The 136,789-nt window shown below is 50.2% G+C and overlaps 1 protein-coding gene across 6 annotated transcripts; it reads right to left on the minus strand.

The window, feature by feature from the left end:
- Window positions 1-17,764: 17,764 nt before the first annotated feature.
- On the minus strand, window positions 17,765-115,914 carry PXDN (peroxidasin). 6 transcript variants are annotated; one of them, XM_053588128.1, is made up of 23 exons: window positions 115,571-115,914; window positions 79,179-79,250; window positions 78,247-78,318; window positions 74,354-74,425; window positions 71,257-71,328; window positions 70,820-70,891; window positions 68,363-68,532; window positions 68,091-68,208; window positions 65,683-65,852; window positions 44,774-45,046; window positions 43,467-43,583; window positions 41,977-42,135; window positions 40,739-40,851; window positions 39,301-39,457; window positions 36,068-36,176; window positions 35,355-35,512; window positions 30,320-31,823; window positions 27,514-27,648; window positions 26,594-26,802; window positions 23,107-23,227; window positions 22,792-22,924; window positions 20,651-20,764; window positions 17,765-19,839 (listed from the first exon to the last, which is right to left on the minus strand). In XM_053588128.1, the coding sequence occupies exons 1-23, from the start codon at window positions 115,768-115,770 to the stop codon at window positions 19,720-19,722; spliced, it is 4,440 nt and encodes a 1,479-aa protein (XP_053444103.1). In that variant the 5' UTR covers window positions 115,771-115,914; the 3' UTR covers window positions 17,765-19,719. The 6 variants fall into 6 exon arrangements, with proteins under 6 accessions (XP_053444103.1, XP_053444105.1, XP_053444104.1 ...); XM_053588130.1 differs by lacking the exon at window positions 115,571-115,914 and adding an exon at window positions 103,179-103,234; XM_053588129.1 differs by lacking the exon at window positions 115,571-115,914 and adding an exon at window positions 101,117-101,191.
- Window positions 115,915-136,789: the final 20,875 nt, after the last annotated feature.

Below are 136,789 nucleotides of genomic sequence, written 5' to 3' on the forward strand. Positions count from 1 at the left end.
TCTGATGGATTTGCCCCTGTAGGTCAACTGGCACTTCCTTCTGGCAGCTTGCAGAATCTTTTCTTTTGTCTTGACTTTGGACAGGTTCATCACAATGTGTCTTGGAGAAGCTCGGTTAGAGTTGAGGCGACCTGGGGTCCGATAGCCCTCTGAAAGCAGTGTGTCAGAATCGTTGGTGATATTTGGGAAATTTTCTTTTATAATATTCTCTAGTATGGCTTCCATTCCTCTGGGGCATTCTTCTTCCCCTTCTGGAATTCCTATAACTCATATGTTGGAACGCTTCATAAAGTCCCATAATTCTGACAGTGAACGTTCTGCTTTCTCTCTCTTCTTTTCTGCCTCTTTTACTATGTGAGTTATCTCAAGAACTTTGTCTTCTACTTCTGAAATTCTTTCTTCTGCCTGGTCTAACCTGTTGCTGATACTTTCCATTGCATCTTTAAGTTCCCTGATTGACTGTTTCAGTTCCTTCAGGTCTTCTATATCCTTTTTATATTCTTCATATCGTTCATCTCTTATTTGATTCTGTTTTTGGATTTCCTTTTGGTTATTTTCCACTTTATTAGCAGTTTCCTTCATTGTTTCCATCATTTCTTTCATTGTTTTCAACATGTGTATTCTAAATTCCCTTTCTGTCATTCCTAACATTTCTTTATAGGTGGCATCCTCTGCAGTAGCTACCTCATGTTCCCTTGGCGGGGTTGTTCTGGACTGGTTCTTCATGTTGCCTGGAGTTTTCTGCTGATTCTTCCTCATGAGTGATTTCTTTTATCTGTTTCCTTGCCCTAATTTTCCTTTCACTTCCTCTTGCTCTTTAAGTTCTCGTGCCTGTGGACTAAGGGTTACAGGACCAGAAGGGTGAGAAGGTTGAAGAGCAAAAAAGGGATGAAAGAAAGGAGGACCGAGTGATAAGAAAAACAAAGAGAAATAGAGAAAGGAGAGGGGGTGGGTAAAAGGAATATTGACAAAAAGAAGAGAGGCACAGAAAGAGGGAGACAGAGCAATATAGGTGTACAGTGGGGTACTTTGACACAACCTTAAAAAAACCCACCTTCTGGGGGTGCCCAGTTGGGTAGTTCCCTTGATGTCAGCAGCTCTTTGCTAACCTGATCAGACACAGTACCCCACCTCCACCAAGTAGAGAGGAAAGACAAAAATGCTATAAATCAAACCAAAACAAGCAAACAGAATACTTTACGGGATAAAATTGGGTGGAATACCAAATAATAGCGGTAGAAACACTAGCAAAAATGAAGTTCTAATTATTCAAAAAGGCAGCAATTGGGAAATTATAATTAAACTAGAAAAAGTGAGAAAGAAAAAGGATCTGTATGGAAAAGGTTGAACTTAAAAAACAAAACAACAATCAACAACATCAAAATAAACAAAAAAAAAAACACAACCAAAAACAAAGCAGTATGTATATGTTATTGAATATTGTCTGGGCAACATGTGGTCTTCTGGGGTATGAGATGTTAATCACAGTTCTGATACGACTGGAGGCTGCTGGTTTCTCAAACCCCAGCAGGTAGACACCCTAAATCTCTCTTCAGCCCACTTAAAAGACACTTTGAACTTGTTCACTTGCTGAGCAGAAGCTTTCCCAGGAAAGTGCTTGTTCCTGGAATCACTGCTGAAGTGGCTATCCACTTACCCAGTGTGCCAAAACTGGTCTCCCTCTGCCCCCGAGGGTTACGGCTGCAAGGCGGTCAGACCCCGCCCGTAGGCTAATTGGTTGCTGGGTTACCAGCTCCCACCCATTTCTAGCTTTGCGACCCTGAGGGCGGAGCTTGCTGGGGCAGATGGCTCACAATGGCTCCCTGTGACCCACAGCCAAACACTATTAGCTCCATCTGGCTCAGCGGCTCAGACTGGGGCCCTAGACAACAGCCAAAGTTCTCCTCACTCCCGCTCAGGCTCTCCCCAAGGCAGTTCAACTGAGTGCCAAGTCCAAAGACACCAAAACAGTTCACAGGTAAGGCCTTTCTGGTTTGCAGTCTCGCTGCTACTGAACTTACAGTTGCGGGCGGGTTTAGACAGATTGAACACACGCGACCTCTTGCCGTTTTTCCACTGTTTTAGTCCTCCTCTTGGGGTCCAGAAGTCTCTCGCTGACTCCCTGTATCCTCGCAGGGGTGATGATAGGCAGATCCCACCAGCCAGAGATGCCTGGAGTCCTATCTCCCCAGACTCACGGTGCCCAGATGCAAGGAAGCTATTACTCGGCCACCATCTTGCTCCGCCTCTGTCCCGACAAAGGTTTAATAACCAGAATCCACAGAGAACTCAAATGTACAAGCAAGAAAAGAACAAGTGATCCCATCTCAGGCTGGGCAAAGGACTTGAAGATAAACTTCTCTGAAGAAGACAGGTGCACAGCCTACAGACATTTAAAAAAATGCTCATCATCTTTAATCATCAGAGAAATGCAAATCAAAACTACTTCGAGATATCATCTAACTCCAGTAAGATTAGCCCATATCACAAAATCCCAAGACCAGAGATGTTGGCGTGGATGTGGAGAAAAAGGGACACTTAGACACTGCTGGTGGGAATGCAAATTAATACATTCCTTTTGGAAAGATGTTTGGAGAACACTTAGAGATCTAAAAATAGATCTGCCATTCAATCCTATAATTCCTCTACTAGTTACATACCCAGAAGACCAAAAATCACATTATAACAAAGTTATTTGTACCAGAATGTTTATTGTAGCTCAATTAATAATTGCAAAGTCATGGAAAAAGCCCAAGTGCCCATCAATCCACAAATGGATTAATAAATTGTGGTATATGTACACCATGGAATATTATACAGCCTTAAAGAAAGATGGAGACTTTACCTCTTTCATGTTTACATGGATGGACCTGGAACATATTCTTCTTAGTAAAGTATCTCAAGAATGGAAGAAAAAGTATCCAATGTACTCAGCCCTACTATGAAACGAATTTATGGCTTTCACATGAAAGCTATAACCCAGTTACAACCTAAGAATAGGGGGAAGGGGGAGAGGGAGGGGAGGGATGGGAGAGGATAGGGGGTGGGAGGGTGATTAGTGGGATTACACCTGAGGTGCATCTTACAAGGGTACGTGAAACTTAGTAAATGTAGAATATAAATGTCTTACCACATAACTAAGAAAATGCCAGGAAGGCTATGTTTACCAGTGTGATGAAAACGTGTCAGTCTATAAAACCAGTGTATGGTGCCCCATGATCGCATTAATGTACACAGCTATGATTTAATAATAAAATAAAAAAATAGCCGGGCATTGTGGTGGGCACCTGTAGTCCCAGCTACTTGGGAGGCTGAGGCAAGAGAATCACTTAAGCCGAAGAGTTTGAAGTTGCTGTGAACTGTGATGCAACTGCACTCTACTGAGGGCTACAAAGTGAGACTTTGTCTCAAAAAAAAAAAAAAATCTCTCCCAGGTGACTTTAATGTCCAACCAAGGTTGAGACCATGGATCTAAAGGGTTTGTTCTCCACTGTGGCCCAAAATATGTGGTATTTCTGTAGACACCGTTAACCATAAAATACCAAGTGGTGGAATGGTCCCCTCAGAATCTCATGTTGAAGTCCTCACCCCAGGATGATGCTGTCAGGAGGGGCCTCTGTGGGAGTTGTGCCCTTGTGAATGGGACCCAAGAGCCCCCGTCCAATCCCCATGTGAGGGAAAAGCCGGAAGGTGCCGTGTGTGGGCCAGAGAGCTGCCGGCCCTTGACCTTGGACTTCCAGGCCCCAGACATGGGACTCAAGTGACTGTGGGGTGTAGGCCCTGGGTCCACAGCTGTCTTGGGATAAAGGTGGCAAGGCAGGCTGATCCCCGCACTTGGCTGGCCTTGCACCATGGCCGCAGGAAGTGCCCTCCTTGTGCTCCAAGCATGGGGTTTGCATTACAGACCCCAGATTGTCAGACTCCAAGGGGATGGCCCCAGCTGTGAGCAATAGCTTAGGCCACCGGGTCACTGCCTTCCCTGTGCAGAAAGGATCCTGGACTCATAGCAGTGCTAGAAGGCTGTCCCAGAGGTTCACGGGACAGCAGGGCACAGCCAGGCTGGGGGCCCCTCGGAGGCAGGGTCAGTAATTGGCTCCTGCTCCACTTCTCAGCCCAGTGTCCATCACTGACAATAAGGGCTCTGACTAGCACACCTATTGCTGGTGGAGGGGACTTTGAGGACTGCATGTTCTATCTGACATTTAAGTGTCAGTAGCCAGGGCCCTTCGCAGTCTGCTAGGAACCTACAAATGCCAAGTGTAGAGGAATTAAACCCAAATAGACAAAGTGACTTGCTCACAATCCTGCAGGTGGTGAGCAGGTCTCCAACAAAAGTCCCCAAAACAATACAGTAGAACCTCCATAGCTGACCCCTCCCTACACTGACCACCTCCTTAACTTGACCCACTCTTCACAGACAGATGAGCACCAGCAGGCCTCACTCCTCGCACTGACCAGCTCCGTGTGTCAGACAGTGTGTGTGCCACAGTCCCATGGGTGGTCACTCACAGAGGCAATGCTGTACTATTTCTCCACTACAGCAGGTTGACTGAACTGCTGGGAACAATCCCTTCCCCTAGATTACCAGAGCCACCAGAGGCCGGCCAGGCTCCCAGGATCTCGGCTGCTTCTAGGGTGGACAGTGGGAGAAACGCCAGCTATTACAGGGCAGGCCTGGCCAGTGGCCGTTGGTGGTGGTGGTGGGGGATGGTGGTGAGTTCTGACCCACCCAGAAGGGGATGCCAGGAGCCCTGGGTCATGTCCTTTTATGATTCATGTGTGAAACCACTTTAGTCACAGATGGGGAGACTTAAACAACAAGTTCATTCTCCTACAGAGGTCCCAGACCCAGGCGTGGCAGGCCCGGCCCTCTGTGGGCTCAAGGGGAGGGTCCTTGGCTCCATCCTCCTTCCCATCCCTGAAGCAGGGCCCGGCTCCCTCATGGCCTCCACAGCCACCATGTCAGCCCCTCTCACTCTGCTCTTCACAGAGCTGCCAGAAGGTCTCCGAACCCATGAGCGTCTCCTCCGGCAGAAGGCTAGCTCCTCCGGCAGAGGGCCTCACTCCAACACCAGCATCCATCTCTCCCAAGTCTCAGCTCAGCTAACACTCTCTCCTTCCAGGAAGCTTCCAGAACCTCCTGGACTGATAGCTAGCCATCCTCTACCCCTGGGTACCTTGGGCAAGGAACCAGAAAGGCTCCCGGGTGTCACTCCCTGCCACCACCATCCCCCACAGGTCAGGGCTGTCAGCACGCAGGCTCTCCTTCCTGCCCCTCTCTCCCTTTCTCCCTCCCCTTCCTTCCCTCATTCTCTCTCTCCCCCTCCCTCTCTCTCTCTCCCTCTCTCTTTCTCACTCCCTCTCTCTCTCCCTCTCTCTTTCCCTCTCTCTCTTCCTCTCCCTCTCTCTTCCTCTCTCCCTCCCTCTCTCTTCCTCTCCCTCTCTCTCTCCCTCTTTCTCTCTCCCTCTCTCTCTCTCCCTTTCTCTCCCTCTCTCTCTCTCCCTTTCTCTCCCTCTCTCTCTCTCCCTCTCTCTTTCTCTCTCTCCCCCTCTCTCTATCTCTCTCTCCCTCTTTCCATCTCTGCCCGCCTCCCTTTCTCCGTTTGTCTGTCTGGACCTCCCTCCCGCTCTATCCCCCTTTCCATCTCTCTGTCTTCCTCCCCTCTCCCCCTTTCTCCCTCTCTCCCTGTCTGTCTCCTCCTCATCCCTTCTTCCTGTCTGTCTTTCTCTTTATCTCACTACAAAGGGGCTTTCTAGGTTAGAGGTAGATGATTCTTACCTTCTAAGGATGAGTATATAAATGTAAGAATCATTTAAAGACAAATTTGAAAATTTGCTACTGATTAAAAATTTCATATGCCTTTTCTCTGGAAAGGCATATGGAAGGACAGCCTGAGTCTTTTGCTTAATTTTGGAAATAAAAAGAAGAACCCTAATGGTCCATATTCAGTAGCACCCAAAACACAGCTCGCATCTGCCACAGGGCCCTGGGGGGCAGGGCTGCCACTCCAGCTGCTCAGGGCGGAGCCCTTGGCCATCCTGACCTCCCCCCCCCCGACTTTCTCCTGTATCCCAGCTCTCGCTGATGTGTTGCTGCTGCTGGTCCCAGGCACTGCGTGGCCACCCCCACCCCCCCATTCCCACTGCACAGTCGCCTCTGCTTGTGCAGGTGTGGGCAAGGCCCAGGTGCCCCTGCACACAGTGTTGTTCAGGACCCAACCCCACAGCACCGCGGGCTGTGGTTTAAGTACTGACAGGAGCCAGAAGAGAGGGGCAGCCTGGCTGCGGCAGCCACGGCCCTGCGGAGAACCCTGGGAACGTTGGGAACTGGACCAGCAGGAGCATCTGGCATGCGTGACCCAGCCCCACCCCACGACTCCTGACATTCAATACAATGCACTTTTTATGACACTTCTGCTTATTAATGACCTCTGTCCCTCCCCAGGGACACCCCTTGGGAGGGTCCTGATTTTGCTAAGGCATCCCCAGAGGCTGAGATCATGCCTAAGAGAGTCAGCCCCCAGTAGAAACGTGTGACGTGAACACATGGTGGGATAGTATCTCTGGATACACTCCTACACCCTAATGCACACCTGTCCTTACACGCCCAGTGTGAGCACAGGTGAGCTTTGGCCAGGCCCTGTTCTTGGAAAGAAAACTGGATGGGCGCTGCTCAAGACATCCGGCACTGTCAGAGGGCTGGGCCCACTAATTCTCCATCATCCAGTCACCATTTGTAATCAAGGCCATATTTGCCGACCAACAGCCAGGAGAGCTTCCCACAGCCACGGGGGCCGGGACCCAAACGCCCACATCTATGGCTGACGTCATCATGTTTGTGTTCCAGACCAGGGTGATGTCAGGCATGTGGCATCCAAACTCAAAACATAGCTGATTTGCTGAGACCCAGTCAGCCTGGAGCTGTGAAGGGCAGGCTCAGTGCCAGAGGTCAGAAATGTGGAGAAGCTGTTCTCCCCGTGCCCCCTATCCCTGGCCCCAGGGTTCTCTGAGGACCCTGAAACCCTGTCCCTGCCCCCAGGGCTCCCTGAGGACCCTGAGACTCTGTCCCTGACCCCAGGGCTCCCTGAGGACCCTGAGACCCCATCCCTCACCCTAGGACTCCCTGAGGACCCTGAGAATATGTCCCTTCCCCCAGGGCTCCCTGAGGACCCTGAGACCCTGTCCCTGACCCCAGGGCTCCCTTAGGACCCTTAGATCCTGTCCCTGTCCCAGGGCTCCCTGAAGACCCTGAGACCCCATCCCTGCCCCCGGGGCTCCCTGAGGACCCTGAGAAGCCGTCCAAGATGGCAGTTCCCTCCGTGTACTCCGCCCTGCTCTGCATGAGGGACCCCTTGCTATCTTGGGGTCCGTGTGCACTCCCCCCTTGGCAGGCCCTGCACCTGCTGTGGCAGTATGGTAGGCGTGGCTTGTGCTGGTGAACACGCCCACACAGAGACACACCTACTGCACACGAGCATGGGTCAGTAAAAATCCGTAAATATACGCTGCGTGATCTGTCTGCCTTGGACAGGCAGCTATGTAGGTATGTGACTGTTGGCACCACACATAGGGTACAGAGGGCCCTGCTGCCACCCCAAACTCCACCCTGACCCTTGCCAGGTGCCTCTCGAGCAGGCGGCTAGAGAAGGCTTCACAGAGAACTTGATCTCAGAGGTGGGTCTTCCAGGACAAACAAGGTTGTGTCAGTAAACATAGGAGGCTGGGGACATGGCAGGCAGAGGTGGCCGGGTGAGGAAGGTTCCAGGCCCTCTGGAAAGGGAAGAGACATGAAGGGAGCTTAGGAGGGAGGGATCAAGGCCACGCTGAACTCAGAGCATGGAAATCAGGAAAATGGTCTGATCTGTTCTGCTTCTAAAGTGACAACATGGAGGAAGTTCAGGGAGGAGGTGAGGCCCAGGTGAAGCAGGTAAGCATTCCAGGCACCTGGAGGAGGCTGCACCCCACATAGGCCAGGGGAGGTGGGAGTCATTGGAATAAGCATGGGTTAGGAAGGATAATGTTAAAAACAAAACACAGTGTTCTTATTAACGTCCTCAGGCACTCCACACCCCACCTGTTTTTTTCTGATTATGCATCAAATTACGGTTCCCAGGGCACATGTGCCCTGAGGTGAGTGAGGAAGAACCACTGGGCCTTTCAAACGGCCGAGGTGGGAGGGCTGAGTCTCACCACCTCCGACAACTTTCAAGAGCAGACAGGGTCATGCGTACATCCCGTTGCTACAGCTACCTGGCCTCGAGTACTGGTGTTACCGCATCCTCCCAGGTCAGCCGCAGCGGCCTGGTGCGTCCTCTCGCAACTTTCAGCAGTCTAAGCAAGCTACACACACAACTACGTAGATGCCCTGAAAGGAAACATATTTGCTGTTGGTATTTTCACCATAGGAAAATAAATCACAGCCAGATCAGCCAACACAGCAGTCTGACACGCCCAAACCCTCTACAGGAGGTAGCTGCAACTCACTTTGTCCATGGTCTCAGCCAAGCAAGCACAGTGCCAGGGCCACATCTGACCAGGGCAGCGTGTGGTGTGAGGGCCCAGAGGAGCTTCCTCACAGCTCTGGGGTTACTCTCTGGGGACCACCACCCCGAGGACGGTCCTTTGCAGGCCCTTGTGGGCTTTGGTGAAGCCACTTGGTATAGCACCTGGCAGAAGACAGACAGGGCTCTGGAAGCCAGCGCCTGGGTCTGTTGGTTCTTCTGGCGTCACACTGTCTGGATGGAGCATACAGGAACGAAGACAGCAGGTCTCAGGCTGACCCAGTGCTCACAAATACCTGGCTGGCCGAATGCAGGGGGCGTGGCGAGGGCTGACCCTACTCCTTGGCTCACCTTGCCTGCAGCCGGAATCAGCAGCACAGTTTCCTAAGGACCAAAGCACCAGGCCCAGTACCCTGATGGTCCTCACATAGAGTGACAGGGAAGGCCATGGCCACTCAGCACAGGCCACGTCTCCCCATGGTGCTAATGGCTATCCGTGGCCTCAGAGGGAGATGCTGAAAGGAAGCTGCAGGTGCCCCGGGGCAGGGGGATGGGGTAGCAGGTGGACGAGTCCAGCAGGGAGGCTCTGGGCACCTTGTTACTTGTGGCCAGAGTAACTGCCTAAACACAAAACACAGGGCAGGGCTGGTCTGAGCAAGTCATCCCTGAGCAGGGGCTGTTGTCTTGGGAATGTCCCATGAGACAGGCCCCGTTCCCAGTGGAGCTGGAGTTCCCAGAAGGGGTGGCCACTTCAGATGGGCCGGAGGGCTCAGTGTCCAGGCCACACATTACCATTTCTCTGGAAGAAGCCTTGAAACTGAGTCTGCACTGTCTACCCCTAGAGTAACAGATACTTTCAAATAACAGTGTCCCAGTAATTCTGAAATTCTGCCTGAGGAGGCAAGGAGGGGTTCTTGGACACTCACCGGCCTCCCCAGAGCAACTATGGGGACTCTGCAACCTCCAGCCTTCACTCGACTCCACGTGGGCCTTAGACTCAAGCAAAGGATGTAGCTGGAGAAGCACAGAGACCTGTTCTCGAGGACAGCCCAGCTCGCTTTACGATGAGAAAATGGGAACCACCTGGAACTTTACCAGTAGAGGATTGTTTTTAAGAAATTCTTGAATTCCAAGTGTAGAGGTTAAATATCTTAAGTTGAAGATTATAAAGGCCTCCAAAAATGTTCACCAGATGCCAGATTGTCAGTCATACAATGGACACAAGTTATTTTATGATGTAGTGTGTGCTTTACTAATTTTAAGTTTAAAAAAATAATGCAAACACCCCACTCCTGTCTCAGTCAGAATGAGCCCTCTCAGGTCCCAGAGTTTTCGGTTCAGCTCCGCCCCCCACCGCAAGTGCACTGTCCCTGCCCACAGCCTCCAGCTGGGGCCTGGACCAGCCTCCCTTGCAGGGAGGCACTGCCCTGCTCCTACCTGCCCTGAGAGCTGCTCTACTGACAGAGGTGCCCTGGCAGCTCACACATGTACACGTTTTGCTTTTTTCTGTTCACTGACAAGATCTTATTCAGTTAAAATAATTCTTATTAGGCAGACAGTTTTGTAGATGAAAACCGAGGCTCAAATAGGTTAATCTGTCTGAGCTCAAACAGCAATTAATAGGGACAGTGCTCACCTGAAGGCTCACGGGTCCAGGTGTGTTGTCTGCAAAAAGCCCAGAAGACTCTGTCAGGACGTTTACAGGCAGAGCTTCTCATCCAGGAAGCCAGGGAGCCATCGGCAGAGGAGGATGAGATAGAGTGAGTTCTACTGTTTGAATAAACAGGGACTCCCTAGAGATACCATCTGACCACGTGCAACTGTCCTGAAGCCTCTTCCTGCTGGGGGAGAGGAGCTGCCCTGGAGGGCCTGGTGACAACTGGTCAGTGACAGACCTCAGCCAGTCACAGGACCCACTTGTTTCTATGAACACACTCCCCGAGAGTAGTCTCCACGGACCGAAGGGGGGCTGCAGTACTCTGGTGAGGGCAGAAGGTGTGGGCGGACACCACAGCGGGAAAGGCCGGCTCCGACCACCGCTGCAGGGTCTGGTCCCACAGCAAGGAGGAGTCGGGGGTTGGGGCCTGGAGGGTTCTCACGGCACAGGTGAGAGGCGGCCAGCCATTGTTGGTCTCTAATCCATGGTTGGGAGGGACGGTTCTCATCAGAACCCTGCTGCCTTTAGACTCAGGCATATGAAGTAAGGGCAGGGTCCCAGCACCTTCCCCCTTCCCAGGTACGTGATAACATGAGCCACTGTGGTTTTTAAGAGATTTTAATGGTACATGGGGGAGGGTCCACCAAGCCAGACCTCTAGGGGCGAGGCCATGCTCACCTGACCAAACAAAGCGGATTAAACTCAGTGTCTGTGCCAGGGGCTCTGAAGTGGACATCTCAGGTTATCTGTACAGGGTAGATGGTGGGAGCATCTGTTTTACAATTTAGGAAAAAAAAAAAAGATTTGGAAAGGCTCTGAATCGCAGTCGGGACTGCAGTTCAGCACCAGTAAGAAATCGTACTTCAGCATTCAGATTTCCCACAGTTGCACAACTTTGTCTGTCCCGTGAGGAAAAGATGAGGAAGGCTGCATTTCCCTCAGTACTGTGAGCGCAGCATGGAACGAACCAGCTCTAACTCAACGTGGACATTCAGCTTCTCCAAGTTTGGTGACGTGAGAGGCTACTGGTCTCAGAGTAAGAGGAGGTGGGTTTGGGTCTTGGTCCAGAGACTCCTGCCTTGTAGGAGACAGAGTCCCTGGCGGAGAGTGGAGAGGCTGTGGGGCTGCTGGACTCAGGGCCGTCCCTGCACACCAGTGCCAGAGCCCCCCACAGAGCACGCTGGGGGGGGAGGGGGCGCAGTATCAAACATCCGGTTCCCCGTCATTCCCTGTCATTGTGAATCATAATTACAAGAAGGGATGGCCAGCAGTCATCCTGAATCCGTTACAGTGATTTTAAAGGATATAAGCATGAATGTTTCCCAGGAGTGTTCTCTGAAAACAGCTGCCCTGCAGTTGGAGGCTGCTGTGAGCTGCGATGACGCCACAGCACAGCTGGTCACTCAGGTAGGCTCCGTTTGTGTCCTGAGTAGTTAGCGCCTTGGGGACAAAACAAGAAGATGAGTGTACATGCTGGAAAGATGCAATCTAAAGGGTGTGCAACAATGGTGTCATGGAAGTACTTAATTTAGGAATTTTAACTGTTGGTTAATAACTAGAGACTTGTTTTTGGTGAAACACATTGAAAGTAACATTTTCCATGAAACTTAATTTTATGCTCACTGTCAAAAGAGGAAAGAAAGAAAATGAAAGTCAGAGATGCCTAGTTCTTCTCTTCCTCAGACTGCCGTCCCAGAGAAGCCGTAGCAAGTCCTCATCCTTGTCTGCACAGTCATTGCCCTAACAAAGGGACACAAAACATTTCCTTCCTCTCCGCGGCTTCCTGGCAGCCTGTGCCAGGCTGATGTTCAGAGCTGAAATGGGGAAAAGATGTTACTCAAGGTCCCTGTGCTAAGTCGGGGCGACTTTCATGACTCAGTAGGGACCACAGGGAAGTTCTGCAGTTTTTCAGCTCAGCTTCCTCCCTCTGAGTCCCCGTTATTAGAACCAAGAAAACCCAGACACTGTGACAGCAGATAGAAGCTGAGCTTTGTTTTTGTTTTTTGAGACACAGTCTTGCTCTCTCACCCAGGCTGGAATTCCATGTCATCATTGTAGCTCACCCCAGCCTCCAACTCCAGGGTGAAAGTGATCCTCCTGCCTCAGTCCTTGAAATGCTGGGACTATAGGTATAAACCACCACTCATAGCCCAAGACTGAGTTATTTTTAACAAATCCCACAAACATAAAAGCAGTCCTTACAGGAGTTTCTGCAACCGTCTAAGTTAAAACATGCTAGTCAAGTGTCAAGTTCTCTGGGCTTGGGATTTGAGAATATTTGTTGCCATAAACACACATGGATGAAAATCCACAAAGTGAAGATTGAAGCATCAGGGGTTCACACCCAATACCTGAAAACCAAAAATGCAGTGATAGTTAAGTTACTGCCTGTGTTATAGTCACTAGATAGCATGTTAGTGACAATTCAGGGAAGGCAGTGGCTACCAGGAGTGACGTCCGAGGCCCAGGCAGGAGCTGTGTGGTCACCACACCCACTAGGACCGTTTGCCCTCATCTCAATCACAAGATAAGTCTCACATCTATTCCAACCAGGACTCCCAGCTGGCCATGTGGCCTGGACTTGGCTGCAACTCCAGCTCATGGTGGCTGTGGACAGAAGCCCCCATGCTGTGAGTAGACTCTGCCTCTGACTGTCCTCCTCCTCCAAGTTTCACGAATGCCCTCGTGCAGTTGTGGGTAGTGAAGAATCGGAAAACCAGAAAATTTATTAGACAGAACTCAGTCTGTGATGTCAGATGCTGTCCTGGAACCTCGCCTGGATATCTGGGTGCTCACCAAACACATGTAAGAACCTCTCATGGAACCACTGTCAAACCCCGACAGCCCTGGGCACACCTCTCCTCATTGCTTCCCGACCTGTGTCTTCCACAGCTGGAGGGTGCGGCAGCCCTGCGTGGAGCAGGTCCAGTGGCGCCACTTCTCTAGCCCTACGTGTTCACTGGGTGTTTCTGGGTCACAGATTGGTTGTTGCAGCAGTATTTCAAGTGGATTCACTGTTTCTATATCTGTATGGTGATCTGTGATCAGTGATCTTTCATGTTACCATTGCGATTGTTTTGGGGGAGCCACAAACCACATCCACGTACGATGGCAAACTTAACTCACAAACGCTCTACGTGACCAGCCGTCCCCTATCTCTCCTGCTCATCGGGCCTCTCTGATATGAGACACGATATTGAAATTAGGACAATTAATAACCCTACAGTGGCTTTAAATGTGCAAGTGAAAGGGAAACGGCTGAGCTCAGTGGAGGCTGAGAGCAAGCTCTCCTGCCCCAGGCAGCCAGGCTATAACTGCAAAGAAAAGTGTCGTCCAGTGAACACGAGAGTGACAGGTAACAAAACAGCCTGGCTGCTGATACAGAGGGGGTGTGAGTGGGAGATCAGACTAGCCACAGCATTCCCTTAAGCCTAATCCTGACTCTCTTCAGTTCTGTGAAGGCTGAGAGGGGAGGAAGCTGCAGGACGAGGATCTGATGCTAGGAGAGGTTGGCCTGTGAGGTTTGAGGAAAGATGTTTCTGTTAACAGAGCGCAGAGTGAGGCAGCAGGTGCTGATGGAGGAGTTGTGGCAAGTTGCCCAGATCTAGCTAAGATCAGTGATGAAGGTGGGTGCACTAAACATCAGATTTTCAATGTAGATGAAACAGCCTTCAGGGACCTTCATACCAGAGAAATTGGTGCCTGGCTTCAAAGCACAGGCTGAATCTCTTGTCAGAGGCTGGTGCAGTTGGTGACTTTGAGTTGAAGCCGCTGCTCATTCACCATTCCAAGAGCCCCGAGCCCTTAAAAGTTATGCTAACCCTGCTCTGCCTGTGCTCTGTAAGGAACAAAAAGCCTGGATGACAGTACAGCTGCCTGCAATGTGGTTTGCTCTTTACGGCCACTGTTGAGACCTACTGTTCAGAAAAAAAGATTCCTTTCAAAATATTTCCGCTCATTGAAAATGCACCTGGTCCACCCCAGAGCTCTGGTGGAAACATACAAGATGTTTCACTCCTGCTAATGCATCCTCCATGCTGTAGCCTATGGATCAAAGAGTAACTTAAGACTTTCAAATCTGATTATTTAAGAAATACATTTCGTAAGGCCATAGCTGCCACAGATAGTGATTCTGCTTGGATCTGGGCAAAGAAAACTGAAAACCTTCTGGGAAAGATTCGCTATCCCAGATGCCATCAAGAATATTCATGATTCCCAGGAGGAGGACAAAACATCAACATTAACACAAGTTAGGAAGAAGTTGAATCCCACCCTCATGTATGACTTTCAGAAGTTTATCCCTGGAGGAAATGACCGCAGAAGTAGTGAAACCAGGAGAACTAGGATTTGAGGTGGAGCCTGAAGATGGGACTGAACTGTGCAGTCTCAGGAGAGAACTTGGAAGGACGAGGAGCTGCTTCTGAGGGAAGAGCCCAGAAAGTGGCTTCTTGAGATGGAATCTACTCCTGGAGAAGATGGTATAAACGTTGCTAAAATGACAGTGAAGGATTTAAGATATAGGGTAAACGCAGTTGACAAAGCAGTGGCACGGTTTGAGAGGACTGACTCCAATTTTGAAGCAAGTCCTATTGCAGATGAAGTGCCACCAGACAGCATTGCACACTACAGAGAAAACCGTGAAGGGAAGAGGCAACCAGTGCAGCAAGCTTCATGGTTGTCACATTTCAAGAAATTGCCACAGTCACGCCAGCCTTCAGCAGCCACTCACCTGAGCAGTGAGCACCAGCGGGACCCTCCACTTGCTGGAGGCTCAGACAGCTGTTGGCATTTTTTAGCCATAAAGCATTTTTAATTAAGTTTCTTATGTTGTTTTTGTAGACCCAGTGTTACTGGACACTTAATATTGTGTGGACATAACTTTTATATGCAGCACTGGGAGACGGAGCAATATCTGCCTTATTATGGAATTTCAGAACCAAACCCATAATATCTCCCAGCTTTACCTACATTTATGTCGTTTAATAATTTTGCACACCAGAAACAGGTGCCAAGGATTAACAAAAGGCAAATAGGAATATTTCTATATATTTTACTTATTTTAAGGCAATATCCAAGTGATTAATCATTGCTAGGCTTACACTGTGCCTTTTGTTGAAAGTTACTATGCAGCACCCATTCCCTGGATGTTTCCCTCTGTGCAAAATGCTGATGAGGAAAGTCCCTACTATGCCTATCCTTCTGGTGAGCAGCATTAATGGCTCCTTTGCAGCCTTGAGCATTGACTTCTGGCCTCAGGGACAGGGTTGGGCCACAGCTGTACCCACTGAGCATGCACAGAGCTGGACAGAAGGGAGCTCTCAGCCCATGCACATACCATGGCTGGTCCCTTCCTGGACTGGGGCCGCATGCAGGTGCTCCAGATGCTTGGAGCTAGGCGGCTGCTCCCAAGGAGGGGGCTGCTCAGGCTGATGCAGCCCCGGCCCCCTGCCCCAATCTGGTGTTTCTGCAGACTTCCAGCTGAAGCACCCTCTGGACCGGCAGCTCACTCCCATCTTGGCAGTACTCAGGATCAAGTGGGATTGATGTCTGTTCACATCCCCCAAGAAATGTCAGCAGTTATGTCACAAAAGAGCGGTGGGGTCTTTACCCACAAATCTGCATAGGGTTGCAGCAGCAGCTCTGGGCTCAGCACCTGGTAGGAGGAAAGGCCTCCTTGGACCTGGGGCCAGGCCTCATCGGGCTTGGCACACCCTCTAGTAACGTGTCCACGGAGGAAGCTCACATTTCCCCCTTCAAATTTTTAAATGATTGGCAGTTTTTTTAATTATTTTTTTATTAAGTCATATACACATAGATCATAATACATTTATGCATATGTGGGGTACAATGTGTTGATGTTTTTTATACAATCTGACATGCTTACATCAAACCAATCAACATAGCTTTAGCCTCATTTACTTGATTGTTGTGTTAAGACATTTATGTTCTATGCTTGACAGATTTGACTTGTACCCTTGCAATATGCTCCATAGATGTGGTCCCGCCTTTTACCCTCCCTCTATCAAACCTCCCTCCCTTCCCACTCCATTTCTCTCCTTCATCCTGGGCTATTCTTGTGTTCTATCTTTCATAAGAAAGTGTGAGTAAATATAAGTTGGTTTCATAGAAGTACTGAGCACATTGGATACTTTTTCCTCCATTCTTGAGATACTTTACTCAGGAGAATATGTTCCAGATCCCTCCATGTAAACATAAAAGAGGTAAAGGCTCCATCTTTCTTTAAGGCTGCATAGTACTCCATGGTATACATACACCACAATTTATTAATCCATTCACAGATCGATGGGCACTTGGGCCTCTTCCATGACTTGGCTATTATGAATTGAGCTGCAATGAATAACCTGGTGCAAATATCTTTTTTGCAAAGTGATTTTTGGTCTTTTGGATATACTCCTAGTCAAGAGGAATTGCAGGATCCAATGGCAGGAGGAGGACCCCCAGTGTTACTGGACACTTAACCCCCAGGGCAATTGAAGCAATACCAAAAATACATTACTGGGATCTGATCAAACTAAAAAGCTTCTGCACTGCCAAGAACACAGTAAGTAAAGCAAGTAGACTGCCCTCAGAATGGGAGAGGATATTTGCAGTTTACTTTTCTGACAAAGGTCTGATATCCAGAATCCACAGAGAACTCAAACTTATTAATAAGAAAAGAACAATGATCCCATTTCACTATGGGCAAGAGACTTGAACAGATGCTTCTCTGAAGACAGGTGCATGATTTACAGACACATGAAAAAATGCTTGTCGTCTTTAATCATCAGAGAAATGCAAATCAAATCCACTTTGAGATACCATCTAACTCTAGTAAGAGTAGCCCACATCACAAAATCCCAAAACTACAGATGTTGGTATGGATGTGGAGAAAAGGGAACACTTCACTGCTGGTGGAAATGAAAACTAGTACATTTCTTTTGGAAAGAAGTTTGGAAAACACTCAGGGATCTAAAGATTTGGCAGTTTTAACCTAGTATTTAATTTTCCCCTAATATTCATTTTGCTGATAATACATAGAGTATTGATTTCTCTAGGCTCTGCAGAGATCTCAAATCCTTCCAGTCTCCTTCAGAGCAGCAACGTCTCCCCACCCACCCAGAACCCAGGGATCAAGTCATAGGCAGTGACCTGCTTCTGGCCACAGAGCCATACCTGACATGTGGCTGTGGAGGGAATGTCAGCTTTCTGTGCCCATCCACCCAGCACCCCGTTTGCATCCTGCTTTTGGGAACAAGGAACTTGGACATGGGGCCAAGGGTCAGAGTGCACCGTACACCTCTCCGCAGGTAAGCATCCAACCACAGAAGCTTCAGGAGGTCCAAGCTTAACTCTTACCTGCCCAAGATCAAAAGACAGGCCAGCCAGATGGTCTCATTCTAGTTCAAGTTTCCTGGCTACTCTGGAATAAAGCCCATTTAAAAGAATCCCCTCCCCCACTTTTTTCATATACAGTTGTTAGTGACTAGTACAGCTCCTGGCTTCTTCCCAGGACTCACCTTTCTTTCTCTTGTTTTTGACCTCACTCGGAGATCAAGTTTTAGCTTCATTTACCAGTTTAAGGTTAAAAACAACAACAACAACAAAAACCACACCCGTCTCCATTTATTTGAACTGAGGGGCATTACATAGTGCAAACAATTCTTTGGTAAAGCTCTGGATACAATGAGCACAGAAGGCACTTGGCTGTTGGCTGCAGTGAGAAAGGAAGTATGTACACTTTGATTCCTATTACAGCAGCTCCCAACGTGGCTGCTGAAAACGTCCACTCAGGCTGCCCACCGCTTCTGAGAATGTGTATCCTCTCACACTAGTGTTTCTGTAGACATTCAGTTTGAATTAGAATTACAGGATTTTGTGAATCACAGCTGGCTTCCTACCCTGCCGCTTAGAGAACACAGCTGTTGGCTGCTGCACACGTGACCTCACTGAAGGTCTCCAAGGCATTTAGGAGACAGCAAAACACTGCCGAAATACAGAATGTGCTGCTGCCTGTATACCTGAGCGACCTTACGTGACACCATCAGCTTTTAGACAAATACATCCTATTTTACAGAAACCTGTCCCATGTGTCAAGAAACACCAGCCAGTTCTTATCACTTAGTAACAGAATAAGCAGTCAAGACTTGATACATCAAACCCCATGAATGTTCTCCCAGCTGGACTGGGACCCACATCACTCATGTCTCTTCCTGTGGGAAGGATGCTCGTGCTAGAACACAGGTCGTGTGCAAATCATACCGGACACGGCACGTGCCCAACCATGCCAGGAACCACATGGAACCCTGCTTCCACTCAGTCTTAGTGTCATGCCACCAAGTTTGGACACCTGAACTCAGGTCTTCCTCCTCTGCCCCCTGGGCCAGGGCTCTAGGAGGGCAGCCTTCCCCATGTCCCCATCTCAGAGCCTGACACTCAGTGGGTGCCCAGGGCAGGGTGTGTACTGAACTCGCCTGTTCAGGGACAGGCTCCTCGTAACACAGATCATTTCATATGCAGGACAAAAGGGAAGGTCTTGATCAATTAAAGAGGGAGCCTATGAGGTATGACAGTTGCTAGTCACTGAATTCTATAGGAAATTTTGCATAGTAGAAATGGTTTTTCTGTCCCATCTAAATTTTCATAAAATATGCATTTTAAAAATACAAATGAGGTATAGGGATTCATTTTGTTAAACACACTCACACACCTGAAGTTAGACAAAACGAGAGCCTGCCGTCCCCAGACCCACCAACATACACAGTGGGCACTTGGTTGGTGTTGGTCTCGTCACCATTCGGCTCGCAAGGCGGGACGTTAGCAAGTCACACGGGGAAACTAGCTGTTTCTAGATGTGGCTTATTAATGTCTTTGTCACGCACAGAACATGCTGAAGCAAAGAGTCACAGGATGTGCAAAGGATGTGTCTGTCCTGGGATAGATGGTGGTGAGTGGGGAGGCGTGACAGAGCCCAGGGGGCAATGGTCGCCCCGGGCGACGGAAGCACCAGGTATGCCCTGCACATGAGCCTGCATCCCGCCAATGCTCTCAGAAGAGAGACTCCATTCCACTCACCACACACTAACTTCATCTTTAAATGTAGCTTGTGAGGCAGCCCTGGTTCTGGTGGCGCCCCCTCCGGCAGCTGCCGGCTCCCCCCACATGCAAGAACACACCTCTATGTTCCTAGCACCGAAATTTAGAGGTATCCTGCTTTAATTATTAAAAAGGAATGGTGTTATCAGGTGAAATCAATTTAGGAGCCTAAATGGTTTAACTGTGCAATTTAATAGTAGCACCAATTTTTCGTTTTAAAAGAATTAAATAAAAACCTGAGAAATCTAACACGAAGTTCAGCCATGTGTCTGCTCCCCCATCCATGCACTTGCTGTGTCTCCCTCTCCACGGATGCTCAGAGCCGCCTGCCCCACCTGTGACAGCACCAGATGACGTGGCCATGAAACGCTGTGAGTTCCGGGTGTCTCCTCTGGTCTGCAGCTGCCTGTATTGGCCACCTGATGTCACAATGGCTCAGCAGACAAACCCCAGGAGCCAGACCAGAGCCTACGGTGTTCCCTCTGCAGTGTTCTGTGAGCAGACTGGACAACAGGTGCCTTCAGTTTTCATGGGTGTCGGACAAGTGGCAGGTTGGCAGGCTTCCACGAAGCAGGTGACCTGCCCATTCTGGAGGAGAAAGGTCAGCTGTCAACTCTGGGATGGTCGTACCTCGCCCTGGGTCCCCTCCTGCCGTGCCCTGCCCTGCGTGGACTGCGTGCAGGTCTTATCTCTCCTGTGGGTTTTGCAATAAAGGAGTGGTTCTGACCGGTCCTCCACACCCAGGAGGCACCAGGACCACAGGCTGGGCACAACTTCCCCTCCCCAGGATTGTTGCTGGGAATTGGACCAGATCAGAGAGGCAAGAGACAGATTTCCTGTCCCCTGGCCTGTCCTTCCCAACTCCTCCAGCTCAGGGACACTGTCATACCCTGTCCCAATGTCCATGGCACCTGAGGGGCCCCAGAATGGGCCCCCATCCTTGCCATCTGCCTCCCAACATTCTGCTCTGGGCTTCTCACTGAGCCTGGGCTGCAGCTAGCTGTCTGCTCCCTGCAGTACCAGGACAGCTGGGCCTATTCCCCCCCCACACACACACACACCCAGGGATGGACAGTTGCTCATGGGCCCTGGCAACCCCACCCCCACTCACTGCTGGGACAGAGGCCATGTTGGGCAGGTAAATGTCCTGCATGGAGGCGCCTCATTTGCTGAATGTGTGGGCCCCATGTTGTTTCTGCTGCCACTGGGGGCAAGTGGGGCAAGTGGAGCCTGTGCAGCCCCGGGGATGACCAGGAGTGGGGGCTGACCCTCTGAGGTGCAGCAGGCACCTGTCAGGGTGAGGATGAATGGAGCCCAGCACAGGTGGCAGGAGGAGCCTCATTCTGACCCCAGGCTACCTGGAGCAGTCCCAGGGGGCACACCTGGCCCCCACACTCACTCTGCATTCACAGAGGCTACACGCATCTCTTTTCCACTTTGCGTTGTTGGCGTGAGATTCCCCATTGGCATCCATGCACTCCGTGGTGCTGAGGCGTGATTCAAGTTTCTTTATCTGCAGCAAAAACGTTCACTGTCAACTGAGCATTGCAGCTCAGCTCCTATACTAGACATTTCCTTCACTTGTAATGATGCCTTAAAATAAACCATGTTTGAGATGAATCTCTGAAGAATTTCTATGGAATCTCAAATTTACTTGTGGACAGTAGAGGCAGCTACAAGAAAGCTTGACCACTGAGGGACTCATAGGAATGCCCTGGACAGGGGAGGATTCTCAAAGGATTGTGAGAGAAAGAATTAGTCAGATGACAAAAATGTTCTGCACTGTATTTTCCAAAGGAGCATCTGGCTCATAATGCCCAGTATTGGGTCTCCCTCATTCTCCTGATCTTCCCTGAAACAAAGGTATCTAAACAAAGACCACCGTCCCTCCTCCTGCAGGCCAGGTGGAGCCAGGGAGCTCTGATGGGAGCAGGAGCCACTTCCGAATGGTCTGAGTGAACTCGCCTTCCTCACACCCTGTCCTGTGGGGCTAGGGAAGTGTAGGCAACACAATGAGGTCTGAAATGGACCTAAACCATCCATGATGTCCATCCCAACTCTCCCAACAAACCTCATAAACCTCGTTTGGCCACAGGTAAGCTTGTCTGCTTTGAGTAGGGACAGTGCCATGCTAACTTAGACCCCTGCATGTTTCTACCCAATTAAAACGTCTCTCCCCACACAAGGCCAGAGCATCGCGCTTACACAGATGTCACGTGACCCAAAGGCATCATCACCTTATGCTGCACTGCAAGTCTCTGGCTGAGTAAACCCAGACTATCTTCCTGCATCAGTCACTGGGAAGCACATAACTCCCAGGCTCAGGACTTTCCCCTTAGAAAGAGAAAGAAGGGTCCCCGAGGCCTTGGAGTTGTGGGGCAGAGGCTGGGGGTCCTAGCCAGGCCTGCCTGCCCCACCAAGGCCCCAGGCGTCTGTGGCGAGGCTGTCAGAACAAACAAGACACATTGGCAGGTCTCAGAGTGGTCAACCCTGAGGCAAGGGAAACGCCCATGGGTTGGACATCCGCAAGCTGCAGGGGCCACAGAAATCACAGTGGAAATTCCACCTTTCCCACCCCACACACTACCTGGAGCACCTGCCCATTCTCCTGGGGATAGAGCCGAGACCGTAGGCATGGCTCCTGTCTTTGCACTGCTGTCCCAGTGTGCCCCATGGGCCCTCAGACTGTCTGTGGCCACTGGTCTGGACACATGTCCTGACTGACTTGGGGCTCCCCCACCTCTCCCTAGGCCAGGCAGTAACCCAGGTCTGTCTGCTCCTGTGGAGTGAGGTGCCCAGACAGGGCTGGACAGGGCCTCCATGCTGTCCACTCCACCAGCGGGCAGGAGGACCTGCACCAGCAGGATGGGGGGTAGGGGTTAGGGCACGAGGAGCGGGTGTAGAAACAATCAGAACACCTCCCCTGCACTCGGCGCCCACCGAAGTCCCTCCCAAGCCCGAGGCTGAGCATCCCTTGCACAGAACTGAGCTATAAGCTGTAGTTCCAAGTGCCACAGACCACACACAGTGTGCCTGCGTGTCCCACCCACACTGCAGGGAAGCACATGTCCCTTCTCTCAGCCTGGGGGCCTGAGCCCCACAGCCCACACAGGACTGGGGGAAGCCAAGCCAGCTCTGGGATGGGGCCTCGGCGGGGAGACCAGCTTGAAACCCTTGCTGCCCTAACACAGACACCTAAACCTGGTCAAAGGGACAGAGTGGACTTCAGTGTGCCTCCTGACCACAGCTGAACAGCCTGGTTAATCCCACAGCCCCAGAGCCAAGTTCCTACAGAGTCGCACCTGGGCAGGCCAGCATCCCTATTGCGGTCACCTGGCCAGCAGCCCCAAGTACCCACCACCCAGGCCCTGAGGCACCAGGAACCGGAAGATAGCAGTGGAGCCCAGTTGGAAGAGCCCCACCTGCACAAGCGGCTTCCCCAGGGGCACAGGGCCCATGGGGGCTGGAAGTGACCCTGGCCTGGGACCCACAGGCAGGGAGTATTTCTGGAGGGAAAGAAGCTGAGCCTGCGGCCCTTACCTGCTTCCTGAGGTCTGTGATGGTCTTCTGCATTTCCAGAACAAACTCCTTGAAGTCAATTGTTCCTAGTCCACTTGAGGGCTCCCCGAGGGCTGAGGTGGCATTGCTGAGACGTGGACCATGTTTCCCAAAACTGCCATGGGGGAAGGGAGCAAAATGTTACCCCAGGAGATTCCCAGCAGCCTCCTTTCACCCAGGTCCAAGTCTCTGAGTTCCGAGTGTGTGCCCACCCCTGGCTAGGCGCCCGGAGTAGGCTGCCCCATCCCCACAGCAGAGGGCCCCTCTACCCACGGTTTGCCTCAGAGTGGCCCAGACCTTGGCATCTCCTGTGGCCGCCTCTTTTTGGTGGGCTTATCCTCCTGGTAGCTGAATTCCACAGACCGTCTGCCTCGAAAATGGTGGGAAAACACGTTGAACTGTCCCCTGGTCCTGCAGTCTACAACGAACACACAAAGGGGCATGCTGGCTGCTGACCACACTGATCTTACTGTCTCCTGTCAGACACGAGCAATCTTTATGAAACAAATTGTGGCAGCCAGCCATGTCGGGTGCAAATGAAGTGACCTCATCAAACTCGCCAGCTGGTCTGCAGACTGAATCCTCCTTGTTCCTGGGCCAGGACTTCATTCCACCTGCACCCTGCCCTCCTCACCACTCAGCCGCTGGTCTCTGAAAACAGCTGACCCACTTGAAGACACCCATGCTGTCATGTGTGGCTTCCCCACTCCAAGCAGGTGGGACCCTCAGGGACCCTGTGACCCTCCCCACAGCCACCTGCACTGTACCTCCAGGCCTCACTCTGGGGGTGGGGGGGAAGGTCCTGCCTACACCCCGGGGTGAGGGAGGAGCTCCCAGTGCCATGTCTCACATGGGCCCCAGGCACCACTGACACTCTCTGCAGCAAAGTAAGGGGGTTTCTCATCTGTTTCATTTCCTCTTCAACCAGGAGAGGCCTGGGAGGGAGTCCAGGCAGAGGCCAAACACAGCCTCCCCACAGAGCAGGAACGCCCACACCCCTGCCTGTCTACTTGAGAATGGCACCGACTCCCAGGGACTCTCTTCCTCCTGGCAGCAGGAGGAAGCAACACATGTCTTCAATGCCCCTCTGCCCAGACCACAGAGCCACACACAGCTCCACTAAGTGGTCTGCGGGTTATTTCTATGGCTAACCGTCCGGCTTCCGAGCCAGACCCAGAAGGCTGAGTGTATGCCACTCTGTTCTTCCAGACTGTCTCAGAAAAGCCGCAGTTTTAGATCACACACACTAAGTATTTAGGAGGAAAGGGGCAAGATGCCTGCCACTTCCTTGGCTAGTTCAGAAAAACATGTGCACTGCGTCCATGCACATGTATACACACACAGACACACATGCATACACTCACAAGTGCAGACGTACACACATTCACACATTGTATAACCATTCACTGTGAGGTGCACAGCGGCACACACACACACTCGTTATGTGTGGCTGGCACTGTATGTACGCACACACATACACATACATCCCTACCCTTACATAACGGGAGAGTCATATACAGCAAAATTAAGGCGGGAGTTTCCTGTGATACTTCGGTTATTGCAATGACCCCTCCCCTCCAAGCTGTGTGTATGTGCGTGTCTTCTTTCTCAGGGCTAATTAACCCCCAACAAAGAAGTTGTAATTCTTGACTCTGTTCAAAAGAAAGAAGCGACCTACCCAGGAGTTGCTTTTCAGGTTTCTTGTGTGTGCAGATGTTGTGCTTGTATGTAAAAATACCAAAATGATCAAGGGGCACAGCCCAGAAGGTTCACTTTCAATGTCTTTTTATAAAGTTGAATTGAAACTAGTAATAGACACTGGGTTTGGTTTTGTCAAACCCAATTCTTTGGTTATTTTTCTGCTCTTTTTTAGATATGGCCACTAGAGTGAAATGAGAACAGAAGCTTGGCGAACATTCTCCAAGCTTTGCCAGCTGTTTAAAGAGGGGAGAAAGAGCGGCAAAGCTTCTCTAACAGTCCCACCCACGGTAAGGTGGCAGGGCTTGCCATGTGACAAGGCACCTTGGTCAAGGAACTTTGGATTTTATGAGCAAAAGAACAAAAAAACCAAAGCTCTTTCTGATAACCTGCTGAAGTTGTCAGAAAATGGGGGGGGGGTCCTGCTCGGTCCCCCAGGCTGAGTGCAGCAGTGGGACCCCAGCTCACAGCAGCCTGGAATCCTGGGCTTAAGGATCCTCCTGCCTCAGCCTCCTCCTAGCCACAGCACCTGACTGGAAGACAACGGGATTTAAAGGGAACAAATTTCTGTAAACACAGACTGAATTTTCTGCCACAATTCTTGTCGAAAAGCATTTTAAACTTCATAAACCAGGGCAGCACCCGTAGCTCAGTGGGTAGGATACCGGCCACCTACACCAGAAGTGGAGGGTTTGAACCCAGCCTGGTCCTGCTAAAACAATGACAACTGCAAAAAAAGAAAAAAATACATATATAGCTGGGCATTGTGGCGGGTGCCTGTAGTCCCAGATACTTGGGAGGCTGAGGCAAGAGAATTGCTTAAGCCCAAGAGTCTGAGGTTGCTGTGACGCCATGGCACTCTACTGAGGGTGACAGCTTGAGAATGTCTAAAAAAAAAAAAAAAAAATCAAACTTCATAAACCAGTGACAACAAAAACCCCACAAAAACAGGTATAGGTTTCTGGCAGATGTGATAACAAGAAAGAAGATGATTTTGAAAACTGGGTATACAGCAAGCACAATTCTGTATTTCTTTCTGTGAGCTCTATAATACAGATGAGGAGCAGACACAGAATCAGATGGCGCTCCCAGACATGCCCCACGTCTCACGCACTCATGCAGGAGCCCTTAAAAATCAGCTCTATCCTAAATACAGGTTTCAACACTAACTTAAATCACCTCCTGAGCAAAACCCACTCTAGAAAAAGGGAGGCGGGAGAGAACACAGCTAGATTTCCTGAATTCTGTGCGTCTCTTCTGGAACCATGAAGCAGCTGTGGCCAGAGGCTACCAGAGGCTGTCCCGCAAAGCGAGTGAGGCCAGGCCAGCCCTGTGGTCCAAGTCCTCCCCGCACAGCAGCGCAGCCCTGTGGGCTCTGACCACCCCAGGCTTGGTGCTCTTCCACTGGCTCTGATCATAGTTGAATAAAACCAAAATTACAGTGAAACTGGAAAATGGAAACTGAGGTTAACCAGAGTGGGATTTCAGAATGCAGAGCAGGAATGCGACTGACAGGGTGGCCGTGCATGCGGCACACAGCTCTATGGACGGGACAGTGCTGGCCCCACAGGGCACACGCTGGCTCCTAGGCCCTGCTGGCGACACCAACCCACACCTGCCAGTACTGACTTCCTGAGATGCAGCCACGCACATCATGATGGACAAAGACATCATCGATGACTGGGCACGATGGTTACAGGAACCTGACGCATCTGATACGCTGCTCACATCATCTTTGCCCATCGGTGGGAACACGCAGGCCCCCATGAGCGCTGTCATGGAGACGGCAGGTCTAAAGAGTACGCCTTACTAATGCCTGGTGTCCTATTCCTTTGACAGTTGTTTCTGTTAGTGTACCGTCTCTTGTCACTACAAACTCCTCAAAATCCCGTTTTCTTTGTTCACATTTTGGTTCCGCAGCACACCTCCTGGGGCTGTACCATAATTCAGCAAACTCTGCAGCTAAACGCTGCTTCCAATTCTCAGGCTTGTGAGGACCCTCACACGTAATGAGGCCTGTGCTGAGCCTTCCCCAGAACCAGCAACAACAAAGACACAGGCATGAGGGATGGGGGCCCACACGCACCTTCACAGCAGTCCTGCCACACCCTGAGGTCCACCCTGGGGACCTCGTCGCAGCTCCCATAGCCATGGGGGAACTCTGCCACCCTGAACACGTCCCTCTGCACGTGGGTGATGTTGTCCGAGTTGTCACACAGGATCCTGGCCAGCGAGGTCTGTCGGATCTGTGTCAGCTGAGCAGGGGAGAACACCCCAGGGTTCTCGTACCACAACCTGGACCAAAAGGAGAGCATCAGGGAAGGTTGGGGCTAAAAAGCCCCTCTCTGGAGCCTTGCCAGCAGCTCGGAGGCCACCGGTTTTAATCAGGTATCACTGAAAAAACCAACTGACTTTGCTCATATTGCCTGCTCAAAAACAGAAACAAAAGCAAGAATCTGGAATGAAGAGGGACAGGGTTAGCTCTTCTGACTACAACAAAAAAGACAGGCCACTCGTTAGAAAGAAAAATCACGAGGCAGGCAGCTAGCTGCTGAGTGAGTGAACGGCAGGTGGACCCACCTTCCCAACACTCACACTGAAGGGTAAGGTGGAACCGAAAACCAAAATTCTTTCCAGAAGCTCTAACTCCTCTAAAGCCCCACAGTGGCTTAGTTGTAGGGCTGCCTGGCTTTCAGGAGTAGAAATACTTGTGTAGGAGAAGGGACATGGAAGAGGCTTTGGACTGGGTGGTAATGATCTGAGCTGCAATAACGCCAGCCTGATGCTTCCCCTTCATCCTCAGCAAGGGCGGCCCCCCTCTTCCTGAGCCCCAGGACAGGCTGAGTGCTTGAGTACCCTGTCCTGCCGGTAGGCTATGCCCAGCCATCCTCAAGCAGGCTGTGTGTAGGCAAGTCCTGCCCTGCTGGCCACACTGTGCTCACCTGTCCCCATCCTGAGCAGGCCAAGTACAGGAGCGTCCTGCCCCACTGGCCACACTGTGCTTACCTGTCCCCATCACGGAGGCGCCTGAACTGTGTGCTGAGCAGACACATTAGTGTGGGCCCCAGCCGGCTGCCAGGGACCAGGTCTTCCACCACAAGGGCTGGGAACAGGTCAATGTTCAACGTGGAGCCGTACAACCTCAAAAAGTGATGGGAGAGTGTCAGTTTACCTGACAGCACAGCTAAGTCACCATCCTCCATCCTTTGGTCACTGTGCACGTTAGACTGTGCTTAACAAAGAAATCCAACTTTCTTTAAATCATCACCCATTACTTAAAAAAGGATTTTTCCTATTTTCTGTCTCACATGAAATCTCCACATTTGTTATAAGAAATATAGCAACGCCAGGAACATACAAGAAAATTTAAACCACACTTTCCCTGTTTTTCAGGAACAATAATTTACAGCTTAATCCCTTCAAACCTTTCATAAATAAATTCATGAACTATATACAGTTATAGATGTATTTTTAGAAGAATAAAAGTTCTCCTAAATATTGAAAATATATTTGAAATAAAGAAAATATTTGCTAAGCAAAGGTAAGGCAAAACTAAGATGTAAGTGTTTAAGAATGAGCATTTTCTTCAACTTCTAATTCCTCAGAAATATATGCTTTCAAAAAACTAAGTAAACTTCTACCACAAACCTTTCATATCTGAACTAAGAACTCTATTAGGTAATAGACACCACTGTAGTTTCAGCTGCTATTTGAAGCTCAATTTTTTAAAAAATCTTTAATTCTGACTATTCCTTCCCACAAAGCTAGAAGCAGTGCTGAGGGACCAGCCTGCAGTCAGGACGGAGTTGGCGGCTCAGTGGATGAACAGCATGTGCTGTGGCCTTAGTGGTCATCTCTCAGCAGAATAAACACAGATTCCTTTAAACCAGTATTTAGTCTCTCAACTGGTGCCTGTTTCTTCTAAGTTCAGTGACTTCTGTGCTGAACCTCTAGCACTCAGATGTCCCCTGGGAAGTGAGCTCTGGTCAGAAGGACCCAGAATCATCTGGTTTGTGGCTGAGGACGGCACAGGTGGGGCCACCAGAGTCATCGTGGGCTTTCCCAGAGGAATGGCTCCAGCTGGAGTGGCATCCCCTGTTCTGCCCACCCCGCCTTTTGGAGGGACCCACTGCTGTGGGTGGAGTACCCACATTCCTCAGACACCGTGGAGTGAAAACAGGAGTTGGAAGCCTCTGCTCCAGCCCAAGGACCTCACGGACTCAGGTGGGACACAGGGGGCAGGGACAGCACCAGTGCCAGCCCAGGCCCTGCACCAGCCGTGCTCCCTGAAGCACAGGTCCATGCTGCTCCCCCAGGCCTGCTGGAAACCCTTTGCCCTGAGAAGTCCTCCAAGCCCCCAGGCCTGTGTCTCCGTTTAACTTCTCATATTCCCCTCTGAGTCAGTACTGGGCTGAGACAGAAAATAAACGAGTCATTCAGTGTGGGGGCGAATGAGCTCCACACTGAATTTTCACCAGTATCCGGTGTACAGTGAGGCCTGGGTCCCCCAGGCAGCCAGCAGTGCCAGCCAGGTGGCTAGTTCCTTCCTCTGAACTGTTTTGGGAATCAGTTTGGCAAACAAGAACAGACTGGGAAAGTAATCGGGGTTAGTCTGGAAAGACAAAGGAGATCTGAGTACATAAAGCACAGACGGTTCACACAAATCCCAATAAAGCAGACAGTTCACATCCCAATAAAGCAGAACTGTGACCTACTGTCAGGAGCATGTGTACGTTTCCTTACACCAGCAACTTAATATTTTAAACTTAATAGAACATGTGTTCACTTATCCATAAATTGAGGTCACAAGCAAAAAGTCATTTTTCTTTAGAAGGTCCAGGGGTGGATCTTAACTTCAGTGTTAGGTAACCTAAGAGCAAACCAGAGACCAGACAATGTGGGAAATGTGTCTTAAGAATTTTTAAAAAGAATTCTTTCAAATGGAAATTAGAATATCTTAAATACACAATGACCTGCAGACCGAATTCTTCAGTCCAAAGGACGATGAAAGACCACAAGGAACTGGCTGCTTTTACTTAAGATACTGAGTGGAAATAAATCGGCCGAAATAACATGAGAAAAGAAGTTAATGAGCAAAGGACAGACGTGAACTCTGGCAAAAAGGAGAGCTGTTGAATGCCCACACTTTTAGAGAACTTCTGACATTTAACTCGTTATTCAGAGTAACCCACTTTGGCAGAGGCCCCAGGACAGAGAAGGGCCCTGGGTCAGGGAGCCTGAGCCTCACCTGGAACCTGGGCACCTGTTTAACCTGGGAAACGTGGCCATCTGCCTGCCTGGTTGGTCTGAGCAGCCTGGTGCACACAGCTGGCAGTATCTGCCCCGGAACACAGCAAAGCTGTGCCCTGAAGCCTGCACCATTAACGGGCCACCCACGAGGATGCCCACATGACATGGTGGGAGGGGAAGAGGCTACAAGCACCAAGATCCCAGGACCCCTGTGCCCTGCCCCTACTCCTGACAAGAGCACAGGGCCCTCCTCCTCCCTGAAGCCCCAGCCAGCCAGGGTCTAGGGTCCAGTGTGTCTCTGTGCAAACTCCACAGTCAAGTCCCAGACAGAAAAATTTACAAGTCATCTTTGCGCTGAAAACTACAGCCCGGCAAAGCTCATCTCTGGGACTGGGGGGTGGGGACCGCAGCCACTCCTGGACTGTCTCCTCCCTGCAGGCCGTTGGGGCCCTCCCTCACTTCCTTGGGGGAGTCTCCTCCTGATACACACGACCCACCGGGCCCACAGCAGGGCTCCACCGCAGCCCTGGGGGTCTTGCTGGACATACGCACATGAGCTCACCTTTTCAGCTTCTCCCGGATCTCCGGGTTTTTGATCTCGTTTTTCAGGTCCTCGAAAGTGTGCGCCGCCGACAGGTTGCAGTAGACCCTGTAGTCGTGGTAGGGCGGGATCCCGTGGTCGCGGCCCCGCTGGATGTTGATGGCCGCCAGGTCCAGCGCCACCGTGTGGGCCATGGAGAAGAGCCGCTCCGTGAGCTCCGTGTTGAGTAGCTGCGAGGGCACGCGCATCTTCCCCGCCACCCCGAACAGCCCCCGGAGGAGCGGGTCGATGCCCCCCTCGTTCACAATCCGGAAGGGCGAGAAGAAGGCTTTGTGCAGCGGCAGGTGCCCTTGGGCGATGGGCTGGAAGTTCTCATCCAGCCGGTAAAGCACCGGGTTGACCAGCGTGTGGCCGAACCGGAAGGCGGCCGTGGCGAAGGCGTTGAAGATGCCGGCGTTGACGCCGGGGTCGTAGCCCCTGTACTCGCCCAGCATCTTCATGCCCACCTCGCCCAGCACCTTGGGCAGCCAGTGCAGGTAGGTGATGTGCTGCATCTCGGCGCCCACCAGCTTCCGGGCCTCGTGGTAGACGGTGTCGCCGTCCCAGTGCGGGTTCAGGCGGAGCAGCTCGGTGGCAACGCGGTTGTGCTCGCGGAACCACAGCGTGTGCATGCTGGTCAGCCCCAGCTGCTCGTTGGCGCGGTGGTCGCCGGCCAGGAAGCAGGGGATGGGGCTCTCGCTCTCATCGCGCATGCACTCGGTGGGTGGCCCCGCGGCGAAGGGCAGCAGCGGCTTCCCCGACCGCTGCACGATGCCCTGCCGCAGCAGCCCGCGGTGGCTGGCCAGGTCCCGGATGCCCCGCGCCTCGTGCTCGGTGCTCCCGTACACGTTGGACGCGTCAATGTAGGACGTGAGCTGGTTGATCTGCTCTCGCGGGTACACGGAGTTCATGAGCAGGGACGTCATGCCGCTGCCGCACACGGGGCTGGAGCGCACGAAGAACATGCAGCGCGCGCCGCTCCTGGCGCGGGGGTCGTTGGGCGGGATCAGCACGGAGAAGCAGGGCGGGTCGCTGCTGCAGGCAGAGCTGCAGTGCTGCCCGTCGGAGAAGCGGGCCTGGCTCAGCGCCACCACCGTGGAGTCCAGGTCGTGGTCCAGAAACTGGCCCCACTGCATCAGCATGTGCGTGAACTGCTCGTCCGGCGTCACAGCCTCCGTCCCGATCAGCGTGGTGGACACCAGGCGCGGCGCGGGGAGCGCGTGGCCGTTGTACAGCCGGCGGGGGTTGATGCCGCGGGGCGTGTTGAAGCCGTTCTCGTACACTGACTTGAGCAGGCGCTCGAAGGCCGTCAGCGAGGCGCCCCACATGGGCCGCTGAAGGTTGTTGCAGCTGCCGTCCAGCGTGCGGTACCGCCGGTGGAAGCACATGTCGGAGCAGTTGTTCACGCGCCGGTGGGCGGTGCAGCCCGAGAGGTTGGCGATGAGGTGCAGGTACTGTGGGGACACCAGGTCGTTGTAGTGGTAACCTGTGTGCAGAGCAGCGCTGCCTGAGGCCCTGGGAGAGGCCTCCTGCCCCCACCCAGGGGGAACTTGCTCAGGGCACTGTTGGTGAAGCCCCTCCCCCAGCTCCACACAGGGCATTACCCAAGCGTGCTCCCTTCCCAGACTAGCAGCCTACGTGGTGGGGCTCCACCGGTGTTCTCCTGTCTCACTGTGCACAGCTCCAGGAGACACACGGGGCATCGCAGGACACTGCCCTGAACCCTGCATAGTTTGAGGCCTCCTGCTCCCCTGCTCCAGAACCCACTCATCTCCATCTCTGGTAATGAGGCCTCCAGAACACACTGCAGCCTCCTCTTCACTCCTCCAGCACAAGCCCAGCTGGGACTTCCATAGCACTTGCCTGGAATTCCAAAGGCACTTCCTGCCTGGAGGAGCCAAAAGGCCCAGCCCCCCAACAGCCTGGAGCAGGCTGGTCAGCTTCTTGCTCAGTAACCTTCCATCTGCCTACAGGATGAAGAAATCCCAAACCCGGTGGCAGACCGGACAGACCTTCCCAACTGCAGCCCCCAGCCTTCACCTGGAGACATCTGCCGAGCAGCACAGCCACATGAGCTCAGGGGCCAGACACTCCCCGCAGCTGCCCAAAGCACTTCCTTCCCCAAAATACTTCACGGCCTTGGCATAACTCAAGGCTCCACTACAGCACTGCCCCTTGGGCCTGCCACCCACACACACCCACTTGCCTACTCACAATCATGCACACGCTTGCACACACTTGCACTCACATACAGACATATTCACGTTTGCACATACATATGCACAGACATGCTCACAGTCTCATGCACAGGCTCATACACACAAATGTTCATACATACATGTTCACACAACCACACTCTCATGTGTGCATGCACACACTTGCATGCATAGAACACACTCATGCACAAACATGTTCACACATGCACCTGCTCACACCACCATGTGTACATACTTGCATATGTACAGGCAAGCTTGCAGACTCCCTCGTGTGCACAACTCACGTGCACACACAGATGCAGGCACACATAGACCATGAGGTCTGAGCCATCACTGCTAAGCCATCGCGTGCACACACAGACCATGAGATCTGAGCCATCACTGCTGCTTTGCTCTAAGCCTCTCCAGCCTCTGTCCCACGCCCAAATCAATGGCTTCCCTCCACACCTGCCATAGGAGACAGCTTCTGTGGGGCAGGGGACTAGTGTCCAAAGCATGCACATAAGAATGTGAGGCTGGGAGAGGCCGCCAGAAACACACACCCAGGTATGCTGTGGGGAGGGAGTCTGTGCAGGGAGCATGAACTCGGCCCCTCACCGTCCAGCCCAGCCTCCCTGGACAGGCCAGCAGCACCTTCTCCCCAAGGCTAGAACAAGGGAGCAGAACCTCTGGTCCTATTTTCAGTTACTTTTGAGCAGAATTCTAGAAAATTCTCAGTTGCCAGCATCCAAGAACCAAGTGAGCACTGAGCAGGGGGGAGGGCATGAGGGGTCCTCCCAGGAGCCAGCAGGGGGCACGAGGAGTCCTCCCAAGAGCTAGCCAGGGTGTAGGGCCAGCCCCGAGCATGCTCCCTTCTCGCACCAGCCACAGGTTTGGGGGCAGACGAGTCAGGGCTGGTGGCACACGCCACTGGGCCTCGCCTTTTGGGGCTGGTTCCTCATGTCTGCCTCCACCCTGCGGTCATCACCCAGCCTGATGCTTTGAGAAGCATCCAACCACATTGCTTCTTTGCACAAAACTCTCACACAGAGCTGAGGACACACTCTGTATCTCCTTGGAGACTCCTTCTGGCCAGACACCCTGACACGTTTGCTTTACATCCTCCCTGCTTTCTGTCTAGCCACACCGATCTGTCCACCAACCTCGACCATCAGGCCCTCCACCACCACCAGAGTTCCTAGAGGGTCCCAGCCTCCTTGCTCTCAAAGGGTCTCCACTCAAATGCCACTTCACCCAAGTCCCATCAGAGCTCCATGCCCCTCCAGCCTGGCTTGCTTCTCTCCAAATGGCTTGGTAGCCATCTTCCAGATGTTTGGGCATGAGATTTTTATTTCTTCCACTTGTTGCTTTGTCCTGAGACCTGGGACAGCGCCTGGCACAGTGTGCAGAATGAACAGATGACGTCTCGTGCACATGTACCTGCAGGCTTAGGCAGACGCAAATGTATAAAATCATCTCACATTGTTGGGGACGTTTTCAGTTGTCTTTTTGCCTTTCCAAGTTTCCAAACCTTTTTGCATCAGTGATGGGTGGTAGCGCCCCAAGGCCAGGCTCAGGCCCGTCTCTGGATGGACTACTGTGGTGGCATCAGAAGGAGGTTCACATCACCCACTTACTGAGGCCGCCACAGCAGTGTTTAAAGATCTGAACTTAAAGCTAAATTACAAAAGGCAGGATGTAGCGAGAAGCCACAACTAGCAGCCCCTGCTTGTCCTGGAGAGCACACAGTCCTCACAGCCAAGAGGACAACGCCAGGCCCCTACCCAGTCCCTGTCTGCGCCTGACACCCAGAAAGTGCAAATACTCACTGGAGTCTGAAATTGCTGCCTTTTTTCCTGAGGATGTGCCTGGGAGGAGAGGCTAGGGTTCTGCCCGCAGAATGGGAACGTTGAGAGGCTGGGAACCCTCAGGACATGGACACAGGGGGCCGCCGTCCACACAGGAGACCCACTTGGGCTTCCTAGCTTCATCACAGGTGGGCTCCAGAACCAAGACAAGGCTGGCCCAGAATGACAACTCCACTCAGGATGGGGACGACACCTCAGCTCTCACTCTTAGAATATTACGTTCTTGAATCATTTTTTTTTTTGCTGACCATAAAAGGCATGCTGGTTGAAGGTAATTTGGAAAACAGTGACTATCACAGAGGTTCTCCCATTTCACTGGGACCCCTAGTAACAGCACCCTCCCGTGCTGTGTCTGCCTGTCTATATGTCCGTGTATGTGGAATTCTGAATAAATAGCCATTGCAGAAATGATGCTCTAACATGATAAAAGCCATAATCACCTGCCACTTTACTGACAGCACAACACTGGCAGTGGTGATGATAAAGGCACATCAAGGCACCTCTATGTGCTGGCCAAGGGCCAGAGCACAGTGGGTGGGGTCACGACCCCTCCCCATGGCCCCCATTTTGACCTAAGCTGGGTCCACAGATGCAGGAAGTCTCCAGAAACGCTCCTCCTGACAGCCACAGGGCGCGGCATCCCACGGACAGGAACCACCCACCCAGCCATCAGCCATGACGGCATCCCCACTCCCTGTCACAGCCTGGCGGGAAGGGTGACCTATGCCCCCGGGAAGGTTATCTGGGAGGACCTCTGAGGACCTAGCCAGCACCCAAGGGGTTTCACATCCCCAAGCATTTCCCACTAGACCCACATGAGGCTCGAGGGCACCTGTGGTTTGAGAGAATGAGGTCGTAACTCATGAGCACAGTGGGACAGAAAACGCTGACCGTTCCCAAGGCAGGGCTTTAACGGCAGCACGCGCAACCCCACCCCGCAGCCCGGGCACTGACTAGTCCCGTTGAGGTCCACCATCAAGCCGTGCTGCACGTGCTCCTGGATCAGCTGCAACGTCCGTTCAAATATCTCCCCTGCGCGTGCCTGCTCGACGGTGTAGGGGTCCCTCGGATAGCGGAACAAGGCCAGGAGGTCATTTGGAGAACGGGGACGGCTAACAGGGTTTGGGGAGAGAAGAGAACAAAAATTACTGGCGAACCACCAGTATCCAAAAACATGATTATTGCTATTGGTGTGTCTACACTACTTTCTACACGCGGTACTGTACCTTACTGATCCGAGGTAGGAGGCAACAAGACAAAAAGAAAAACCAGAAGACACTAAAAACAAACCGTTAATTCAGTCAGAAAATCAGATACTGCATTTCAGTTAAGATGCAGAAAAACCGCTTAGGAGTTGGCGACGTGAACGATAACAATAATGACCTATGAGACACATTTTGTTTTTGCTAAATCACTCAGTAACGTGCCAAAAGAACGAGCTGAAATTTTTTGGTGTTTTGGTTGTGAGTTATGATTCCAATTCTATTAGGAAAGTGTGTGTTTCTCTGTGATCTCAGCCCCCAGAAAAGTGAGATGGAATGTTGTTTACGATTTTTAAAAGTCTGTCCTCAGATGGAGCAGGTCAGAGTCAGAGGACTATAACTGCATGTGTCCTAAAGGGACCCCACCGATGTGCAGAGGTATGTTCAGGGCCCCAGGGTACCCACCTGTCAAACAAGTGTGTCCGGGTGGAGTTGATTGCTCTGTCAACTGTCGCGATGGCCTCCACGATGGACGTGGCTACAAAGGGGTCCCCGTTCCGACTGACATCAGGAACTAGGAAAGCAGGAAGTCACACATTAGCAGAAAAAAAAAATACTCTACAAATAACTCATAAAATGATGTCTAGACACTACATCATTTAGATTGGGGGCAAACCTTTCTACAAATGTCATTTCTATTTTTCACACTAAGGTTTAAATTATAAGTTCTAGAAGTTGTTTTCAAATAATACGGAAAGAACAGACTTTTAAGCTTTTGAAATCATGCAGTACCTGGTAAGTAACATGAAACACAGGAGTTCTCACACCAAAGTGACAGCAGGTAGGACGGCAGGGTGGCCGCAGCCTGCCGTCCTGTGTGGACCCGGAGGACAGATGACCATGGACACGCTGAATCCTGGCAGATTCCATACGTCTCCTACCCAGGCCACACCCTCCCCAGAGGGCAGGGTCCCAAACCGAATCCCACCCTTACTCAAAGTTGTGCTGCCCCCGAGACCCCACACATACCACGAACACTTCAGTACACGGGGCTGCTACCTCACACACACACGGACAGGCACCACACACACTTGCCATCCCCTGAAGCTGGGGCCCCCTTTCCAGGCCCCTCGTACTTCTCCACTTCCTGTGTGCCAAGCACGTAGAATTTGCCAAATAAAATAACCTCATCCCCGCCACCGTTGATGTTGATCAGAACAGCCCAGCCTGGCACTGCTGACATTGACCTCAGACTCGAGGGTGACTCTTTCTAGACGCTGGCAGCTGAGAAGGACCTGCAATGCTGCCCTCACTGGTTGGGAGCATCACTCCTCCCCCAGCTGGATGCCCTTCCTTCTGTTCCCTTCTCCTCAAGGGTACAGCCTCTCCGTCACTGGTCTTTCTGTCTACGGCTTTGGCTCTGCCTCCTTTTGATAGGCAGGTGCACTAAAGTGCTTCCTCACAATCCCTGATCTCGGAGGGCCCATTTTGGGGGTGTCTTTTGCTGACTCCCCACTCCCTGCCAGGCCTCTGACTGTTGGAGCACCCAGACCATGGTGACCAGTGGTCAGTCCACCTGAGCCCCGGTTTTAATATGATCTGATATGTGCAATCAGCCCCAGCCCCTGCCTTTGGCCCCAGCCGCCCCCTTCAGGCTTTGCAGCCTTGTCCTCATGCCACACAGAACTCAGGGCTCTCATCCCCTGACCCTGTCTCCCAGACCTTCCAGAGCCACCCACTCTGAACTGACGTTGGCCAGGTTGCTGGGTCTGCTCTAGGCCTCCAGCTCCGGCCTGGCCCTTCCTGCCATCCTCCCCTCCACTCCTCACCCTGCCAATGCCTTGCCCATGGCCAAGGCCAACTTCCAGAAGAGCTGGCTGGCTCACCACACAGCCCTCCCAGAACGTTCTCCTGGATCCCAATCCTGACTCTGCAGCATGGCTGACAGCAGGGTCCACCACCCCCAGGACCGCACGTCTGCCCTCCAGGCTGCCCCTGCACCCCCTCCGCATGGCTCCCTGCCCAGCGCTGTGCCAGCCTGTCTCCCCGGCCCCTCTGTGAGAAGCCCCTCCCACCTACCCCCACCCTGTTACGCTCAGACAGTGACTAGTCTGACCAGTCTGTAATGGCTCTTCTCCCCGTTCCTATTCGTATCTCCCACCAGAATCCAAGCACAGGCAGGTGAGCATCCGGTGTATCTGCGGAGAGCAGGGTGCCCACAACCAGGACAGCGCTGGACAAGGTAGGAAGCTGTTGAGGGAGCAGATGAAGCTGAGCTAGGAATTACGTGGGGTGTGAGCACCGAGCATGCCCTGTGTCACGTCCGCGCAGCGTGCAGCACGCTCACGTGACGGACGCTAGCCCAGCTTGCACGGCCACTGACACACAGCACTTGTGGATGAGCCCTTCTGTATGTTTGAAATATTCACACATGTACAATTCAGAACCTGAAAAAAAACTTTGTCTAGGCAGAAACCCTACATTTTATGTGAGAGCAGCCTAAATTTACTAATTTGGGGAATTTAGTATTTTTATGCCAGTTGGTAGACGAGGCAATTTTGCATAACTTGCGTTATTGTCCGGGATTTAAATTGAACTAGTTTTTCTAAAACATCCACATGTTTCAAAAAGAATGCAAACTCAAAACATTAACTTATTTCTTGGGTATGGAATTATACAGATTGTTTTAATATTTCAGATGTAACTAATTCACATTAAAATACCACATTGTATTTCAAGCACAAAAATTGGTAATAACCAGTTAGTCATAAATTTCGTCAACTTAATAATGTTACACTCACTTTACACACTGTATATAAATAGTGTATAATATAAAGTCATTGAACAGTTCTCTTAAAGTAAAGATAAAAAGGCTTCTGAGTACATTATGGTTCACAGTTATGACCATTTGGCATGCCAGGGCCCAGCCTGTGGGGTCCAGGGACACATTAACAGGACACCTCCCTTGCTGCCTGCCAGCACCATGGGGCAGCCAGAGTCACCCGAGGCTTAGCAGCCCAGAGGTTGGGCCAGCCTACTGGGAGGACAGCAGGGCCAGGCTGCGGGCATGTTGGGCCTTCTGCATAGCAAAGGACCACGTGGAGTGTGCAACCCTGGGGCACAGCTAACCCTAGGGGAACAGAGGCTGAGCCAGAAGTGTGGCCTTGAGGAGCTGTAGTTTGGGTGCAACCATGAAGAATCTTGCTAAATTCCAGAGCACAGACTGTGCCCTGGTAGCCACAGGAGACAGAGAAGTGTTGGCAACACACTGTGGGTTGGGTTTTGATAAAGATGGACCAGAATGTCCTGGGGCCTTGGGTAAGTGGACGTCCAGCAGGGGACTAGGACTCCAGAGGGCAGCACAGGAATCAGGGTGATTCTAAGATGCTGGCAGATCTAGAAAAAGGGCCTGCCCTGCCATAAGTACACAGGGGGCCCCACTGCAGGGCACCCCCAGCCTGCCTGGCCACACCCAGCAGTGAGGAGCCACAGCAGAGGGGCCAAGTCCTCTAAAGCAACCAAAATACTGAATGGCCTGGAGGATTCCAGGGAAAGCATTGCTGTGGGCACTGAGTGGCTGGTGACCTGCTGCGCCATGGCAGGGAAGCCTGGTGAGTGCCAGCAGCTTTGTCACCAGATAGAGGCCCAGCCCTGACCCGTGGGCAGGACAGCCTCTGCCCGCACATGCACAGCCTTACCATTCACGCTGAGCACCACGCTAACCGAGGCAGACCCAATAGTGTTCCGGGCCACGCACTCATAGCGCCCAGCATCCGCTGTGCCAACGTCGTTGATGGTCAGGAATCCTTCAGGGCTGATGTGAAACTTTCCACTTTCTGTTACCTGAACCCCATCCTAGAGCAGAACAGAGGAAAGACCAGCAGAAGCACAACACAGGGCTGCTCCCCTGCATGGGGACGTGGAGTGGGGTGGGGCATCTGTGAGGGCTTCCCCACGGCAATGGCTCAGACTGTGCTCAGAACCCTGGGACTGGAGAGGGAAGGACAGCGCTCAGCTCCCAAAACCAGCTCGGTGCTAAGCTCTCCCTGTACTAAGGACAGAGATCCAAGCAGAGGGTGACTTCTGAAATTGGGGGTTGGGGGCACAGCAACTCCCTGGGATGCTGTGGGGAGGCCCCGAGAGGGAGGCAGACCCTGAGAGCACCCCGACTGAGGGCTGCTCCAAGCAGACACAGGAGGCCAGAGACAGGCACATCCCATAGGAGGCCAGAGGAAGACAGAGGTGCTGGGCGGGCACAGAGCAGGTGGCCATCAAGCCCAAGGCCTCACGCCTCAGAGCCAAGGCTTCACACCGGCAGTGGCCGGACGGGGCCCAGGTAGCAGCTCACAGGAAAACACTGTACATGGTGTGTTTTCATAAAACAGCTAAGAAAAATGAAGTAACAGCACAGCCCCTTTTTATCATGAGACTTTTATCAAAGTTTTTCTTTGCCTTTGTCACTGAAAAGGACCAAAAAAAACCCCTAATGTTCCAAGGGTTTTTTTTTTTTAAAGAAACGTGGTCTTGCTCTGTCACCCAGGCTGGAGACAGATGACTGGTCTTCCAGAGCATTGGGAGACAGACCAAATGTGGTCTTGCTCTGTCACCCAGGCTGGAGACAGATTGGTCTTCCAGAGCATTGGGAGACAGACCAAATGTGGTCTTGCTCTGTCACCCAGGCTGGAGACAGATTGGTCTTCCAGAGCATTGGGAGACAGACCAAATGTGGTCTTGCTCTGTCACCCAGGCTGGAGAGCAGAGGTGTCATCACAGCCCACTGCAGCCTCAAACTCCTGGGCTTGGGCTATCCTCCTGCCTCAGCCTCCTGAGTAGCTGGGACTCCAAGTGAAAAATACCCTATTTAGCTTGTTTTTTTTATTCTATTTTTCTTTTTAGAGACAGGAGTCTATGTTGCCCAGGCTGGCCTGGAACGCCTGGCCTCAAGCAATCTTCCTGCCTCAGCCTGCCAAAGAGCTGGGATTCCACACTCTGCTCTCATTAGCAAAGACACCTGCACATCATCTTTCATGCAAAGCTGGCAGCATCCATGCTCCTTAGCTCTAGAAGGCTGCAAAGCACATGTGGGTGTCAGCTGCTGCTGCTGTACCCCACGCAGGGCCAGGCCAGAGCTCCTACCTTGTTCCAGGTGATGGCCGGCTCGGGTTCGCCCTGGGAGCTACAAGGCAGCTGCACATTGGTGCCCACCTCCACTGTCATGTCGCTAGGGATACTGGCAAACACCGGAGTCACTAGGCAGCAAGCACAGGGATCAAGACAAGTGATTTATACAAAGGGCTCTGGCAAAGCACCCTGCCCATACCAGGCAAGCCCAGGGCCCAGAGCTCAGGGCCCAGAGTGCCCCTGTTTCTGTCTCTGAGCAAAGAGCAGTGCAGGATGGGAGCCCAAGGAACCAAGAGAAGACCTGCCCGGGGCATAAGAAGCAAACTGACCAACTTACAGACACCCTCGGCCCTCAACCTGGCCTGGCTGCCGGCTTCTTCCCACCACACCTCCCAGCCTGGTGGTTGTCATGGCTCACTAAGGAAACCATGGCCTCCCAAGAGAGTTGAGTTTTGGAGGAAGGAACTGTCACTACATCTGAAAGTGGGGATGCAGCCAATTGCCAGCGGGTGGGCTGGGTGGCCTTTTAGGAGTCCAACTCCCACATCCTCTCACCTAGCTAGTGACCAGAGTCAGGCCATGTCAGGCACAGGCAGGACAAACCTGCAGAACCAGGCCAGGCCACGGCCAGTCTGCGTTGCACCCAGAGGCCCCAGGTACTCCCCAAAGGTGACTCGGCAAGAGCCCTCGGTCCTCCCTTCCCTGCACCACACTGAGGGTGTGGGTGTCCTGGACAGCTTCAGCTCCAGGGCCACTTCCAAGGTGGTCCCGATATTTCTCTCCTAACTACACCAAGAGCATTACGGGGCAGCTGGGATCTTCTAAATGAGAGAGCAGACAAAGGAGACTCCACAGACAAGAGGGGGCCAGGGCCAGCGATGACAGGGCCAGGGCAGAGGAGCTAGCCTGGGCATGAGACAGTGTCCCAGTCTCTACATGAGCTGTCAACTTATTAGACCTCGTGCTCCTAGAACCCATGAAAGGGAAGTTAAGAAACAGCCCTTTCCTGAGGTAATATTAAAGGAAAAACACTGATGGATTTTACTTAAACACGTCACCAAGTCATTATCTGAAAAAAAAAAGATTAAAAAATAAATGTTTTCACCAGCCAAGAGGATAGATGTAGTGAGTTTACTGCACCCCCGTTTAAGCTACAAGCACAAGGTCACTGAAATGAGGGGAGCAAACTTAGTTGACAGTTGTTAGTGTCAGCCACAGAGAACCAAAAGCCTATTCCCTGATCCTGGCCCTACCTCTGGGTTGCACTGTCAGGTGGGCCACGACCTTCTGGGAACCAATGATGTTGACAGCCTGGCATTCATACTGGCCCTGATCATGGAGGGCAACCCCAGAGATCCTGAGTGTCCCCGACGACAGGACCAGGTGCCGCCGGTCCACGGAGAGCTGGCTCCCTGCAAGGGACACACACCTGTTACCCTCGACCATTGGAAGTTAAGAGGTCATCACTGAAGTGTGTGTCTGCCTGAGCAGAGAACGGGCTGTAGGTAATGCACCTGTAAGGCCTGCTGGGCAGGCTGGGGCTGGTCGGATGGGGGATCAAACTGTCCTTGCCCCGCAGTAACTCCGAGGAAGGGACTGAGAGGGGCAGAGACAGAAAAGGCCACATCAGAGCCAGGGAGATGGGGGCACTCAGGGTGCCTGAGGGGCAGTCACACACAGATTGGGGGAAGTGAGGTATGGTCCTGGCATATTACTTCTGGATTTAAACCTCCTGTGCCCACACTGTTACACCCAAAAATTGAAATCCCCAATGACCATACAAGAGAGCCAGACACCAATGCAAATCACATGAGGGCATTTATTCAGGCTCGAGCCAGGGCTGCCGGTGTTCCCAGATGCAACTGGGGCCAAGAGCCCTGTGCTCATTGCCCGCGGGTTTTTATGCAGTGGTTATGGGGTGAGAGGCATGGGAAACAAAGTGTGGCCTTTGGGTCGGTTATCTCTTATGTTGACACTAGAATTTAAGGCTGATAGGGTCCCGCCAATCTCAACGGCAGGGGGTTTGGGTGGGGGTGGGGTTCTGACGCACTCCAGGAGATAGGGAGGGTATCTGCCTAAGCCAAGGGAATCCCAGGGCATGGGGCATGGTACACACTTCCACCCAGGGATTGCAGGAGCTCTGGGGGGGGGGGGCAGAGGGATGAAAGCATGGGGCTGGCCCTTTGCTTCAAGCCCAGGTGGCCAGGAGGTCTTTCAATGGCACCTGCCTAGACTCCAGAGGTCTCCCTGGACCCTTCCCCAGCAGGGTCACTCAGTGCCAGCCCTCACCCCAAGCCCTCCATACAGGCTGGGCCCCCACTCTAAGAATCAGTGTGAGAAGAAAAGTTGTTATAGTAAGTACCCTTTAGTGCTTCTAGAAAATTCTATCCCACACACTATCGGTATCAAATTTTGTTGAAGATAAAGGCAGGCAAACAGACACAGAAACTGGTGTGAGGGAGCCATAAGTAGGCACCCATGTCCCCCAAGTCCCCCAGTAACCACAGAGCTTCTCAGCATCTCCTGCCTGACACCTGCAAGTGATGTCCAGCAGGGACCAGGGAAGCCAAGGGAGATGTGCAGACACCTCTGCCCGCCCCCAGCACCCAGGCCCCGTGGGATGTGTAATGCCAGCCCAGAGGATGCGGGGCTTGCTTGGCTGGGGTGGACACTGTAGGTGTCTTGTCTGTCCTGAGCTGAAGTGGTGCAGGTGAATGGCCCCCCAGTCCCTGCACCACCTTACCTCCCTTGGTCCAGGCGATGACAGGCTGAGGGTTGCCCTTTGCCTCACATTGGAAGTCAACTGTCTGACCCTCGATAACAACTCGGTCCTGGGGGGTCACAGTGAACTCAGGAAGTGCTTCCGGGGGAAAACATTTGAAACAGGACATTTAAAAAGTAGCAACATAAAATTAGCCACAGAAAATGACCAACGCTGGGTCAAGACACAGAATGTGGGCGTAATATCTGTGAAGGGGGGAAGACTACAAGGCTGAGAAGAAGCACCAGGAAGCAGAGTGGACCCAGGACAGGTGTGTCTGCAGCGGGCCAAGTCCACCCTCCACCCGCTCCTGGTGCACAGGCTGTGGAAGTGAGGGCAACTAAAATGGTTTCTCCTGTTCCTCAACCTAACCACCAGCAAATGGTTAAAAATGTCATCTGGCACCATGGTGCACAGTGACGGAGTCACTGCTGGGATGAGAAAAAAGTGAGAATAGTACAGTGGTGCGATTCCATCTCTACAAAAACAGAGACATGTGCAGGGGCCCTGCTGCCTGCACAGAGGACTGAGAGCACGGTCAGGATGCAGGGAGCGGATGTGGGGAGCAGCTGTGGGGAACAGGCCCCCTCTGTGTCTTGCCCTTCAGTACTTCCCAACACACACCCCAGTCCACAATTGGCTGAAAACCTAATAATTCCTTTTACAGTCAATTAAGCCATTTGGAAATAAATGTACAGGTGTACAGGGCAGAAGTTGCTAGACTATGGATACCCCTGGGGTCCTGTGTCCAAACTGTGACTTTAGGGGAGTATTCCGAGCTACCTTGAAGGAGTTCAAATTAATGTAGAAGGACGGATGTCCCTTTGACTTTCTGCTGCACATCTGCATTCAGGCACACATATACTCACATGCAGTCACACGCACTCACACACTCCGCCACACACTTTCATGCACGCCAAGCTCACTCATGCATTTAACAGTCATATGCACGCACTCACGCATGCATTTACATGCACACCGCACGCATTCAAACACTCAAACTCACTCAGTATGCAACAGATACTGCCATGGGCCACGTGCAGGAGATGTGTGGTTGGTGCAGCTACAAGGCTATCTTACTGAGGTATCTGTTCCAAAGCCAGCCAGTTGCCGGCTATGAAAGGAAGTCCTCTGATAGTCAGTGTTGTGGGTAAGTTACAGGGTTGAATGGACAGGACAGAAGCTTCCCTGGAGCCTTCATGCACATGGCATGGGACATGGAGCATGTGAAGTGGACGCAGGTAGGACAGAGCAAAACTCAGTGTCTCCAGGCTGAGGACGGTGCTTACCCTGCACGATGATGAACGCGGTGGCGTGGACGCTCTCTACACTGTTGGATGCAAAGCATGTGTACTCCCCGCTGTCCTCCTGGACGACGTTCTGAATATAAAGGCCACCAGAGGGAGTGATATTCACTCGAGGGTCCACTGGCAAAGGGGTCCGGTCCCCTCTCGTCCAGGAGATGCGAGGCAAGGGGTGGCCCGTGGCGCTGCACTCCAGAGTGACGCTCTCCCCGACCAGCACCTCCGTGTTCTGTGGCTGGATTACAAAAGTGGGTCGAGCTGTCACAAACAAAAACTCTCAATTAATTTCTTCCAGTTTGACATGTTTTTTTTTTTTTCATTTTATCTATATTCATCAGGACTCTCATTGTATCCTCCAAAACAAGCAAAACAAACAGAATTTGACTGAATACTTTGTTTTTCTTAAAAACGTGCATGCAATAAAAATGGTTCAAGGCCAGACACACTGCAGGTGGCCTATGGGCAGTAATTGACCACAGTGAGGAGAGAGACTCCATGTTTTTCCTTAAGCGTGTGCTGGACTCTGAGAACTCTTACTTCTGTTTATTCTAAATACATCATGCCAATCCTATTAAGCTTTGCTGGCAGTAAAAGTGATGGTTTGTAAAGTATTTAGAACACATGGTTCTAAAGTAAAAGTAATGGTTTGTAAGGTATGTGCCACTTTCTGCTGGCAAAAAGTAATGGTTTGTAAGGTATTTAGAACACAAAAAAAACATAATTTCACTTATAAAGAAGAAAAATTAAACTACAAATTAAAATTACACTGCAATAATGTCTGACTCTAAATCTAGCGGGGAAAATCCATACACTAAGATGTTTCATGGGTGACTTAGTGGACACACAACTCCACTAGCATAGCCCCCTAGGAGAGATACAGCTGCACACATCAAAACAAAGATGGATGCACCCTGTTACCCTGAATCACTTTGCTGGGAATTTAACCCACAGTTTTATGAGCAAGTATAATGACATGTGCACAAAGAAATTTGTTTTGCTTTTGCCATATTGTACCTTTCAGCCAACATGTTGTGTCCTTATCCAACGTTCAAAAATGTCCCAAAATTCTTTCTTTTTTTTTTTTTTTTAATAATTTACATGTTTACAGTATTTGATCTATCTGGTAGATCTTTACTGTTACTGTGAACATTCTCATCTGGAGGAGGATGTAGACTCCTGACTATAGGTCACTGTTCCAGCCCTGCCCACAGTGCACCCTAGTATATGGTCTAAGGATCCCCTCGCCTTTCCCAGCCCCGGCCAAACTGCAACAAAAAAATAGCCAGGCGTTGTGGCGGACGCCTGTATTCCCAGCTGATTGGGAGGCTGAGGCAAGAGAATTGCATAAGCTGGAGGTTGCTGTGAGCCGTGTGACGTCATGGCACTCTACCGAGGGTGGTAAAGTGAGACTCTGTCTCTACAAAAAAAGTTTCCCAAGTTTCTGGCTTTCAAACGACCCCTGGCCCAAAGGCTTTTGCGTAAACAATATGTGATAGCTAAAGATTCAGGAAAAAAATCACAAAATACTGGAAAGGGAACGCTGAAAAGCATACTGTGGCACACGTCAGAAATGGGATTCTACACAGCTGTACAACAGGGAGGGTAAAAGAAAGCTCGTGTGTTGAAAGACTGCAAAGATTTCTAAGACATGGCAAGAAAACCACTTGGGGGGCACATGCTTGTGTTTTTGTAGAAGGATGGAGAAACTGCTGTGAGCATTTCCGAGGCTGGAGGAGAAAGCGTAAAGGACATCCACCCTTCTACATTAATGTTTAACCTGCATTGACCAAAAGTCTGAGCAAAAAAGGAAGGATATCCCCTGCTTGGTTCCCCCACTACTCCCACAGCGGCCAGGTTACAGGGCATCAAAGCATGGATACATTTTCCAAACCAAAAAGGCACCAAAAGAGGCCACCAGCCAAGAGCAGAAACCTACCCCCTCCTCTCCACAACCTGCATTCGCTTGTCCTGAATCAAAGGAGGAAAAAAATGACTCCCATAAGCCCTCGGAGCCCTGAGCAGTGAGTCAGAGTCGTGAACCATCTCACAGACCTCCTGTCTTCTCCAGGACAGTGATATGATCTGATCTTGTCTACACCCACACCTTCCTCTGAATGGAGGGAGGACTTCCTCACATCTCTTTGGGAACTGCACCCCAGGGAGACCTCACTGAGTTCTCACGCAGGACTTGCCTTCCTCCTCACCCTAACACCACTGCAATCCCTTCACATTTCCCTGCCGTTACACCTCAGTATCTACTCAACCAGTCCTTGTCACTGTGATCTCACCAGGGCTGGATCTGCCTGTCCCTCCTCTGACACATACATGGGGGCTCTAGGTCACATCTGGCCACTTAGCCTACCACAAAGAGAAGGGAGCCTCCTTCCCTGATACAGCCGAGGTCCTACTTGGGAATTAGCCCACCACTGTAGCCACAGGAGCAATTAAACTGTTCCAAACCTTTTCAGAGAACATCCACTCACTACCTTACACACCAACTCCGGTCTCTGAGCCCGCAAGGCCCCCGGTGAGATTTCTCACCCCAGCACCCCTTTGTATGAGCCACACTGGCCCTGGGCCCGTCACCCACAAACCTCAGTAACCACCAGCATCTTCCTCCCAATACTGTTTAATCCTGGCAGGTCTCTCTGTCACCTCCTGCTAATGGATTGTATTTACAACCCATGCTTTTCCCAGGACCTCCCTAACTTCATAATGTTCCCCGCTTCTTGCCCTAGGCCAAACTCTCAAAAACCCCTCTCCTGGGTTCACTCTCTCGGCTGCCCTCCACTGGCCAATGGACTCTCTCCCCACTTGCCAGCTCCCTTTCAGCCTGAAATAATGAACTGGGACAATGTCCCAGAATTTACAATTTTCTCCACCTCTTTTCATTCTGCCTTAGCTATTACCTGACACAGAAGGCCCGTTTTTTTATTTATGGAAACAAAATCCATTTTCACCCACCCCCAACTGGACCAGCACCGACACTCTTGACTGTCTCCTGACAAACACGGCCCCTCATGATCAGCCCCTGCCCATCCTGTAAAAACATCAAGCCCAAAAGAGGCCTCCATCTTCATCCTACTCCTCACCGCCCTGGGAAGCTACAGTGAGCGGGACGGGCCTTGGAGGCTGGAGTCCTGTCTACATATTTTCCACCCATTCTCCAAAGACTTACCATAAAGCCTAGAGGAAGAATCTTGAAGCCTAATAAAACTGCAAGACCAAATAGCAGCCATGGCCATCCAAAACAGATGTGGGTTACCCCTCACTGTGGGAAAATCTGGCCCTGATCCCTGTCTCTGCATGTTAGCTGGACAGTGACAAGCAGCTGGACCCCCTTTATCCAGTAACACCTGGGGGTGGCAGGGAGGGGCGCTTCCTAACCACTCTCTCTCAGGGGCGTATGGCGCTCACCCCACTGTCTTTAAGACCCAGGGACGCCTGGCAACAGGGAAGATCACAAAACTACCATCTAAGTCAGAATTCTATGTGCCCGACTTTCTGGCCAGATCTTCACTAACTAGTCTGACTCAGATTTCGGGGAAGTCTGACTCAGAGTCGGGGACCCCTGCTCAGATTTCTTCTGTTTCCACATATGATCCCTAAAATGTCCATTTTTCTTTTAGCTGCCATCATGGACGACATTTGCTAGGAACTTTGGGACTCATTGGCCCCCATCCCAAATGTTTAATTAAATGATCAAAATTTTGGCTGGAGACTGGACGTCCTCACCACAGTACTACCCGGCTACTTAACTCTTCACTGCTGGCTGGTGAGGTTCTAACAGTCTCTGCTTTCCGGCCTTGACCTCGTAGGCTCGGACCTTCACTCCACCTGATTCACCTTACTTCCTCTCTCTCGCTGCCTTCATTTTCTAGATGCTTCCCTCTCGGGTCCCCTATTCCCTCTGTCTCTACCACGCTAACCTGCCTCACTCTGTACTCATCCACATTCCAGCTTCCCCTCTGGGAGATTCAGGGGTCAAAATGCATAAATCACTCCAGCAAGGATCAAGACCAGCTCTTTTTCCTGTCTAAAGCCTTTCTGACACTTTAGTTCATTAAGTATTAAATCAGGGATGGAAAAACCATCTTAGCAAATGCTCTTCATCTCCCAGTCAGCCCCAATATTCAGCATAAACTCTGAAACTTAAAAGGGCCTAGGCCCCACAAGCCAAGGGTTTAGACCTGGCCTTCACAGTCTTTGAATAACTGAGAGAGGACAGAGAAAAAGAAAACGGAACACCAACCCCAAGAGCAGAAAAGGCGTTTTTAATAGTGGCTGTCACTGTAAAGCTTCTCCAGAGTGTTCCTCAAAAGGCCAGGCAAGGTGACCACACACTCCCACAGGACCCGCCCTGGAGCCCTACCTCCACCAGGACTCTGGGTCCCAGGAAGTATCCCTCATAGGGACCCAGGAACCATGTCCTGTCTGCAAGGAGAAAGACACCAGAAGTGAGAATGCATTCTCCTTAGGAGACGACATGTGCCTTCTAGAATGGATAGCCCCCAAACAGCATCCTCCATACCCTGGATCATGGGAACAGCTTCCATCTGACCCACATGTCTGACTTCAAAACGGGCTCAACTTCATCACACCAGGATGATCTTAGGTGACTCCATCTCTGACACAGGTAAGCAAATTGATTCTAATGAGATACTGGAGCCACGTCCTCTGATCTTCCTAAGTTTTGGAGACCTGTTTCCCTTTATCTCCATCATTGGAGTAAAAGGTAAAATACACCCCTCCTGCCCCTGTGTATTCCAGAGCTCCCAGTTCACCCTTTTCTTTCCTCATCCTTTAATCACTTTCCAATTACCACCTCCCACACACCCCAAATTAGAAAAGACCTTACGGGGCGGTGCCTGTGGCTCAAGGAGTAGGGCGCCGGTCCCATATGCTGGAGGTGGCGGGTTCAAACCCAGCCCCGGCCAAAAACCACAAAAAAAAAAAAAAAAAAGAAAAAGAAAAGACCTTACGGCTTCCTTTCTGACTTCCAGAGAAAGCTACAACTTTTTCCTTTCCTTAATATGCTGGGAGCTTTCAAGCTAGAAACCTTCTGCCTTGCTTCCCCTAAAAGTATCTTCTGCTTGTCTGTTTGCGTGACCACATCATGCATATGGAATGTCTCAGCACCAAAACATGTGAAAGCTCTCATTGGCTTTAAAAAGTGAGCCCTTAAATATTTAGCTACTTCTTTATAACCTGTGCTCCTATTGAAATGAATGTTTAAATTTAAACATTTAGAATTTAAAATTCTAAATGCAGTCCTTCTAACCTCAAATTAACTTTTAATAACCAAAATTCCAAGAAAAACTTACTATTAGTTTATTAGTACAAAAAAATTGTCAAATATAAAATGCTTAACTTTCCTTAAACTATAGTATACATTTCTGCTCCAAAGACTGAACTACCTAAAGTTGTAACAGGCCTTGATATATATTATCAATAATTATATGCTAATGTGTACAAGACAACAAAATGTCCTTTCTAACTATAATCATGACCACTATAAGATCTTTACCATCCAACAGACTATTTTACTGTGAGTTTTTATCTTAAACACAGTTTATAATCAGCTGTGGTTCAAGATCTGCTTCCATTTAAAAATGTCATGGGAGGCCAGGCATAGTGGCTCATGCCTATAATCCCAGCACTCTCTGGGAGGTGGGAAGATAGCCTGAGCTCATGAGTTCAAGATCAGCTTGAGGTAAAGCGAGACCCTGTCTCTAAAAATAGCCAGGCGTTGTGGTGGGAGCCTGTAGTCCCAGCTACTCAGGAGGCTTAGGTTAAGAGGATCTCTTGAGCCTAAGAGTTTGAGGTCGCTGTGAGGTATGACACCATAGCACTCTACCAAGGGCCACAAAGTGAGACTGTGTCTCAAAAAATAAAATAAAATAAAGGGTGGCGCCTGTGGCTCAAAGGAGTAGGGCGCTGGACCCATATGCTGGAGGTGACGGGTTCAAACCCAGCCCCGGCCAAAAAATTGCAAAAAAAAAATAATAATACAAAAAAATAATAATAATGTCATGGGGAGACCTAAAATATTCTTTTATGATTTTATTTAAAGCATTGCTGATTCTCTTGCTTTGTTTTCCAGCCATGATAAATACTGAGTGAATAGCCAAGTTCATCTGATTGATACCTCCAGGATTAAAAACTGCTGAATCCTGGCTAACCAGCTCTTATTCACCTCTCTAGGCCTAGGGACTATAGCAAAGGAGATGGGCCTGCAAAGTTCCAAGGGCCTATTTCAAGGGATGAAATTAGTAAATGTTTATTTAGTTCCCTCATCTTTCTCCTCAATTTCCTCAACTGCCCCCCAACTCACCTAACCACCACTCAAAGAGACCACAACACTTATAGCCTAGAGACTAAATTTGACTCAAAGTCTCCCAGGCCCTCGCCAACCTATAAAGAAATCCTTTTAATTCCTACTGCTTTTCATCACCACAGCTGAACTTCTACAAATCCTGTCCTAGAGTCATCTCTCTGACCTCAAAAAAAAAAAAAAAAACCCACACTTTTCAGATTCTGCTTCCACCTAAGCCAGACTCGCTCCAATTTGCTCCACAGAATCTTCAGAACTGTGAACTTTAATATGCTGTGAACTAAAAATCTTAAAAGTCCTCCCACCCAGTGACAGACTAGACACGCTCTTGGGCAAGGGGATCCCTGAGTTGCCAGTCATGAGAAAGGCGATCAGAGCCCCTCCCCTTCTTAGAGACATCCTCTGTGACTTATTAACAGGCCCAAGGCTGTGCAGGACACACCTGCAGGTCCTTAACACAGACAGCAAACCATTTGGGTCTGTCTGGTATTTGTCTGATTAATAGACCCTTTATTTTTTGAGACAGTCTCACTGTCATGCTGAGTGAAGTGTCGTGGCATCAGAGCTCACAGCAACCTCAAACTCTCCGGCTTGAGCAATCCTCTTGCCTCAGCCTCCTGAGTAGCTGGGACTAGAGGTGCCTGCCAGTAGAGAACAGTGTTTCACTCTTGCTCAGTCTGGACCTGAACTCCTGAGCTCAAGCAATCCACCTGCCTTGGCCTCCAGAGTGCTCTGGACCTGAACTCCTGAGCTCACGCAATCCACCTGCCTTGGCCTCCAGAGTGCTCTGGACCTGAACTCCTGAGCTCACGCAATCCACCTGCCTTGGCCTTCAGAGTGCTCTGGACCTGAACTCCTGAGCTCACGCAATCCACCTGCCTTGGCCTTCAGAGTGCTCTGAACCTGAACGCCTGAGCTCAAGCAATCTACCCACCTTGGCCTCCAGAGTGCTCTGGACCTGAACTCTTGAGCTCAAGCAATCCACCTACCTTGGCCTCCAGAGTGCTCTGGACCTGAACTCCTGAGCTCACGCAGTCCACCTGCCTTGGCCTTCAGAGTGCTCTGGACCTGAATTCCTGAGCTCACACAATCCACCTGCCTTGGCCTTCAGAGTGCTCTGGACCTGAACTCCTGAGCTCATGCAATCCACCTGCCTTGGCCTTCAGAGTGCTAGCATTACAGGCATGAGCCACTACTCTAGCCAATTAACAGATCCTTTATCTCAAGCACTACCTTTCCACTGACTCCTGGTCTTTTAGAAAGAGCCTAACTCTTTCAGCCAACTGTCAGCTAAACAATCTTTTAACCCACCTATGACCGTGGCCCCCTGCTTTGAGTTCTCCCACGTTTTTAAGCCAACCAGTGCATGTGTTTCACAGATGGAGTTATGATCTCACCTGTAATTCCTGTCTCCCTGAAAAGTATAAAACCAAATGTTCACCCCACCGCCGTGAGTCCAACTTGCTCAAAGCTTCTTGGGTGAGGCTCCAGGTCCTGGTCCTCAAATCTGGCTCAGAATAAACCCTTTAAATTATTTTACAGAGTATGGCTTTTTTTCCATTTATAAGACTGGCAGCCAACCTTGGGGCCTGGAGAAGACTCAGGACCCCTGACGGAGCAGCCAGAACTCAGCATAGCCCTTTTCGGGTCCAACTCCCAAGCTTCTCCTCCAGCAGAACTGGTGAGTATCCTGAGCTCCGGACCTGTTTTTGGTTGTCAGTCCTTGGTTTATTCTGAGCTGGTTCTTTTCCTGAGAATCCTAATTTTGATTCGGAGGCACATTCTAAAGGGTCCTCTCTATTGCCTCTTCCCCAAATTAATCTGAATTGGATTAAAAATGGAAAGAGTCTCTAAAATGATAAAAGGAAAATGGTCCGTTCAAGCACCCCAGTTGGTTTTTGGGACCTCCATTTCCATTTAACTTGTGTTAAATGGAAAGATTCAAGGGGTTTTCTAGGACACCAGCTGGTTGTGGCTAGTCCGTTACAAGTTTTTACTAAAGGGCAAATTGTTTCAAGGAAAATTCAGAGGTCAACCTGCCACTATAGAGTTAGAAGGTCTCTCAAGCTCTCCATTTCTTTAATTTTTTGCTAGATTTTTCTTTTTGTGATAAAACTCTTTGTTTATATCTGAAATTGAAAGACTATCTGGAGATCTTGTAGCCAATTCTAGCTAAAGTATAGACATTTTTTAAAAAAGGATTAATTTTAAACTGAAGCAAAAGTGGGGGAGGTGTTAAAAAGTTTAAAACCAAATAGCCAAGGGAACTGCTTTCCCCAAAACCTTGCTCCACAGGCATAATGAAGTTCCCTACCAGGACAACTAAAGCTTTGCCACATGAACAAGTCCCAGTATTATGAGAAATTGGAATCATGCTGTCTCTTACAAACTAGTGAATGAACATCTCGTGACCAGAATGTTAAGGTAAAAATCCATTGGAACCTGTCTGTGAGTGAGTGTGCATATTCAGATATGTTTTTGTATCCACATATGTTTGCGCCTACCTACTTCTGGATTGGCTTGGAAATAAGGGTGCTCACAAATTTAAACCCACACGCTTTCCTGGTTCACATGGATTCGGTAATCTTTGCCAAATAAAGTGGGTTATTTAAAAGGGTACAGTAAAGTAAGAGTAAGAATGTTTTGAATTGATTGGCATGTATGTTTGCCTGGGTTGTGCTGGACATTCATCTTCTTAAAGCACTAGGGTTTTGGCACAAAGCTTATAAAACTGTAAACCTGAGGGAGTGGGGTGGGGGTCTTGGTATGTGCCACACCTTTTGGGGGGAAGACACGATTGTAAGAGGGACTTTACCTAACAAATGCAATCAGTGTAACCTGGTTTCTTGTACCCTCAATGAATCCCCAACAATAAATTTTTTAAAAAAGGAATTTATAAGTCCATGCTGACAATAAATAAATGGGGATGAAGGGGGGAAAAAAAACCCAAAACTGTAAACCCAGCCAAAACCAAAAGGATCTGTGTTTGCCTGATTCAATAAGGTAAATTTAATATTGGTCAAATGACAAATTTTCTGAGTTGACAAAAATGCTTACATGTTTAAGATTTTTATGTACTTATTTTCTTTGGAGAACAGTATGCTTGACATTTACGTGTGTATTCCTCCGATTATGCTTCATGTGGCACACGGGACTATTTGATTTTTTTTAAATGATAATTTGAAGTAGACCTCACAGGTTTGCTTGTTTTGCCTCTGAGCTCACCTTTCCATAGCATCTCCCTACCCCCTTGCTGGTGTGTATGAACAGGTGGCCAGTAACCTCAGCTGAACGCTCCATGAGGTAGGAAAGCCTACATGCCTGGAAGCATCAGGAAATTAAATGAAACATCAAGTAAGGAGAACATTAAAACAAACTTACAATCGAATGTTTATGAAAATATTACAGTTGTGGTCTTTTGATCTTAGCTGCAGAGACCATTCTTTCCGCTGATTTCAGCGTCTGGAAAGGTTCAAATAACACGTTTCTACCTCACTTACATCTGACATGAACAGAATTGTCAGATTCAGAGCCAACCTAGGAGCTCTAGTTGTAAGAGCTCAAGTAGGAAGTTTGAGCTTTCCCTTGGTCTCTTTTACTTTTGATTTTGCTAGCTGGTTATGTATATATTATGTTTCTTTAACAAAATTTTTGCCTAGAAAAAAATTCCTAACCTGTTAATTTTTTTATAGTAAATTAAGAGAAAATGACTGCTAAAATCCAAAAGAATCTCAAAAGTATTACTCTTTAGAAATGCCACATGCGCTCAAGTTTACACCCAGGTTTTAAGAACCACTTACTCTTCATCCTCACATAATAAAGGAGACGCTACAACTTTCTCATTGTTCCAGGCACTAAGGATTGAAGGGTTTTTTTCGACCTAACGTCAAGCGATATGATGATAGGACCCAGAAACTACCTTGAAACGAAGGCTTCAGAAGCAGAAGTCTTCTGACCTTGCCTTCACTTTCTGCTTCTTGTTCTAGTTTTTTGTTTTGTTTTTTTGTTTGTTTGTTTTTTGTTTTGTTTTGTTTTCAGTTTTGGCTGGGGCCAGGCGGGGCTTGAACCCACCACCCCCGCCCAGTAGATGGAGTTGGCTCCCTACTCCTTGAGCCACAGGCGCCGCCCTCTCGTTCTAGCTTTTATGGTCTGCCTGGGGGAAGAGGGAATCTGCTTTCCGTGGCGATTCTAGCCTCAGGGAAGAAGCAGAAATCTTTTGCTGAAAGCTAGCTATAAAACCAAAAAATATTCTCTGTCAAAACTGGCCATAAAGTAATGATGTGCCCCACTTTGTTTCCCTATAAATCCCCCTTCCACTAAGAGTCCTGCCCATTCCTAGAAGGCAGCAGGCACACTCAGAGGCCAAACAGAGTGTGGCGGAAAGGCCTTGAGGCCACCCACCCACCCTGCCTGCCAGCCTCAGCTGAGCTCATTTCTACACTGCCGCCCACACTTTGTTGACCCCGAGGACAAAAATGGACAATGTCTCTGGTATCTTGGAGTGTTCATTCAGAAAGCATCCACATGTAAGTTTGTAATTTTTCCTCCTACCCTGTTTCCCCGAAAATAAGACATCCTCCGAAAATAAGACCTACTTACAGGAAAGATAAGACGTCCCCTGAAAATAAGACCTAGCGCATCTTTGGGAGCACACCTTAAAATTAGACACTGTCGGGCGGCGCCTGTGGCTCAGTTGGTTAAGGCGCCAGCCCCATATATCAAAGGTGGCGGGTTCAAACCCAGCCCCGGCTGAACTGCAACCAAAAAATAGCTGGGCATTGTGGCGGGCACCTGTAGTCCCAGCTACTTGGGAGGCTGAGGCAAGAGAATCGCATAAGCCCAGGAGTTGGAGGTTGCTGTGAGCTGTGTGACGCCACGGCACTCTACTGAGGGCCATAAAGTGAGACTCTGTCTCTATAAAAAAATAAATAAATAAATAAGACACTGCCTTATTTTCGGGGAAACAGGGTATTAATCCATCTGCCTCATGTTAGTGGATTTTCATTCAGCAAACCTTGAGGGGAACAGTGGCCTTTTCTCCTTGTAGTTTGGCTAAACTGTAGAGAGCCAGAGACATTTTGATCCCTACAACATCAATAGATTGTTTGGAATGTGGTGTTTTGAGAATATCCAAATATTTTTAAACAGGAGATATTCTAAAAACATTTATATTTACAAAATGTGGAAATGTAACATTGTTTAAAACAAGTCTTATTAAACTACTTAGGTTTGTTTTTCTTTTTTTTTTGTGATTTTTGGCCGGGGCTGGGTTTGAACCCGCCACCTCCGGCATATGGGACCGGCGCCCTACTCCTTGAGCCACAGGCGCCACCCGACTTAGGTTTGTTTTTCTTGCTAAGTAGGATTTATACATTAAATGTAGTAGCCAAAACTATTTTGAACCCTAGTCTGTGTTATTTACCTGATTTACAAGATATAAAAATGGTTAACAGAAAAATAACTTAAAATAATTAAAACCTAGGTAAATGTGTTTAAAAGCTGGCAAATATCAACTCTGCTTATCTGTATGTCTGTGTGCACACGATTTATGTGTATAATAGTTCACTACCAAAATATGCAAAAGAATCTAATTAGCTTTAAAAAGGCACTTACATCAAATATTTTATCAGGAAAAGAACTCAAATGCCTTTTTGTTCATGTGACTTTTGGATAAATAAAATTTATTAAACTTCAGATGTGTAAAGGTCATAAAACTGCCACTTCTGTACTATTTCTAAATTTTGCAGCACTTGACTGTGAGCTTACGATCTTAGTTTTGAGCGTCTCAATTCTGAGGTCTAGGTAGGTGGCCATGGCGAGGCCTAGAGACAGGTTCTCAGTGCCCGGGCCAGTCACTCCAAAGCACAGTCTGGCCCACACAACCCCTCTTCCCTGCTCCAGCTTTGCCCCCAGACTATTCTATAAGGAATTAAATCCTCCAGTCGTGTTTTCTGTCTTTGCACCTATTAACAGTTTTGTTTAAAAAAGGCAATTTTGTCTAACTTATGGGTTTTTAAGAACTGTTTTAAAATAAATGATTAAAAACTAAAAGGATATAAAAGTTAAAAGGTTATAAAAGATTTACACAATGAACTTAAGGTAAAATTGATTAAAATTAGGTGGATTTATTTATAACATTTTATTAAAATAGGCTTATCATTAATATGCTAATGCAACAAAATTTGGTTTTCTCCTTAAGCAAGGTTTTCATATGTCCTCAGAAGAGTTTTGCTCACCTTTCGACTTCTATAATGCTTCCGCTTTCTGTACTACCCTGTTTCCCCGAAAATAAGACATCCTCTGAAAATAAGACCTACTTACAGGAAAGATACGACGTCTCCTGAAAATAAGACCTAGCGCATCTTTGGTAGCACACCTTAAAATAAGACACTGTCTTATTTTCGGGGAAACAGGGTAGGTCTTATGATTATTTAGGAAACTGAGTCTCCTCTATCAAAAAGTAAGATTTTTGCTCTTAGAAATCTGATTATCAGTCTGGCTAAGTAAATAGTTAACTTTATAGTAAACTGATCCTGTTTTATAAAGAAATCTGCATGTAATCCAGTTGGCTATTATTTATGGAATTTGGTAAAAAGATATTCAGTTTTGACCTAGTTTCTTTTACTTCAAAATTATACTGGATCCTGCAATTCTTCTTCTAGGAGTATATCGAAAAGACCAAAAATCACTTTGCAAAAAAGATATTTGCACCAGATTATTCATTGCAGCTCAATTTATAATAGCCAAGTCATGGAAGAAGCCCAAGTGCCCATCAACCCATGAATGGATTAATAAATTATAAATTGTGGTGTATGTATACCATGGAGTACTATGCAGCCTTAAAAAATATGGAGACTTTACCTCTTTTATGTTTACATGGATGGAGCTGGAACATATTCTCCTGAGTAAAGTATCTCAAGAATGGAGGAAAAAGTATCCAATGTAGTCAATACTTCTATGAAACCTACTTATATTTACTCACACTTTCTTATGAAAGACAGAACACAACTATAGCTCAGGATGAAGGAGAGAAATGGAGTGGGAAGGAAGGAGGAGGGAGGTTTGATGGAGGGTGAAGAGTGGGACCGCACCTACGGAGCATATTGCAAGGGTACAAGTCAAATCTATCAAATATAGAACATAAATGTCTTAACACAATAATCAAGTAAATGAGGTGAAAGCTATGTCAATTAGTTTGATGTAAGCACTCCAAATTGTATAAAAAAACAACACATTGTACCCCACATATGCATAAATATATTCATGATCTATGTGTATAGGATTTAATAAGTAAAGAAATAAATAAAATTGTACTACAGATGTAAAATTTTCTTTCCTTTTTAGTAACTGGAAAACTAAATCTTAAAAGGGTTAAGCTGTATACCCATGTAACTTCCTGCATTGCCTTTAGAATCTTTTGACTTGTGATTCTGTTTGAATAAATATTTTAAACCTTTGTTATTTGACAAACATTCCACAATCTAAATTCTAAATTTGGTCTTTTAGACATCAAATTAGCTTTTTAAGTATTAGGACCACTGAAAGTCAGACACATTAGGCTTATCTGGTGTTAAAATATTTTCATATATGAAATGGTGTTTAATTTTCCTTGGATTGTGTTTGTATATACATGTTGTTAATATATGTTCCAATATTGTACATCAGTAGTAATTATAGTTATGTTAAACTATAGGCTACAAAAACGTCTGCCAGTTGTCTTTTTAACCACAGCTATCCTAAGACTTGTCTTCCACAGGCAATTATTTTTATTTGTCTCTAAGTGGGTTTTTTTTTTTTGGTAAACTGGCTAGGTCCGTTTGTCCTCCAAGAAAAGCCATGGAAAGGACAAATTCTCTTGAATACAGATTTCTTATAGCCTTGAAGATGATATACCATCAGATTTAAAACAAACTTCTAGGACTTTAATTAGAAAACTTCATGTTCCCGATTAGTGCTAACTTAATCTCAATGGAACAGAAATTACATGGGACTGAGATAATTTTTTTGTGACTTTTCTCTTGCTTTGTTTTCTAGAGTCAGGTTTCAGAAACTATTGAATGCCACCCGGCCATGCCTTGCTATTCAAAGTCCTCCCTCTAGGCCCAGGGACTATTGCAAAAGAAGGGAGTGAGAAATTGTAAAGGCTGGAAGAGATGGAATCAGTTTAAGCCCTCCAGATCAAAGACGGGCACACAAGTCTAAATAAATATTAAAGCAGAGACTTTGCCTTTTGGGCCACATGGTACATGGGTCCCTCCCAATCATAAAAACGTCCTGCTCCCCCATAGACTTAGAGCTTCCTGAGTATAATTATTCTCAGTTATGGGGTTTATGCAAAAGAAGAAAACAAATGTATCAGCCATGTTAGGATAAGTTAATAAAGAGACTAAAATATCACGATACTCCAACAGTCTCTAAATCCCTCACGTTAACAATGCTTATGTTTGCCACAAGCTGGCAACTAAACTGGGGAATGAAGCAGCTCAGCACTTACAGACTAATTTTGTAGCCTTGCCTTTGACATTTGGTTTACACTTACATTGCCTAGAAGGGTTGAAAGGGTGATGAGTTCCTGTACACCTCTAGGCCCATCTAGCCTAACACATCTAGTCAGCCACAAGCCCCTTTGATATTCAGTCCTCTCAGCCCCCAAAGGCCCTGGCTGGCCCCAGGGCAGGTAGTGACATCATCCCAACAACATGTGCGACAAAGTGAGAGTTTGGTCATCCATGCTGCTCCAGCAGATCTCAGCCAAGAGGTTTTTGTGAACTAAAAACCTCCAGGCTCCCCTGCAGTGGCTGACTGACGGAAACCCCTCTCTGCCAAAGGAATCCCCAACACTGAGTTGCTAGCCCTGAGAAAGGCCATCAGACCTGCCCCCTCGCTTTCCTAGAGATGTCCTGTGACTCATTAACAAATCCAAGTCCGTGCAGGAAACGCCTGAGGGTCCTCGGTATACACAGTAAACCACTGAGTCTGTCCAGTACTTGGTCTCTGACCGAACCTTTATCTTCAGCATTCCTTTTCACTGACTCCTGATCTTTTAGACAAAGCCTCAACCTTTTACCCCATTCTTAGCTAAACAATCTTTAAACCCACCTCTACTCTGTAAGAACCCCCTTCCAGTAGTCCCACCTTCTCAGGCCAAACCCATGTTCACCTTTCCAGGTATGGATTCCAGGACAGGTACTTTCAGAAAGATCATTGCTTACTGACCATTCTGAGACAATACAAACTAACTTACACTTCACCAACAGGCAACATCTAGTGAGTCTGAGAGGGGCGGTTTAGAATCCACATGGTTCTTAGTCACCCCTTGGTAAGCCCCTCGTAAAACCACACGTGGTGAAAAGGAGATGGAGTCTGGCGGTCTGGGGGGGAGTGACACAGCTGGTCTTCACCTCTGCTCTCCCATTCTTACTGTTTTGTAAATTTAGCTCCCACCCTAGAGATGCCCATGTTGAACAGTTCAGGAATTAACTTTTGAATTGGAAATGTTGTAATAGGTAGTCAGTGAGTTGTGATTTAAAATAATGATTCACAGCAAAGATCACAACCCTTACATATAAAACTGTAATTTGGAAATGGAAGAGCAGAACAGTCTTGGAGAATCTACTCTCGCTGTTCTCCAGAATCCCGGCCTTCCCCTGATAAAGTTGGGTGGACCTGTCCCCTCCCCGTCATTGTACATTGGCTGATGGGGACAGGTGGCTGACCTGTTCACTGGGAACACTTGTATCCCACTTTAATCTCACACCCTGAGTTTTTTGCTGCCTAATAGATTCATGCAGAACTGAATTCAGACCCTAGAGATTTCTCTCCATTGAGACCCCAGGTTCTGAGACCACCCCCTTTCAATTCCTCCCCCCAGGACCCCAGTGAGCTCCAACAGAATCTATAGGAAGCAGATCCAGAAGAGACCTCTATACTCAGCCCACAATCCCCAAGTCTACTGAGCTCATTTTAAATGGACGTTTTTAGAGAAGGGAATATAAGAATGGTCTTTATGGTTAAAAAAAAATTAACTCAGCTTTTCAATAAGGACTAAAAGCTCTCTCCCGCTCTCTCCCGCTTGCTTTCTTTTGCAGCCCCACCCCAGCCCTGTGGATCTGTTTTCACAAACCATTGAGGAACCCAGTAGACCAAAAAGAAATGTGAATTCTTTCTCCTTACATTGCCCAGATCCTTTGTCTTTCAGAATTTGTTCCTTTAAGCCTCTAGAGCAGGGGTCCTCAAACTGCGGGCCCGCAGGCCACAGGAGGCGGTATGATTGTATTTGTTCCCGTTTTGGTTTTTTACTTCAAAATAAGATATGTACGGTGTGCATAGGAATTTGCTCATAGTTTTGTTTTTTTTTTTAAACTATAGTCTGGCCCTCCAATGGTCTGAGGGACAGTGAACTGGGCCCCTATTTAAAAAGTTTGAGGACGCCTGCTCTAGAGATTCCCAAGTAAAGATTGAAAACACCTGGAACAAAGGTTGGTCTGAAACATGAAGGAAAAGGCCTCACTGGACACCACACCCTGTGACTTCAGCGCAGTCACCCTTCCCCACTAAATTCACTGCCCACTGGCCCTCGGGCCGTGTACTCCCTTCTGGGTGATGCCAGGTGATTCTCCCTTCTGTGTCTTCTTAATCCCTATTCTGTCTTCCCCCCAATCTTTCCTCTAACACAGCAGTTCTCAATCGGTGGGTCACGACCCCTTTGGACTATATTAAAGGTTCGCACTATTAGGAAGGTTGAGAACCGCGGCTCTAACACAAGAAACCTACAGGTTTATACCCTACTCTTGGCCTAGAGACTCCCCCTGGCACACAGCACCCCTGGGGCAGCTGGGCCTTTCCAGCTTAACTGGCATTTCTATTAGAAAGACCAAGTGGAACTACAGCTGGAGGCAGGGTAAGAGGACTGCCAAAGCCAGAGTCAGCCCTGGGGTAGAACTTTGTAATTCAAATTTGGCTTTAAGGAGCTTTAGGGGAGACACAGGATGAAAGACCAGGACAGGCCCAAGAAGGGGGTCCAAGAGAAAACTCCTAGGCAGCAGGGTCCCCAAAGTGCTCTGCCCTCAATAAGAGAGTACCAGCGGGAAGGGAGAGGAATCTCACTTAAACGTTCTTGACCAAAAGTTATCCTCACAGGGGTCTGCAGCCCCATGACCTATCCTTGACAGAGGGGCTCAAATGAACAGACCAAAGGGACTGAGAAGGGACAGTAAAAAAGGGGCTTCTGGGGGGGGGTGGGGGGGAAGGAGCCCTGGCCTACAAACTGCAAAGTCTGAAGGGCCATGAGAATGTGGATGCAAGGTAACCTAGGCAACCAGGGACCAAAGGCAATGGTTGATGACCAACAGGAAAGGGCAATACACCCGCAGGGGCAGGAAGGACAATACGCCCACAGGGGCAGAAAGTTGCTGCCAACTACCAACAGAGGAAGAGGCCTTTGAGCCTCCACCTCTCACCTCACCTTTGAGCCTCCACCTGTCCCTCATGACAGGGACCCAATTCCGACCAACAGTCTTTGGAAGTGCTCTAAGCTTTCTCCTTTTCTTAAAATGTCTTTGTTACTCTGAGACTTGTGCAGGTTACTCTGCGCTCATGCTGCTCCAGTATTTTTTCTTTCTTTCTTTTTTTTTTTTTTGAGACAGAATCTCACTATGTTGCCCTCAGTAGAGTCCTGTGGCATCACAGCTCACAGTAACCTCAAACTCATGGGCTTAAGCGATTCTCTTGCCTCAGCCTTCCAAGTAGCTGGGAGTACAGGTGCCTGCCACAACGCCTGGCTATTTTTTTTATTGTAGCTGTCACTGTTGTTTAGCCGGCCAGGGCCGGTATCAAACCTACCAGCCCCAGTGCATGTGGCCAGAGCCCGAACCGTTGAGCTACGGGTGCCGAGCCTACAGTTTTATTATCTGTTTCCACTCACTTTTACTTTCAATTACCTCTGTGCCTCAGTTGAACTTTCTAGCTCAGCGGAGTAATCAAACCAGGACAACTGGGTTCAGGGAACAGGGACCCCTGACTCCCGGCAGGGATTGTGCCACATGGATGCAGCTAAGACGGGGGGACACTGGGAGGACACAGCAGGAATGTCGTGGGATAAAAACCAGAACTTAAAATCACAGGGGAAACTGCCCATGTGTATGGGAGTGAGCGCTTATAACTACTTTAGACTTTGGTAGTTTAAGAACATATTTAAATCTTCTAGGATAATCTCCAGAATGTATAATTTCCAAAAGAGTGAACAGTGAAAGATTTAAAGTCATCACTTCAAAATGAGGCAAGAAACACAAAATGTTGGACAAATAGTTCACAATAACAGGTGCCATCTATGAACAGTGCTAACTACAATAAATGTAAGTGGACTCAACATGAAGAAAATGCCAAAAGTCTGAGTTTTTGTAAAAATCCAGCTCTAAATTGTTTATAACGTCCAAAAAACATGGACATAGGCTCAGAGCGAGACGGAAAAAGATGCCGCTGGCAAGATACTGATCAGGAGAAAGTCATTCTCTATCGAAACAAATGAAAGCAAAAGCATTGATCGAACAGTTAGTGAAAATTTAATCCACCAGGATGACTCAAAAACGTGCCCCTAACAGCAGCTTAAAGATAGAGACATGTGTAATGCACCCCTTTGTGGCCTGAGGTTACTTAAAAGTCACTATTCCTATTATAAGATCGTGACCATGGTCTGAGACAAGGGCTGGCGAGTTTTCTGTGAAGGTAGATACACATTTCAGGCTTTGAAGGCTGTGTGGTCTTTGCAGCTACAAGACGGGGATGGGTCCAAACTCGCACAGCAGCACCACAGACAACACGCCGGGAGCTGTGTGGTCCCAGTCTGTATGCTCCAGTAGCAACGTACAGACACTGAAATTGCAATTCCACATAGTTGCAACTTATGAGTCATTCTTCAGAGTTCCAATCATCGAAATGTAAAAAGGTGCTCTTAATTCATAGACCTTAGGAAAACAGTAACAGGCCAGGTGTGGCCTGGGCTGCTGGGCTCCCACAGAACGGCTCGTCACGATATGGCACCTCCTCACCTTGCCAGTCAGGGACCTATACAACATGCTCACACTGTGTACAAATAAGGCTGCTCTTGAGAAGACAGAAGAATTCAGATGGAGTTAAACTTGGCGCTCTCGGGCCATAAACAGCTACCAGATATTCCCGCCCAGGAAGGAGCGACCTACCACAGCAGCCCTCAAAGTAAGTTCAGCTGTTGTTACCCTCCTTAGCTTTACATAACTTTGCCCTGAGTTTTGTGGGTTGTTTTATCCCTTACAAATAGAGCACACCCTCCTCCTAGGACAGGAACTGTCTTTCTTTCTCAGGTTCACAGTAGCCTGAGTTTGGAAAGACCCTAAATGCCAGCGCCATCCTCAGCGTGCCTGGCCGACACGTTTGATTTGGCAGGGACACATTCCTTTTGCTTTCCCTTGGACTGAAATTCAACAGCTAGGAACCCTTGTTGACAAACGTTCATTGTGTACCTGAAGACACAGACTGATACAAAAGTTAGATAGCTTTAAGCAGTTCGGAACCCAAAAGAAACTCAAGACCACTTACACTGCTGCCACAGAACAAACAGGGTCTGGTAGCCTGTAACTGTCAGCCAACATGACGCCACGGGGATGGGTCCAAACTATCTTCCAGAGGCCAGCTATTCTGGAGAGCAGTGAAAGTAGCCTAAGACTATTCTGTCCTTCTATTTCCAAAACCACAGTTTTATACATAAAAGTTTAAAGCAAAAACCATGTTAGGTTTTATCTTACTAATCCTTATCTTAAATAAGCGACATGACCCATGACCCAAACATTTCTAATTCAAAGTTAATCTCCTAAATCAATAGGAGATTAACTAAACTACTCAAGATACACACTTTTAGATGATAGCTGAATTGGCCAGGCCAGCTGTGTCATCTCAGCCCTAGCCTGACTGACTCCACCTTATTCTCACTACACATTAGGCAGGGAGAGAACAACAGGTTTTATAATCACATTGGCCTGAAACACGGAACACCAGGGAAACGGTCCCTGAAACATCCTGTGGGCTGGCCATGGCTCCTGCTGACCTATACACAGGCAGGCCCAGCATAGCAGCAACAGGACTGACCAGAGAGAGGGACATTTGCAACCTGGATCAGAGATCACAGCTGTGCTAGACGTGGCTGGGACAGTCTCTAATTTTTTTAAGTTGGGTGCCAATATCTAAATAAGTTTTATATAAAAATCCACATTTATGGCTTCTTTTCAATAAACAAAGCCCTTGGCAAAATAGAGACTATCACCAAAGGGCAGTGGCTGGCTGTAGCTATATGGGGCCTGAGTGGAGGGCTGGACAGAGCAAGTCCTGCAGGTCCCATTCTCCCTGTGGACAGCACCCACCGCATCAGTGTCCTCAACAGTGTCCCCCGATGAGGGCTAACTGCAAGGCATCCCTGTGGCCCTATGCATCAGACTTCCTGGGCCCTGTTTTACCACATTTGGGTGCAAGGAAGGGGAGAACCAACAGCAGTGCCAGCTCTGGAAGGAAATCTCCTGAGTTCTTCACATACCTGGAGAACCAAAGTACCTGAGGGTCACCTCCTGAGTCTTCACCTCTCCAGCCACGTTTTTTGCCATGCACTGGTAAATGCCCTGGTCGGTCTCCTGGGTGTTCTGGATCATCAGGGTCCCGTCATCCAGCAAGTTGAGGCGGGAATCCGTCTTCATGCTCAGCTCATTGCTATAAAGACAGAACTGACTCACTCCCAAATTTAAAGCCAGAGGCAACACTCTGCCTATCCCAAGAGGATCTGTCCTCGAAAGAGGCTCCCTCCCTGTGCACACCTGAGCACAGGGGCAGCCCCTTCCCCGGGGGGATCTGTCAGCAGCCCCTGACTTTGCAGGTGTTTCTGACAGGTGCCCACACACTCTCCCACTCATTCACATATCTGCTTTTATTAGTCACACATTCGATCTACCTAAGTGTTTTAAAGTGATCCTAATTCCAAAGGGGAAGAAATGAACATAGTGAGAAAATTTCAAAGGAAATGTTTTGCTTTGTTTCTGGTAAATGAAACCAAAAGGTTGGAAATGTATCTTTACGTTACTAAACATTGGACAAATCAGTCTTTTAAAAGTGATGCCCAAGCCAGGCACAGTGGTTCAGATCTGTAACCCTAGCACTCTGGGAGGCTGAGGCAGGAGAATCACTGGAGCTCAGAAGTTGGAGACCAGCCTAAGGAAGAGCAAGACCCCATCTCTGCTAAAACAGAAAAACTAGCAAGGCATTCTGGTGGATGCCTATAGTCCCAGCTACTCGGGAGACTGAGGAAGAAGGATTGCTTCAGCCCAGTAGTTTAAAGCTATGACACCATAGCACTCTACCCAGGGCAACAGAGTGACATTGTCTAAAAATAAATAAATCTAAGTAAAAATACAGGGGATGCCTACAGGCTATTGGTGGCTTCTCTTCTGGGAAGTACGGGAGCCCAGAAGCTCTGGGACAGCAGAGCCTGGTCTCTACCCTTCGTAGGACTTGGCCCCCAACATCCCTGACCTCTCCCACAACCTCCCTCTGCCACCTGTAACTCAGAGGCACACAGATAGGAGATAGGTGGGCTCTGGCATCACTGAGATCACAGGACATGGCAAACGTGAGGACAGCAGAGCCAGGTGTTGGGCATCTGGGAATCAGGCAGACAACACCCCTGGTTCATATCTGAACCTTCAGTGCTGAGTGCAGCTCAATCTCAGTTTCCCAGAAACCGGTGGACCCTAGATACCTGGGCATTTACGCAGAATGAACACCACTGGCCTTTTTCCGTAACTCACACCTGCAAGGATGCTCCCACTACTCCACCCCAGCACATCTTCTGCCTGGCACCAATCCATGCACAGAGTCAGCAAATGAAAACGATGGTCAGCTGGCCCTACAGAATGTGCCTGCCCGCCTGAGGCCCAGCCCCTGCAGGTGCCTTACCAGCCCAGACCAAAGGGGTATAGACCACCGATTCTCGGATTTGGCAGTGAGATTTAACTTTTCACAAATTTTGATTTATACGATGTAGTGTGACAGATTAGAGCCAAATCCATACTTCCCTTTTAAACCTGCACTTCACCATGTTCCAGAATCCTTCTGAGGTTTGAGTCTGCATTTTAAATCAGGACCTCTGGGACCTCTCCACTCAAGACCTCTGAGGCCAGGGACCTTCTGGAGAGGAAAGTGTCCTCCATTTCCCCAGGGCACTGGGCCCACACTGAAGGTGACCTTACAGCTATGACTTGTGTCTTCCTTCGTTTTACCTAGTGAACCTATGATTCTGTACCTGACACCGTGTCCTGAGGCCAGTCTGCCCAAGGACACAGCCACACCTGCTGCCCAGCCGGCCCTTGTCCATGGCCAGACCTGCGGGATCTTCAAGGCCACACCCTAACAGAACGCAATGCGGAAGAGCCAGGGCACGACCCACCGTGCCAGTCTCCACCCTCCATGTGCACATCGGTACCCCACGCAGAAACACTGGAGCAGCCGCCAGGATGTGGTTTCACCTCAAGGGGTCCCTTCAAAGGATAAGCTCGAAAAAGATGACCCTCAGCCCTAACCCTGGGAGCCCTACTGAGACCTCCCTCGGGTCTCCTGAGGACACTGTCCCCAGTAGAGGGTAGGGCCCCCCTATAAACCTGGTCACAACAAAGACTGAAGCTGGACACTTCAGGCAAGAGCTAGTCATCTTCAGCCACATGGAAGTGGGCAGGTGGGGAGGCGGCCGAACCTGGCAGGGCAGGGCATGACCAACGCCCAGACCTACACACACCACAGTCGCAAAGCCCAGAGGACAGCGTCACAGTCAAGAGAAACAGCCAGAGGGAGCTCAGGAGTTCCCTTGTTCCAGGTGCCATGTGAGTGAAGAAGAGGTGGCTTCACCCACTTCCCCTGTGTCCCCAGGTGGGGGTGTCAGGGCACAGCCCAGCCACCTACTTGTTTCGCAGCCAGATGATCTCAGGTTTGGGGTTGCCTTCGGCTCTGCAGGTGAAGTACACTGTGTTCCCCGAGGTGACGTCTGCATCCTGGGGCTCAGATGTAATCCGGGGCCTTTCTGTGCCCAATAAGGAAACAGAACCTCAGTCTAAAAGTACTAAGGAAGGTAAGTGGGGACCCCAAGTCCTGCATGTTCAGGGGCAAACCGACGGCCGGGCTGGAGCACCCCCAACCCGCGCCTGTGGGGCCCCGTGAGGACCGGGCTCGCGCACCACAGTCCAGCTCTTCTGGAGTGACGGTCGCCACAGAGCGGCCCTGGATGCGCCTGGGGTACTCGCAGGTGGCAGCCGCCTGCGCGTTCCCAGATTGCGCGTAGGTCTTCAGCAAGTCCGCCAACCACAGGATTTCACAGTCACAGTGAAGCGCGTTTGAATCCAGCCGCCTGTGGGGAGGAAGAGGAAGAAATGAGGGCCAAGGGATGAGGGCTTGCCATCCGTCTGCCCGACCATCCAGACAGGGCCTCCAGGGCTTGATCAATGCATTGCATAGGGCCTGCCACTACGTGGCATCAGGCTGGGTCAGGCTGAATCTTGGGTGCAATGCTGGGCTGCAGGAGGAGAGAGGAAGAGGCCAGCACCACTGGAAGGGCCACTAGTGCCACTGGCTAAGGACTGGACTGGGACTGACCAGAGAACAGCTGAGGAGCCCCAGGAAGTCCTTGCAGGTGGACTGAGCTTATATAGTGGCCAGACTAACAGTGGCTCCAAGTCAAACCCTAATGACCCTTACTCAGATGACAGGCACCTGCCGCTTAATCGTGGTTACCCAGAACAGCCTCTCTGTGGCCTTCAAACAAGAAGGGCTAATTGATTTGTCTCCCCATGAAGAGGCACGCATGCCCCATGCTCAAATCAGGGTCCGTGAAGGAGCAGACCCTGCTACATGTGTTGCATTCCAACCCACTGAATAAGTCAGGAACATTCCATAAAGAGACAGGTGGGAGCTATTTGTAGAGAGCAATAGCTCAGGAAAGACCACAGCTGGGAACCCGCCGCTGCTGCTCTGGACAAATCTGGGCATTTTAGCGCCCCATTACCTCCCCCAGCCTGGAACTGCCCAGGGAAGGTGGCTGGGAGCCGTGCCTCAGGCTGGGTGACGTCTGAGCCCAGTACAGTGTCAAGGGACAGTGTCCTGGGCTTGACACCAGGGACACAGGCTGGACCAGGAAGACACTGAGATGTGCTCGTACAGGGAAAGAGGGCTCTAGGCAGAGCAGGTGCTCCCTGCAGACTCGTGGTCATGGCCCAGAGTGACCACACTGGATCTGCACATTGTTGGAGCCTGAAGACCACACAGCTTTGGGGCAACGGGGAGACTCTGGCTAAGTTCACACCACATGGGCCCAGGGATGGCCTCAGGTGGGGGATGACAAGAGGGGGATGTTAGCCTGGAGGAGAAAAGAGCAGGAAACTGGCCCCATGACCGACCCTCTCCCTGGAGAGCACAGGAAGAATCTGGATGCAAACAGGACCCCTCTGCTGCACCCAGTTCTTAGATGAGGTGGCTGCAAAGTGGGTGGAGTCTGTGACTTGCCCAGGGCACCCAGAACCTGTGGGGCACCAGACCTCACAGTCCCCTGCAGAAGGCCACCAAAGATCATGGGATAATACAAGTGAGTTGGGATGGGCATGGTGAGGCCTGCGACATCTGGTCAGCCCATCTAGGCAAGGTGGGAAACTGAGGGACACGTAGGAGCCCCTACCCTGCCTGCTCTGACACAGGAAGAGGGTCGCCAGGAACCCTGGGGTGGGTCAGAGATCGCTCCAGAAAGGCGCTGCAGCTGGGATGCTAGCAGACCCAGCACCAGGTCTTGGGACCTGCTGTTTGAGGTCCTTCGGTCACATGCAAAGTGGGGAGTTTGCCAGATGTGGGGGGCAGTCACCCCTCCGCCTGCTCCGAACTCACAGTGACTCTCTGGATCATCTGTATGGGCAACTTCTCTCTGCTCTCTCTCATCTGCCCAGGTGGTCTTTCCCATCCCACCTGGCACAGGGTCTTCAGTCAGGCTGAGGACATAAACACCCTGAAGATGGGAACCCCAAGTAGCTGTGAGGCCCGCGCCCACCCCACTGGACCAGAGATGCGAAGGCCCCTCTGTCAGGCCTGATTCTGGATGTTTCTGGTCTCTTTCTTAGGTCTAGTTCAGCCAACCACGGGCAACAGCTAAGTGACAATAACAGCCTTCATGTCCAGGACAGAAGCACAGACCACCACGTGCCTGCCACCAGCACTGACACCTCTGCTCCCTCGGGGGACTCAGCGAGAAGACACTTGTCTTTGGGGCCTTGGAAAAGGTGGACTTCACGACATAAGGTGTTGCAGTCGGGGTGCCAGAGAGAGGGGCATAAGGCGGAAGGGGCCCTCTCTAGGCTGATGTCACTTTCAACAGCAAAACACACCCTAAAACAGGTTGTTGGTATGAAGAGTTTAAAATGAGTTTTGAGAACATCGGACATATTGTCTTCTCAGAGGCTTTACTCCACCACTGCCTGAGCTTCGGCCTCCCAGCTGGCCTTCCAACTCCTGGCCACGTTGTCCACGTTATAAACCTTCAGGACGCTCAGTAATAGGACGGGGTGAGCAGAAAACACAGACATAAACAAGGCCTTGTAAAAGGGTAACAGCTGGGAACCTGCTGGATGTTTGCACAACAATGGTTTTATACTCACAGCCTTTTCATAGATTCCAAGTGATTAAATGTCCCTGGAACTAAATGTGTAATCCGGTTGTTGTGCAAAAACCTGTAAAACAGACATTAATATAAGTTTTTTAAATACTTCTTAAACGTGTACAGAAGAATATAACCAGTCAAATGTATCACCCTCTTAAAATAAAAAAAAAGCTCAGCAATTTCACTAATACAAGTGAATTTGAGAACAGTGTTTATTGTCTAGTAAAAAACTTGATTTTCCCTCTATTTTATCCCCATTCCCAAATAAAGATAAAATCCTTAAGCCCTGCTCGTGAGCTGAGAAGGCAGATTCTGCACCAATTTCAGGCAGTTAGCAGACGTTGACCTTAACTCTGCCAAAGCCAGTGACTGGGGCGGGGAGGGGTGGGCTCCATGGGCCTGAAATGGAAAATTAAGGAAGAAAATGCAACTTACAGCCTTTCAAGCTTGGGCAAATGATGAAATGATTCTGGGTCCAAAGTTTCTATCTGATTAAAGTGCAGGTATCTATAGGAGTTTAAAAAAGAAAAAAATACATAGATAAACAATTTATTTCTCTTCTCTAGATCTCCTGCTCAAAAATTTTTTTCAAGTCATTTCAATTTATACATCAACAGCTAAATCTAGATTTCCTACATCGTGTAGAAAACAAATGATATAGTCAAGAAAATTAAGTACATCTGAAAACTGGGCACACACGTTTCTACAACTGCCTGGTGTGGACGTGGGACAGACGGAGTTTGATTCAGACCCACAGGGCAGAGGGACCCGCCCAGCCCTGCTGCCTCCACTCTCAAATACAGGGATCTTGAAACTAAACAGAACGAAAACATCATCTTACTAGCAGCACACACACAAGTCACAAATGCCCTCCCTCGATGGATCCCTGTGGATCTGGGCAGGTGTCACCTTGACAGTGAGCCTGCTGCAGACACACAGCGACAGAACAGCTTCCAAGAAGCACCGAGTGCAGAAAGACACCTGTTTCCTGGAGGAATAGCAACAGAACATCCAGCGTCTCCGCTGCTCTCCATTCACGTCTCCTTGCTGCCCTGACTTACCACACGTGACTGGTGTAACTAACCTTTCTGATATTTCAGAATACTAATCTTCTCACTTTGCACAGTGGTGTTCTTTTTCTCTCAAGTAAGGCACTCATGGTGCTTCTGCAGGGAGGGCCTCCCGCCCTGGTGAGGGGGGTGACCAGGATGGCCCCACAGGGATAAGCACACATTTACACTGACCACTGCTGGAGACGCCAGAGGTCAGCTCTAGGGACAGAACTGATATTGCAGCTGCAGTCTCTACCATGAATCCAACAAGGAGGTGCTTCCGAATCCTGTCACTTTCATTAACTTCTTGAGATTATTGTCACTTCCAGGGCACAGAGAATCGACTGCAATGGCCTGTCCTGCCAGGCCAGCTCCTGGGATAAAATCCATTCACATGCCTGAGTCTGGGCACTGGGGCCCCTCCTGGGGTAGGTCTGTGCCCAGTGCCCTCGGCAGGGGATGGGCAGCACAAGAGCGGAAGGAAGACGTGTTCCATGAAAGGTCCCAACAGGCAGCACCAGATGGCTCTTCAGGACCCATTTGGCACCTGGTCTAGGCATGTGACCTATTAGCAGCAGGGAGGAGGTACAGAGGCTGTACCTCTGTAGGCATAACCTCCTAAGTTATGACAAGGGGTACATAAGCCCCAGCTCAGAGCAGGTCCTCTTGAAAGCCCTTCCCCTAATTCAGTGCAATTGCCAAGAGGCCGAGCACAGATTCAGGTCTGCCTGGAAAGGTGCTAGGAAGGTACTGCCAGGGCTCTGCAGAACCCTGGACGGGGCGGGGGGGGAGGGGGCAGGCAGTCCAGTGTCACTTACCCTCCTTGAGTGGCTGAGGAAGCTGAGGACCTACAACAGGCAGTGACTCCCTAGCACCCTGAAGGCACAGAGGGACTGGAGCCCATGCTCTGGCCACGGGTGTTTCTAAGAGGAGCCCACAGCTCCCAGGGCCCGTGTGAACCAGAGGAGATGGGGGTCAGCTGATGGGAGGCAGGTCCCCTTCACTCTGGAGGGGAGCCCCTGGGACGGGGATGCAGACAGCACAGACCCAGCAAGAACCCCCTCCCAAGACACCCATACTTCGGCAGGCATTGGTGGGCATGTGTGACCTGCTCTTGGAGGACACACACATCTCCCTCCTGAGGACCTGAGTTTCCTTGGTGCACCAGACAGTCACTGAATGGAACCAACGCTACCAGCAGAGACTCTCCCCCAACCGTCAGAACATTCCAGGAAAAAAAAAACACTGGGAAATTAATGCACAGATGCCAGCCCTCATTCTGCTCCTCTCTTCCTTAAAGATGACACTCGACTCTCCGCCTCTGAGGCCAGGTGGTGGTGGGGGGCGTAGGGGGCGCAGTGTGGATTCCAGGGCTGTCTGTGGTGACGAAGGTGCTGTCCCCACCACACAGAACACGCCATGTGAGGGCACCTGCTCTCTGTAAACTCTCCCTGTGTGGGGGCATCATGCAAGGTCTCATGTCCTTCAGTTCTCTCTGAAGCAGAGGTTACACAGGCCTTAACAGAATTTGCTCCCAAATCCACGCACTCAGCGTGGGGAAGCCACTCTCACAGGAACAAATAAACACTGAAAAACAGGAGCATCCCGTGGGCCCACACAACACAGGGTTCCCGAGTGGGTCCTCTCTCAGCCCTGCCTCAAATTCCCAGAATCAGTTCTGTGCCCAGTCAACCAAGGACACAGGAAAACACACACAGCTGCAGCAGGAATGTCCCACGTGTCACAGCAGACAGCTGTTCTCCATCCATGTTCCCAGAACGATAAGGCCTCCCTGGACTCCTCGGGAACTGGACCATCCAGAGAGACATGAGTGGCCCAGCAAACACACCAGGACAAGCCTCCTTTGATCAGGATTCCCCACCAAAAAGTCAACATCTGACTTCACAGCAAAGCTCTGCTTCCTATGCGGCCAACGAAACGCCACTCAGTGACTCGCTACACACGCTAACTGGAGTGCCGGGAACAACAGTGCGGTTTTCTCCAAAGTTAGGGCATTACGATGGAAGAGGGTGAACCACATGTGTTTGCAGTCACAGAAAGGAACCTGTATGCGATGCCAACAGCCCCCTCGTCCCAGGGGACCGGGACACCTCTGCCACAAAAGGCCATGTGCTCCACTAGGCGAGCCCATCTGACCTAATTCACACTGTGATGCGGAAAGTCAATCGATCCATCTCATCATTCTTGGTATCCTAAGCCCCGGACACAGGGCCTGGCACCGCTGTGGAAGAAACCCAGCCGGTGTGTACGGCCGGCGGTGGGCAGCTGGGCTGAGGGGGAGGCCAGGGACACGGGGAACCCAGCCCATCGCTGCTGTCGGCTGTCAGGCGCCTCCTCCCTGCAGCCCACCAGCATGGACATGCATCATGCAAACAGCAGACTCAGTCCACTCTTCCCTGCGAGAGGCAAAAAGGCAGGCGGGATGGAGAGACGGAAGCGCAGAAGAGAGGGGCACTTACAGTTGCTCTAGAGAGGCAAGTCCCTTAAATGCCTCCCTGTCAATTGACTGGATCTCATTCTTGTACAAATAGCTGAAACAAGAAACATGGGAGTGTTAGCACACAGACACGAGGGCACAACTCCAGACGGAAAAGAAGAATTAAACTCACACATGGACATGGTTTTTCAACTAATGACCGTATTAGAATGCAAACAAAACATTTACACAGCAAGTACAGTCCCCTCCTGACGGGTTCCTTTCCCTTAATCTCAGGTGGACCAAAAGCGGTAGGTCCATGCCAGAAGTGTTCAGACCGTCACTGCGTGTTGTCAGATAAAAACAGGTTCTTGGACTACAGCTAAAAATATTTGACAACACATTTGCTTCAAAAGCCTGAAGAGAATAGAACCATTTCCCCACAAACATGGAAAATGCATTGATTATAAAACTCTATAACTGCTACTGAGAGAGTTCTGAAATATCCAGACACAACTTGGGAGCCGACGAGGTGACCCCACCGAGCATGTTCTGAATTACCACCCAGAGTCCCCTCCTTATAAACAGCAGTAGCCCAGGTATACAAGAGTTGCTTAATTGGCCCAACACCTGTTTTTGTGTGGTCTACAAGCTAAGAAAGGTTTTAACAGTTTAGAGTGGCTGAAACTTTCAAAAGAGGAATCCTATTTTGGGACACATAAGTATATGGACCTGAAATTTCAGTGTCCACAAATGAAGTTCTGTTGCACAGTGACCACACTCACACCTTAGGCACTGTCTGTGCTGTATGTCAGAACTGAGTTGTCACAACAAAGACCCCACAGCTGCAGAACTTCAGATTTGCCCTGCCCAGTACGCTACAGAAAAGCCTGCAGACTTCCACACAAAAACACCACTATTGCAGAAAAAGCCACGCAGTTCTGTATGTTGGGTCCTTCCAACTTGGACATGCCCTGTGTCCAGCCAAGTTTCTTCAAAACACAGGACTATGGCAGCCAATCTCTGGTGACCCCCAAGAACATGTGAACTACAAGTGGTGTCTGCACCTGGGTGTAGAGACACCTGCCATGGCCTTGCTCAGGACCCACCTGGCTCCATCTCTGATGTAGGTGGATGGCTAAGTCAAAAGCCACACTTTCCCACATTTCGACTTCTGGCCAAAACTTCTCTTCAAACTGATTACTGAGTGGCTGGATTTTACCTACCTAATCCACTAAATAAGCAACACATTTTGTCTTAATGCCTGTAATATTTTGTATTTCATTTATAGAAGGACAAAGTGTCTTATTGTATACTAATTAATGTTTGGTGCAGGACACGGTTTAACAGCACCTGCTCTGCTATCCTTAATTGTCAGAATCCATCTGAGTGGATCTGATCTCTTCCCTCCACGCAGATCTGATGAGGTGACCTCATGAAGAATACGTACGTGCCTGTAAGCCCTAACTCTGACCAGCCACGGCCCCCGGCAGAGGCCTGGCAAGGTCGTTACTCCTCCAACTGCCCAGGGTTGCATCCTGCCTTGAGTACGAGGTCACTCAACCCCTCTGTGCCTCAGTGTCTTCTTTCATAAAATTGTAATAAGCTCTTGGGACACAGCCCAGTCCTTCGTAACTGCTGCTCGGGTGAGAACTGTTACTGTGACCTCTGAGAAGGGAGGTTTTTGGGCTCATTTCTTACAAATAAACCAGAACCAACATATCAAAGCAAATATCACTTTGCACACACTTAAAAAAAAAAAAATCACAGGAAGTTAAGAATACACAAAACTGAATCCAGTGACTATGTATACACCTGTGTTTATAAAGACATGGGAACATTGTTTTTATAAGAATAACTGGCTATTCATCATGCTCTAATGATAAATTTTCTACAACATCACTGAGTTTATCCTTTGATTGTCAATTCTATCTCAATAATGATTTCATCATTAGGTAACTATGGACCCAGTAATTAGAGTCCCAGGAAATAAGAACTACTCAACTTACTGGATGCAGAGCGTAAATGTCTCAACACAATAACTAAGAAAATGTTAACCAGTGTGATGAAAATATGTCAAGTGGTCTATAAAACCAGTGTATGGTGCCCCATGATTGCATTAATATACACAGCTATGATTTAATAATAAATAAATTTTTAAAAAATGAACTTTTGTACTAACTAAATATACAAGGCTGAATCAATAAACCAAGAGAATTCTTAAGTGTTTCAATTGCACTATTAACAAAGTTTCCTAAATCCGTGTGTGTCCCAATGTTCTCTACCAATGAACTCTGAGGAATCTATAGCAGGAAGCTGGGAACAGACAACAGCTGGATTAAGGGGTCACCCAGGCCTCTGTCTGCACAGCCAACTCCCAGCTTAGCTGGACTCTGAGTCAGCACCCACCTCCCTCTGCACCGCCAGGCTGCAGAGTCCCCACCTCGGGTCCTGTGCTGTCCCCTCAGGTCCTGTGCTGTCCCCTGGTGCCAAGTCCCCCCTCGGGTCCTGTGCTGTCCCCTGCTACCGAGTCCCCCCCTCGGGCCCTGTGCTGTCCTCTGCTGGGGCACCACGGACGTATTACGTACGATGAAAGTAATGGGAAGAGAGGCTCTGGTGAGACAGCCTGGAAAGAGATGTCTCAGTGGAAAAGAGGATGCCAAACTACGGAAGGGCAGACACTGCAGAGTGCACGGTAAGGTGTTCTTAAGGAATTCAAAATAGAATAGGACCTCAACACACACTTGTGCACAACCCCCAAATGCTGGCCTCCAGCCAGCTCAGTCCACTTTGCAGGAAACAAAAAGCTTTCTTCCGGAACTTCCACTGTACTTAAAATACCAAAACAATAAATAAAGGGGTAAGAAAAACAAACAAAAACTCAAAGAATAAATAGAAGCCTTATCTCTCATTTTTAAAATGAGGTGCAGGCTTAGTAATACTCATACAGAATTTCAAATTAACATAGCATGTATGCCAAAAAGGGGTGGGGGGGGAATGTCCTATAACACTTTCAAATAACTTCATAGAAAAAGTTCCATAATTAAGAAGCAATGGCACAGCTGAAATCAACAGATTTCAGACTATGACCCACGCTAGCAAGATGACTTTTGAAAAAAATCGACATACTTTAAAACTGTTCAGGTTGTTATGACAGAAACTTTTGATAATAATAACTGATATAAGTCCCTTATTTAAAAAATGGCTTTCTTTGGAAAGTTGTATATGTCCTAAAAGTAAGAATAATTGGCCGAAAGCCCAGGACACACTCATTGATAGAGGCAGGAACATATCTGAGCGTTCTTCTTAATCCTTTTCAATTTTAAAATAAGTGCCGTGAAGGATGGTAAACCAGCAAATCTCAGGGAGCTCATTTTCTAACCCAAACAACTGACTTCAATAAGCAAAAGCTTTAAGTGTTAAATAAATGTTTGAAAATAAAATTTAACTACAACACCCCCCCCCCCAGTAAAATAAGAGTGGAGGAGGGCAAGAAAATTTGCCAGAATCAGTGACATTCCAAAGGGATTAGTAACTTACATTTTACATTTCACCCACGGCTGGGAAAGCAACTTGGGACAGAGTGTTCTGTGCTCATAGGTCAGCCGTCCACACTGGCGTCTGAATATGGGGACGTCCAGGCCTAGCAGCACCAGGATCACTCCCAGGATCATTTTCAGAGGCCTTGCATCTTAATTTTATTCAACCTATTTTACTTAAGGCTTAGGAAAAAAATCATATAATGTAGCACTTTATAATGACAGTCCATTTAAAGAAATTTCACCCAAACTTTTACTCACCTTCTGAACAAAAAACCTCTTTAGGTGGATACACTTACAGTAATTGACAAAGTAGTGTAGCATTTTGTTCTATATTTAAATAATCTAAACATAGACAACATAAGCTCTTGGGTTAAAGAACTGATGGTTAACTTACAGATATTTTAAGTTTTCCAAGTCCTCGAAGGCTCCACTGGGTATCCTCTTGATCTGATTATTGTTGAGAAGCCTGTGACAAGGGGACTCAGTAAGAATTTAAACGCACTTACTTCAAAAGCATTAAGGGAAAATGTTCCTACAGCCTTGAAAAAGGTCATAAAATGAGGAAGCTATGGAATTTACTATCAACAGTTTTAAGTGCTAAATTAACACAATAAATAATGTTAGTGCTTAACCATTATGATTGCAAGTGTGCTCAAATAAGGAGTGTCCATATCATTCCACGTGTTTTCACTGTTCTATAAAACAGAGAAAACATTCTTCCCCTCCTGAGAAAAGGAAGATCTGTGGCTTCATCCTGCTTCTCTCAGCCTCTCTGCCTTAGCCAGGAACTGGGCCCATGTGGAGGCAACCTCAGGAGCAGGACTGTCCTGAGGCCACCACATCGTCCCTGGGCCCAGACAAGGACCCGGAGTGCGGAGAAGGCGGGTCACCTGCCCTCTAGGTCACATGGCTGACAGGTGGCTCGTCAGTCACACATCAGGACAAACATCCAGTCAGGCTGCAGAAGAAGACAGCTTCCCACCACAGGCACTCGGAAAACAGCCTGGGGTCTGCTGCGGCCCCTGGGACTTCCATCCTACCCCCGCATGCCCACCCCTTGGGCTCTAAGCGCCGGTGCAGGTCTGGCCGAGTCCACCCTGAGCTTGGGAGACATTCCACGTGCCCAGCCTCGCAGTGGGAGAAGTGAAGGGGCTCAGGAGCCACTGAGTTGAGGGTAGGGTGAGTTACCCATGTGGAGATGAGGGGCCAGCCTGGCTGGCAGAAAGGCAGTCCTCACACACATTCCTCCCTCACCCTCCACCTCACACCCACTCGCACCCACTGACTGTGCTGAGCATGTCACCCACAGCCCAAGAATCAACTTACAGTGTGTTCAAGTTTCTCAGCCGCCTGAAGGCTCCTGGCTGGATCTCTCTAATTCTGTTAAAGCGAAGATCTCTGTAGAGAGAGGAGAAAAGCATTAATATGTGAAAAAATACCTCCAAATTGCTAGGCCTTTGCTATTATTCCTCAAAAGTCAGTTTCAAAATGACAATGAAGAATTTAAAAAGTCATATGGCTCAGTTCACTCCTCGGGTGGATCCTATCTTCTGCGGCTAATAACTATACAGATATTGATCACAATGACAAAACGAGGGCACCAGGTCACAGAAATGCACTCACACAGTCGCTGTGGGGGATAAACATAGGGTAGCTCCCTACACACCCAACTCTGGCCCACACACGGAGTCCTGTCAGTAGGCACAGCCTAAATTTTCATGTGTCCAGATACAGTCCCAGCACAGCGTGTGAAAGGGACACTGAGCGTGAGCTCCAATGCTCACAGTTCATCAGTGACATCCAGACGTCACCTCAGTGATGAGCAGACAATGCCCCAAACCCCACAAAGGACACCTCCACATGGGTTTCAATTGAAGGGGTTCCAAACTGATTACTCTAGGTTTCCCGGACAGCCCAGAAGAGACTGAGAGCCCTGGGGCTGTGGGGCTGCAGAAGAAAGCTTCGGTTTTCAGCCCCCTAGAGCTAATGCTGGGGGGGTAGGCTGAGAAAGGGGAGGGGCGGGAGGAAGTCCTGGGGTGGCTGGAGGCCCTGGGGTGCAGGGAAAGGCCCTGGGGGAGGAGGCCCTGGGGGGAGGAGGCCCTGGGGGAGGGGGGGAAGACCAGGGGAAAGGCCCTGAGAGGTGAGGATACCCCTTGGGGGGCACAGATCCCAGGCAAGATGGGAAGAGAAGACTGGCAGGGACATACGTTCTTAGAAGCCACACGTCCATTCAGAATTAAAAACTAAAAATGTAACACATGTGAAAAACTTGAAAATAAATAGAAAGCCCATTTTCTTTACCAAATAGTCTTAGACCACAGCTTCATGACTCACAGATCCAGCCCTTCTGGGCTGAAGATGCTCTCCCCCAAATTCGCAGCTGCCGTCCCCACTTCAGGGAGGCAGGATGTGACCTATTTGGAGATCAGGCCTTCTTCACAGAAGTCTTCAAGTTAAAATAAGGTCCCTGGGTGTCTTGTGACACTCACTGAACTCTGAAAACATTATCTTCTAAGGAACCTGATTATTCTGAGCCAATGTACTCACTGCCAGTGATTTATGGAATTGGTTCTAGCTTGTGGTTCAATAAGAAGCTTCTCAAAGACTGTGAGTCACTGCTGCCGGCTGTGTGCAGCCCCAGTCCGAAGTGGACACCGTCCCCCCTCCCCCCACGGCCTTGCCTTGGGCGAGTCCCCGGAGGGAGGAGGAAGGGTGGCCCCTCACCCTTCCACAATCCCCTGCTCCTGCACCCATGTGTTTGCTGTTAAGTTAATGAGATGTCAACTTACTTCCCTGTGGGAGTGGCTAATAGAAACACACCCTGGTGGAGAGAGGGACGCCAGAAGGAAGGTCATCACAGATTTTCACAGATTAACCAGTCCACTTGTAAGACACGGACCAATTATTTATAAGGAAAGACCCTGACTAGCTAAGACTTCAGTATGAATTACAAATGCCTGGAAAGACACTCTCACCACAGACACAGCAAACATGGGGCTCTGGCAGCATTTGAACAGGCAGAAAAACGTCCTCCTGGCTGAGCCAAGGAGCCACAGCTCACAGCAGAAACTGGACTTTCCTCGCAAGAAGCGACTTGGTCTCCAGAGTGCAGGACGGTGGGCACCCTTTGGCCCACGCACAGCCCTCAGAGGAGGACTACGGCAACAGCACTCTGGAAGCTAGAAACCAGACAGATGGGGACTTGGTGACAGAGAACTTAAACCCCTGTAGGCTGCACAGAAGGTTCCAGAACAACATCCACTAGAGAGCCCCCCCGCCCCCCGCAGCACAGCTGAGCACCAGACACGCAGCCAGCAGGGAGCTTCCTAACGAAGGAACAGAATTTGAAGGTGCTGTTAATGAAGGTCAGTGATCACAAGCTGAGGATGAATGTCTGGCCTGCAGAGTTAAATAAAGTGGTATTACAATTAACCTGTTTCTAGTTTTCTTTGTGAAACTACTGGAAAATTTTAAGTTGCATATATGGGGCTCATCATCCTGCTGGCGGCCGGCACTGTCCTAAGCTAAAAGGTCACTTCACGGCCCGTCCACAAAGAGAACAGCCAGTCCGTGCCCTTGCCAGACAGCCTGAGAAGGACACCTGCTAAGAAGGTCAGACAGAGCATCCCCTCTTCAACAATGGGGGAAGTCGAGCAGAGAAAAATGACATGATTTAAAAAAAAAAAAAAAAAACTAATCAAAATTCCAGAACTGAACAATACAATAGCTGAAAGGAAAACCTCAGGGCATGGACTTAACACACTGAACTACAGAGAAGGAAGTGGGCTTGGAAGCTACACCAGACATCTCATCTGAAGAACAGAGGACAAGCACGGACGTACTCAGTGTCCGCACAGGCAGGCGTCCCTCTGTGCGTGTGTCTTTAATTTTTGTCTGATAGCACAGAAAAACCGTCACCAAACCAGACTCTGTTTGAGCTGACTTAAAATATAGGTCTATGTTTCTTAAAACCATAATTTGTTTTAATTATTACAAAGACCTCTCGACTGAGCCGTTTGTAAAGACCTGCAGCATTTTACTGACTCAGCCCATTTCACTGTGCAACTGTGTCATCATCAGCTCTGACCTAAACACAGGCCATGGGCTGCACACACATCACTTCTGGGAACTCCAGAGCCGCCTTAGAGACCAACATCTCCTGAGCAAGGGAAGGAGTGGGAAGTCAGGTCCGTGTGGCTCCAACCCAGAGACACGCCCAGGGGATCAGACCCCAAAGAGCAGAGAAGAGAAGACGCCCGTGGTCATTTCGGATGTGAGCCCCAAGTTCATGTGGCCACCTGCAGGGCTGCTCTGCTCTGATGCCTGAGCACAGAAGGGCTGTGCCCCCAGGGACAGCATCACCTGGGGGTTTGTCAGGAAGGCAAATTCAGGGCCCCCCACATCTACAGAATCAGAAACTTGGGGGTGGGCCCCAGTACTGGAGTCTTACAAGCCCTTGAGGGGGCTCAGAGGCAAGGTAACATCTGAAGACCACGGTCCTTCAGCAGTGCTGGTGACATGACAGACACACATCACGGTCTGCATGAGAGCGTGGTGGGCCCAGACATGGCCGGACTCACATGCACACGAGGGCCCCTGCTCATCTTCTCTGCCTTTTCTCCGCTTCTCCGCTGAGCCTGACATGAAGCTTACATTGAAGGCAGGCACCTTAACTCTCCAGTTAGTGCTTAAATTCAAGATACGCCGTAGTCCCTCTGTAACTTGTAAATAATGTCTGCGCAGACAAAACCCTCAACCATAGAGAGCTGCCCATAGAGGCCAGCCACACCTACAAAACACTCAGTTATCCGACAAGTAAAATTAGCACTTTTTGTAATAAATATTTCCACAAATCTTAACTGGGGAAAAAAATGAATTTGAACTTTAAAAATTGAAGAGCACTTTAAGAAATTGTCCAGGCCCTTTCCCGGGGTTCCCACCCACAGTCTCACTGTGGCACCTGCCCAGTGCATGACACCGCTGGCTGCTGACAGCAGCCTGGTCATCTGCCCTCGGTAGCCGGTAGCACAACTTCTCCCAACAAGCACTGTGTGATCACTGCCAGTCAGGGACACAAGAGTGGTCACTAGGTGGGCACCATGAGCCTGGTGCTGGAGCCCAGCCCCCCACCTGGACACTCCTCCACGGCGCTCCCTGAAACTCAAAGTTCTAAACCGGAGATGGGTGTACACGAGCAGCCATGAAAAGGTCACAGGTGGAAAGGAGTGTCTGTTTGCAAGGTGCTTCGTGAACCTCGAAACTCTCTTGATATCCCCGGTGGACGCCACCTGCGATTCCAGTGGGCCTCGCCCATTCATTCCTCACCAGGAACGGGGACCTCTGGACTGGGTTGTCTCCACGTGGAGAGCCTCAGTATGTACAGGGCAACTGTCACAAGCCCCAGCAGGGGCAGCTCCAGGGCAAGGTCACAGCCTACTTCAGGGTCTGCCCTCATCCTTGGGTGGCTGCGTCACAGGACAGCTAAGGAATAAGCATGGGCACAGTGAGGTGGCCGCTGAGGGAGGGAAAGGGAAATGGTGGAGAACCAGGTGGGAACAAGTTCCTTGACTCGAAAATAAGGATTTAGAAAGTAAGACTCCATTTATCTCAAGTCAGCCCGTCAGCAATAGGGCTGGCCAAGCAGTGGGAATCTCCCAGGGCCCTTCTCAGCACCAGCTGCTCCTGCTGGATGTGAGAGAACCTGAAGGCAGATCCTCCTGGACTCTCAGCTGCCCCTCCCAGCAGCGGTCCGGTACAGCGCTGGGGTAGAGACACCTGCGCTGACTGCTCAGGGCCCTGGGTCTGAGGAACAGCCAGGAACAATCGTCACACATGAGGCTCCCAGAGACAGAACCCAGGCCTGTTTATATTTTATGTCTGAAAAGCTAGCAGACTCTAGCACAAGGAGTTTCAAGGTGTTTTGTTTTGCTTTGGTTTTAGCGTTTCCATTATTCCAAAATCTTACTGGAACCAAAAAAACTACCAGGACGAAAAAAATATATGTACTGTCAAGAATTGCAGTTTGGGGGTGGCGCCTGTGGCTCAGTGAGTAGGGCGCCGGCCCCATATGCCGAAGGTGGCGGGTTCAAATCCAGCCCCGGCCAAACTGCAACAAAAACAAAAATATAGCCGGGCATTGTGGCGGGCGCCTGTAGTCCCAGCTGCTCGGGAGGCTGAGGCAAGAGAATAGCGTAAGCCCAAGAGTTAGAGGTTGCTGTGAGCCGTGTGACGCCACAGCTCTCTACCCGAGGGCAGTACAGTGAGACTCTGTCTCTACAAAAAAAAAAAAAAAAAGAATTGCAGTTTGGAAAGAAGCATCAGAGTACAGGTTTATACTCAATTATTACAATCACAATTCAGAACCACAGTATAATTAAAAGTTAGAACAAAAAGGAAACTTGGAGATCCAAGTTTTAACCTAATTCCCTCTGGGGATTTTGTGGCTTGAGTTCCCCTGTCGCAGTAACAGAAACACACAAACCACTCAGTGATGCTTATTTAGTCACAGAAAAAGTTAAAATGAATAAAAAAGGAAGTCTTCAGAAACCCTTTTAGAAAGTTCATTCTAGTATACTCTTCTTCAATAATGCTGATTTCTTTTTTTTTTTTTTTTTGAGACAGTCTCACTATGTCACCTTGGGTAGAGTGCTGTGGCATCACAGCTCACAGCAACCTCAAATGCTTGGGCTTAAGCTGGGGCCATAGGCACCTGCCACAACACCCACCTATTTGTTGTTGTTGTTGTTGCACTTGTCGTTGTTGTTTTAGCCTGCCTGATTTGGGTTCGAACTGGCCAGCCTCGGTGTATGTGGCCGTCACCCTACCCATTGAGCTATGGGTGCCGCCCAATAATACTGATTTTTAAAACAAGACAGTCAACTTTTCCCATTTACAAAAGTGACACTTTTATCTTATTTTATCTTGAGACAGGGTCTCATTCTGTCAGCCAGGCTGACATGCAGTGGGTATCATCATAGTTCACTGCAGCTTCAAACTCCTGGGCTCTAGAGATCCTCCTGGCTCAGCCTCCCCGGTAGCTGGGACTACAGGCATAAGGACTCGCTATGTTGCTCTGTCTGGTCTCAAAATCCCAGCCTCAAGCAATCCTCCCTCCTCAGCTTCCCAAACTGCCAGGATTACAGGCGTTGAGACACCTTGCCTGACCGAGTTTTATTTTTGAATAAAAAAAATTAAGAATAATTTGTCAACAAATTCAAAATTGCATAATATACTGTTTGGTTTGAGAATCAATAGTATTTTGATGATGTAATTAAAATTAAATCATACCAGACTATCAACACCAGAGAAAAGTTACTTTTCTGATATGTTGACTAGAACCTTGCATTTTATTCCATATCTGGGGCTGTGTTTCCCATGGACACTGGACGACAGATGACTTGCAGACATGTCCCTGCAAACAAGGCCTTTCAGTGTGTTTTTGTGGTTACCGTCTTTATCCAGCCTGGATTTTTAAAAAATTATTTTGGGCATCTTCACATATTACCTAAATCTTTTTATCCCATTTGGATCACGAGTTACAAACCACCTTGAGGCTAGGTGCACCGTCAACCTCATGTTTCGGCCCTCACAGAATTTCAACACGGGTGGTGTTGCATGTTCCCCACCGGTGCACGCCCCCAACCCAAGCCTGCTCCCACCCTGCACAGTTCCCACCCAAGCACACAGCTGCAGACCCGCAAAGGAGCCCTGGTTGGGGACAAGAGTTCTCCAGCACAGGAGAAACAAGCCAAGGCTCTGAAACCACTCTGAGTCTGAGCGGTGATGTGTAAAGAAGACATCACTGGTTCTGGAGGTCAGAGTGACAGAGGTCAATGCCCCCTCCTACAGCACCGTCTGGGAGCACCAGCACCTGCCCCCACTGGGAGACGCTGAGTCAGTTCAATTCTTGCTGCGACCGCAGAGCAGCCGGGATTTACATCCGTGGGAGAGTCTGACAAACAACCCTCCAAAACCAGACCTGGCAGATTTTTATCATTGTTTGCCTGAAATCATCTCAATTTTTCATACTAAAGGAGGCCGTTTAGAGCCAACACTGGAGACTTGTTCAGAGCATGCAGATGATCCTCTCCAGAGATGCCTCTGGACACACGCCTGTAATCAGGACGTGACAGCCCCTTTCACCTGCACACCTGACACAGAGGCTGCAGGTGGCTCCCCGGGGAGCGGGAGCCCTGAGGAGTTGGGGGCTGCTCCGAGGTGGCCCCAGAGGACTCTGTTCTGGGGGAGAATCAGAAGGTGGCAGAGGGATAGGCTCCTGCTGCCACCCTCACCCCCACTGCTGGTGAATGTCAAGGCTCTCTCTGTGAACAGGGGAGTCTGAACTTTGGAAGAGAGAATGTGGAATGGGGTGGAGGGCCCTAAATGCTCCATCCAGGGACCGGAGCTTGAGATACCAGTGAGACCGCCATGGACGTGCCAGGTGCACATGGCAGGCCTGGGGCTCAGAGATGTCCCACAAGTGAGTGTGAGCCTAACAGCTGCTGGCACACAGGGTGTTGCCCTGACAAGATCCCTTAGGGAGCGTGGGCAGAGAGAGAGGCCTGGCTGGCAGAACTGGGGACATGCTAAAGAAATCAGCCCAGGGCAGACAGCAGAGAAAGCTCAGCCAGGGAGGGCCAGCACTGCCCCTGACACACCAAGGAGAGCCCACAGCAGGATAAAGCTCGGCCCAAGGGGCCTCAGCTGGGCCTCCCCACTCAGCTCCTGCCCGCCTGCCTGCATATCTGTGTGTGTGGGAGGTGCTGAGCTGTCCGCAGTCGCTCAGCTAAAGCCTCTCCCTGGAGGGACAGCTGCACAGACAGCACCAGCTGGATAAAGCCACGTTGACACGCAGCCCCAGGCATGTTCCATCTCCTGGAAGGACTAAACACGCCACTCACAACGCTGCCTTTTCAGCCTCCGAAAGTGTTTGAGGATGATGAAGCATATTGTTTTCACATAAAATTATGAGTTTTTAATGTCTGCTATTGAAGAAGTAAATTCATCAATTGCTCTGAGATACAGAAAATCCACAGGACTAGAGTTGATGAGATTTTTTCTCCACGCTGGGAAACGTACAAGATTCCATAATTTTAGATTCCATAATATGTTAGAAGATTCCATAATTTCAAAGCACACAATGAAAATAAATTCCCTAAGAGTATAAAAGTAACTTTTGTGAGAAAGTTTTTTCTCCAACCTAACTCTAATCTCATCCTTTATTTGAGGAATAAAATTATAATGGTGCTGCAGAGCCCTGGAACGATGTCCTAGTGTGTAGGATTTTAATCCAGTGATAGTTTTCCTAGCTGTGTCCCCGCTCCTGCTGCTTTGAGGCAGGCGCATCGTCCTGACGGCTGGGCCCTGCCAGGTAAGCACCAGTGCCCCTGACCACAACACCCTGTGCCCTTTGCAGCTGGAGGACTTGGGGGCTAGACAGGAGCCCAGACCTGACGTCCGTCTGCAGGGAGGTCCAGACCAACCTATACAGGCTGATCCCTTTTTGAAATCTGGCATTTTACCTTAAAATACACATAGTGCTTACAAACGCATTTCACACTCTACTCCAAATATTATGAATGCTTTAAAATAAAATGCCATTATGGGAAAAAGGGGGTCCCCACCATGCGCGTCACCTCACCCGGGCTGAGCACAGAGAGTGAAGTACTGGCGGGGCGCCAAGGCACAAGCTACAGACCAAAGCCCAGATGTTCGCCACAAATCCTGTTTCCCAGACTCCCCCAAAGTAGCTTCCACCATCCCAGATATTCCCCACAAATCCTGTTTCCTGGACTCCCCCAACGTAGCTTCCACCATCCCAGATGTTCCCCACAAATCCTGTTTCCAGGACTCCCACAACGTGGCTGCTGCCATCCCAGTCACCCGAGCCTCCACACAGGCCACTCACCTACCCTGTCAGACCTGACCCCCCCACCGCCACCCCCTCAGCCCTATGCAGTCTCCGCACCAGCCCTCCATTGGGTGACTGAGGGGGTGCACAGTCCCTCCGCAGGGGTCTGGTGGTGCTGGCCCCTCCTTCCCTAAGATGACCATCTGCCTTCTGCCCAGTGGACTCCTCCCAAGCACCACATGTGTGTGGGAAAGTGGACCCGGCTGCCCAGACATGGACACTAAGCCACCAGGAATGCTGATTCCTGCTCTCGGTTTTTCCACGTGTTTCTGCAAATCTTTGGCAGTGGAGCACAGGGAGCCCCAGTCTGGGAACCACCTTCGGGCTTATAAAAAGAGTCAGAATGTGAAAGAGGCTTCCTGCCAACAAGTACAGTGATGGTTTGGGGAAACCAAGATGATCTGCTTGGAAGTATTTAGGCTTTCTAACTATAAAGCAGAACTTGAAAACGCACTTTATGAATGAATTTCTTAAAAACAATAAATTTGCTGAAACAGAATTAAAATCTTGACCCCATAGCAGCAAAGCAGCTCAGGGGCCTCGGCTGCCTGCAAACCCGCTGTGAAGCTTACAAAGTGGGCCCTGTGATGGCTTTTAACAATCTTAGTTAACCGCCCACATTATCTATATGGAATTTTCTTTCTAAAAAACATTTTTAAGAATATTATAAACTCTGGGCCCTGCAATTCTAAGGACCATTGCTGAGAACACCAGTTGCCCCTTAAGAAATGTGTGGGCCTCAGCCCTCCACCCCGCTGGTACCCCAGCCCAACCCAAATTCTGTCCCAGCCTGAGGACACCTGACTCGGCCACTCCAGGCCTTATAGCTCCCTGAGTTCCCAGTACCCCAGACTGAACATTGTTGAGTTCCCCAAAATTCATATGTTGAATCCTCGCCCCCAAGGTGATGAGGTTAGGAAGTGAGGCCTCCAGGAGGTCCTGAGGTTATGGGGTCAGGACCCTCATAAAGGGACCCAGAGAGCTCCCTTGACCTTCCTGCCCTGAGGGCACAATAAGAAGGCGCCGCCTGCCAACCAGAGAGCAGGTCCTCACCAGACCCCAAATCCACAGTGCCTTAAACTTGGCTTCAGCCTCCTGTACTGAGAGGAATACATTTCTGTTGTTTACGGGACTTGGTCACCGCAGCCTGAAGAAAGCAAGACACCCACTGAAACAGTTTAATGATATCAATTGCGTCAATCAGGTCATGTCTGCCTGCTGGCTACAGACACTGGGCCTATATCCCTGGAAGCGTAAGGGGCCGTGTAAGGGCAGGATCCTGAAACATCACACACATCTGCAGCCAGGACAAACAGTCAGGGCTCAAGCAGGGTGAGGACTGACCTCGCCATGCCAGGTGGCAGGAGTGGGGCTGCCCACCGTCCTGCTCCATCCTGGTCCCTGCTCTGGCTGCGTCCCCTCTTGGCCCACAGGTCTCCACCTGGGCAGGCCCAGTAGGGCTGCGTGGACCTGTGGAGCAGCTGCTCCAGGAGGAGAGAGGAGAGCGGCGTGGCACAGTTCACAGATGCCACCACATGACATTTCTTGGGAACCAGTCATCATATTACAGAAGAGCAAATGACACATTATTGATTCACACAGTCTGAGGAGGTAGTGAGGTAATGCATGAGGGACTCGAGAGCACCAACTAAAACACAGAGGAAAAAGTCAACAGCAATGCCGCCACCACCCAGGTGTAGCCTGGCACCACCCACCGGGGAGAACACACAGGTGTCCACAATCTCAGCACCCTGGGACTGCCCCTGCTGCAGAGTCAGGATGTGCCAGTTCACCCAAACAGACCTGCCCTACCAAAACTCTCCTTCCAGGATGGCTAGAGTGGGAGGGATGAGTGTAGAAGATAGGCCATGTGTGTACCCTGTGACTCGGGATGCAGGGAGTAGCCCCCAGGACCCGGGATGCAGCCCTGCCTTTCCTCAGCTCTGAGGTCTGCTGGGGCTCTGTGCCCATGGTCCTGACCACTCTGGCCACAGAGTCCCCCACTGACTATTGTTGTGCTGGTGCTCCTGGCCTCCTGTGGCCAGCCCTTCCAAAGGCTTCTCGCATACAGTGCGAGCCACAGCGAGTTGTCCTCTGTCCACTGTAGCTCCCCTTCCATCCCTGGTACTTGGGGCTCCCTGTCAGGGTACGCCTACAGCTGTGGTCCATGATGCAAGGCCACTTCTTCCCTGGCCCAGCTTCTCTGGGGTCTCCAGGCCTCAGTCAGATCATACTCTCAGACCTGACTGGACCTAGGCTCTCATCCGCCTCAGCAGGCACCTGGGCTCCAGTGAAACCCAGAGATACCCCACTCCTCAGATGTTACTCCGTGAATTTGGAGAGCGCATCTGCTGGAATACAGTGCTCTCCCTGCAGGGTAGGGCTTCCCTGGCACATCCTAGGTCAGTGGTGCACCCGCTGGGTCACAGGCCTGCCTTTGGGCCCTCACAGGTCCTCTGGAGAGTAAGTAGGTGACGCTGTCCCACCACAAGCAGTGGAGCTGAGGCCTCCTGCTGGGTCTTCGGCTTCACCTGCCCCACTAGAAATACAGCCTAAGCTCAGGATGCACAGTTAATTAGCCCAGAGGTTTGTCTGAGCCTTTCTACATTCAAATTGTCAAATATATCAATCAAAAAAGCAATTACGCTTCAAACGTGCATACGTTTGTCTTCTGTATAAATAGAAACCCATACAGCCCAGTTCTCGCCAAACTTTTTCACTCAGATTTTTAGAAGTACAATATTGCCAAAAGTCTTCCAAAATTTAACAGAACTGCCCAGAGAGAATAAAAGAAGAGGCCTGAACACCACAGGCTCCGGGCTCTGACTTCCTGGAGCGCATGAAGCAAGACCCCCAAGTCCTCCCCGGTGACTCTGGAGGGGACAAGAAGCCTACGTCTGAGGCAGCTCCTGTGCGGGTCTAAATGCAGAGCTAGAGGGCGAACGCACCAAGTGACCACAGGCAGAGCCACCTCTGTCGGAACATAAGCTTTGTGGCAGGAGCAAGGGGACACGCCCAGGCTGGCACAGGCTGCGGGCTCCTGAGATTGTCTCCCCACAGCTGAGTGACGGGGGCCAGGGTTTGCTGCGGGCTCGCTCGTCCTCAGCCAGCATCCTGGCCCGCGAATCCAGGATGGTCTCACCCTGGTTCCCCTCAACCCCCTCATCTCCCTCATCCCTGTCTCTGCACTGTCCTGCGGGAACAGACACCACTGCTGGTTTAGCCGACGAGGCTCATGGGTTTAAAGAGAAGCACGTTCAAGTTCTCATGTCAGGGCAGTGACTCCTGCTGTGGCCACCAATCAGCCCTGAGACAGCCTGAGCAACTGAGGGCCCCACGCTCACTCCCACCCGTGCTCTGCCCCACGCACCAGCCTCCTCCTGGGGAACCTCCAGAACCCAGAGTGACCCTCAAACCTCCTGCACGAGGTGTGAGGAGAATCAAAGGGCAGGCGAGGAGGCAGGAGGTTAGTCAGTCTCCCACCCAGCACCCCCACCTGAGCTGCAGAGCAGGACCCAGAGGGCTCCCAGAACTAACTCTTCCAACCTCCCCCAAGTCTCCTCTCCAAGGCGTTGGCCATACTCAACTTCCAGAATAGGCTGATGTCTCGTCGGCATTGGCTGCGCTCACCTAATTTCCTATGGGGACTAAGTCACGGGGGCCATATCAAATCTTATCCACCTGGCTGGGTCCACTGGGCACTGGTGCACATGTGTGGGTTTTGCCCAGTACAGCACTTTGAGGATGGACCCCAAAGTACAGACCTGCAGTGTCCCCATCCCACGGGTCCTCCAACCCAGTCAGCAGCCACGGACTCACCTCTGGGCAGAGCTCACGGCTGGCTCTTCCCCTGGGAGCCCAGGTTCATCGCCGTCCCTGCCTCCCTGGCAGCCCAGCCCCTCTGACCGTGGCGTCCTCACTGCTGCCCACTGCAGTTCCACCAAGCTCTGGGGTAATGCTGGTGCCACAGGTGCAGGCACCTTGAGAACACTTGTGGTTCCGTGAGGGGGCCAGGCTGCCCACAGGTGACACAGACCTGCTGCCCTGTGAGGTGTGTGGCCAGGAACAGTGTAGCTGAGGCCAAGGTTGAGGAAGGACCAGAGAACAATGCCCGAGCAGACCGCAGAGGCAGCTCACGCAGTGTGCACTGGACAGACGAAGGCTTGGGCCTGAGGGTCACCAGTGCACAGCCCCAAGGACGGCTTCACGGTGTCACAAAGTCAAGCCACAGAACCAGACGTGCTGCTGGAGAGTGCAAATGTGTGTGTGTGTGTATCTGTCCCCCTCTCTTACACAGAAGCAGCACACCGGTACACACATCTGAACATATTCTGGGCTATGGACTGAACATTGGCATCCCCCCAGTTAGTGTGCTTGAGTCCTAACTCCCACTGTGATGGCATTAGCAGGTCACCAGCTCTAGTGCAATCCTGAGAGAGCGGCCCTCATGGTGGGACATGAGAGCACAGCGAGAAGGGCTACGATCTACATTGTCTGCAAATCTGAGGCCCTCACCAGAGTCCGAGCACACTCAGACCTTGAACTTCTAGTCCCCAGGACTGGGAGAAAACAGTGTTGTTTGAAGCCCCTCCCTGCCCTGTACCCATCAAGACCACCTGAGCTAACTCAGACCATCGGTACACAGATGCCAAATCTCAGCCTTCAGCTACCTGGATTAGTAGTGCACACACCATCCACAGATCCCAGCGAGCCCTGAGAGTCAGGAGCCCTGGCCTCCTATACATACCATCTCAATTCTTGTTTATATATTTATGGAACAGGTTTCCAGAAGTGGTGCTGTCAGGCCCAAGGACAGAGGCACGTAAGAATAGCTCCCACCTGCTGCACACTTGCGAGAGTCAGACTCTCCCATAAATACACTTTATCTCACCAAATGGACGCTGCTGCGAGCCCAGCTCTCAGACATGTGCAAAGCCTCCCCCTCTGCCTTACACATAAACAACTGAGACCTGTTTGTTCATGTACATATTGTTTCTTCCGGGGGAAAAATAATACCCAAAACTTCTTGCATGGGTGTTAAAAATAACAGCAGCATTTTTTCCTGCTTTCCAGACAAAAAAATTAGCCAGAACCACATGCCTAAAGACTTCCTTCCCGGCCACTGTGTTCCAGCCAGGAAGCCCCTGTGGTTAAGAACAGGGACAGTGCTGTGATCGAGGGGAAGACGGGACCATAAAACAACTGCTCAGGTGAGCGTGAAATCCGCCATTTCCAACTAGGGTGTCAGTGCAAACACCACAGGCTGACATCTTTCTAACTGGAAATAGCCAAGAAAACAGCAAATCGGTGGGCGCCAGTTCCTGGCTGAATCATGCAGATGAAATCCCAAAAGATCCAAGTGGGAAGTCCTGCTTCTGTGAGAAAGGACACGCACCTTCCTGTTGTGGAAACAGGACGCAGGTGCAGATAAGTGGTGGCACTGCCTCAGTGAAGGAGCCACCATGCGCAGGCGCCTCCAACACCCCAGGGCTCACAGAGCAGTACCCACATCCTGGAGACCCTCCGCCAAGTGCGTCTGAGAACGGCAGCCCTCAACATTCCTTTAACTCAGCTGCAATGCATGTACTGGGGGAAAAATGGGTTAGATTTTTATGTAATCATCTCCTTAAGATGCCAAAAGCATTCCAAATTTATTGTCTAGAACACATGGGCATGTGGAACGTCCCTCACGCTTGGCTGGTGGATTATTGTCCTTCCCCTGACAATAGGTTAATACCCAAACTGGCCGCTGGAAAGTCTGACAGGCACGGATTCCACAGCCCTCAGTGCACTAGTCAAGGCCTCTTTGTTCCCCACTCTGCCAGTTGGTTCAAACCCTCTAGCCCGGGGCGATCTGATTCAACTGGCCTCAGCAGCTTTCCTGACTGGTAACCAATCGACCAGGAACAATGGATCCACATACCAACAGGAAAAGTATTCACATGTGCATGAATCTTTATAAATTCCTCTTGGGGAGGGAAAATCAGGTCTCCAAATTGTTGATGTGGGAAAGTCCTTATACAGAGAAGGTGGTCATCTAATAAATGCAGAAGGGTATCATAAAATAGCTGATTTCAGCGCTGGAAGCCCATGGTCTGTGAATTAACGACCCAGGACACTGATGTGCTCCACTCACCAACCTACCCTACTAACCCACTCTACTAACTTACCACACCAACTCACCACACTAACCCACTCTGTTAACCTACCATACCAACTCACCACACTAACCCACTCTACTAACCTACCATACCAACTCACCACACTAACCCACTCTACTAACTACCATACCAACTCACCACGCTAACCCACTCTACTAACCTACCGCACCAACCCACCATGCTAACCCACTCTACTAACTTACCACACCAACCCACCACACAAACCCACTCTGTTAACCTACCACACCAACCCACCACGCTAACCCACCCTGTTAACCTACCATACCAACTCACCACACTAACCCACTCTACTAACCTACCACACCAACCCACCACACTAACCCACTCTACTAACTTACCACGTCAACCCACCACGCTAACCCACTCTACTAACCCATCACATTAACTTATCACACTAACCTACTACCTACCACGCTAACCCACTCTACTAACCTACCACACCAACCCACCACACTAACCCACTCTACTAACCTACCAAATTAACCCACCACACTAACCTACTCTATTAATTTACCACACTAACCCACTCTACTAACCTACCACACCAACCCACCACCCTAACCCACTCTACTAACCTACCACACCAATTCACCACACTAACCCACTCTACTAACCTACCACACCAACCAACCACACTAACCCACTCTACTAACCTACCACACTAACCCACCACCCTAACCCACTCTACTAACCTACCACACCAACCCACCACCCTAACCCACTCTACTAACCTACCACACCAACTCACCACACTAAACCACTCTACTAACCTACCACACCAACCAACCACACTAACCCACTCTACTAACCTACCACACTAACCAACTGTATTAACCTACCAAGTTAACCCACCACACTAGCCCATTCTACTAACCTTCCTCACCAACCCACCACCCTAATCCACTCTACTAACCTACCACACCAACAACCACACTAACCCACTCTACTAACCTACCATACTAACCTTCTCTACCAATCTACCACACTAACCTACTCTACTAACTTACCACAATAACTTGCTCTACTAACCTTCTCTACTTACTTACCACAATAATCTACACTACTAACCTACCGCACTAACCTATCATACTACCTACTACTATGCTAACCTACCACACTAATCTACTCTATTAATCTACATTAACCCACTCTACTAACCTAACCTATGCTACTAACCTACTACATTAACCTATTCTACTAACCTATTATTACGCTAACCTACTCTATTAATCTACACTAACCTACCACACTAACACTCTACTAACCTACCACATTAACCTTCTAGTATGCTAACCGACTCACCAACCTACTACACTAACCTACTCTACTAACCTTGTACACTAACCTACTGCATTAACCCACTCTACTAACCTCCACACTAGTCTTCCACACTCACTCCCAGCCTCCTCTGCCCTCACACCTGCTCCCTGCACCTCCCAATCCTTCCAAACCCTAATACACAGGCTTCCAAGGGTTTAAACACAGAATTCCTGGTGGGTGCAGAGAGTAGTTCCCAGGATGGTCACTAGCCAGCAGGTCAGAGTGCAGAGGGCAGGGGACATGTGGAGAGACCTGGATCCAGATCATCAGGAGCAGAGCACCAAGGGCCTCTGTAAAGACCTCCAAGAATCCAGAAGTCAGCATCACCAGGACTGCTGGGCAGTCAGGCCTCTCCAATTCCTTCTTTCTCTTGTAACACTGTCAGTCTTCAGGCTGATATTAATCCACATGTCACAATTTATTGTTCTACAGCAACCCACCAAGACTGGCGTAAAAGGGGAACTTTAATGACCATGGACAAAGCCCCAGCCCCAATGAATGTGCCCCATAGATGGCTTGCCAGGGGACATCTAGGAAACGCTGACCATAAGCAAGGTCCCTGCAAAGGCAAGCACTGGGCAGAGTTGAGCTCAAACGCAAAGGAGCTACTGCCGTGGCTGCAGTCTTAATCCCTGGGATACAAACGTGAGCTGAGGCTGCACTGCTCAGCCACCGAGGGTACCTCTCACCTACACTTCATGCTGTTCCATCATGTCAGGCACCATCTTACCCTTGTCCCCTCAGCCGCCAGCCTTGGGGACTCTTCCAAAGAGGAAGCCCAGTAGGGACAGGGGATGGCTTTCCCCATGGCTCCCTAGGGCAGAGCCTGTGCCCCAGCAGGGTGCTGTCCCAGCCAAGTCCACACACAAAGTTCACAGAGCCTCTACCCTGCTGGGGGGACTACTGGAAATAGGGCATGTCCACGTGGAGGGACCACAGCCTGGTCTGAGGACGGGCCCTGGGCCAGGCTGCCTGGGTGGGGTCCTGCTGTGCCCCACAACCCTGCGAGGGGGCCCCAGCTTTACCCATGACCTGGTTTGCTCCTTTACCTGGATGGGGCTCACTGCAGCGCCTACCCGGCAGTCTGTAGTGAAAATTCCTTGAGACAGCAACTACCCAGTAGGTATACAGCGAGTCCTGCTAAGGACCGTGTCTACCCACCTCGGGGGTGGGCAGGGAGGGGTAAGGGGCTAGGTGACCATAGGAAAGATATCCGTCACACCAAGGTGGTCTCACCACGAGAGAAACACCCCGGGAATGAAGCAGGCGGGTGGGAGGGGGGGCTAAGTAGAAGACACAGGGACCTCCCTGCGGTGAGTAATCACAGGACACAGGACTGGGCGAACAGGTGCGCGGGGAAACGACACTTACATGACCCGACAATTGTGGGCTGCAGGATTACAAATGGTTCCTAACTTAAACTACTATAAACATCTTTTTCAAAAAGATGGGTCTTCCTTAATTACCTAATAATAAAGAAAGAAGAAGAGAGGGATTTCTCTCTCTCTCTCTCTCTTTTTTTTTTTAAGCTTTAAAAGAAAGAAATCAGGGTGGTGCCTGTGGCTCAAGGAGTAGGGCACCGGTCCCATATGCCAGAGGTGGTGGGTTCAAACCCAGCCCCGGCCAAAAAAAAAAAAAAAAAGAAAGAAAGAAATCAAGTGTGCTTCCAGATTATTTGAGGCCCAAGGAATAGAAACTCATCTAAAAGTGCTAAGTCCTAAACAGGACTGGGGGCGGCCTGGCTATTCTCAGAGACACTCTTGAGGCCAAACATGCTTCCCAGGGCGTTAGCCCCCTGCACTCTACTGAGAAGCCTCCTCGCTCCCAGGAGCTCCAGGGCCCTCACAGGGCTTGGGTGGCCTCTCTGGCCACACCACAGCCTTTAGGTCCCCACTCTCAGGGCCAGCTATTTAATCCTGAATACTTTCTAGCTCATCTCCATTGGGCTTGTCCTGGCCATCATTACCCAGCCAGAGACGGACTGCTGTCCTCAGGAGCCCACCCAGATCCAGCTGGCTAGTCCAGAAGGTCCAGGGTCCTGACCCATGGCCATGGACACTATATTGGTCAGGGTTCTCTGGAATGTGTGTGTACATGGGTACAGCAGGGGGCAGAGAGAGAGGGAAGGAAAGGGCTAGGGCAGGGACAGGCGGGCAGGTTTATTCTAGCACAGGCTCAGGAGACCTGCAGCCTGGCAAGTTCACATCGGAACCCCCAAGAAAGCTGCTGGCCAGATCTCTGCCTGGTCCTGCTCAGGGAGGTTGATCTTGGGACTTGGCAACTGCAGGAAGCTCACCCATATTGTGGAGGGCAACTGCTTTCCTCATAGTCTAGTCACATGTTAATCTCATCTAAAAGTACTTCACAAGAATTCTACAAGGATGCCTAGCCGCTTACCCATGTGCTGGGGTCCAGGCAATTTGACCTAACATTCACCAGCACAGACAGGCAGGCAGCAAGGCTGCGGACACAGGACCCTTCCAAGGTGGGAAGCGCCTTGATGAGGCAGGCCTGCTGAGACGCAGCACACTTGTTTCAAGAAATGCCACAACTTAAACCACTGAAAGAGTGAGCTGAGTCTGTTCCTTCACAGGGAGACAAGCGTGCTGTTTGGATTCTTGCTCCCACTGGGCATTCACCCAACAGTTAGCCAACCATCAGGCAGAAAGCCCCGCCCTCCCCCACAAACAAGACCCAGGGTAACTGGCTCCAGGCTCTACTGAAACAGGTTGGTTTTTACTTGTTACTTTTCTCAAGGCCTTACATCAACTAATTGTGATTTAATTACCTTCGCCGAGGAAATGGATCAGAAAATGGAATCAAGAAATACTTATAAAATGGTTACTCCCTACAGAATAGACTAGAGTGCGCCACACATGTAACTTAAGTTGCTAGAAGACAAGACGTGCAACCTACATGAGAGGTTTAGGGTTAGGGGTTAGGGTTAGTGTCTCATGCACTCTAAACGAGAGAGTTTTATCAATGACAGTTTACAGATCTGAGATAACTGTCAAGGAAGGATTTCTGAGAAGACAAAGACAAAAATAGAACCTTGGGAAAAGAATAAAGGTAGATCTTACTGAAGTAGCCCTCTAAAGAGGCTTCTAGGTGGGTCTCTTCATTTTAACTCCAGTCATTCTCCCCTATGGCCTGACTGCCTGGCCCTCACCGGCTCAGCTGTGATGCTGCAGCTGCCCTCTTGCTCTGTGCTGAGTTTCAGAGTTCTTGTAACCTGCCAGTCCTCTCAAGAGAGACTACACAACAAGCCCAAATGCAGCACCCGCTCGGTGTCGAGAGTGGATATACCACCAGCCTCTGGAGAATAGCTAGGAATGCTCCTCGGGAGAGCTGCAGAAATCATACCAGCACCCTCCGTGGAGCTTTATTCTCTCAGGAACAGATTGCAAGGATGCTGGACACAAAACTCCAAAGAACCTCACAGCAAAGAAGGCTAAGACTCTAAGACTGAAGAGGGAATTGGATTTAAAAGCCCACACATTCTGAGCTTAGGAGGCCTGAGTCTACAGGCCGAGGCCTTCTTCAGCTGTCTCCTCTTCTATAACCTCTAGCTAGGCCTCTAATCCCATTCTTGAAATACAGGGAGGGGTAGGAAGGAGCAAGCACAGGGCTGTGGCAGGAGGGGCACACTGCCACTAGGGCACTTTCTACAGCATGGGGTGCCTTGCAGCCTGAAGCCCTCTGGATAGCAAGCATCAGGCGGCAGGGTCCCCATGCACCAGTACCTGACACTTAACAGTGATGCCAGCTGAGATGGATGGGTGGTGGATGGATGGATAGAAGACTGGGTGGATGGGTGGATAAATAAATGGGAGATTGGATTATGGATGGAAGGAAGGAAGGAAAAAAGATAGAACATGGGATGGATAGATGGATGGACAAGTGGTTACGGACGGATGGGTAGATGGACGGAACAACAGATTAAGATAAGGCAGATGGGGCCGGGCACAGTGGCTCACGCCTGTAATCTTAGCACTCTGGGAGGCCGAGGCAGGTGGACTGCCTGAGCTCACAGGTTCAAGACTAGCCTAAGCCAGAGCGAGACTCCATCTCTAAAAAAAATAGCCAGGTGCTGTGGCACGTGCCTGTAGTCCCAACTACTCAGGAGGCTGAGGCAAGAGAATCACTTGAGCCCAAGAGTTTGAAGTTGCTATGAGCTATGACACCAAAGCACTCGACTGAAGACAACAAAGTGGGACTCTGTCTCAAAAAAAAAAAAAGATAAGGCAGATGGGTAAGTGAGGGGGTTGCAGTGGTTATGAACTCATGAGTGCATGAGTGAGGTGACACCAGCACGGACTTAAGAAAATGACCTAATAAAAAGAAATACACACAAAAAACAAACTTTCCAGATTAATATTTAGCCACCTGTTGCTATGCCAATACAAACATCCCACAAGTCCGAATAAGTAACAATGATGACTAATTGTATCTAATTTAATTGCTATTTTTAAAAGTTAAAAATGCTGCTCCATGGGTTATAGCTCTTTAGAAATATTTGCTCCATGCCAGGAAGCAACAGCCCAGTCTTATTCCCCAAAGGAAGCCTGGCCGGCCGTAGCTAGGAAGGAGAAGCTGACCATCAGCCTTGGTTTCCACAGCAAAAACGCACAGATACACACACTTTGCCTGAAAAATAGGGTTCTTTCCTACAATGTTTTTGAGTGAGGAATTCTTCCTGTCTGAGAGTAGTAATAGTCTTATTTTTACCATTGAAAAGAGAAAGTATTAATCTAAGGGTGCCAAGTCAAAATTTTTCCATCTCTACCAATGACAGTCTTATGTTTTATTTAGAGTAAGTCTAAATTTCCATTTCCATGCCCTTACGTCTCAGCTATGACATAATTAATTAACATTAGATCTATGTTGTATGACACTGTAGAAAAGAATTGTTTTTGAAAATGAAGAAGGGATTTTGGGAAGGGAGGGGCCCTCACGATAACAGATCATTTCCTGTTTCCCAGGATCGGAGAAGGTGCTGTCTTCAAGAGGAAAAACCAGATGTTTCTTAAACATCTAGTTTGGTCTGTTAGAGAAAACTGTCAGTCTGAAATGCTCTGAAAACTATGCTTTGTGAAAATTTCCTGTTTGCATCAAAGCATCTGCTTCAATTAAAGTTAGTTTATAAAATATTGTGACAATGAAGCAGGGTCAGCACCCAGGCTGTCCTCCCAGAAGGAAAAACACCTCCCAGCACCACCCACCTCCTATCCCTCTGGGCTGGGCCTCCTGAGCCTTGTGTCAATGGGCTTCTCTTCTCAGATGTGCTCCTTTGTCAGGCCTCACACTTAAATTTATCACATTTAAATTTGCATTGATTCAATGCAATCCTAATTTTGATAGTAAAACAACAGTGTCCACCACACAGGCCCTTGCTACGTCAGGCTGTGTGCTGGGGGCTCACACAGCCCTGCGTCTCCTCACGAGGCCCTGTGAGTAGAGAGGGCAAGCTACGAGAGGTAGGTCCCTTAGGCAAGGACGCACGCCTGGGCAGCACAGAGCAGGGCTGTGGTGGAGGCTGGATGCGCCCTGTGCCTGCAGGCTGCTCCATGTCCTCAGCCCCCAATCAAGCAGACTCGTCCTGGAGGGCAGCTCTCTGGGCATCTAGGCGCCCCATCCTCTCAAGGGAGCTGCTTCCAGTGCAAGGGCTCAAGGCTTCAGTGTGACTTTTGGCCCAGCACAAATAGCTAAAGATGGGACGGTGACCATGTGGGCCACAGGCCACAGGCCACAAAATGGGAACTGTTAGAATCCAGGGCAAATACAGAGCTGCCAAAACCAGTTTAGTAAAAGACACAATCCGTGCGTGGGGTCAGTCCTTGGGGCACACTCACAGTTACTGCATGTGGAGAGAAGGAAAAGTGTAATGATCAAGACCAGCTGCTGAGCAAGGACCCACAGGCACAGGTCTGCCCACAGACCTGCCCACAGGCACCCAGGCCAGGCTCTGCCCATAGTCCTGCCCACAGGCACCCAGGCCAGGCTCTGCCCATAGTCCTGCCCACAGGCACCCAGGCCAGGGTCTGCCCACAGACCTGCCCACAGTCACCCACACCAGGCTCTGCCCACAGACCTGCCCACAGGCACCCAGGCCAGGCTCTGCCCACAGTCCTGGCGCTAACGGCGTCCTCTGCACCTTGCCCCTCCTCTCTGCACTTCATCCCAACCGCCAGAGACTGACCTCAGTCAGATCTGTACTAACATTACACTAGTACTGCAGGAAATATGGACCAATGCTCAGCTACTGGGGAACACCTGTCCTCAGGAAAATAAGGACGGTGTCCAGGAAGGAATCAAAACAGGGAAACACACAACGTGACAGCCAAGGTCTTTGGCACAGATCAAAACCCTGTGGAAGATGGTAAACATGTGCCCTTCAGACTATCCAGACACAGAGTGCTCACCTAGTATTTTGGAAGTACCGTTCACAGCAGCGGGAAAGGAAAAACAAAGAAATGACCCACAGCAAGCATTGGGTTAATGTGGGAATTCCTCACAAATAAATACGGCACGACATTGACAAAGATGAGGTCTCATTACTGAACAGACACAGGCTCACGATATGATAAAACGAAGTACACGACAGAGCAGGACATGTCCCATGGCCTGAGTGTGGAAGTTATCACAGACCGAGGGCTGAGTCCCCAGCAGGCAGCCACATGCAGACGTGCACACAGCTGTCTCCGCGCACCTGAGGGCAATACCAACAACGGCAACGTCTCTCTCTAATGAGAGGAATGTGAGGCATGTGTTTTGTTTATCTGTATTTTCAATTTTTTCTACTATGAACATGTACGACTTGTATAAAAATAGATTTTAAATATATTCTGAAGGAAAAATAAACAGGATGGTGCAATTAGTGGGTGAAAGAGCAGCTTCACAGTCCCTGAGTTCTTGCTCATGGCGAGCAGGCCATGTGGCCCTCGTGTCCCACAGGACTGGCAGCCTGGATGTGTCTGTGCACCCAGCCAGACTCCATACCCACAGAGGGAAACAGTGGGGGAGCAGGAGAGGGGACTAAGGAGGGAAGCAGCAGGCAGATTTCCAAATAATCTCACAAATTCATACACAGCTTTAGTATCACAGTGAGTAAATAGAAAGGGTTGGGAAGCTTCTGGCCAGGGGCTGGGACACAGGCAGGCTCCAGGGCACAGCCAGGGCCCCAGGCACATGGGCAGCAGAAGACACATGGGCGGGCGGCAGAGGACGGATGTTCAGACCGACAGCTGATTTGATTCCTGGCCCCCAGAAGGCAATGATCCAACCTGGGGATGGAGGGTCCCCTCCTGGCTTCTGTCTCCCTGTCACCACTGCATCTGTTACCTTTGTAATTACCCAGGGCAGGCATGTGTCAAACTCAAATCTGTCTCATCCCTTAGAGAAAAGCCTTCAGTTAAGCAACTGGTTTACCAGAGATCTGGCCATGAGCTACAGGTTAGGAGCCCTGGAACTTTTCTCCCCTTACCACAGATAAGCGCATGGGGCAGCCATCACACATGGATAAATCACCTTAAATTCCAAATAATGAACAATAAAATCCCCCTTGTTAGACTCATCTGTGGTAGTATTTGCCACAGCCACTTTTGGAGTTGAGGCCAGAGGCAAGTAAAGTCACCAAAAGCTGCAGAACATAGAATCAAAGTACAGGGAGGTCACAGACACTGGTGGCCTCTCTGAGAAGCAGAAGGACCCAGCTGCTCCTTCCTTGCAAACAGCAGCACCAAGGGAGGAAAAGGTGAGGTGGAGTTTCGGAGGGAGCAGTAACGGTGCACAGTGATGTCCAGGACAGCGCCCGCAGACGCTGAGGACCAGCTCACCGGCCACTCCGCACCGGACACGCAGCTGGACTCCACACCCAGGCCATGCATCTGGGCTGGAGAGGCCGTCAGCACTCACCCACGCAGAGGGGCAGAAACTCCAGGGTCACCCTCTCTTCCTCCTTTCTGTCCCTCCTGAGAGCCAGAACTTCAGCAGGGGCAGAGCCAAAATCTTGAGTCAGAGCACACATGTTCTCAGAGAGCCAGCGTGACTGTGGACGGTTTGGTTTGACACTGCTGAGTGCTGCCTGTATACGGCACGCTCCAGTGGGCCGACTCCACACACAGGCAGCCACCCTTGGCAAGCAGGCCAAGCTTGCCAACGCCCGGCTTAGAGCTGACCTCCAACAAACAGCTGCCCAACAGAGACCAGCTCTGCAGGATTTTGTAAGAGCGAAGGAAGAACTTTTATGCTTTTAATCCAGCGTAAGATTTTGTGGTTATTCATTACAGCATCTGAACATAAATTCCTAAGGAATACAACAGCATTCCAAGGACAAATGGAAAACATCATCTGAGCAGCTTTTTAGTTTTCAATTTTTTTAAAAACTGAACTTGAGCATGTTGAACTTGTTATTATTTTATTCTAATTGTAATTTATTTTTAAACACGCCTTATTGCAGAAGAATTTAAAGATGGTAAAAAACAAAGTGAGTAGGTATATATGGCCCTTCTGAACAAAACGGAGTTAATAGGAGCAAGACTCAGTATCAGTAAACAACCAAAAGACTAACAAAATATCAAAGCAACTGTTTTCAAGATACCATACATCATGCCCGTAATCCTAGCATTCTGGGAGGCTGAGGCAGGTGGATTACTTGAGCTCGGGAGTTTGAGACCAGCCTGAGCAAAAAGCCAGATCCAGTTTCTACTAAAAATAGAAAAACCTGAGGCAAGAGGATCACTTGAGCTCAAGAGTTGGAGGTTGCTGTGAGCTATGATGCCACAGCACTCTATCCAGAGCGACAGCTTGAGACTCTGTCTCAAAAAAAAAAAAACCAAAGCAAAACAAAAAATATATATCATACATCAGCCAAGAAGGGACACAACCCCTGAGAAATGGGAAACAATGAGGTGAGCAGAGCACTGCCCTGGCTCACTGCCTGGGAGAGAAGCTGAGGCTGAGTGAGGGAGCACAGAGGATTCGAGATGCAATCCCTAGATACTCCAGGGTGAGACAGAAAGAAAACCCCAGGGGTAAGTGTGAGTATTCAGCTGAGCACCAGCCAGCATACATGTGCAAGTGAACTCTACAAGGCGGAAGGAGAACCCACCTAGCTGGCTGGAGGCGACACGCACTAGCATGCACTCTGGACCAGGACACAAGTGCACCTGCTCCCACCAGCCGGGCTACAATCTTAAAAAATTCACCCGGCGGGCGGCGCCTGTGGCTCAGTTGGTAAGGCGCCGGCCCCATATGCCGAGGGTGGCGGGTTCAAGCCTGGCCCCGGCCAAACTGCAACCAAAAATAGCCGGGCGTTGTGGCGGGCGCCTGTAGTCCCAGCTGCTCGGGAGGCTGAGGCGGGATAATTGCTTAAGCCCAGGAGTTGGAGGTTGCTGTGAGCTGTGTGAGGCCACGGCACTCTCCGGAGGGCCATAAAGTGAGACTCTGTCTCTACAAAAAAAAAAAAAAAAATTCACCTGGCATTGGGGATAGCATGTGGAAAGGTCTTGCCTCAGTTATAAGAAAAGGTTAGTCTTGGGCGGCTCCTGTGGCTCAGTCGGTGGGGCGCCGGCCCCATATACCAAGGGTGGCGGGTTCAAACCCGGCCCCGGCTGAACTGCAACCAAAAAATAGCCGGGCGTTGTGGCGGGCGCCTGTAGTCCCAGCTGCTCGGGAGGCTGAGGCAAGAGAATCGCTTAAGCCCAGGAGTTGGAGGTTGCTGTGAGCTGTGTGAGGCCACGACACTCTACCGAGAGCCATAAAGTGAGACTCTGTCTCTACAAAAAAAAAAAAAAAAAAGAAAAGGTTAGTCTTAGCCTGAGCACTGCTCTGACCTTACCTAACAAACCTCAAAAGGCAAGACCACATAACTTAACTGCATTCAGGAACAAAGATCAAGGTTAATATAAGAACACATAAAGACCCAGTGTTTATACCCAGCGTGGTGGCTCCTGCCTGTAATCCTAGCACTCTGGGAGGCCAAGGTGGGTGAACTGCTTGAGCTTAGGAGTTTGAGACCAGCCTGAGCAAGAGCAACACCTTGTCTGTACTAAAAATAGAAAAACTGAGGCAAGAGGATGTCTTGAGCCCAGGAGTTTGAGGTTACTGTGAGCTATGATGACACTGCACTGCTCCTCTACCCAGAGCGACAGAATGAGACTCTGTCTCAAAGCAAAAAAAAAAAAAAGAGCCAGCGTTCAACAAGATGAAGTTCACGATGTCCGGAATCTCCTAAAACACTATCAGTGATGACAAGAAGCGGAACAGGGCTGGACACAGGGCTCGTGTCTGTGATCCAAGCACTTTGGGAGGCTGAGGCAGAAGAATCTTCTTGATCCCAGAAGTTTGAGGTTGCTGTCAGCTATGACGATGTCACTGCACTGCGGCCCAGGTGACAGAATGAGTCCCTATCTCGTAAAAACAGACAAACTATAAAAGAAAAGAAAAAGCAAACAAAAGAAACAGCAGGAAAATACAACTCACATTGAGAAGATTAAAGCATTCAATCAAAACCAACCCCAAACTGGCACAGATGATAAAGATAGTGGGTAAGAACACAAAAATGGTGATTAAAATTCTATTTACTCCCCAGATTCAAAATAGTAAAGACAAGAAAGATGTGTTTTAAAGACCTGAATTTTCTGTTTTTCTGGCGAAAACTACAGTATCTCTGTTGAAACTATATGAGGACAGGGGCTGCTTTCTCTTTCGGGGGACGCGGGGAACGGTCCTGCTGGGAGGCACTGAGAGGCAGCGGTCACCAGGATGTGTGGAGGTCCAGCCTGTCTGTGCCCGGACAGGCAGTGTTGTTGGTGAGATGTGGAAGCTGGTGCCTGGAACACATTCCCAGGACAAAGTCTGGAGTCTGCTTTTAAGGATTTTGAGCATAACGTAACTCATTTCTACAAAATGCAGGTGTCATGTGTAGGAAAATATTTAGAAATAAACATAATCTACATCAAGCACACAAAGTGAACTCAGTGTGAGTTTAAAATGGCTTGCTTTTCTTACAGAGGCTTAAGGGACCTGGGGCTTAAGGGACACGAGCAGAGTTAGCTTGCCTAGAGTTAAAATTCCACTAGCCAATTCTCTGAAGTTGTGCACCCTGTTAAGCCTGAGGCCAAAGAGCATGCCACCCTTCCTCAGAGATACGGGCCAGAGGCTTGACATATGTTAAAAACATATTGTCAGAGGTCTATAGGTGCTCTGCCCTGAGGAGAGACACAGTCGTTACTTCATGCTGAGTAAACTGAGTGAACGCTTGAAGGTACTCTTCCATTAACTCTGTTCCCCTGTGGCTGCTTTCTTCTTTGTGATCTTTATTTAGATACCTGCCCAAGAGATTAGTCAGTGTCTGGAAGAGGATGTTTGCTGCAGAAGTGATTGTGTTGATGTGGTAACAGGATATTTCCTTATAAGTTAATTTCAGATAGGTAAAATGAGGTAATGGTGAAACTAACAGATGATAGATTAAGTGTGTACGTGACTAGAAGTGAATAAAATCAGATCCCTGAAATAAAGAACTTTGCTACACGCCATTCCATACTATGTAGTCTGTTTCTTGTTTACCCTTAATAATTGCAGGAGCGAGCTTATACCCACGGCAAAGCTGCTGTTCTTTCGCGTCTCCGGTCACGCAACACCATGTGGGCACCTAGGCACACAGCTCTGGGATTCTGTGGGGTCTGAGATGGGAACGTCCAAAGTGGCCGGTGGCATTCAAGGACGTGGACACGGACTCCTGAGAGCAGTGGGGCTCCTTGATGCAGCCCAGGGCCTCTCCACCACACTGTGAAGCAGAGAGCACTGTGTTCATGGCCTCCCTGCAACCCACACCTTCGAGATCCCCTGAGTTTACCCACTGGAAAATGAAGAAGAGTCCTGGGTACCCAGCCAGGGGGGCCCAACTCTGGTCAGGCCCTGGCCTTGGGGTCTGTGTGGAGCAAAGAATGAGGAAGCCCCTCCTGAGCACGTGAGGAGCAGCCGGGCCCACTTGCCATGTGAGGTGTGCACTTGCGGGGCATATGGCAAAGACATCCCAGCCAGACTGGGCCCCTCTGGCACCAGCTTACTCCCAGTACAGACCTCATCAGAGCAGGTGGGAGGGAGGGCTTCCCACGCACCACAGTCTCAGCAGCTCTGTGAGTGCCTGCTGCATGGAAGCCCTTTCAGCACAGACTCTGTGAGACAGATGACAGCAGAGCCCACGCTGAAGAGAGACCACATAGATGCGCAACAGGCAGAGGCGGCTTAGCAAAGAAGTGAACTCGTTACTCAAGGAAGAGTCACAGGGCAGGACTTCACAGGTGGGAATGTGGAACGGACTGCAGCCAGCCACCTGCCCAGACTGAGGAAGCACTCGGAGCCCCACACTGGGGAGGGCACTGCCTGTGTCCACGCTCCTCACCAGGTAGCACATGGGACAAAGGCCCAGGAGCAGGTGAATGTGGGAACCTGCAGGGAAGGCCGCAACCCCTTTCAGCACCACCAGAGCCCCCACCAGAGCACTGTCTCCTGAGTGTGTCCACTGTGGGGAAACTTGCAGCAGGATCTGCCTCACAGGAGCCAGAGGCTTCACACCACTGAAGAAGAGCCACACGGGTGCTGCCAGCCTGGGGAAGCCTGCACCGGACAACCCCCCTGAGGGTGAGCCTCCCCTGTGCTGCCAGGTGGGGAAGCCTGCACCCCTGCACCAGGATAGCCCCCCTGTGGGAAAGTCTTCCCTGTGAGAAACCTTCGCTGGTGTTCCTCATTAAGCTTTGTCACTTCTAGGTTTTAATTTAAAGTAAGAGACTGTTCCTTTCATGTAAACACTTAAAAGTCACTGTAGAATTATCAATTGGCCTAACTTCAGTATTGCTGTGTCTCAGGGAACAGGAAGTTGGAGGAGAAGGAGAGAGGTGGGGGATGAGTCAGTGGAGAGTCAGAACACACACATTTATCAATTAAGTTGCCATTTTATATGGGGGGGGTTGTGGCACCCCAAAACAATCACAATGGTAACATCAAAGATTGCTATTCACAGGTCACCTTAACAGACATAATAATAATGAAAATGTTTTAAATATTTCAAGAATTACCAAAACATGACGCACAGACACAAAGTAAGGACCTGCTGTTAGGAAAGTGATGCCAGTAGACTTGCTTGACACAAGGTTGTCATGAATCTTCAATTCGTTAAAAAAAAAAAAATGCAATTTCTGCAAAGAGCAATAAAGTGAAACAAATAACATGAGGTGTGCATGTATACTTCTGTGAGGTCCTTATGCTGTATTTATAGTATTTATAGTATAATTTGAATATAAGTCGTAATAAAATCTAGATGTATAGTATAAATCCTAAACAAAGTACTGAACTAAAAACAAACGCCCCCCAAAAAAAGAAGAAAAGAAAAAAACAAAAAAAAAACAGGTTTATAGCTAATAGCCAAAAAAAAAAAAAATAAAATAAAATGTTTTTTTAGGGCAGCACCTGTGGCTCAAAGGAGTAGGGCACCAGCCCCATATACCAGAGGTGGCAGGTTCAAACCTGGCCCCAGGCAAAAACTGCAAATAAATAAATAAATAGAAAACATCAGCTATTAAAAAAAAACTAAAAAATATTTTAAAAAATGTTTTTTTAATACATTTAATTCAAAAGAACACAAAAACATAAGAAAAAAACAAATAATGAATGGGACATATAGCAAAATGCAAGATTTACCCCAAGCACACAAATTATCACACTAAATGTGAATAGTCTAAATATCTCAATTAAAAGGCAAAGGTTGGCAAAGTGGATAAAATGCAAAACCCACCTACAAGCTGCCTACAAGAAATGTACTTTGAATAGAAAGACAAAAATAAGTAAAAATAAGAATGGACTGAGTCTTGTTGGGGTTCTGAAATTAATTGTGGTCTACGTATACCATGGACCATATGTACACCATAAAATGAGAAAGACCTTACAAGCTGGAACATATTCTTCTTAGTAAAGTATCTCAAAAATGAAAAAGAAGTATCCAATGTACCCAATACTATGATGAAACCAATATATAAATACTTACACATTCATACAAATGATAAAATACAAAGATAGTCCAGAAAGACAGAGGGGAGAGGAGGGAGAGGGAGGGAATGGGGCAGGACGAGTGGAGAGAGGGTATCTGACGGGATCTCACTTAATGTTCACAATGCAAGGGTACACTTAAAAACAACTAACGGTATATTATAAATGCCGTACCACAAAAAGAAGTGAGGTGATGTTAATTACTTTGCTTTAAGCATTTCACATTGTATATCAAATCATCACATTGTACCCCATAAATGTAGACAGTTACGATTTAATAAAAATTAGGTAAAAAATAAGGATGGAAAATGTATAGTGTTAACACTCACCAAAGAAAGATAAAACAGCAATATCAATATGAGAAAAAGTAGATTTCAGAGAAAAGACTATTATCAAAAGTGGAGAAAATCATTATTGTTTAAAGAGTCAATTCAACAGGATAAAAGAATCCTAAACATTTAAGCACCTGATAACACATCTTCAAAATACATAAGGCAAATGTCAAGAAGAAAAAGGCAAATTCAGTTATAATCAAAGATTTCAATACTTTTCTGTCAATAATTAGTAGAACAAGCAGACAAAAAATTAATTGAGACACAGAAAATGTTAACGGTATCCATCAATATGATCTAATTGACACCACAGAATACCCCCCACACATGTTTTTCTGGGGCACAAGGAATATTTCCCTATTAAGACATATTCTATGCCATTAAACAAGTCTCAATAAATTTAAGAGGATCCAAGTCACACAGAGTGTACTCCTTGATTATAAAGGAATTAAATGAGAAAGAAATGGAAGAAAGATGTTTGGAAAAATTCCCAAATATCAGAAACTATGTAACACAAAACTAAATAATCCCCGGATCGACAAAGAAAGTAAGAGGGAAATAATTATAAAAAGTATTTAAAGCAGAATGAAAATAAAAACAGGGTTTATAACACTAAATATCTACCTTAGAAAAGAAGAAATGCCTCAAATCAATGGCCTCAACTTCCATACTAATAAACTAAAAGAGCAAATTCAATCCAAAGTAGAAGAAAGGCAATTAACATAGATCAGAGCAGAAAAACAATGGGAAAAATAATGAATCTAAAAGCTGGGTTTTTGAAAAAGATCAATAAAATTGACAGACCTCTAGCCAGACTACCTGGGAACAAAAAAAAGAAGACACACCTTTCTAATATCAGCAATAAGAGCAGCGAGGTCCCTACAGATTCTTCAGATGAAAAGAAACGTAATGATGACAAATTTAACAGCATCAGTAAAATGGATAAGTTCCTTTGATGATGGTTTGCCAAAGCTCACAGAAGAAGAAATAGCTACCCTTATAGCCTTTTATTTATGGAAGAAATTGAAATTGTAGTTTAAAACCTTCCCACAATGAGAACTTTAAGACCAGGTGGCCTCACTGGGAAATTCCACCAAACATTTACAGAAGAAATAAAAGTAATTCTACCCATACTCTTCCGAAAATATTAAAGAGGAGGAATTGCCTCTCAACTAATCTATTTAGTAATGTTTACTAAGATACACCAAAATCAGACAAAGATAATTGGAAAACCAAAGACCAATATCCTTCAGGAACCCAGAGGCAAAATTTGCAAATGAGGGAAGAAAGGGGTGGGACAGAGGGAAGAATTACCCGGGTAACAAGGAGGTGAAAGCGTCTGTTCAAGACCTCGATTATGGGAACGGTTTCACAGGAACAGCTGTGTTACAACTTACCAAGAGCTCTTAAAATATGTGCATCTTTTCAAATGGCAATTCTATCTGATAAAGCTGGGGTTTTTTCTTAAGTGAAAATTCATCTGGACAAAGGTCAAATAAGGAAACAGTCACTGGTTAAGCTTCTGCTTCTGGCCTAACTCTAAAACAAGGGAGGGGAGGATCCTTCAGCTCCTCCTAAGCCTTCGGAGCTCTGCGGAGCTCAGTGCATCACAGCCTGTGACCACAGAGCTTGGCTGAGCCAGGGGGCTTGTCTTCCTGGAATCCCCTGCCCAGCCCTGAGCTCCTCAGAGGGGCAGCTCATCTAGACAGGAATAGGACAGGAACCCTGTCTTGACAGAGCTGGGGATCCAGGGTGCAACCAGACCAGGAACAGGCCTCCCTCCCAGAAGAGGTCTGAAGTAAACACTGCCAGAGTGAACAAATGCCCCAGGGAGACATATTGGGCCTGCAGTCTTCACTCAGGACTCTGGGTTGGGTTCCTCCCGACAGCCCTCCGGACAGCGTTTCCTAATCTCTGCCCCCAGGAGGGCTGATAAATCAAGAGATAGAAAACAAAGCCTCAATGTTTCCTAATCTCTGCCCTTCAGGAGGGCTGATAAATCAAGGGATAGACAACAAAGTCTCTAGAATAGTGGTTCTCAATCCATGGGTCCTGACCCACAGGAACTGTATGAAAGGGCCACTCACGGCATTAGGAAGGTTGAGAACCACTGCTCTAGAATAAAGAAACTAATTAACAAAAAAACAGCAATAAGGAATCTAAGCTAGGAAGAGAGGAATGCCAGATTTAACCCATGAAACAACAATGTGTTAGTTGATTTTTTTGCCTGTTTCAACTTCAGTCACGCGAATAATCATTCTGTTGAGAAATCTCTTAGGCTTTACCTATTTTATCTGTGGACTTGTAGATCTTAAGAGAATCAAGTGACTAGGTGGAAAAAACAACTATTTTTTAAAATAAACTTCATGACAAAGAAGATTTAAATCACTGGAATTATCAAGTTTAAAAGATGCTAAACCATTGATGATATTATTTCAAGCACCATGAAAAGCTCCATCTCACATATCTGCACTAAGCTGTCTGCAGGCCGCGACAGCACAGTGTGACAACTCAACAATCCAGTCTTCACCCTGGGGAGCCACTAGTCCACACAGGTCACCCCACAGAGGAGACCTGGCATCCCTGTTGATGTCCCTAGGGGTCAGGGGAGCAGGGAAAGGGCTGCAGAGCAGAGCCCTGGCCAGGCCCCGGCAGACAGGACTGGTCCCAGGCAGGACCATGCGGAAGGAAGAGCTTGCCTTGCTGAAAAGTAGACAGATTTCACAGGGAAGTCAATAAGAAAATTAAAGCTAGCACTGGGGAACCTCCAAGGAGGATGGATGACAGACCTGGAGGGAGCCATGATTTTGGGGACAAGGTCCCCATGGGACAAGGGAGTCAGTTCAAGGGCCCAAAGACTCACTTCTCCATCTCTAGGTCATGATTGCCAGAGGGGCCTGTGGAGGCCACAGGTAGGTGGACTCATGATGTGGCAACCTATGTGACATAAGCTGGAAGCTGGGAGTCCACTCTCCAAGGGAGCAGTGTCGAGGGTGCTCCTGGCCCCTCCGTCCCCTGCAGCCCTGTGTGCACTTGGACGGTCACCCCTCCAGCTTTTTTTAAATGGGTAGTCCAGAAGAAGGCATGGGCCCAAACACCCAATAGGTGATAAGAAAACAGGTGAATGTGGGAACAGGTGTCTGGCAGACAGACTGTGTGGTGGGAGCAGGCCCAGCCACCTGCTTGGAGCCTCCTTTTCTCTGCAAAGCCGGTCCCTGAGGTCCACACCTCCCTGACGTCAGACCCCTCTGGGCCAGGGCCTCGGTCACACTGACTGCACTGTGGGCCAGCATGTGGCCAGAGAGCTGCCTGGACTGTGTGGCCAACGCTGCATGACCTCAGCAGTGGGGGGCTACAGAGAAAGCGGGGGGGAGGGGGGCTGTGGACAGCAGCAGTCCCACACACTGGCCAGTATCCCAGCACTGCTGACAGAACAGCAGCGATGTGACCTTCCCAAGAAGTCCAGGGCTGAGAGGACAGAAGGAAGCACCTTATGGCTGATACTAGCTTTTAATGTCCTGTGACAAATTCCCACTGCAGTGTGGATGCAGTGTAATACCGTATTCAAAAGTGAAGCATTTCTACAAAACCTTACGAGCTGAACTGAGCCACAGCCGCTGGCTGTGTCCTGCAGGCACTCTGACCTGGATGCCACTGGGCCTCTATGCTACTGGCTAGCTCGCCAGGATCAATCTAAACCTGAGTCACAAGGTGCACTCAGCCCATTATTTTCTAAGGCCCTAAACAATGAATCCAAGTACCCAACAGCAGGCCAGTTAAACACATCTCTGAGGCATTGGGGCAGGATGTGTTCAAGTGACTTGGATTTAATTTTCTCTGTGGGGACACAGGCTCGAAGGCACAGGGATGGAATAATGGTCAGACGGCTGGATGAACTTTGGGGCCAGGTTCTTTATTCTCCTATCTTTTCTACCACATAATAACTAAAAATATAAAATAATAGCATATACATGGGGGCAGAAACCTGGGAGAAGTCTGAAAGTGAACACTGAGCATTTCTGCATGTGTGGAGTTATCAAGCAACTCCCCAGTGGGGCCCTCAGAGACACCCCAACATGAAGCCCCCACAGGACCAGCCTGCCTTCTTTCCTCTACTCCCAGGTGCACCCCACAGCAACTGTCTCTTCTTTTTCCCCTAAACTTGCAGCCCTGGGGGAGGAGTGACTTGCTAAATGTCACCCAGCTGGACCAACTCTGGGTACCAGCTCTACCCACGTGCACGGGGCCTACAATCCCAGCAGCAGAGAGCCCGCCTCTCCCTAAGGCAGAGATCCAGGCCAGCATGCTCCTGCAGGTGCTGACCCTGGTGGCCCTGTCCACTCAGCCATGCTGACCAATTCGGTCAGGTTTCTGGGGAGCTCTACTCATGCACAGCAACTTCCATTCTACAATGTTCCTTTCAGAAAGCCGTTAGCATTTGAGGAAAAGCACAATACAAGTGTGAGACTTTGGCCAGATTTAAATAAAGCCTTCAGCGTCCAACTTTCGCCACTGACTCACTGAAAAATTAAAGTATCCCCTCCAGGGAAAATTCCCCTGCCCCATTTTCAAAGTCCATGTCTTTGGGTGAGATGTTGGCTGACCAGGCACGCGCCCTGGAAGCTGGGCCTTCGCGCTCTCTCTATCCCAGCACCTCCAAGGGCTGCAAAACCCCTTCCCCGCAACCTGCAGGAAGAGCTTGCAGGCATGGTGACTGCTGGGAGCGGTGGTCTGTCAGAGCAGTGGGCTTCATAGTAAAGCCGCGCCCTCCTGCTTCCTGGGTAGTTCACTCAGGTTTTTACAACTTTTGCAGACTCTATTGTGGTGCCAAAAAATCCGCCGCTCAGCTAGGAAAAGTGCAAACTATTTTTGGCCTGCTGGCAGTGCAGCTGCAGGATGGTGAAGTGTAATCGGCGCCCGAACCGCCTTACAGATTCTGAAAAGTCCTGATTGGGTCCACCTCAGAACACACCGAGGCCTGCAGCGCGCACGGCGGCATTTCGGTCCAGTGGAGCCCGAGGCGCGACCGGACGGAGATTCCTTCTTTGCAGAAAGTGGCGCGAGAGGCCCGTGGAGTGCGAGGTACAAAGGAGCAGCTTGAAGGCGAAGTCTTGGGGAAGTTCAGCACATCCGCTAAGGCGGCAGCCCGAGTTAGAAACGAAGCAAAAGCAGCGCCTGGGGCAGAAGTCGGCTCCGTCTAGAGCCGGGAGGCTCCAGGACTCCGCGCCCTTCCTGGTTACCCGGACCTGGCTCGCTCCGCGCGCTGGGAAAGCCCCGGGGAACCCCGTCCCCCCCCACCAGGGATCGCGGGCTCCCGGCCCCCGGGGCGGATGCAGGGCCCCTGGGCGTGGAGCTCGGTGGCGGCGGAGAACCCAGGATCCCCGAGGGAGGAGTCCCCAGCGCAGGGAGCACCGCACTCCAGGGAAAGGAGATCGTGCGCGGGGCGGGGAGGCCGCGAGGAGGAGGAGGAAGGGGAGGGAGGAGGAGCGGGCCAGGCGGACCGATCGGGACTGGGAGCGGGCCCGGGGCGGGGACGCCGTCCTGGGGGAGGCAGAGGGCACCGGGCACCAAGCAGCGAGGGAGAGGCGCGGAGGCTGGAAGGGGGACCCGAGGGGAACGGGCCGAGTAGGGTGAGCAGCGAAAGACAAATGGGGTTTTCCCTGTCGGCTCCCAACAACTTCCCAGTCTGCGGGGGATTCCGAGTTCCGAACAAAGGCGGCTCCCGAGGCCGCGCGCTCAGGTCCGCCCCTCGGCGTCCGGACCAGGGCGGACAAAGGCCCAGTGGGCCCCGCGCCCGACCCCCGGTACCCCGATCGCCCCACGCTTACGTAGCCGAAATCCCTCCTGAGCCTCGGCCCCCAAATCCCCTACACCCTGCGAGCCCCGTAGACCCCGGACCCCACTGCGCCCCGCTCCGCCCGCACTCACAGGATGGACGTCTGCGGCGCCACGGCGGGCACAGTCTCCAGCAGCAGATGCATGCAGCGCACCGTGGTGCGGAAGCAGAGGCAGCGGCTGGGACAGCCGGCCCCCGGCTTCTGGGCCACCACTGCCAGGGCTCCCCAGCAGCAGCAGAGCGCGAGCGCCAACAGGCAGGGGCGCGCGGGGCCCGCGGGGCGTGCAGCCATGGCCGACGGCGCGGACGGACGCTCGGACGAACCGCGAAGGGCCCGGCGCGACCACTGCCGGCTCCGGACTGCGCCTGCCTGGCCGCGGCCCACGTCCCAGCTGTGCGCAGGGGGCGGGGGGCGCCAGCTGTGCACATGCGCGCGGCTCCTCCCTTCCCCCCTCTTGAGTCCCCGAGGGCGGGGCGGGGCAAGGACCCAGGGCCTGGGCGTCCCGCTGCGCCCCCCTTATTTTTTCCACCCCCTCCAGCGTGACCCACAGGCAAGTGCGGGGAGGGCACGGCTGCAGGCCAGGTCCCATGGCGGGCTGCCCCAGGGGCGAAAGAGGGCTGTGACCCGGGTTTGAGTCCCCATAAAGCTTTAGTGACCTGGCGGGGAGGGTAAGTTTAGTGACTCCACCTCTCCTGCCTGTGGTTTCTACGTGTGACTGGGGGTGGGGGTGGAGGGAGGGGGGCGTCCTTGGCTTGTCGTTTTATGACACTTGCGGAGTGGTACCGTGGTCGGGCATGCGTCCAAGCGCGCTCTCGTTTCTGCTGTCTTTCCCTTCCTCTCGCTAGACCTGCTCGGTGTAAAATCCTCTAACTTTTAAAACAGCCCCTCCTCCCCACGGAGGGACCTGAGACGGGACCCCAGGCGCCCCGGGGCTCTGGGCCTGTGAGCCCCCTGCTCCCTAGCACGATTTGCTTCAGGGGGGCTGGACAAAGCCCATCAGTGCCCTTCCTGACGTGGCCGAGAAGGGAGCGCAGACCCACTAGTGGGTGTGCATGGAGACAGCATACATCCTCTCCACTAATTATCACAGGGATCCGTTTTTCTCCATTTTATAGCTAAGTAAACTGATTTGTCCAAAGTGACAGGGTTACTAAGTGTCTCTTTCAGAAAGCAGAGCCCAGGCCTGGTCTTGGTCTGCCGTGATGGGCACACGGCAGACCATGTTTCCGCTGTTTCCATCTGGTGCTCTGACCTGGGGTGTGTCTGGAGGCACCTGGAAGGGGACTGCCAGGGACAAGTTTACACACGCTTTTTATCTTGCAGTTTTGGAAGGTTCAACATCTGGGACCAGCCTTGCAAAGTTGGGTCCCACTTAGATTCTCAGGACATGGCAGGGGTGTTTCTGGCTGAGCCAGCATCAGCCAAGTACTGAACTCTCCCGGCTGCTGGCAGAAGGTCTCTGGCCGTGCAGGTCTCTCTGTGATCTACACACAGTACATGGCCCCAGACTCCCAGAGCAAGTATTCCGAGGAAGAGAAAGAAAATGACCTAGGTCAGGTGGGCCACAAATTGTCACCTGTGCAGGCTGCTATCCACAGACTCAAGTGAGTCCAGACTGTACTCTAGGAAAGGGAGTCACCTGAAGGGTGCATGACAGAAGACAGAACCTTTGGGGACCCCCTCAGAGGCTGCCCACCACAGGAGACCTTGCTGGGTTTGATGGCAAAGTCTCTATAGGACCATGGGTATGTATAAGAACACGTCCCTGGGCGGCGCCTGTGGCTCAGTGAGTAGGGCGCCGGCCCCATATACCGAGGGTGGCGGGTTCAAACCCAGCCCCAGCCAAACTGCAACAAAAAAATAGCCAGGCATTGTGGCAGGCGCCTATAGTCCCAGCTGCTCGGGAGGGAGGCTGAGGCAAGAGAATCGCGTAAGCCCAAGAGCTGGAGGTTGCTGTAAGCTGTGTGACGCCATGGCACTCTACCCGAGGGTGGTACAGTCAGACTCTGTCTCTACAAAAAAAAAAAAAAAAAAGAACACGTCCCTAAGTTTTCCCAAACAGTGGAAGTTACAAACCATTGGTTGAGCAGTCGGGGGTGAGGAGGCTCAGCATCCCAGTCAACTGCAGTGCTGTTCTGACACTGACCACTTGGACTTAGGGGAAACCCCACAGGGCATAGATGGACCCCAGCATCACAGGCCTCATATCAACACCACTTGTGAGTTCAGGGGTCCAAGTCCCAGGATACCCACGCTCTGACCAACTGGTTATAAATTCAAAGGTTCCCAGGAGGACGCCTTCAGGCTTGATGACTTATGGGAACTACTCCCAGAGCAGAGGAAAGTGGTGCAGTTATGATCACGGTGTTTTGTAAGGGACACCGTCCTGAACCCACCAGATGAAGCTCAGGAGGCCCCCACATGCAGAACCAAGGTTTCCTGCCCCATGGGCCCAAGACCTGCCACTGTCCTGGCACAGCCACGTGTCCATCCGGGCAGGTTCGCTGAGCTTTGGTGCCCAGGAGTTTTACTGGGCCATTCCCTGAGCATGACTCAGCGACTCACTGGTCAGGGACTGGACTTTTTCTCCAGCTGACACCAGCGGCTCTGAGCCCTCATCCTGTGTCCAGTTTTCCTGGGGACCCACCCTCAACCTGCATGTACTCATCTGAGTCGACTCACATGGGGCCGAGGGCCCATCAGGAGTAACAGCCGCTCTTGTCACCAGGGAAGATCTAAAGGACGTAGAAGCTCCAGCCGGGGAACCCAGGAAAAGACCAGTTCTTTCTGGCACTGCTCAGGCCACACAAGGGTGCTCACGTCCATACAAGTGGCATCCTGGCTGCCACACGTGCTGTGAAAGCAGACATCACATTCCTGTGGGAACCTGTAACCACCTTTCCAGTAACTTAGGGATACAGAGCACCCACCTGGTGTCCCCACAGCAGGTTCCAAGGCACCACACCCACTTCCAGACAAGGTTATCATGTTGGAAACCCAAAAGGTTACTCACCCTAAAATACGTGGCTTTCCACCTGAGTTGCTCTCTGCCCTCCGGACCACTTCTGGTGACCACAGAGGGAGGCTCTTCTCATCTCAGTGCTCCCACCCTGAAGTGCGGGTACAAAGCCCGTTCCTTTCTGCTCGGCCTTGCTTCTGGCCCCCCTTGGCCCTGAACCAGTGCTGGAAGCAGTGCTGGGCCCTGCCTTCAGGTCCCCATGGTCGTGCCCCACTTGCCACTTCTTTCCGCCCCAGTTCAGACGGGGTGTAGATGCAGCCGTCCTCGCTGCAGCTGCTGTGCGCTCCTCACGCCTCCTGTCCCCAGCCACTGTTGCCTAACAAACTCCGACTCGGCCTTAGCCCCACCTCACTCAATTTGATGCCCTCCCCTCCCTGTGCCCACTGCCTGCCCTGATTCCCCGGGGCTGCACTCACGCTGCAAGGCCCTGAGGTGAGGTTTCCACTCCTGGCACCCCACCGTGGCCAAGAGACCAGGGGAGGGACTGGAAGAAAAGGAACACCTGTACATGGGTGTTGCTGCCCTTGCTCAGGTGACCCGAGTGGCTCTTGGGCAGCCTTGCAGCTCTGGGCTTCTCAGCACTGACCAGGGTTGGGTGATGCCTTAAACAGCCACACAGTACCTGAGCCTTCCCTGCTTTAAGTCCATTTCAGAGTCATCAGAAAAAGCACAGTAATCATGGTGATGCTTTGGGTCATTTGACCTTCTCCTCAGCGCACCAAGGGAGGTGCTGGGTATCCTTGTTCCTGGGGGGAGGGAGCCGGAGGCTGCCGATATCCAGCAGCTGACTGTGCCAGACCCGCTTCTCAGGGGGTGTCCTGGTGTCAGTTTACCGCTGCTCAGGTGCACTGGCCCTCAGAGCCCCTCCTCCTGCTGCACCTGTGTCCACTCATCCGCTGCAGCCCCGGGTTTGATCCAACACTAATCCAGGTGCTGATCTGAAGGTCTTTTGCAGCTGGGCCTGACCTCCAGGGTCACCTGACCTCAAGGAGAGGAGATGACCCTCAGCAGTGTGGGAAGGCCTGAAGGGCAGCACTGAGGTTTCCCTGAGGAAGGATGTCTGCCTCCAGTCTTCCGCAGCAGACCCCCCAGCCCGCACACCCCCATTGGAGTCTACAGACCCTGGCCTGCCTGCCCCACAGTCACTGCAGCCAGTTACTTACAATCAGCCCTCTGTTTGCCCAGCCACACATGCCCTTGTCTGTCTTCACACCTCCCTTCCTCCCACCCACATCCCCACCCCGTCTACCTACACTCCCATCCTCTCACTTCTGTGTCTGAAGACCCTGACTGGTGCACTGGCCATTTGTGCAGCCAGGAGGGAGGCCTGGGCCTGGGGCAATGTCCCCTATGGTGGAAGCTCTTCCTCACACTGAGCTAAATGTCCCCAAGTCTTTGTTCACCCTGTTTCCTGCATCTGCCCTCAGGAGGCCTCTCCTCCTCCCTGAGTGGATTGTTCCAAAGGATGATCAAGACCATCCAAGTATCATGTTGTTTGGGACTCATGTGAAAAATTCCCACTTCCCTCTAACAGCCACTTTGCAAATCCTCTCATCTGCTCAAGTCCTATTACTTGTCCCACAGCGTGCATTCCTTTCAGGCGCCAATTGACAATCTTTTGTTGTCCTGTGAAATCTGTGAACTCACAGGAAGCAGAAAGGAAAAGGCCCAGGTCCCCTTTCCTGCGACTGGACCTTCAGTCTGGCCTGTAGACTCCACAACTACCTGTGCGCAGACATCTGGTTTTCAGATCATCCTAACAGCCCAGAAGCATCATTCTCCCCATTTTGCAGATCAGAAAACTGGGGTTTAGGGAGGTTTAAGTAACTAACTCAAGGACTTGTAGCTAATAAGAGAAAGGGCGGGAGGAAGAGAAACATCCAGACCAGGCATTTGCAGCGGCAGCCTGGGTATGGGGCAGGACTTGCTAGGTGCTGCACTCACCGGTTGCTGACCCTGCCTTGCTGCTAATGTCCCTGCAGTGTGAGCTCTCCCCCCACATCTCCAGTGGCACCTGGAGAGGCCTGCAGCTCTGCCCCTCCCTGGTGCAGTCCAGGGCTCAGTACTCATTAAGGGTTGACCCCTGCCCAGGTGGAACATGTGGGTAGCATGTCCCCACTGCAGCGCTGAGGCTGCCCCATTGCTGATGCCTCCCCCTGCCACGCCCCATGGACACCTGACCCTGGTGTGACGATGTCATCTGTCTGCTGTCTCCCTTACCAGGCTGAACACTCTTCCAGAACTTACGGGGGAAAACAGGGTCAGGAACAAGACACACCTAAGAGGCAGTCTCCTCACCTCTGTTTCCAATTCTGTGACCCTGGCAACTTTCTTCCTTCCTCTGGGCCTCAGTTTCCTCATCTGCAAAGCCAGAAGAGTAGCTCCTACTGCGCTGTGGTTGTGAGAACAGAGGAGAAAGAGTGTGGGGCACCAGGACCTGGTCACCCGGGAAAGCGGGTGGAATGTGGTAGGCAGGGAGGTGCCAACGCACCTCTTGCCTGGGAACCTGCTCAGGGTCTGGTGGGCCCTGGAGTTGGGAGGGCTGGGAGCCGCTCCCAGACGGTGAGTGAGCCCTGATCACAGGGCCTGCTGGAGCTGTGCCAAGACCTCACTGCAGCCTGCTCCACCCTCAAAGGCTAGTTCCTACTGTGTGCTCAGCCCCTCCACTGCAGGCCAGGGGCCACAGGCTGCGGGGACGGCGCTCTAGCTCAAACTATAGGAATTCATCCTCCCACAGTCCTGGGGCAAGAAGCCTAAGGCTAAGCCATCAGCAGGGCCAGTTCTCCCTGGAGGGTCTGGGGTGAACCTGTCCATGCCTCTCCCCTGCCGCAGGCAGGGCAACCCTTGGCGCCCCTAGTCTGGGAGATGCTTCACCCTGACACCTGACCTTCCTGGCCACGCAGGCCATGTGGCTGAGGACACCACAAGAACCTCCTAATTTTAGCACAGGAACCTCGGGGGTAGCAATTCACTCCAGTGCAGTAGAGTTGCAGGGGAACAAGACAGAGACAGTCTGGCAGGCTGGGGTCAGGCACCTGCTGTGGCCCACAGCGGGGTAACAAAGGCCTCCCAGGTGTTGCAGGCTCCAGTGGACAAGCTGAGCACAGGCAGTGAACCAGGAGACCTGCAGCCCCTCAGATGAGTTTCAGCTAACATGCACTGGAGGGTGCAGGGCAGGGCACGGTCCTGGCTGTCCAGCCCTGTGCAGACAGAATTCTAGAACTCAAGTGCTCCCTGTGTGTTTTCCCTGTCCACCACTCCTCCTCCCCCAGGCATACTGCAGCAGATGTTCAGCTCCCTGCTGGGAATGCAAAAGGGGGTCCTGAAAGCCCCTCTATGTCAGAGCCAAGTTCTGGAGCATCTGTAAAGATCAAACTGCACGCTCAGATTCCATGGTTTCCTCAGGTCTGCACTAGCAGGGCTTCCTGCAAGCCTGGGTGCTGAAGTCTGGGGCCTGGGAGAGGATCCAGGCAGAATAATCCCCTCCCCACAGGGACCTGGGGCGCAGACAGCACTGTGCACATATGGAAGTGCCATGATGGCCCACCACACCTCGCTCCAAGGCCGTAGGAGGCGGGGATGGGTGGGGGACATGTGCCTGTAGGAGCCTGACCACAGCCATCACTGGCCCTGGCCTAGCAGGGAGGTGGTGGGAACATTGCTGCTCCTGCCTCCCTGGTCACCATGGGGAGAAGCCAAATGATGAGGGGACTTGGTGGCTCTGTTGAAGGCCAGTGCCCTGGGACAGGCTGGCAAGCTGGGACACAGGCTGGACCTGCACAGGCCACAGACAGTGGTGATCATGGCAGCTGCTCAGCACCACCCCAACCCCACCAAGGATTCGGCCTGAGAGACTCAGGGTTTGGGGGAACCACAGCCCTGGACACAAGGTGGTCAGTTAGGGTTGCCGTATCCCATGAGTTCATACTTGTTTCCAAATGAAAAGTGAAATTATCAAAGAAGCTCCACAGGAGCACAGAGCAAAGTGGCAGCCCTGGCTTCCCAGCGAGGCTTCCTTTGTCTGCCGGGCGGCAGCCTGAGCCCCAGGGGCAGGTGCAGCAAGTTCAGCAGGAAGAAGACCACACGTCTGAGGATCACTGAACAATTAGTGACGCCCTGTAAAAGCGCCTTGTAAAGGTAGCTGTAGTGAACGTCCACTGAATGCTTAGGGCAGACGGAGCTCTCTCAGGATCTCACGTGCAGTAGCTGATTTCACTCTCACCAGGGACCCCTTATAGATGGAGAAGGCAGAGATAGGTGAGCTAGTGGCCTCTCTGGAGGCTCTACAAGTAGATGGCTGTGGGTGTCCCTGCTTGCAGGAGGGCTGGGGCCACCCCTCCTAGCTACTGTGCCCTGCATCCTCCCTGCACAGCAGAGTAGACACCAGGCCTCCTGCACTCAGAGTCACATTCTGAGCAGAGGGAGTGCTCCTCCAGTTCCACAAAGGACTGGAAGGGACAGCTTTGGGGCGCTGGAGGAAACCCCAAGACAGACGGCTGGTGCCTGTGGCTCTCGGCTCTCCTTCAGTGTGAGCTCTCCCCCCACATTTGCAGAGAGGCCCAGGAAAGCAGGTGACAAGTGACAGCAGGACCATGGCAAGAAAATGTCACCGTGGCACATGACAGACAGCGGGGCAGGCAGACGTGGCAGCGGCATCCACAAGGCAGCTGAAGGAGCTGAGCACGCCACGTTTCCGTGGCCAGAGAGGAATGTCTGGAGATACTGAGGCCATGTGTGAAAGCAGGGAAAAGCCCACACCTCCTCAAGGCTGAATCATTTTCATAAAGCATAAAGCCAGCTCAGCTGGACGCCAGGGCGAGCTCCCCACAGACTCCCAGAGCATCACTGCTCACAGGTGTGCAGGGCGGCATGTGAGCCTGGCAGTTAGCCAACACCCACCCTGTGCTTGAAAGGTGCACCTGCCCTGCAGACCAGAGCATGCTTTTGGCTGACAGGGTGAAAACCATGATGAGGTCCTGCAGGAATGCCCCTGTATTCCTTTGTAACATGCTAATCACTTTGGAAACAATAGCCTGGGCACATTGGCCGACTCCAGCTGCAGCCAAGGTCTCTTCGGACCCTGCAAGTCCAGATACAGCCTGGCCCTGACCAGATGTGCTCTCGGCTGTCAGGAGCTTCTGCACATAATCTTTGTGACTATGTCTTGAATCACCTGGCAGCCAAATCATGTCAACCATCACACCATGTGACCACTGAAACTTAAGCTGTGGATCTGCTTTCCATCCCCATGGACAGAACTAATGAGTTTGTTTTATGAGAAAATTCCAGGCCCCCTCCTTTGTAAACTCAATATGACTTCAAAAGCACCAGCCTCTCACTGGCCATGGAGTGTAGCGTCGCCAAGTCACTTCGGCCCTGCCCTCAGAGGCTCAGCCTGGGAGGAGAGTCAAAACCCCAGGGTGGTGGGTGGAGAAATTGGGGTCTCCTTTCCTCCTCCTCTGACACCACGTCAATGACTGCCTCACAGACAGGCCAGCCCTCCCCTCCCTGCCTGCAACCCCCACAGGTGCACATGGGGGTCTGACAGTCCCCACCCTGCCCCACATGGACATAGTGACCACTCAGAACTTCAGAACCCTCACTCATAAAATGGGACCAGCACCCGCAGGGTGGAAATGATCACATATCACTGAGCTGGAACACAAACAAAGGAGTTTGGAGATAGCATTCCACTCCACCAGTCTGGAATTTCTAGGATGTTAAACTGTCCTTCTCAATAGTCAAGCAAGGGGTACAGGATCTTTTTGGAAAAGGAAGTTCAGTCTCTTGTGCGCAAAATAACTCCTACTTCATGTTTAAAAATTCCTGTAATTCGGGCAGTGCCTGTGGCTCAAAGGAGTAGGGCGCCGGCCCCATATGCCAGAGGTGGAGGGTTCAAACCCAGCCCCAGCCAAAAACCACCAAAAAAAAAAAAAAAAAAAAAAATTCCTGTAAGTCATGTTGCCAGAATCATCTTGATTAACCTGGAGAAGTGCCTTGTAAGACTCTGAAGGCATTACCTTTTCTGGTCCAAAGAAGTTCCAAACACATCTGCTTGATTTTATACCCAAGCCAGGCCCCACACCAAAGACAACAAATTCTCAGGTAGAAGGAACACAACTACTATTATTGCCATTTAATTTCCTTCCTAGTCCCTCCCCAGTAGGGGGTTGGGGCAGCCTCAGACTGGACTAGAGCTCCCCAGGGTACAGAGGCCCCAGGGCAGCCCCTTATAGTGGGACATGTTGGGCAGGTGCTGAGGAAGGAGCAGGTGTGAGCGTGTCCCTGCACAGAGCTCTGTGGCCATGTCTTGGTTTTCTTTGGATTCTTTTTTTTGAGACAGAGCTTCACTATGTCACCCTGGGTAGAGTGCCATAGCATCTAGCAGCTCAAAGCACCCTGAGTGGGGTCATTGGTGTCTGAGCCCAAGAAGGCTGCAGACAGGCCTTGCTGGGGCTGCAGCCTGGGGCCCCACCCAATGGACATGGAGTGTGGCTTCCTGGACGCTGACCGAATGTTCCTAGAATAGCTGGGTCAAGCAGGCCCAGCAAGGACGGACACCAGGGTCGAGGCCCAGAGGGCAGAGGAGACAACCAGCCTGGTCCAGGGCTGTATCTGCCAGGAGCGAGACCACAGTGACAGGACATGGACGGCTTGGCTGATCTGAGCCTCTGTCCTTCCTCCAGCTTTTTTTTTTTTTTGAGACAGAGTCTCACTATGTCACCCTCGGGAGAGTGCTGTGGTGTCACAGCTCACAGCAACCTCAAACTCTTGGGCTTAGGTGATTCTCTTGCCTCAGCCTCCCAAGTAGCTGGGCCTACAGGTGCCTGCCATAATGCCCGGCTACTTTTTGGTTGTAGTTGTCATTGTTTGGAAGGCCCAAGCTGGGTCTGAACCTGCCAGCTCCAGTGTATGTGGCTGGTGCCCTACCCGCTGAGCTACAGGTGCCAAGCCTTCCTTGGATTCTTATTGGAGCCACAGACTGGGCATATTTTTTTGATAATATACTTTCCAAAACAGAGAACCAAGATCTCAAAGGATCACTTAATTCTTTTTTTTGGGAGTTTTTGCAGTTTTTGGCCAGGGCCGGGTTTGAACCCACCACCTACAGTATATGGGGCCAGCGCTCTGCTCCTTTGAGCCACAGGTGCTGCCCAGTATCACTTAATTTTTTAAAAATTTCTTGAATAAGTTATTGTGAGAATCAATAATGGCTTATTTAAAAATATATTTGCAACCCAAGTATTAACAACATCAAATTGGCGAAGGCAAATTAACCAGGCTTGTGGATAACCCTGAAAATCTACAATAATTTGTAGAGCTTTAGGACAAGTGTCCTCATGGTCCTGGGGTCCTGGCACTCTGTGGTGGGTGAATTATGCTTCCCTCACCCCAGAACAACATGGTAAAGCCCCAACCCTAGCCCTTGGCAGCTGTGCTGTGTTAGGGGTGATGAGCTCCAAGGAGCCACCAGGGTGGTCCCCTTTGCCCAACTGACTGGTGTGAGACAGATGGACACAGAGCCTGTCCTACACCAGAGCCCCAAGTGCCCTCCAGCCTAGACTGGGCCACCTTCAGGCCTGTCCCCAACCTCCCCTCCTGCTGGGAATGGAAATAACATCTTAATCCCCCAGCCAACTGGATGGACCCCCCCTCTTGGTCAAGGGGCCCCCAGGAAAACCCTGAAGCTGAGTTGCTGACACTCTGCTTATGTCCAATCCTTTCTTGGTGATGACCTTTGTGACTCAGTAACAGGCCTAGGGCCACACAGAGCAGAGCCAAAGCCACCCCTGCAGGTCCTCGAGTTGCCTGCTGGATCACTGGAGTCTGTCCCTGGCTTGTCTCCAATTTGCAGACTTCCTTATCTTAAAACATTCCAAGCCTTCAGACAAAGCTTCATTTCTTTAACCAATTACAGGTCTAAGAATGTTTAAACCCATCCAGAAAATGTAATGTCTCCACCTACAGCTTGGAGATGTCCTACCTTTCCCAGCCAAGCCAGTGTTCCCTTCTGTGTATGGCCTTGTGACTTTACCTGTAGTTCCTGTGTCCCTCAAATATGTGAGACCACGTGCTCAAGGCTTCTTGGGTACAGCTCTGGGCTGTGGTTGCACAAATTCTGCTGAGAATTAACCTTTTTGCACTATTTTCCATTGGTACTACCAGGCTTTTCGTGAATTTATGTGATACTCTTTATAACTGCCCTTCTACGTTACTGCCCCTCTTGAGTACTTGGGGAAGTGGAGACCCATGGACATTGCAGGGCTCTCTAGGGCCCTCTGCTGGCAGCGGGTGGAGCCAGGCTCTGAAACCACATATCCTGACCCATGCCGGGGCCTGCTTCCAGCTCTGGGCAAGGTCACGCCCTCATACACAGACAGGCCTCTTTTCTTGCTGCTCTGAGTGACGTCCTTTTTTTCAGAATATCGTGAAGACTTGGCAAAATTGAGTTGAAATCCATAGTACTACTGAGAATCCCAAATGATGTTAAGGGGTCTATATGTGGAGGGCAAGAAATAAAGGAGAAAAAGCTTACTGAAACTGAAATACGAAACAAAGTTGAAGTCCAGGCCTATTTTAATTTGAATTGTCTTGGCTGATGTTTCTCAAGTCAGCTCTTACAAAACCCGGTTAGCTTGGGCTGATCTTGCCGTTGAGCTGCCTGGAGGAATTTCTTTTACTTTCCTTCTAAAAACCCCAGTGCTAAATGTGTGAGATTCCTGTCCCTCTAAGAGTTGTCCTGGAAGCTACAAACCTGGATCCTTCCCCATTAGGGCTGCTCAGATGTGGCTCAGGTGAGCCCAGGTGTGGCCCAGGTGAGCTGGGGTGTGACCCAGGTGAGCCCAGGTGTGGCCCAGGTGAGCTGGGGTGAGCTCCTAGTGAGATGCTGCCCCCTGCTGGGAGGTCTCTTTCTCATCCCCAAAGTGGACATGGGCTGGAGTGCCCGGGAAAATATTTCACTACACCATATTTAAGGTGCTTTTACTGAGGGCAGACACAGCAAGAACTTCTCTGTTCCCAGAAAAGGCTACGGAACCAAACACATACGTGGTGGAGCCCTGGCAAACCCTGAAGGCAAGAGCTGCAGTGCCAGGCAGGGGCTGTCTGTGAGTGTCTGCGGGTGCCCGTAAGAACAGGGTTTAAAGGCAGGTGTCCTGAAGTGAGGGGAGGAGCCGTCAGTGGACTCAGAATAGAAAGGAAGGTTCCAGGGGCAGGCCAGTCACAGGGAGATTTAGAACAAAGAGCAGAGTCAAATTCCTCGTTTTACCCCCTATCTGCCTTTTCCTCAGGTGGCAGTTTCTGAAAAGCAACTCTGGCTTCTTGGTGGGGGGGGGTGCTGGGGGTGGAGATGGGGTGGTGTCACTGCTCCCACAGGTTGCCTACTCACTGCTCCAGGCTAGCCAGGGGTGAAAGTGCCCGCTTGCACCTGCAGCAAGGATGAAGGTCAGAGCTTGCCCGGCTGGCAGTGAGTCTGGTCCCGTCAGATGTGCATCACTGGACTAATCCCCGCCCTTTGAAACCAAGGCTTATGGATATTTTTTTCTCAGTACAGAAATAAATGGTCAAGGTAGAAAAATTGGTAAATTCAATCAAAACATTAAAAGAAAATTGAAAGTGTACATCAAGAAGACCACTGTCTTTCTCTGCATCCTCTGCTCCATGTTTATGCCGTCACGTATTTTCCTGTCCACATGACGGTCTGTTCTGCCCTCTGTACCCTCTGCCCAGACCTCTCTGGAAACCACTGAGGGGTGGGTCGGTCCTTCCTGCTAGAAAGTGCTAGAAAGCAGCCCCTCTGGAGGACAGGCAGAGGGGAGGCTGGTGGGCCCTGGTCCCTGCAGGCCAGGCAGAGCGAGTCTGGACAAGTGAGAGTCCTTCTGGTCCTCAGGTGGAATGCACCATCCCTCCCCCACTCCACCGGAGGAATGTTCCAGCAGGATAACAACTGTCGAGGCAGAGCAGGCCTGGTGGAGGCTGTGGGTGTCACTGGTGCCCAGAGGGCCTGACATCATGTGGGACCATGGCCAGCAAGGTCAGGGCCTAAGCTGGTGGGCAGCAGCCTCTGGGGCTCATGGGCTCTCGTGTCTCATGACTGTGAATCTCCCACTAGGTCATCCGAGGATCTGTATTCCCAGGCTACATTTTTGTTCAAAGAACTAGGAATATAGAGTAGAATTTTTCTGGCTACTCCTTAAACACTACGTTCCTGGGCTCAGCCTCATAGCAGGACTCTAGAACCTGCCCTGGTCTGACCGAGAACGCACCAGAATAAAGGCTGCCTAGCACTGGACCGACAGAGCACCGCTGCGGCCTCCAGACCCTGAAGTCGGGACTTCCGATGGCGCTGAGCGAGGCCACGAATGAGCAGAGGCCTATTCTCCTGGTACTCTCTGGGCACAGCCCCACATGTCCAGCTCGCATTCCCCGCGCCGCTCCACTCCACTCTCAGATCCCCACAGGAGAAGCTCCACCTATGAGCTTGTTCCTCCCCGGCAGGGTCCCAAGAAGGCTGGAGCCCCATCCCGCTGAATGACCTATAGGTTAGAGGTGAGGAAGCATCTGTCGGGCAGAGAAACAAAACCTTTTGTCAGAGAACAGAGATGACGATTCAAATCCAGACTTAAGGATGGCTGTTTAGATCCACAGAGCAAAAGGGGAACCCCTCCGACTCTGCAGAATAAAAGAATGTGGACAATGTGACCACGGGCTAATCTTTCATACTTTCTATCAGATAAGCCTAAAGTAGTTCAGAACATTTTTGCATCAACACTTCATTGGATTCCAGGAAATATTTTTGGCAGTACAGCAAATGATAACAGGTAATTCACAACGCAGGTGAACTTCTGACTCAAATGGCCGGTGACACCCCCCTCCAGAAGAAGATAGGAATGAAGACCTCTGTCACCAAGAGAGCAGTCTTGTGACTTCACTGCACTTTACAGAGTTGGTCGTTCTGAAGCCGGAGAAAGCTGGGAACCATCAGGGTGCAGAGGCATCTTTACTGGGGAGCCCCGGGGAAGGAAGGAAAACTGGAAGTTGGAGGAGCAGAGCCGCCTCTAGGGAGGCAGCGCCTGGGAGACTCTCCTGTGTCCCACACCCCTGTGTCTAGGCTCTCAGCACCTCACAGCTTTCATGCTCCTGGAACCAGAAACATACTCCTGTTAACTATAGTTTCAAAAAATAATAATGGCTTACTACCTACCCCAAATCATTTCCCACATTCCAACGCACCCCCAAAACCTGTAAGAAAATTACATCGTCACAATGTTATTTCACACAAAGAGCTTTATCAGCTTGTCCACAAATAGAGGGGAAAATTGTTGATTATTGCAAAAAGCTGTGGGTGTTTTAATTCTGGTTTTCCAGGAAATTTGTATGTGAAATCACTAGCAACTCTCAAAGTCTAAGAACAATGATTATTCTGTAGAGAACGGGAAAGTACACATTTTAAAATTTTGACACTGATGTTTCCAAAAAAAGTGAGATGTGCTGATAGAGGTTAAGTGTAAGAAAATGACGGCCACCTTTCGAGTGTCCTTGATTGCCTGAGGCAACCGTACCAAGTTTCCAAGCCCTTCAAGTCACCTGCCCATCTAAATAGCAAACGGAGAGGCTCTCCACGGGACACTGGTGTTCACAAGGGAGTGGAGCACTGCAGTGGGAAAAAACCCATCACAGTACCTTAGGTGCGTATTCAGGGAGGGAAAGGAAAACAAATGTTTTTACAGGAAAAATTGTAGAGGATTACACAAGTGTTTCGAAATAATTATCCTTGGCTACAAAGATCAGTAACAAGGGTGATGCTAGACGGAGGTTGGCCAGGCAGCTGCCGAGCACACGTCCTCACAGAAGTATTTCCCCTGTAAGGTTGTGCAAGCCTGTGGTTTTTGTAGTCTTTTGTGATAGTTTTGTTGTCTGGCGTACAACTGTGTGAAACCACCTTCAATGGCCTCTCTGGCTCATTTAGTTTAGTTTAGTTTTTTTTTTTTTTTTTTGTAGAGACAGAGTCTCACTTTACCGCCCTGGGTAGAGTGCCATGACGTCACACGGCTCACAGCAACCTCCAAGCTTTTGGGCTTAAGCGATTCTCTTGCCTCAGCCTCTCAAACAGCTGGGACTACAGGTGCCCGCCACAATGCCCGGCTACTTTTTGGTTGTAGTTTGGCCGAGGCCGGGTTGGAACCTGCCACCCTTGGCATATGGGACCGGCGCCCCACTCACTGAGCCACAGGCCAGCCTAGTTTAGTTTTTTTGAGACACCCAGATTGGACTGGTTTTGTTTGTTTAGTTTTGCTCTTTCTTTCTCTTCACCCAGGCTAAAGCACAGCGGTGTGATCACAGCTCCCTGCAGCATCAAACTCCTGGCCTTAAGCCATCCTCCTGCCTCAGCCTCCCCAGTAGCCGGGATGACAGGTACGGAGCATCCTTTGCTGTGCGTTCCAGGTAACGCTCCATCCCCCTGCCCAGCTCCCCCTGAGGACCCAGGGACCCTCTTTAGGACAAAGCTGTCACCAAGAGACAACTGTACCCCAACACTGAACCTCAGGAGCCTGTGTCTGCCTTCACTTGACCTTTGATTTCTCTTCTCTGGGACTTTCTTCCTATCACTTTGTTTTTAGTAATCTCTGGAAAGATGGACTCAAACGTGCTGGAAATAGATATTTCCAGAAAAATAATTCTGTATTCTGCAACCGAATGTTATACGGGGTAAAATGTAGGATCAGTATATTAAAATGTGGGAGTGATAACTATTCCATTAAATATGATCTAAACAATTTTCCTAAATTCATACATTCTTATCATCTTTTAGCCAAAATTCCTTCAACAAGAATTAATCTCAAATGTTGTGCTGAAAACATCAGTTACAATATGAACTATATATATATTTTTGTAGTTTTTGGCTGGGGCTGGGCTTGAACCCACCACCTCTGGCATGTGGGGCCGACGCCCTACTCCTTTGGGCCACAGGTGCCACCCGGTAATAGATTTTTTTTTTTTTTTTTTTTTTTGCAGTTTTTGGGCTGGGTTTGAACCCGCCACCTCCAGCATATGGGGCTGGCGCCCTTCTCCTTTGAGCCACAGGCGCCACCCGGTAATAGATTTATTTTTTAGTAACTACAGGTCGCATTAGTTCTCTGTTACTCAATAGCTCCCTTGGTAGACTGAGGAAAACCACTTCACCTTCTGATAAGAAAAGGTAGAGTCACACCAACGGCTAACTTCAGGCAGATAACGCCTGGAGCTGTGAATTAGTAACCTCCCTCCAGCGCAGCTCAGCCTGCACCCAACGTCTGTGGCCATGCTATGGACAGCGAGGTGTTCACCCTCAACTGGCCAAGCCTTGGGGATGCTCTCACCTGCTGTGCGGGGGAGGATTTTTTTCCTACTTATCTCAGGTCCTCCAGCTGGGCCTGGCAAATGAGCTGAGATTGCCAGAGACAGGTCAGCAAGGACTCAGCTAACCTGAGACTGCCAGAGATAGGTCAGCAAGGACTCAGCTAACCTGAGACTGCCAGAGACAGGTCAGCAAGGACACAGCTAACCTGAGACTGCCAGAGACAGGTCAGCAAGGACACAGCTAACCTGAGACTGCCAGAGACAGGTCAGCAAGGACACAGCTAACCTGAGTGTCTCAACAGGTGTCTCCTGCTCACACAGGTGCTCTGAAGAACCTGGGCTCAGACCCACGGGGTAATGGGGACTGCTGGCTCTGGGTGGGGGAGACCAGTTAGGGGAGGTGCAGATAACTGGCAGGGCTGCCCCACAGGTGGGGCCCTAGACACCCCATGAGGAGTCTCCTCCTCTAGGGTCCTGGAGAAGAGACACCTTTCAGAATGTAAATTTCCTTCACAAAAGGAAAGCTTCTGCCTGTTTTTGGAGCTTTTCTTGTACCTGCCAGTTCTACTGAGACACTGGTTCTTTGTTTGGGATGCATATTTTGGAACCTCATTCACACACCCTTGCTTTGGGTGGTTTCTACCCACTTTGCTTCCCATCACCAATCCACTCTGGTCATGCCCCAGAGACTAAGAGACAGCGTTTTTGAGAATAAAATGATTGCTGGGTAGATTTGCCCTTTAAGCTTTCCAAAGATTTATTCCTTTACCAGCTATCCGATGCCTCTCCAAATGAGGACCAGGCTGGCCTGTAGAATTCTTCCAGGACACCTGACCTCGGATTCTGAGAGTCTAGAATTTGGAGTGTGGATACTTAGGCACAAGAGGAAGTTAGAAGTTAGAAGTTAGAGGCACCAGAAGGGGCCAGGTCTGGGGGGCGGGCGTCTCCTCGAAGGACAGAGGCCTGCTGTCCTTCAATCTCTGTGCTTTGCATTTCACAGACTTTACATGTTACCCAGAATTATCAGTGGGTCTGGCCGGCGGGGTCAAGCTTTCTGCCTACAAAACTAACAAGTAGTGGGCATGGGAGTTAGTCATCTCTCCCCTGTACTTTTCCTGGATTATTTTGAGCTAAAGGGCATTGGGGACCAGCAGATTCAGAAAAAGCTCTAAAAACAGGGACAAGTTTCTCTTTTGTGAAGGAGAAGGATCCATAGACCTAAGTTCTCATAACAAGCCTCACCCTAAACACTGTCACCTACTTTCACATCACCTTCCAGTAATCTGCCTCCCAACCCAGAAGCGCCACCTTTTCCTTAGTTTGGGTGGCAAGTGACAGGTGGCGGAGACACAAGTCCTATCTCTCAGGGCCACTGCCCCTGGGTGCTCCCCTATACACACATGAGGCACACGTGTTCATAAACTTGTTTGTCTCTCTCTAACTTGCTTTTTGCAAATATAACTCATAAGCCACCAGCTGTTGACCATGATGGGTAGAGGGAAAAGATTTTTTTTCTCCCCCTGCAGTACAATCCTGCCCACTTGGGTTCCACTGGCTGGACATCAGTTTTGACTGCACCCACGTCAACCTTAAATACAAGGCTCTGACAATATGGTTAGGTGTAGACTTTGTTCCATCCCGACTCTGCGGGTGGCCTCCCGGGAGCTGAGGGCACAGAGATCCTGAACCTACACTGTGATTAGCAGCAGCCAAGTGGATTTCAGAGAGGAAAAGAGGCAATGCCTAGATTGTTTACCAAGAATTTACACTAAAATAAAGTAACCTGTTGGCCGGCTGTACATTGATCTTTTTGTCACAATTTCTGGAAGATATCAGAGAGATGCTTTTAAACAACTGCCCCAGGCATGGGTTGGCTGGACCAGATAGTCCCTAGCTGGCTGGGAATGTTTCCCTTTTCTAACTTGGTGGCCCTAGACTGTTCCTTGTGTCTATGGGGCAGGGCACAGGGATGGAGGGGGGTTGCCTGGTCTGTCTGGCTCCTCTGAGAGGAGGGATGCTCTCCCTTCCGTCCTGGTGGCACCCCTCTAAGATCTCTGATGTCACTTTCCAGCTTCTCCTTTTCCCCTAACATCTTCTTTTCTTTCCTTCTCTCTTTATCCCCTTTTCTTCCATTTCTTGAGAGCTGCTAGTTTGCTGTGATTAGTCCGTGTTATTCTGTGAGCACCTGCAGGGCCTCCCAGGGGCCTACTTCCTATCCTCCTGGGTCCCCCTGGCTGGGAGCCCCAGATACCCCGGAGCTCCCCATCTGGGGTGCAGACCAGGCCCAGGCAGCCTCTCCCTGTAGTGGAGCCCAGTCAGCTTCCTCATCTGCACCATGGAGAGTGAGGCCTGCCCTGCGGGGGCTAGGACTGGGGTCTCCTCACTGCTGGGACCATCTTTTGTCCCTCAGCCTCCCTGAAGCCAGTGGTAGAAACCAGAATTCCTCCTTTCCAAGGTGGCTCATGGGAACTAGAATCTGTCCCCAAAGCCAGCCAGAAAACCCAGAAAGACCATCTCTCCCTACCCCTGTGAAGACCCCATTCCACAGGGCCATGCCCTTACACTGGAGGAAGGAACTGTGGGGGCCACAGGGGAACTTTTCTGTCACCCTTTAGGGATTGCTGAAAATCAGCTGACGAAAGGCAGGTTGGTAGGAGAAATGGCACAGGCAGTTGTTAGTGTGCATAGGGAGAACCACCACCCCAGCCCAAGCAGTGGAGGTGGTTATGCCCCTTCTTCTCAGGGGACAGGGAGGTGGGGCAGTAGGGATGATTTTAGGGTAAATAATTTTTAGGGGAATTAAATGGGCTTGGAGCACATACGGTGACCTTGGGCAAAGTCTGTGGGGCCGCAGAGTAGGCCTTGGCTCCTGGCAAGTCTGTTCGGTGTCCACAGACTCGAGTGTCCCTACCAGAGGTCACTGACCCCTTCTTTAGTGAGTCCAGACTTTAGGGAGATAAGGTTGCCTAGGGGACACCTTCTTCCTGTACTCAGGGGACAGCAGATGGAGCAATGGTAGGGGCAGGTCTGAGATGCTGAGGGTTCCGCAGCCAAGCAGCTCAAAGCACCCCGAGTGGGGCCATTGGTCTCTGAGCCCAAGAAGGCTGCAGACAGGCCTTGCTGGGGCTGCAGCCTGGGGCCCCACCTGGTGGACATAGAGTGTGGCTTCCTGGATGCTGACCTAATGTTCCTAGAATAGCCAGGTCAAGCAGGCCCAGCAAGGACGGACACCAGGGTCGAGGCCCAGAGGGCAGAGGTGACAACCAGCCCGGTCCAGGGCCGTATGTACCAGGAGTGAGGCCATAGTGACAGGGCATGGGTGGCTTGGTTGATCTGAACCTCTGTTCTTCCTCTAGCTTTTTCGTTTTGTTTTGTTTTTTGAGACAGTCTTATTATGTTGCCCTCAGGAGAGTGCTGTGGTGTCACAGCTCACAGCAACCTCAAATTCTTGGGCTTAAGTGGTTCTCTTGCCTCAGCCTCCCAAGTAGCTGGAACTACAGGTGCCTGCAACAATGCTTGGCTAATTTTTGCTTGTAGTTGTCGTTGTTGTTTGGCAGGCCCCAGCTGGATTTGAACCTGCCACTTCTGGTGTACGTGGCTGGCGCTCTAGCTGCTAAGCTACAGGTCTTCCTCCAGCTTTTAAAAGTTCACCTTACAAATTCAGCCCTTCTGCTTAAATGAGGCAGGTTTGAAGGTCACTGTTTCAGAGCACTTGGACTGATATCTGGTCCTACCTACAAATGTGGTGAATTGAACACGTCAACTACCATATGACTTCTCATGAATTTAATGTGCTCTTTATTACCCTTTAGAAGTGCTCATGTCATTTATTGAACACCTCATATTATTTTATAAATATAATAATAAATTGAGCTTATAAAGAGATGAGGCTTATTTCTTCTTCTTTTTGGTGGGGAGGAGTGGGGGTCTTGCTCTGACCCCAGGCTGGACGAAATGGCTCCGTCACAGCTCATGGCAGCCTGCAAGTCTGGGGCTCCAGTGATCCCCTCACCATGGCCTCCCTTTAAGGCATCATGCTAATTGGCCAGTTTTTCTTTAATATTTTGATTCTTAGAATATTAAAAAAAAAATAAGCCCAATTTTAACACAAAAAGGTGCTTTAATTCTTGATTCTAAATTTTTGCAAGGTTCGAAGACAGTTCCCCAAACACAGTTGCCCTGGCTCCATTAGTCAGCTGAGCTAGAAAGTTCAACCTAGCCACATGGCAATAGAAAGGAAAAATGGATGGGAACCGGAAGTCGAAGTGGAGCAGCACAGGCAGGTGAGCAGAGAGCAGATAACCTGCACTAGGATTTTATTTAGGAAGAACAAAGAGAAAGTTTTAGAGCACTTCCAAAGAAAGTTGTGAGTGGGTCCCTCTCATGAAGGAGAAACGGTGGGAGATGAAGATGCAAAGGTCAGTGTCGGTGCAAAGGTCCGTGTCAGTGTAAAGATCTGCATCGGTGTAAGGTCTGCGTGGGTGTAAAGGTTGGTCAGTGTAAAGGTCTGCATCGGTGTAAATAGTGTTTGAAGCTGGCAGCCTGTCTCTCCTTGGCCTCCCTGTGCCTCCAGGGGGTGTTGTCCTTTCCTATTCATTGGTCACTGACAGTCTCTTGGTCCTTGGCTACCAGGGTTACCTCACATCCACATTCTTATGGGCCCTCTAGACTCCCTGGTTTAGCAGGCCGGGCCTCCCTGCACTCCCGTGAAGTCCCTTTCTAACTGAGCTATGAAAGTACAATTGGGCCATGGAAAGACCATGCGGAAAAAATAGAAATTTGAGCCATAACCTGCAGCAACCAACACTGGAAACCAAGCCCTGACCACCCCCCGACAGCCCCGCAGGCTGGCTTGATGTAGAGACAGCCCAGCATTCCATGAGTGCGATCCAGGCCTTGTCTTTGGGCCGCCCAAGGCGGTGAGTCTGCAGCAGGCTGCAGTCAGAGACAGGC

Source organism: Nycticebus coucang, chromosome 4 (assembly GCF_027406575.1).
Source record: "Nycticebus coucang isolate mNycCou1 chromosome 4, mNycCou1.pri, whole genome shotgun sequence".
NCBI lineage: Eukaryota > Metazoa > Chordata > Mammalia > Primates > Lorisidae > Nycticebus > Nycticebus coucang.

What these genes read in the sequence shown, in the direction of transcription:
- PXDN (XM_053588128.1), bottom strand. Translation starts at nt 115,770, where the DNA reads ATGGCTGCACGCCCCGCGGGCCCCGCGCGCCCCTGCCTGTTGGCGCTC. An exon ending in TTGCCCAAGCTTGAAAGGCT is followed by an intron (nt 70,892 to 71,256) that starts GTAAGTTGCATT and finishes TCTGTTTTACAG; the next exon opens with GTTTTTGCACAACAACCGGA. An exon ending in TCACAGACCTCAGGAAGCAG is followed by an intron (nt 20,765 to 22,791) that starts GTAAGGGCCGCA and finishes TTTTTGCTGCAG; the next exon opens with ATAAAGAAACTTGAATCACG.